Below are 111,180 nucleotides of genomic sequence, written 5' to 3' on the forward strand. Positions count from 1 at the left end.
TGCCCGGCGAATAAAGAATTTGTTGACTTAAGAAGAAGCTCAAGAATGTCCTGAACCGGCGTGCGGTCGCGCGCGCCGCGTCGATAAATATTCAAACGAAATTTTTGTACGGCGGAACTTCGTGGTAGGAGAATTTTTTCATACATTTTTCAGTGCACATGTTCGACGGCGGCGACCGCAGAATCCCTTAAAAACCCGGAATATTCATTCGCGGGTGACTGTACGCTCGAAAAAATCGAGTTTGAATATTCCCCATTTTTGCGAGTGCACTTTCAGGTGTTACTGCGCAAGGAAAACGCAGGGGTTTTCCGATTCCGTTTGCCAGCGGGAACCATCTTCCGCCTGGTAATAATGGCTTTCTAATAACCGGGCTCATACGGGAAATCCAGTTCACATAAAACACTGGCACCGGTTCTTGTCACTTTACGGAGTATTGTTCCATTGACAATCATTTCATCGAACCATTCAGCTCTTCGATTTCCACTTTACCTCCAAGTGGCATTATTCGAATTGTTTCGAATGAATATTTAATGAAGGCAATTATCCGAGTGAATTTGTTTTGGTTGAATATTTTGTTCAGATAGTTCATTATTCGTCATTAATTATTCTGTATATTTATACGAATAATTCTTTATTAATATAATTCTTTATCAAAGAATTCTTTATTCAACTAATTATTCCTTCAAATAATTTTTTTTCATTTCATTTCATTTTTCATTTATTCAAATGATTTTTTACTCGAATAATTCGACAAAATAATATGGAAGAAATTAAACTACAAACTACGAAAAAACACTTTATATTCTATCATTTCTATTTCAATAAATTCGCGAGTGAATTCCTGTACGGATATCCTTTGTCACGTTAGATTCTTATTCGACGAAACATTTACCCAACAGCGTGGAATAAAATTTTATTCCTCAAATCTTTTATCCGTCGCGCGAATCAGATTTCGTCCAACTCAGCTTCAACGACAATAATTTCACCAAATTAGTACCTCACTTGATATAAGTCTAACGACAACGTTAGATTCGGCATGGAATTCCGCGAAAATGGACCGTCGACGGAAACTTCGTGTCGGCGAGTAAACATTGTCGGCGGAACGCGGTGTCGATGGAATCGCGCCGCTGGAATGATTGTCGACCGAAATAATTGTCGGTAAAGTGACGGGAATCCAGCCGGAACACGGTTCCCACCGCCGCGGAAATCCCTCTCAAAGATATTCCGACACGCCTTTCAAAGGCACTCTTTACGCGAACGATCGTCAAAGTCGATTATCGCCGTGGCGAGTATCTCGGCATTTGTTTCCGCGTTAATTCCTCCCGCGCGTAGAAGACCGAGCGCGTGGAAATTTCTCCCGATGAATATTCACGGTGCGCTACAAATGATCTCCGCCCTTCATAAAGCCGAAGTAAACACTCGTGTACCGACAAAGACTCCATTTGCACGTGAAACTCGCGCGCGCGCTCGCGCGCGGCGAGAAGCACGGCGGCGCGGAACGATGCCGCGCGGGCAGGCGAGCTGGAACCGGGGTTTATGGCTTTTTAACGACGATCGTTCAGCAGACGATCCCCACTCTCCTTGGGCCGCGTTGATACCGGCAGTTGCACTCGAGCGTGCTCGAACGCGCGCTTTACACGCGGCTACACGCGGATGTTTTCGGCGCGCGGTCCCGCTTGTTAGCCGTGATAACCGCGGCGTTCCACCGACCCTGACGTCAACCTGACGGCGATAGTTCGCGCTCGCGGAAATTCCAACCGGCGAATCGCGGCGAAATCTTCGACGACTGGAATTTCGCCGCTGAAACGCGCCTAGGCGCTAGAGGAATGAATCAGACGGCGGCGGGGGGAAGGGAAGACGTCCGCGGGAATGTTTAAGAATGAACGCCGCGCGGAAGTTTGCCCGGCTACGGTATCGCTCGTTTCTTTCCCCGGGAATAGAGAGACACTCGCCGGATTGAATTTTAAAAAGCCATTTTGCATGTGCGTCACCGAGCGGGAACAGATATATATTCAGGAATGCGAATTTGAATATTTTTCGTGCTCTTCCGCGTTTCCCTTTGTACGACACGCGAGCCTTCAGGACAAAATGCGCGACGGGTTATTACAAAGGAACAGACACACTGTTTCTGTGTCTCTCGCGAGATGCCGGCTGTTTGGCGCTCTGGTTTCGCATGGCGTTTCCATGGCAGGATGTTGATGTTTGTTTCTGTTTTCTCTGCCGCGACGATGCGGTCAGTTGACTCTTGCGCGAAACGTATTCGGAGCTCGTATTTTTTAACACCGGACTTACGGAGTCGCTCGAAATCACCGCGTTTACATTTTTATTTAGAAAATATTGAAACGACGGTGAATTCCAAGTAGGAGACTATTGAATAAACTTTTCGGTTTAACTGTAATCTACAATAGAAATATTGAGAGGTTGCAATAGACTTTACATTCTTATAAAACAATGTATTCGCTTTTATAGTTCAGTCGACTTAGCGTTAAATTGCAGAAATGGAGAATGTTAAGAGATCGTCGAGAAAATTGATTGCTAAAGGATTTATTAAATAATTAACGCTTAATCAATGAAATACGAAATTGCGTACGGAACTTCCACGTGTCAATATTCGTCAAGGAACTGAGAAATTCGAGGAGGCCGTAATTTCCAAAGGGTCCGGCGAATACTTAGTATTCCTAAAGGGTCTTCTGAAATGCAAAAGGGATAGCATTCTCAATCTTGTGAAGTCACAAGGTGCTAGTATTCCAGAGGAATTTTATGAATGCGAGGTACTCAGTATTCTAAAGGATTCTTTGAGATGCAGAGTATTAGTACTCCGGACGAAAGCACGAATAAAAAGGATCAGTATTTCCATAGAATCCTAAACGCGATCGAATTGTAATACTATGCGGAAAAGTACTTCAAAATTATAAGAATAGAAGACGATACTATTTCCAAGGAATTTTATAAACGGAAAGTACTTAATTTATTTTAAAAGATTCTTAAAAGAATTTAAATATTCTTAAAAGATTCTGGAGGAATGCAAGCAAGAAAAGCACAAATGAAAATATTTCATATATTAGTCAATATTTTCAAGGAATTTTAAACATGATGATCAATAATATCAATTTTAATAGTGTCAAGAAAAGTATTCCAAAATCATAAGAACAGACAACGTCAGTATTGTTACAGAGTTTTATAAATATAAGATGACCAGCAACCTTAATTCCTCGCACTATAACTTATTTCACAGCTACCTGGATTAGCATTTGTTTGTTACTAATAAATTCTGACGCCAAACGGAAAATTTAAATCTTCAATTCAATCTTTATATATTTATGATAGATGGGTAAGATTTGATCTCATTTTGAAAGATGTGGATATTATTTACTTGATATTATATATTATTATTTACTTAATATTATGTATTATTATTTACTTAATATTATATATTAATATTTACTTAATATTATATATTAAGTAAATTATGTTCCAAATCTGTACAATGGGTATGATATGATAATGTAGGGCAAAGGGTTAAAGAGTTTTTTGAATTTCAAACTATTGATATTCCAAAGAAAGATGAAAAGTTCGAGGGGTCAGCATTCCCAAAGTACCTTGTCATGATTTTTATCTTGGTCACTGTCGTACATAGTTGCATATAATTATGAAATATTGAATCAATATAATTATCTGAAAGTGTAATTCGCAGCATAATGTTTAGAGAATGTATAGCTTGTCTTCGACGACGTTTTTAACATATTTTATAATATATCTATTATGCTATATATTAATATTATTATCTATTATGCTATATATATTATTATGATACATTATATAATATATCTATTTTATATGTCTATTATAAAATACATTAAAAACATCGTCAAAGTTAAGCTATAAATTCTCCAAACATCCTGCTCCGTATTATACTTTCAAATAATTATATCCACAAAATTCATTTGACGTTTTCTACGTAAAATACAAAATTTTGTTCATCGCGTTTGATCAAATTTAAACATGATCAAATTTCAGTGTTCCCAAAATGTCTTCATAAAGTATTTCCAAAGTTACTGCAACGAATAGTTCCCAGAATCCCAAAGAATTTGATAAATGCACGCCAGTGTTCTGGAAGGGTATTATTGGCAAGCAAAGGGCTGGAAAGAAGGTCAGATGGAATAAAATTTGTTGCACGTAGAACGAAGCAGTGCCGCCTGTATAGCCCGCGTCCGAAATAAGGTTGGCCGTACCTTGAGTTTGTGGTACTGTTCAAAAGATGGCACAGAGAAAAGTGTGTGAGAGTGGTTTCCATCATTCCATCCATGCTAACATACTCGCAGAAATAGCATAAACTCGTTTCTCTATTGGCAGAAATGATTCTTTTTTATCAGTCCCTAATTTCTATGGAGCAAGGGAGTCGACGCTGGCCGATTGGAAATAAACAACGCCTCCTAACTGCTATCACTGTACTTTTTTAGTTTCTTCGATTTTGATTTCATTGCAGACTTGTGATTCTGATTGACTAAGTTAACCCTTTCCCTATGGAGCGCATTACTCAGACAGTTGACAGTGAGGTACGGAATGATACGAAGTAGAAATCGTTTCTTGTTCTCTTTTTACAATGATATTTATTATATTTAGTAATATCATTTTGCTTTCTAAAATATAAAAGTTTGTAATCATAATTTATTTTTTTAAATATTACAGTCAACTGTTTATTGATTAACAAAAGTATCTCATGTAAAGTATGGAATAAAAGTATATAAATCTCTTCATATATAAATGGTCATTCTTCGAGGGCGTATATATACGTTTGTAGGAGCGAAAGGGTTAAACGCTGAATAAAAGACGTAATTAGATCCTACTCGCATCGATTAAATTATTAGTCTTCTAGTTTGCCAATAGAAGTGGGTTTCGGGAGGTCATATAATAGTGGTGACTACGAGCTTGCAGGTCAAGCGGAGCGAGCGGGACAGCGCTCTCGTCCCTCGACAGAAATTGTGCCATCTTTTCAACGGCGGACAGTAGATTGGCGTAAGCATGCTCGTCGAGTCGACGTTACCGTCAGAACGAGGCGGCCGCGCGGCGCGGTCGTAACGAGCCCGTAGAAGGCACAAATGATTTAATTGACCCGTTACGGAGGCAGAATTTTCGCTGGAACGTCGCGGAACAACGGGGGGCGCGGGGCGGGCCCTCTTTCACGGCGGATTCTTTGAGGATAACTCGGCCACCGCGTCATAGAACGCACTCTCAAGACCAACGGGGAATTGTTTTGGCTGCGAGTTCCCCGGTTAAATGCTCACTCAACCCACATTCAGTAACTCCGCGAAGTAATTGCTACTCCGAGCTGTCAAGGTCCTAAAGCGTTTCGCGAAGTACCTGAGGAACTGTTGTTCGAGTACTCCGCGGGCACAAAGGGTAGGATTGTTTATTGTGGAGCCCGGACATTATTGTCGTTTTGCCGTGCCGGGCTACCGGCAGAGGCGTCGCGGCCCACCGTGAAAGACAAAGGCAATTAAAAGAAAGAGAAAATTAACGTGTTGTATGTTTTTGTTCGGTTCCGTTGAAATAAATTAGAAAGCCCGGGCGTTTCGCGGCAAGATGAATTATGCGAGCCGTTTAACGGTATTCTCCTTGCCCCCCCCCCCCCCCCCCCCTCCGGGCGCACACGGAATCGCGACACGGTTCTCTCCCCGCGATATTACTTCCCCTCCACCCGCCCGCGGCTCTAACGACGTCGTTGTAAAACGCGACTGCGTCTTTACTTGAAATTGAGCCATACATCCTTCCTCCCGGCAAATTAGTTCTTCACATCGGTCTGGGTATGGCAGCGTCGCCCCGGTTGAATGCTCGACGAATGAATATTCCACGAACTGCTTGAAACTTTTTAATAAAGTATCAGACTTTTTTCATTACCCCGTAATGGACGTCGTACGGGATCCGCGTTTCGAAATTCTTTGTTCGGAGCTGCTCCGTTATTCTATCCGCGCAATTTCGCGGCGGCACGGCGTTCCCTCCGAAATGAAACCGGAATCACCGCGAACACGCGGCATTCAAGTTATCGTTGCGTATTAATGCATTGTTCTACAAACGCGAAGGTAAAAGTGCAATCGCGCGCCATGAATAATTTTCGGGAAACGAGAATGAGGTCGCGCGCCCGGTCCACGGGTATCCCGAAATAATCGCAAAATTGCAGCGGCGCAATTATTTACAGCGAATTAAAATCGCTCCGGGTATTTAATTGTTACGTATGCCGGTGTGCACCGGCCGGGGACCCGCTAAACGCGCGTCGAAACGACGGTACAAGGCTCGCATGATCGGCAACAATTTTGCAGACCGTTCCGCGAGCACTACTCTGCTCCGAAAAAAAAAAACGAACTAATCACCAAGAATCGTACAAGGCGAACGTACTTATTCTACGCTGCTGCTATTACCGGGCCGGTTCCCCGTTTCGTGTTAGCAAAAACTACAAACGGACACGTAAGGTTCAAGTGGGTAGCACTGTTCGCCTTAATTGGCTCGCAACTGCTCGAACGTTCTGCTCCGGCGATTAATATAAAAATTCTAGATTACGTTCCCCCGGACAAATTGCGCGCCACCCCGCGGATAAATATCTCCTCTCTGTCTGGGGAAACTACGCGTGTGCGCAATTAATGCGCGAATTAATTTAATTGCGAGAATTATGCAGCTTTCAAGCGACGGATACGGAACAGAGTGCGAAAACCGGTCGGCGCTGGGCGATCACCGTTTCTGCACTTTCACGTCGACCACCGAAATGAACATTTTCGATTAATTAACTTTACACACCGTGAATTATAAAGACGCGGCACCGTCGACACGATAATTAATATTTTGAATCTCGTTATTGCGCCCGGTGCCTTGCGGCGTTAACGATGCCCGTTGCGCGGAAGCGGCCCCGATTAAATTACGATCATTCGGCGCCGCGATTCCCGGTCGAAAAATGTCGTCGAAAAATGTGTCGGCAGAATTGATTCCGTTCTTCCGGCGCGCACGTGTGCGCGCGTGTGTGTGTAGGGGGAGGACGGCTGATGGAAATCTTGAATTACACACCGGGTGTAGCGGGAGAATTCTGTTCAATAATGCAGCCGTCTATCGTGTCAACGGATCCGCCGCGGAGGAAAACCCATCTCGCCGCGAGAATTGAAAAACTCCGCGATGTAACATACCCCTTTATTTCACGAGGAATAACGCGGCATCGCGCCGCGCCGTGTGTGCCCGTGATCGCGCGTGCAACGAATGCCAGCCGGAACGAGCGTGTTTCTCCACCCCCCCCCCCCCCCCTCCAGCACGCGTACACCTCCCTGCGTTTTATGGTTTATTAGCCGTCGCGAGTTTGTCCGTGTCGTAACCTTTCCACCGGCAATCCGTACTGCTCTTTTTATGGCTCGCCGCGATACCGTGGAATATTTCCTTCTTCCTACTCCTTTCGTCCGCGAGCCCGCCGCGTTCAACCGCCTGTCCCGGATATTCCGAACGGCGATCTGTGCATGCCTAAATAAGACAGAGATTGGCAGCCGTGAAGTTTATGGTGGTTCCGCGCCGTCTGCAAATTGCCGGGGCTCGTTCCGACGGCATAAATAAAGCGCCAATCGGCGCCGATGAGATTGTCCTCCGAGACGTCGAATTATTAAAGGGGATCGAATTGAGACGATAATTCAAGAGACATTGTAGAATATTTTTTGAGAGCACTGATTTCTTTGAATTTCTTAGAATCCCTGATTAATGTAGTTATGTCAATTAATGCTTGATTTATTTCTATTTTAACTTGCAACTAGGATCACAGTAGCTTCGAAGCAGAATGATATTCTTAATTTTTTGTATTCACCCATTTGTATTCAACGGGTCGTTCACACTGTGCAAAAATAGTTTTTAAACAAATGCAGTGAATGCATCCATTTCACTCTCATAGTTCATAAAGTGCATATCAATGCACTTTAGATAACGTAAGCATCGTAGCTGCATTAAGAAATTTATAAATACAATTAAACTGTAAACTATTAAATTTCAAAATATTTTATTTCGGCAAGTATAAGTTGTGCTATCATATTAATATAATATTAGTATAAAATTAATTCGATATATGCCATAAATGTAACACGTCTCTTTGAAAATGATTAAACTGTTCCGACATAAATAATTCTGAGAATAAATAGATTGAATAGACAGATAAACAATAAATCCTTAAACAAATAGGTTAAAATGGGGAAAAACAGTACACGAATTTATGAAAAAGGGATTGTTTTTACAGAAAACGTATCTCACGTTATTGCTAAGTTCTGCATTGTTTCCACATACATGTAGCAATGAAACTAAACCGCAGTTCGTGAAAAACACTCGCTCCTCGTATTTTCTTATTCGACAACAACGAAGCATTCAACACAATAAAAATGCTTCCGTACACGATTATTAAATAAATTGTTTTAGCCGTGTACACAGCGCGATAAAATCAAATCAAAATTCCGATACTTGTACAATTTTTATTCCATAACAAAGAGCAACCGACCGTGGATGTTCGCGCATGTAGCGGCAGAATTTAAAAAACAATGGTGTTGACGTTGCCAATAAAACAGGATAACTCAAACGATTGTACGTGCAAACACCCTTGGTAAAAATACGAAACAGAAAACAGATCGAAATACCAGCGAACAGTAAACCCGTCAATCGTTAAAGATGTCTAACACGTGTTTCTTTTTATAAAAAATGGAACTTTAACGACTCATTCGACCGAATTTGCTTTCACCGAATCTGCAACAATTCTTATAACAACGCGTACTTCGATCGAGAAATCTATAAAAGCATTCCCTAGACTGTTTTCACAATTCCAACAATTTCGAAACACAAACCGCCGATTTGCTTAATTTCGTTAACAAATTTAAAGAAAAAAGCGGGAACGCTCGTATCGCGCCGCAAATATTGAAACGCCGCTGACAAACGCTCGAATCGAACAGTTACGGATTACGGAAGAAACTCTATGAAATCGTATTTAATTAATATTTTCCTGTGTAAATTCTGTTCGATTCACGTGATCGTCTGTCAGATTGCCGATCGATCGGCGTTAGCATCGGGCACAAATGGATCAAGGGGGTCTCGAGGCAGTGGTTTTGCCGCCGCCGCCGCCGCGCGGTCGTCGCGCCGCGGAATATTTTTCTGTTTCTTTTACGAATGTAGATGCGATTTATCGAGGGGGGGAGGAGGGGCGAGGGAAACGACTGCTTCGATGGGCGTTTACTTTATCGAGAATAGCGTGAAAAATATTTCCGCACATCAAAGGACTGCTCGTTCGAACGGGTTTCCAGAGCGTGGCCAAGCGACGCGCACTCGATAGGAAAGTTTCCTGACGGGAAATATCGAATATCGTAACGTTCCCTGCGATTCTGCGCCACGGCGCGACGATAAAGCAAAACCAAATACGATTTAAATATGGCAAAGAGATAGACGACAGGCTTTCTTACGGGCCGCGCGAACTTTTCCGACCGGAATCCGTTCTTCCGCGGTTTGACGCCCGGCCGCCGAAAAAAAAAACAAACATAAACGACCGGACCGATGCCGACGCGTTTTAATGGTCCGGTAATTAAAATTCTGTTTGCTCGACTCCGACGCTCAGAATAAAATAACTAAATTTCAGAATAAAATAACATCCCCCTAGATTGTTGACTTTCTTAAAGGCCGGCCGAGATGATGGAAACGTAGTTACCGCCGCGGAAAATTCTGAAGTTGTAGAAATTGTATGAAAGGCGAGGAAATTGAATGAACGTCAATTACACGATACACGGACTTCCGCCGGCGGTTTCGGCGGAGCCGTAACAGCGCGTTGTCGAGACGTGGATTGTTAAAAGAATAACGCGGATGTAAAAATAGCAGCGCCAAGTTATTATAAGGTTGAGACGGCATTTTTTGGAACCTTATTATCGTGATCGCAGGATTTAGCGTTTCTGGTTTTCTGTGACAAACACGTTTCAATGCAATGAAAATACTACGAGTATCTTTACTAGAATGGATCGATACTTACGAATGGTGTATCGAAGTCAGGGTTCGGTAATATTTTATTCGAATGGCGGATAAAACTGTGTCCGACACTATCGAATAAATATTCATTCGTATGAAAATTTAGATAGATATAAATTTCTTCGAATAAAATTGTATGCGGCGCTATCTAATAACGTATGGGAGAGTAAAACGTTGGGTAGAATGGAAATGTATCCGAATAAAAAATTATTCGAATAAGGAATTAGTTTGGTAAAGAATTCTTCGCATAAATAGAACGAATAATTTCTGACGAACGATATCCAACTTTGTCAGAAGTGTTTAACTATGAAAGGGATTTCCTTTAATTTCGTTGCCTGGTTTATTTAACGCCAAGTACCATAAAAAACTGCAGTATTTATACGACGACCTAATACGCTCTATTTGTTAATTAATACTTAAATAGAAGTGACTACTTTTCATATCCAAAGCTATTTTATTCTCGGCGTTAGATGAACAAATGTTTTTATAAATCCGTGCACAAAACTAGTGATGTTGAATTTTAGGAGAAGCAAATTAGAGCGAACGCTGATTGATTTTCGTTTGCTCTAAACCGGAAACATTTTCCGGTAGTGTTGCTAGTAATATTTTCGTTTCGTCCGAGCGGCTAACGGCTCGCCATAGAAATTAAAAACTGCGTTGATAGTTTCCTAAATATTTGCAGTTCGATTGCACAGCGCCGGAACTATCCTAGCGCGCTCGGGCAAAACTATTTATCCCGATAACGTATTCGGTCACGCAAATTTCCCAGCTAAAAGGTTCGACGTGAAATATCGGATCTAGTATCGAGCCGATAACGTACTTTCCTTCGTTTCGATCGGAAGACTGTGTGTTGGTTTGATCGGCTAACGTGGTTTCAGGTTATACGGTTATACCAAAGCCGTGGACCATTTGAATGGTCACCGGGGAGAGTGGACAAACGTCGATCGAGCGTGGAAAACGCACTGGCGCAGGATAAAAGCCGCGAAACATTCGAAAGTGCGATGCATTAAAAGGTAAAACCGATACGCGTGGATTCCCTGAAAGCCGCCGGAGCTTTTACCGGAACGTCCGTTCGGCCTGTGCACTCATCGTGTATCGAGTGCTGTTCAGTGTTGGAAATTAGGCACGCGGGTGCCTTTAAACCGCGCGCACCGCGGCAGTGCCTCCAAATTCGTGGAAACATTTGCCGGGCCCTGCTTTCATTGATATTCTTCGCTAATTTGTTACTCGGTCGGCCCCGCCCGTGATTTCCAAGCAAAATAACATTTTGCCTGTTAATCCTAGTATACGTTTCGCACAAATTTCAACGGAATGCTTTGCTTTTCGCAACGAGGAATTCAGCGGCGGACAAAAGTCTTCGGGCACCCTTTAAAACGGTATAACCGGGTTTTAACTCTTTTAGACTGTAACGAAAATTTAAACAATGCGTTTTGTATAGCCGAGTAACTTGTGTATGGTGTTTCTAATTTTTTCGGCTGAATGGTACTAACATATCTTCAAAAATGGTTTACTAAAACGTTGTAAGAAGAATACGAAATAATAATGGAATGATTGCAAATATTTGTCTATTATTATTGCAAAAATAATTTTGCCCTTTTGCAAACTATCTATTGAAGTAACTATAAACTATCAAACTAAGAAAGCTTCGAAACAAGAAAATATTTTAGTGTTCTTCAAATAAATGAATTTCTCTAATATCTCAAAGAAATCCAACTCATTTGCTCCGATATGAAAAAAATAATTGCGTTCGATCAAAAAGTTATTTCGTTGTTTTTTAAAACTCTCCTCCATCCTCCACTGTGTTCGCTTATTTTCGACAGCAATTGTCGCACACAATAGCATCGCGAAATTGAGCAGGAAAATGAAAAAGTTTCATTAACTAAAAGTCTTCTCGTTATCTTTTAAAACGTTATATTCGCTCCGTTCATTTATTTTTAATAGACATTTTTCGACGCAATGCCGTTATCGTATCGGGGAGACGAAAAATGGGGACGCTTTGTCAATCTATCGAAAGTTAATTTACAGTCAATATTTGACGCTGCGAATTATAACGAGGTTACAGAAAAATGCGCACTCCTTTCGACCCAATTTAATTAACAAGTGATCGATTTTTTTACACGAAATATTCTATTGGAATAACAATGTTGTCGCACAATATAAACGATGATGATGCAGCGGGGATGTTAGCACTTGATACCGTTGATTTTAATGGAGTATTAAATGCGACGTTCTATCACTCTGTCGTCGATTTAAACGATGCGCTACGGTCTCGTCTTCCGCAGTGAATAATTATGATCGCAAGAGTAAAGCGAGAGCAACACGAGCGTGATAATTACACGTTCCTCCGAGATAGCTCCGCAAAGGCAAGCGGTGTTCGCGAAGCCATAGATCGCGCGACGAAGCCGTTCAAGAGAAAGGAATCGGCGTTATCATTGTCAGCCGACAGAGACGAATGTCTCTTTTTGCAATAGGTGTTCAGTGGGAGTGCAAGATGCGTCAATTTTTATACGATTACGTTCGAGTAAGATACGTTGAGTCAATTTATGTTTAACGAGAACGGATTCTGAGAACGTGACACAGTCATCCGCTAAGAACCGTCTGCTATCAACTCACCAATCAGCTATAAACAAGAATAAATGCACCTACCTGTTCCAGGTAAGATGATCCAACGATTCAGCATCTCAGTACCAACTGAACGACGAAACACGCCGGGAGTGTCTCGAAAACACCACCATCGAACATAAATCTCCAATCGTAGAAAAGCCAATCAACTCGCCTATTCAAAGAACCCCGATCATTCTCGCGTTGCACCAAGCCTGCAAAACAGCTCGTTCCATCGCCCGACTACTCGACCGAGCAAGTTTATGACGCAATCCGGGGCTTATTGCTGTTTCTAAGGACGATCATTCCTGGACAAGGTCTACTTCGCGTACGGCGTACTTCGTTGCCGAACGACGACATTGTTTTTCCAGGCAAGATGGGATGCGCGGGCATTAAATTGAATATCTTCCGGTCAGATTTCCCTCGGGGCCGGAGATCCCGTATCTTTGGTTACGGGTCGATCAATTTCGGATCTCGCGTACCTATTTAAAACGCAGCCGGGTGCCGCGAGGCGGAACGCTCTTATCGGCTCGCCGGATAAAAAGGATCCCGATTTGCATGGAAACAAAGCGGGTCGCCGATAAGCGGAACGCCCCGGTAAGAATCTCCGTTTCCCGGCGAGAACGTCCCCGGCGTCACGGTCCGGCGGCCGTCGCCGACGACCGGCGTCAAGGAGCCCGAACTTTCGACTTTATGCTCGTTCGCGCCGGCCGCTACCGGGTAGCCGAAGAGTCTGCTAGCGAGGATGTAACAGGTGGCACATTCCCGCCCCGCTCCGCTCGACGACGTGCGATTTCGCGCCGCACCGTCATTATTGACGCTGCCTTTCCTCGCCTCCTACGCCGCGAAGAAGGGAACGCGGCGCCCACCCTCCGGCCCCCTTCCTCCGCGCTCTTAAAATCCTCTCCAGAGGAATCCCCCGTTCGCGCTCGAACGTGGCCGTGGCACCGCGTAACTGCTCGCCCCCGCGAGTCCGCTCGCAATAAAGCTTACCTCGCGAACAACCGCTCCGACGAATAGAAATCGAAACCAAATGCGGTCGCCTCGACGAGCGCGGTGCCCCGTTATCATCGCGGAGTGATACCGCGGCCCATTTGACTTCGAAATGTAATATCGGCTCGCAACTATCGGAAAGATTCTCCGTGGAACTTTATTAGCTAATACTTGCCGAACTGATTTTTCTCAGTGCTGTTTAAAACGTTTTCCACGACTGGTCGAGGCGATTTTACTGTCTGGTTAGTGGAGGACTCATTCTACTTAATACTTTGGATTTTTGCCGTGGATTGGGACGATTAAGAGAATTAGACGTCCAGTGATAGAGTAGCTAATTTTGTAGGCGGTTGATAATCGATTGACTTGTTCTACTTGATGGAGTTTAAGGCATGAGCAATGAAATTGTTACGGGTTTAGAAATGGAGAAAGACATTTTGCAATGTAATTTTTAATGGTGTTTCTTTTGTGTCTGGGAAGTTAATTTATTTTAATGTAATTCAAATTTAAAGCGTGTCTGAGACATGGCGAATTTGTTCTACTTGACCCGCGTTTTATATACAAATTAAAATTGCTTTTAGTTGTAAAAAGTTGTCAGTGAATTAAATTTATTCTGACGTCTGATCAAAGGTTCAGTCGTTCCGCTTTACTCTGGATTTTGCTTGTGCGTGTCACCACTGTGCTAAAATTCAAAGTACATTGTAGTGAGACTTCGAGCAAAGCAATTTCCCTGTCGTTAGAGAATTAATTTTGTGTTTCTCTGATCAAAGGTTGACTACCCACATTCTACTTACTCCGAGACTTTCCATTCCCTTGTCATTCCCGTATTAAAACTTAAATCCCGCATTTAGGACAAGCCAACATCCACCTGGCTAGATAATTAATTATATGTTTGCCGTTGCATTTATCCGTTGGATTTTCCTCTCACGTGTCATTCCTGTATTAAAATTTAAACCCTGCATTTAGGGCGGAGCAGCTCGTCTGGAGCCAGCGAATTAATTTGCCGACTGCCCGATCAATGACTGATATATTCTACTTAGAATGATTTAAATCTTTTCGCGTCAAATTGTGACGAAATTCGTTGTGGAATTGCGGGTCATGGGGTCGATACCGTTCCCACGCGAGGGTAGTGTGTTACGGGGTGAAAAGGGTATGGAAAGAATGACGTTCGCAGGCAGATGGCCGAAGGTAGTGGTGTTTCGGGCGACCTCGGCGCCAGTCAATTAGTATTCCGCGGTCGACGGTGGACTGCGGAGGATGGGAATCGGCGACGGTCGCGTTCTTCGGCGCGGCGGCGCGGAGCTGGGCGTTCCAAACACCCTGGAAACATAATTCCACGGCGTCCGCTGTTTACCGGCAACGTCAGACGCTGAAATATTCATGAAACAAACGCTCGTCGGATCGCGTCGCCCTTTTGCTCGTCGCCCGGCTCGATGGTCCCCATTGTCTACCCCCGTGTTACACGCGCTCATTTCCACCGTCTTTGTTCCACCTTTCGTCCAACACTTGACTCACTCCCGCACCCTCCCACGTACACACACAAGCGCATGAAACCGGCACGGATCCATATACACGTGCGCATTCCCTTGGCTGGTTCTCGCCGGACCAGCACAGCCCCTGTCCTTCATTTTACGGGAGATTTCATGGTCCGAGTTCCACCCTCCGACGAGATTCCCTTTCATCCCTTCCGTCGCGTATCAATGGGCACGACGCGATTACCACTCGCGCGAATATTGCATCGCTTTCGAGCTGGTTTTCGGGTAATGGAACCTGCTCGGCGCGGTCTCAATGCGGGAATTATGTCGATCCATTTTTTTTAATCCGCCGGGAAATCCCATTAATCATTCGGCGCGAATCAACCGAAATGGAACCCGGACCGGCCATGCCGAAACTACTCCGAAGGTATTTCCAATTTTCGGCCACAGGCATTAACTAACTTTCGCCGTGGAGCGTGGTTTTTACTGATTTTTTCGACAATCTGAAACTAGCACTTTGGGAATTACGTGTCTGACCGATTATTCGGGTGTTCTACTTGAAATTCGTCTCGTCAGATTTGTCGGGATATGCTTCGTAAGAATTTTTTCTCGAGCTCAAATAATTCTCTACCACCGTGGAGAAGACACGTCTGAACAGTGACTGAGGTATTCTACTTAAAACTGGTTCCCTTCGGCGCAATTCTTTTCGTGATTATTTCTATCGTCGACATTAAATCGCAAAATGGAATATTTCTGCTCGTGCACGGATTTAATAAGTATAACAGCGTGTCTGGTTACTGGATGTCCTGTTCTACTAAGTTTATCGTCGAGACGAGAGATTTCTCTCCGCAAAACCCTAAATAATAACGTAAGAGAATCTTACGATTGATCAATGATTGGGCTACTCTACTTAACGATAGTTTTATTATTCTTAGCTCAGATTCGTTTCAGGATAAATTTTGTTGTGAGATTATAAAGTAAAGAGGAACATTGTACGTACTTTTCTTATCCAAATGACATGTATTTTCCTCCTCCAAATTTTCCTTGAACTTCCACGGTTCATAGCTCATTAACGCAGGCTTCAACACTCTTGAATCCTTCGACATTCGCACAGCGCCACACGCAAGCAAAACACACTGACACCCTCCGTATTCTTTTGTTTTGTTTTTTTTTTAAGAAAAAGCTCGCAATTCACTCTATTCGTTGCTATCTAGCTGTCTGACTTACTGGGACATTGGAGCATGGATAGAAGGAAACAAATTTGTGATCTTATTCGTCTAAACCGTTTTCGAATCACAACGCGTTGTCTTTCGGCATTTATACCAGTGTATTTACAAAATTACATATATATTTATATATAGAATACCGCTGCAAATGAGTATCACGTGTGTGTATCTATGCGTACGTATGTATGTATGTATGTATATATGTCGGTTTCGTGGATGTGTGTGTGCGCGCGTGAAGTGTATAAATTCGTGTGAATGTACCGTGTAAATCCTTAAGCAATTAGACTTCGTTACGCTATGTAGGAAACTTTCTAAACGTTACAATTTAAATGTTTTTGTTTTCCATTTCCGTCCTCCGACCGTTCCATTCGTTCTTGCTGTTCTCTATCTTCTTCTTCTTCTTTATTTTGTTTGACGTAGATTTTCCTTTTTTAATAAACCCTAAATCTACGCGGTAGGATCGCGCCCTTCGAGCGGGCTACGCGTGTTCGCCGAGCAGCTCCTCTGTTTTTTTTTGGCAACGTTACATCGTCTGGCACACACCGCTTCTCTTTTTCTCGCCGCATATCGGTTTCCAACCGACCGGAATATCCGCGGGAATCTTTCGTACAAAATTGGCAGGAATCGTTTATTTTCGATTTTCTGGACGCGATTCGCCGCGCATCCCCGATTCACGAGCTCGCGGGGGGTACGTGCTCCCGTCGCGATCGCGTATTCGCGAACGGTCGCGGACAACTTATTCGTCGTCGCCCGGTGAGAATCGCTCGTCCAAGTTTCGGGGCTGGTCGCCCGGATATGATTCGCCGCGGCCCTAACTCAGACCAATCGGTAACTCGATCGACAAATTGGGAATTTGTTAATCCAAACTTTCCGCGTGTCGGCTAAATCGGATCTCGGGAGTTCGTCGATATTATAATTGAATCTATGTGACACGTCCGTTCGTACGGCCACGTGAACTTCAATGCGGTCACATCGTTCTATTCTGTTTGACGTTTTTCGTATTCGATGCGCGTTCTTATTAATTAACGGGCAATCTGTCAATTATAAAAGAGACAGAATAAATTAAATGTAACACTCCGCCAGTCCCGCAAATGTATTCTTCATTCATTAATATCAATGTTAGTATAATAATATCAATATCAATATTAATTAAAAATTATTAGAAAAATTGTTAATAATTACACATGATAATTATAATAAATACCGTCTCTTTTAAGCTATATGTTTATGCGTTTCTCCGACTGCCAGAGGGTTAATATCAATTCATGCAAGATCGCATCGAATAATACAGTGAATTTTCATTACAGAATTTAATTGAAAGTTTTACAGAACAATAAATGATTACTTTATAAAAAATAAAAGCTCGCGTTCCGCTTGCTTTCAACAGCATCCAGCATTTCTAAATTACATTTCCGTCGGAGCTGTTTGCCCGGTTATGATTTTAATTCGCGGAGGTTATTGCGAAATTGTTCCGAGCGAGGTGTTCGCAGCGGCCAGCATCCGGTGAAATATAGTTTATAAAGAACTATCACCCTTCGGCGCGAACTTTCAGCACGGAGCTGCTGGTCTGAGTTAGACGATCCCATTCTACTTCAGTAAACCGCGCCGCTAGTCGCTCTCCATTCGAGTACATCCACCCATTCATGCGGCTGAAAGAGTGAATACAGTACCCACGGTTAAACTGAATTTTCCATTCCTCTTCCATTCCCATTCGCGCGCGCGCGCGCGAGAGAGACACGTTTATTTTTCGACTTTTCGTCGCCTCTGGTGAAACCCGGAGGGGAATATTCGGGATCGCTCGGACGTTCGATCCGCGATCCATCTTCCCGGGGGGAACGCGGCGGGCGCGCAAGAAATCGAGGAATTCCGGAATGGCTCCGGGATTCCCAGCTAACCGTGCGATTCGCTCGATCAGCACCAAGAGAGACCAGAGACAGAGAGAGAAAGACGGAGAAAGACAGAGAGAGAGAGAGAGAGAGAGCAAAGGAGAAGGAGCAAGAGAGAAGGAGAGAGACGCGTAATTAGCGCGTGCACTCGCTCGACGATTAGGCGGTTTATCCGGGCCGGTAATTAACGTCGGCATCGTTAGCGCGTTAGTCTCGTTTGCCCTCCTCCCTTTCGCGCTGCCAAATAGAGGGGTTGAAAGGGCCGTGTGTGCGACTCCGGTCCGCCTCTAGATAGACCGGCGAGGGTCCGCTCGCTCGTCGTACAGATTAAAAATAATAACCGGTGACCCCTCTCGTGACGCTAAGTGCTCCATTCTCCTTGAGCAACGCCCGCGAAGTGACAAGAGCTAATTTACACCTACGCCGACCGACCCCGCAGCGCTCGCCTGGTTATTGCTCGAATCGCGATAAACTTAAACACTTTATCCCGAATGATTCCAGACCCCTGATTTACGGCTGCCGGCTGGACAAACTCAATTTTCGACGATATTTGTACACGCGCGCGTTCCTTTCGGACAATTAAAATCGCGAAGCGAGGCAGGCATTTGGAAATAATGTTAACGTATGTACTGCTGTTTTAAATGCAGTATTTTTACAATTTATCAGAGAAATTGATTTTTTCTTAGGTATGCCAAAGTGAAATTTTCATACATATATGACTAAATTTTTAGAGAGGAACCGAATTGAATTTTATTGTTTCTGGAATTTGGAAAGGGTATGGCTGATTAATGACTGAGTTGTACTACTAGTAATACGTTGTCTCGTCTCTCCATTTAATTATATGTCAAAATTTGCTTTGGTGTCATTTTTAAGAGACGAAATAATTCATTTATATAGATAATACATTTTTAAAGGAAGAATTGAATCGCGTCTGACACGTGCCAAGGTTATACCACTAGAAACGTGTTTTATGTACGTCTAATTTACTAATTGGTCATCTCCACTGCCAGAATTGAAGAGTCGATTGACATTCAGCACTGATGAACTAGTTGTAAATGACATGTCCGACTAATGGTTGGTCAATTCTACTTGACTCGTTCTTCCTGTAATTCTACATTTCGATCTCTATAATTCGTACTCTACTCTTTGTTATCGATATTTAAACATTAGAGTAGATGTAAATGAAGTTCTAATCAATATCGTATTGAAAATTTTTTCTACTGATTATTTAACAAATACTGCCTCTTCTGCGTGAAATTTCTTTTACAAGTAATTACCGAAGTTGCCGAATTACGCCAATTATGCTTCCACGGAAAAGATAGTCCAACAGGGAAATCACGGCGCCGTGAAACGAGACACAGTTCCGACGAAAATCGCTGAATACTAACATTACGCGAACATAAGCGAAAGCAGGCGAACGCAAGAACAAACCGGACAAAAGAACGAGCGAAAGACAAACGAGTTCCGTATCCGCGAGAGGTCGCAAAAATCTTCGGAAAGGACCTTTTGATGGACGATAAACCAGCTTTGATAAGCGCGCGGCGCGCGCTCAAGAAATCATAAGTTCGGAACTCGAAACAAAATAGAAGTCGCAAATCATTCCTTCTGGTGGGGGGGGGGGGGGGGGGGGAGAACCGGCGGACACGCGAGTTAGAACTGGGTCCAAGTAGGGAGCTAACCGGACAGTGAACATGTTAAAACTCCGAAGAAGAACATCAGATAACGGGGTGGGAGGTAACTTCTGGTTTCTCGGTGGCCACGTCCAAGAAAGCTTTCCAGTCGGAGCAATAAATCGCTCGGCGGGTTCAAACGGGGACCGGGTTCGCAAGAATGCGTGCCGTCTGCGCGGAAAAAAAGGGGACGGCGCGGCGTTCGGTAATTTCACGGTGTCACGCGAGCACGCGTGTTTCTCCTGCGGGAGAAGAATTCATGGTTGCAGGCTTCGTGTCTCCGGCTTGTTTCCCGCGGTATGTTCTCTTCGCCGGCTTCCGTGTCCTCGAAGAGTTTATTGCCCCGCGCGACTTTCTCCGGCCATGCAAAAACTCTTCGATCAAAGAAACAGAGAGAGTGAGAGAGAGAGGGAGAGAGAGAGGGAAATAGAGAGAAAAGAAAAGAAATGGAGAGAGAAAGAAAGAGAGGGAGCATGTTTCGTTTCTCCGCGGAAGGCGGTACTGTTGAAAACAAAGACGCGACCAGGTCGATACGAAATCCCTCGGTCGGCTGGGTTTCAGTTCGCAGGCGGTGTCCCGTCCATTAATCGTGCTCCGGCTTGAAGAAACGCAGAGACAGAAACTCTTCCGGGCCACTTGACGTCGAAATTGCGCTAATTCCGATGATTTACCGCGGCCGGGGAAACCGGCCTGTCAGAAAAGACAGATACAAATACACAAGGCCGTTCTAATTCGCGGGGAGCACGCGAGGACGCGTGCGTGGCCGACGCGCGGCATTCATGAAGCCCTCCTACAGCCCTCCCGGGCTCTGTTTGTTTCCTCGGCCGTTGTATTCTTCCTTAATTTATCTTCCAGTAACAACCATGACTTCGCCCGCCCCGTCGTCGTCGTTCCCGTGGAACTTCCCGAAGAAAAATCTCGGGCTCTCTCTCTCTCTCTCTCTCTCTCTCTCGTTCCGTTCCCGGCTGGCCAAATAGAGAGAACCCTCGACGAAGCCAGCCGCAAACGGAAACGGTCTTTCTTGCGTGCTCGAGGGAAACGAAAGCGGATCAAGTGGGCACGTTCTCGACTCTCCTTAACCCGGACTATCGTCTGATCAAACTCATTCCGTGGCTCGTTCGAGGTCTATGTACTCCGACGCTGCGGGAAGGGTCCTCGTGATCCCCCGGTCCTTTGTATGCCCATCGGATAGATGTGTACCGACGGTAAAGGATCGCTGATCGTCGAAGTATGATCCTCGTATGACTCGCCGCCTATCGACCATCGGACGCGTGCTCGGACACCGTGTATCGAGGATGCCCGGATCGTGTTTCCTCCCGAAACCAGATGTGTATCTTCGACAATGCCGAACCCTGACGTCCAAGTGCTGATCGCCGCGAGTCCCCGGGTCCTTCCGCGTCGCTGTCCATCGAGCGCCTGTCCCTTGGTCGGCAGCGTGCAAACAACCGGCCAAGGATCCTCTTGATACCTAGCTCCCCGGACGGACGTGTATCCTTGGCAAAGGTAAGCCGATCACGGAAGTATGATGGATAAATTGGACAGTCCGACCCAATTCATTCCTTCGCCTGTCGAGCTATAAGCTGATGACGTGCCGGGGATAATCCTGATTTCTCGCTGCACGTGCACCGTACCAATAAATCTATATTTACTGCCACCATCATCGTCCAGGCTGTCTCTGGACCCGGTCCATCATCCGTTCAACTCGAGTCGGAGCTTCATCGCGCCGCTGTTTGCAGATACGATACGGATTCGTCTGATCTGGCCGCTTCCTTTCAGCTCGCCGACCAATCTGCAACTGTTTTCTCCCGTTCCCCGGTTGGACCCGTGTCTAATCGAAGTCTATTGGCTGGTCTACCTCAATGGATACCTCTGATCCCCTCTCGAAATGGACTGCTAAACGCGTGACAATTTTCTCCCGGGTCAAGCTGCCGCCGATGTCCCCATAAGGCTCATCCTCTGATCCGCAATCAACGATCAATTCCTCCAATCTGTGATATAGGATTGCGATACGATGTTGCACGCTTGGAGCAACGTCTTGTTGCAATTCATCCGTTGCACTGGCAAGAGGCTGTCCGATGTTCCGCTTTGGCCCAATGACTTGTATAAATTTATCTGGCGAGTCTGCAAGAAGATCTTGACGATTGTTCCTTTGTTCATGGACAGCGTTATTCTTTATTCTACAGCATCTATCACGTCTGCCACCGAATTGGGATGAAGCTTGAATGACTGCTCCGTTTTGTAGTATCATAACTGGGTTCTTCATTCGGGGCATTACCTCATCTAATGCTAGTTTAACGCCACCATCGATCATTTCATCAAAGGTCGAATAATCTTGCGATGCTCTCGTCTCGATCTCTCGCGAATCGGGTCACCTAATCCAGGGGTAGTACGACAAGGATGCTTCTCGAGCTACCCAAAAAGCTCGGATGGGAATCTTTCGGATCAGGAAGACGGCGGCGAATCGATCGTCCCGAACGTTTCCGGGAGCTGTCCCCTGTCATCTGACGATCGTGGCAGCTCCCTGGTGAATCCCGGTACGGGTTGACGGTGAGCCAGCGGTCCGCAGGCCCCGTCTAGGCTGACAGGGACGGGACGCTCGGCGCGCGGCATAGAATCCTCGATTTTCTGATCGACACATTCCGCGGCCGCGAAGACGCTTCCACGGCATCCGGATAATCCTCGGTAGGATCGTCTCGCGGCCAGATGCCTCCGGTCGGCGGTAGACACGCGCCGGATACGGTGCTCGGCCGAATAGCTTTTGCTCGCGGCGCTGCCAGTGGCATTCGTGCTGTCGGTGGCGCCGTTGCCGGTGCCGTTGCTGTTGCGTCGCTCGTTGTCGGCCAGCGGGGAACAATGGGTCGCGACGGCTAGGTCGCCAGGTTCTGCAACACATAATGACACGCAATGATGAACGATGCCTGGCTGGTGCGCGCGCCGGGGTCTCGTTAAAACGGTTAAAACGCCTAGTGCGTGAACACGCGAATTCACCGGCTCCCATTTCTGTCTCTCTGTGTACACCCCGCCCCACTGCGCGCGCGCCTGTCCCTGTGTGCGTGTCGGTCCGTCGAGTTCTTGTTTTCTGTTTTTTATTTGCCGCTTTGTTGTCCGCTCGCCTGCCCCCCTCCCCTCTCTCTCCCCCACTCCGCCTCTCTCACGCGGGCGACACACACGCGCGCGCGCTCTCTCTCTCTCGTTCGCGCCTTCTGTCTTTTTCTCGCTCCAGTTTTTTTTCTTTTTTTTTTGTATTATTTGCCCCGAGTCAGCTTCCGCGCATTGTTCGGGAATTAAAGGGACGTCCAACGGGACGGACAAAGAGAAATCGGCCTCTAATTCCGCGCGACAATGTCCGTTAACGAGAAACGAAGAATTTCTATCGACGAAACATCATCCCCCTCTAGCCGACGCCGGCGTTGACCCGGCCACACTCGAACTCACTAATTTTCCCATCCGCCGTTGAGTGGAAATTCATTGACGAACCGTGGGGACACGGCCGGCGCGAGAGAAGGTGGCCAACGGGGGATTGACGGAATGAGGACGATTCGTTGAGTAACGAGGGAAAAAATAGGGGACTTCCGGGGATTAAACGTGCGAGCCCGTGAACCCGATTGCGAGAATTTTCGTTCCGCCCCGGAAGAACCTCGCGCGAGGGCAAATAATAGTCCGGACTATTACCGACCACTCAAGGTCTCCCTCTCCCACCGCCAATCAAGTCCTACGGCGGGAGGAACCCGAGTCCCTGGACAGATGCTAGATAACCTTGAACAGTCGGAGATACCATAATCTCTTCCGAACCGCTCGTCCACGGAATACGTAATCGCGTATAGAAATTCTAGTGTCGCGCATTGTTCCCTGTATCAAGCGAAATAGTCAATCAGAGTGCTAAACGCGATGTAATATTTGCCGATAACATGCGCCCGTTGAATCAAACGGTTGATATTGTTGGCCGGAATGCACACAACGGTTGCAATAGTTGTCGCGTGCAAACCGCATCAAAATGGGCGCGGATACGCCTACTTAATTAATACTTTGCCTCCTATTGATGCCGACACAATTGAACAAAGGAAATATGTATGTAACGCAACAGAAATACGAACAACAATGGGCGAATCGTTTCTCGCGATGTTAATTAGAGGATTGAATTGTAAATTAGCGTCTGAACGCCGGCCATTCACGATTCATTTATGCATATTTCGCGCGATAAAGTGATTATTAGGCCGCGAATGTTCGTGCTTCGATTCGGCCAGGTTTCAACTTAACACTTGAGTCGATGCTTCCGATCACTTTTTGGTAAATATTTTTCGGTCAGTGGTATGTTAATTATTCACTTCTAATCATTTTGGAGATTAAATAAAATGTTATTCCATGCATTCCTATTTCTGTGATTTAGTGAGTTATGATCATAGTGGTGTAAGTATATCATTTACTGGCCAAATTTACTATTAACCCCTTGCACTATAATAACGAGTCAAACTCGTCGGGAAGATTTTATGCAGGCTCTACTAAATATGAATATTATTCATTTATTCTACACCGAGTACGAATAAGTGCTAATCGAGAGATAATGTAAGGGGTTAAGATACTTTATACTTGAATATCATTTCTGATAGCTATATAATTAATTTCACTCATCTTTTTAACATTTCGCAATTTATGCATAGATTACCCAGTAGATTTATTTACTCGGTATAAAACTCCAACATAAAACGGTCTACCGTTTATTTAAAAATATCTTAAGAAAACTCGTACGTCGAAACCGGAATAGCCCCCAAATTCCGCAAGGTTCGACGAGACGCCGTTTCAATAAACACGAAATAAAAATTCGCAGATGACCAGGTCGATGGTTCCCGGGCGCTACTACAGATAAACTGACATCAAACAGTTCGAGCCCGGGACGGTCGCGTAACGACGGTTTACGATCGAAAAGCCATCGAGCAGACGTTCTCGCTAAAAATAAAATTCGGCTGACATCCTGGGCTCCGCGAGCCGTGGAATTCATTTACCTAGCTGCCGGTTACCGATGATCGAGCGAGTCGAACGAGCCCTGGGCGCATAAAAATTCTCGTCGTCGGTAAGGGGCCGGGGTGGAGGGGGCGGGGAGGGAAATGGAAAAAGTCGATCGAAAGAAGGGATACGTCTGCTCGCCGACTAATTTTACAGCGGCGCCGTGGTGCAAATGAAAAACGGACATCCTATAAATCGTGCATGGTCGCGTGCGTCCGGGATACGGAGATCTCCGTAGCCGATCGCAATTTGCGCGGATCTCCGATATTGCTGCCGGCTCGTTTCGCGTCGTGAGATATTAACGCCGCTGGAACCGACCTCCTCGTCGGTCCGCGCCCGCCCTCCCGACACCCCCCACCCGCGGCCCCGCTCCTCGCCAATCTAGATACCCCCTTGGCCATGGTTCGACGTCTGCCCCCTTCGGTTATATCGAGTCCGTCTCCGGTGTTCCCGAATTAACCGTAGCAAACCGATCTGCGGTGGGTCAAAGTTCTACCGTGGACTGTACGCAATCAGCTGCTAATTGGGAAATGATTGGAGCCACCTACGCCGATACTATCGGGCCTCTAACTATCCTACGGACGGCCGAATAACCCGTGTGGACCCCTCCCCTTCCCTATAAATGCCCCCATAAATGCCAAAACGTGCGCGCACCGACGCCGATATCCTCTCTCGCCGCAATCGACCGGGGGGGGGGGGGGGGGGCGACCGACACGCCGGGAACCACCGCCGCGTTCCACGCCATTGTACGTCACGTCAAACGCCGTGACCGACTGTTTAATAACTCGATAGACTGATTTTATTTTGATTCGCCGCGCTGTTTGTGTAGTTTTACACGCGCAGCGTAATATTTGCACGAGCCGCGGCGCGGGGAAGAGAGGGGAGGGCACGGAGAGAGGACAGCGCGCACGGCATCCCCCCCCCCCCCCCCCCCCCCCGGGCTCCTCCGTATTTCGGTGGGGGATTATGAGTCACGCGCGAATCCAGATGATAAAATGCAGCGGTATCGCGTCTGTCAACACGGCCGCGCGAGTCTTGTGTGTGAACCATCGCTTGTTTGTTTTAAACGGGATAAACTTTCGGGCCCTCGGCGGCGAAGTACGATGCGCGCGAGCTGCGGATTTTCGGCCGGTTGTTTTAATGCAACTTGTCGCTCCGTAGCGGAAATGAACGCGACGGGCGCTCGATCTCGCGTTCATCCTTATTCATAATTTGATCGGCCGTTTCGAGGGATGTTTAATTAGCTCGCGTGTTAATCAGCTTGAGCTTTTAAAATCACACGGATACGCAGGGAAATCGTAACTTTCCAATAGGAACGTCGGCTTAAATCGATTACCGTGCGTTTCGTTTGGGTATTTCGGGGGTGATTATTATTTGTAAATACAACCAATATCTTCTTTTTTTTGAAAAATTGCTATTCCGATTTTCTGTTTGTCGTACACGCGTAGCAATTTTTATACGAATGTTTATTTTTTGAGTTTGCTTTGGCAAAGCCGAAAAATATTTTATCTGGTTTTTGTATGTATTTTATATTCTCGGAGAAAATATATTTTATAAGATGAACTGTAGAGATATTCAGGGTGTTACTTATACCAGAATTTTATATAAAAATAGACCTAACCGTAGATGTAGAACCAAATTCTTGAACTTCAAATCTGAGGAAGTGGAAATGTTGAGCCATGATCAAATATCTTATATATCGAAGATTTAATCACGTATAAAAATGTTATTCTGTGTATTCCACTAATTATTTGCATATAAAATTACGTATTAGTTTCCTACATAGATTATAGAATATCTCATATAATAATTTATGACAAGCAAACAAAAGACAATTCACTCTTTATCTAAAAACATTATTATAATAAAACCCGGAGATAAAAACTTGACAATTCCTTTAAAACTTCTCCAAAAATGATAGGCATCTAATCAATTTCTTGAATCAATATTATATAACAATCCTTGTCGAATTATTGTTGAAAACAAATATTATTGAATTTCTAGGTCTATTAATAGAAATCCACAAAATATAACGTTAATAAAATGTTAGATCGAGGCAACGAGTTCCTTAAAGACAGCGAATTTCGTTTTATTTTCCCGGAAAAGTTAAGTTTCAGCGTTGCATTATTTTACAAAATAGTACCACGAAAATGCTTGTTTGCATAACGAAAGCGTCTCGCGTGGAACACGTTCGCCTGTAACCATTTAAATTTCAAAGAGCCGCGTTAAGTGGCCGCGAGTGATGCCCGGCGTACGTCTTTCAGTTTTATTGGTCGCGTTGCGTCGCGCCAACTATTCGTTGCGTAAATAATGGCCGGGTAGATATTCATCTTGCACAAAGAGAGGCAAGATATATACGTGTACGTATATATATATATGTATATGTACAGCGCTCGGTTGACTGGAATCAAGCGTTTAATTTCCGAATGGCGCGGGCGACGGTATTTTCAGCTTTGAAGGCGGAGCAACGTTTGTAGTATCCTGCGCGGACAAATTGGTTTGATAATATTGGATGGTGACAAACTCCTTTACCGATACCACGAAAATGGTGTCCATCAAAATTGGCCACTTCACAAGAACGCTGGCTCGCGCGTACGCGAGCGAGCGAGCGAGCAAGCACGAGCCCTGTATCTTGTTCCCCTTTATATTCGCGCGAGCCGGCAGTTTCCTTTTGCGCGGCCGGTGTAATTTCATGAAAGATCAGAGGCGGCGAATTAAAGAATCTCCTTTGACCGTGGACTGGCAAAGGGCCCGTCGCCCGGAATACCTAATCGGCATAAATATTTACCGTCGCGAGATATCCCGTCCTCTCGCAATTTTTCCTCCGGCCGGATAAATGTTTTATGAGGCTGCTAATCAAACGAAAGGACTCACCCTCCCGCGGCGAGGAGCGGAGAGAGAGGGGGCTGGGGAGACGCGCGGAGCCCCGGTATCGGGCCATCACGAGCTTCGAAATCGTTTAAAGATACCCCGCGGCGTTCGTGAAAATTTCAGGCCGGCCTCCCGCACCGCCCCGGCTGAGCACATATTCGACTCATGAATTCGTGACGAGCCTGTCCGCGCACCCCGTTAAAACCGACCCGGCGAACCGGCGGCAGCGGCGGCAAGAAAACGAAGGGGAATATGCCTTTCCCGGCCAGACACGATGCTCACTTTTCCTACGCTTGTTTCAATCCCGCCGCGAAGAATAATACGACCCAACTTTTTGAATTTTAATGCCTGCTCCGTTATTTAGTTAGCCGGGTCTCGTGATTCTAAGACGGCCTGTTATTTTATATTATCTGCTACGTTTACTGTACAGTTTCCATAAACTTTTGCATTGGCTTCAAACTCGCGATTATATTAATTACGATCGTATACATTGCAGAATATTATTAGAAAATTCATGAGGTTTCATTTTATCACTGTGCAGTTCTGATAAGGAATTTGCAATTATTTTAGCTATATTGTTGCATGATTTTTAAGAACATTCGATGGTAGATTTCATTTTATTAACGTGTAATTCTGATAAAGAACTTTCATTTAGCATGGCTACTGTATTTGTTGTATGATTTTTATGAACATTTGATGGTACGTATCATTTCATCAATGTACAGTTCTAACAAAAATACAGCAGCTTTCCTGGCTACTTTTATTGTGCAATTATAAAAAAAATTCTTAGAGAAATTTTATTTTGGCATAAAAAAATTCTAATGGAAATATGGTAATTTTCGAGCTGTTACATTCGTTGTACGAATTTTATAAACAGTATGCGCAACGTTTTTTATTTATTAATACGAGTTTTATTCGAACGCGGTTCTAATAGAACAATGGTAATTTCTGACCGCTGTTGCGCGCATTTTATTCGTTTTAAAAAAATTGGGTGACGCGGTTCGTTTCATTGAAACGTAGATGGCCCATAGGCAATTGCAATTTTCCTATGCAATGTTCTATGCATTGTCCATTTTATTCAACAACCGGCGCGTTAGCTTCCGGGTAGCTTCATTGTTTCGTCCACGAGTGATGTAGTATACCGCAAATACTGCGGTGGAAAAGAGATTAAAAGACTTGTTGACCCACTCAATATTTAAAATCCCTCGAATTTCTGGTACAGGGGTTTGCAGCTTGAAATAACAGCATAAATAAATATTTTTACCGCGTCGAAAACTGTGTTGTTCCGCCGTGCATTAATTTATTTCCGCGGCTACGTGTCACTGGAATTTTGTTCACCGATCAAAGAGTTAATACACGAGTCATTTATGATGATTTAAAAGTAAAAAAAAATGTTGATCAGATTGATTTAGAAAGACACACACACTCGCACACACAAGACATTCACACGTGTTCCAATTTTCGAGAAAATCTCGGACGAATATTCCTGAAACAAGCTGAAGACTGGTGGCTATTGCGCCCGGCCCATGGCTGGCTCTATCCACTTACACAATTCCGTACAACAATGTTTGTTTTCCATCAAGCGTTCTGAATCTTTAACTCATTAACGCATGCCAATTTACCGCGAGCAAATAGTACTGCCAATGAATATTTCGAAATGATTATCATTTCAACTAAAAGCAAATAAATCAATTATATTTTAATACTAATTTTATTGATAGTAGAAACAATAAAACGAACTTACGAATCGACCAAAAACTGATGCTGCAATATTCACGATATATTTTAATAATAATAATAATAAGGAAGAGCAGGAACATACCTTACGGTAATAAAAAGTAATGCAAAAGTATCGGACAAACAAAAAACCCGAGAGAAACTCCCAGAGCTGTGCAACGTCGAACACTCGAGTAGAGAAATAAATATTCAGGCTTGTAAATATTTATGGACATCTTTTAAGTATTCCGCATATTACGAAACCGTGCGACTACCTTAACTGCGCAGCATCGATACAAAAAAAAAAAAAAAATAAAGAGAAGAAACGAACATTCTGAAAAATGTTATCCGAGAGGAGAGCGGAACGGGTTTATTCTCTTTAAAAATTACGAATTTCCATTCCGACACAGGGGCGAGCGCGCGCGTCCCCGTAAAAAAGAAAACACTCAAAGATCACCCCTTTTTTCACCCTGACGGATCAGAGTGCACCCTCGAGGGGGAGAGAGCGATAGCGGCTGATCATCGTCTGCCGGTTGCCCGGATGGAAAGGAGAGCACCGTAAAACTAATTGCGGCCGACTTGCAGCGGAGCTTCCGACCCCACGGTTCCCGGTCTCCTTCATTCCATCCCCGTTTCCCCCTGTGTCGTCGTTCCGCGAACCGACCACCCTTAATAGCGTGCGGTTATTACAGAGGAACGACAGGCGGGCACGATTATACGCACCCCTTTCCCGTTCTTCGCCATCAACCCCCTTCTCGTTCCTAATTTTCACCTATTTTCCTCGCGGCGGAACTTCGTTTGAAGAAAGCCCAGCCCCGAAGGGCCGACGCCGCCGTCGTCGTCGCCGCCTTGTGTTTTTAACCCCGATCAAACTAATCCCCCCCCACAGTTTATCGAGGACCGGTTTAATGAGAATTCTGAAATCTCCCTTATCCAACATTTGGATAAATACGGGGGAGGGGGGGGGGGGGGGGGGGGGGGGGGGGGTCAAGCGGCCGCTGCTATTTACCCGCCGGTTTTAATCTTGCGACGTTTCTTCGCCGCCTGTGTACAGTGGGTGTCTCAAACGGACCCGTATAATGACAAGATGGCGGCTGTATGAGTGACCAATAAAATTCGCGAACTCTTCGCAAACACTTCGCAGTTATATTAAGGTTCATGGCGACATCTTCTCGCGATTTCGTGGGAGCCTCGAGGTTCTTGTAATAACTTTGACTATTGTAACTCTTGTCGGATACTATGGATTTGGATATGATATACTGGGTGTCCCGAATTTTTCAGTATATAATTAGGTAGTGCGTTTTATAAATAAAAATAAGAGTAAAATGTTTTCTGATAAAAAGTTCGATTATCGTAACTCCTGTTGGATCCTGTGGATTTAGATATAATATACTGGGTGCCCGAATTTTTCTTTACATAATTCTATAGTGCGTTCTAGAAGTAAAAATAGAACAAAAATATCATCTAATAAAATGTCTGTAAATTCTTTGTTGAGAAGTCATGGCAATAACAAAAATAGTGAAAGATATAATAAAGCTAATCTACTAGAGTCGAATTAATTATAAAAATCCAAGTCGCTAGGATCAATTATCAATTTCGATCAGCAACAAAAGACCGTAGGCTGACGTTTTTGAGAGCCAATGAAAAAATGATGGAATCGTTGGTAGCCGTGCGGCAGGCTGCGCAGGTTTCGTGGATTCCATTAAAATACATCGGCCACTCTAAGATATTGCGGCGTTAAATTTGACACAAGTTTCTGCCCCGCGCGGCCCATGAATCACCGTGCCGCAATCATTTTAGCCGCGCGGTGCGGCGAGCTTCTTTTGTCTCCGGCGCGCCTCGCCTCGTCTCGCGTGTTTTCTTCGCTTCCTACCCCCGGAGGAATAAAAATGGTATTCGGTAAATCTTGCAGGATGATTCGTGTATTTCCCCGGGATGGGATGGATTATACTTGGAATCGCAGTTCAAAAAGTCTGGAGCACAACGGGATGTCTCGCGCCGTACTTTTCTATGCCTGATGCCCGTCGATTCGTCATCTTTTTTGCGGGGCCACCCATAATGTCCTGCTTCCTACCCACCGTTCCCCCACTCCGCTGTTTTGGATGATTAAAAAAGGACTGTCTCATATCCTTCATACCTTAGGCGACTCGTTAATTACCATGATTTTCTGTGTTGTAGGCAGTGTGCACGTGATTTGGAATATTCTATGAAATAGCGTTTAATTCTGCCTATCATGATTAGTTTGTATCATTAACAATATTCTATAAAATTTAGATATATTGATCCATGGATCTTATGCATCTGTAATAAAAGTGATTGGATAATGAATGAATGAAAGTAATTTCTGACCAATTTTGAAGATTCATTTTCATTACCATACATTTGAACAAAATGAGTTTGAATAAAATTTTTGCTTTAATTAATTAAATTACTTTAATTATGTGAGGATTTTAGTGTCCCTCAGTAATACTAACATAACCTCATCTGAATGAAATGAGATGGATGATGAATAAAAAAGAAACAATTAAATAGATTGTTCTCTACTATAAAAATTTAGCCCTGAAGAGGTTAACTTTCTGAAATTATATAAAGATATATACATATAGTATATATAATTTTTATAATATTTGATAATATATATATGTTTCACGTTTGTTGCAATTAATGAAGGATAAATGTAATTTCATATTTCCTAGGCTGCTTCAAGATAAAAATAAAATACAAAAGGGCTTAAAAATTACAAAGGTTACATTTAAACAGTGGCACATTGTTTCACCCATTTCGCGTGTTTCGCAGTTAATACCGAGAATTTTTATTTCGTGTAAAGTTCCGCGCGGAACAACGGCCACGGGGATACGCGGCGCAGTCGACCGGGAGAATTTATAAATCGCAGAAATTCGCGAGTCCGTTTAAAATCCGGTAGAATGCGGCGGCCGGTTTCGGCGAGCGGATTTCGCGTATCGGAGTTCGTTTCGGTATCGATGGAAATGAAACGTGGAAGAATGCGAGCCGCACCCCCGGGGGTAGCGGCGTAATCGCGCGGAATGCGGAAGTTTGTTTATCGGTGGAGCCGGGCGTGGCTTAACTTGCCGAAAAAAATAATTAGCCATGGTCCCGGTGGACGGGCAAACCGACGCGTGTCAAAACGTTCCGGTTAATTCCGCGGGATAATCGTTCGGGCAATTTGGCGAATGTTCGCGGGTCGGCACGGGCTCGGTAACCCCTTCCTCTCGACGGCCACGGCCCCCGGCCCGAATTCCGTGTAAATCGCGGGGGCAAGGAGGTCGGGTAACTTGCCCGCGCGGAGAAGAGAGAGAAGTTGTTCCACAATTACCCCGGCCGGCCCAGACGTCCGGAACTTTAAGCCTGCTCTAACGAATACCGAACAAAATTTTAACTAGGTGTCCGCGGGAGAGAGTTAGCGCCGCGAGATTGTGATCAGAATGGAAACACTTTTTCCTGGCCGGGCCGAGCCCGCCCGTCCGGGCCCTTTGAAGATAAACTTTTCAATAAAATGTCACGGCTCGGGGAGAAGTGTTTCCAAAGAGATACGATTAAACGGCACCGGGGCCGCCGCGGCGAACTCGTTGAAAACGCGGTGCGCCAAAGGGGAAACTTTTGCAAGATTGAACGGAACGGGCTACTTTGTTATACTTTTTGATGGATCGCGCCGCCCCCGGAGACAAATTTATTAGCCGGAAAAAAGAGCTCGCGCTGCCGGGCGAACGGCCCCGGCATCGAGAGATTTTTAATTCGGCGACATTGCGCGAGCTATTTTTCTTTAAAGTCGAGCAGATATTTGCCTCGAAATTATGATTAAACGCGGACGAAGTTTCTGAACGGTTCTCGAAAATTGGCTTTATCTTTTTATTGGATTTTTATGGACCGTGCGTGGTAATAAATTAGCAATATTTTATTGCGTTAATTGAGCGAAAAACATGGTTAATTAATTCTATCGATATCGCGATTTTAATAACGAAACGAAGCCCGGAATGTCACAAAACACAATTTCGCCAATGTCGCTGGAATGAAAAATTCACGAAATGATCGTAATATTTAAACTTGCAATACTATTGTGAAATAAAGTGTAATTAAAAATATCTAGCCGGTGAAAATTTATCCATTTTCAACGCTAAATATTTGCTTGAAATTTGAAAATATAGAAGCACGACTAACAGTGTTAATTTAAAAAGAAAATTAATGAAAAATACGGGCGAAAATTTCGTTGAAACAGTGTGTTAATATTACAGTTCTTAAACGAAAAATATTTTTGTTAGATGCAAATATTTTAAGGCATCCCCAGGGATCATAAATTTTTCCGAATTTCGTGGCCTTCCGTATCGCTCGTGACGTATCGAAATCGTTGAATGGAAAATGAGATTTTAATTGAATCAGTTGTTTGTTGCATAATATCTGTTTTTGGTGACGTTTATAAACAGCGGCAAATTTAAATAACATACGCATTAATTGTAGCGGAAAATTAATAAGTGCAATTAAAGGTAGCATGCAATCAAGCCCGACGGCGCTGTCCGAAAACATATTTAGCGATATGATTTAATGAATTTGTCGAATAAATTATCATACCTAAATTTGTACACAAAAGTTTGCATAAATGTCGGCCGTGTGTTTTAATTAATTTGTTCCACCTTTCGGTCGCTTTCAATACGAATTCTATCGTGCCTCGTGTTTATTTTATTCCCGTCTTCGCGTTCTTTTCACCTGTCTGCTTCTTAATTAGCTTCGTCCCAGCACGTATAATAAGCACAGTATCGCGAATATTATTATTAACGTAATTACATAAGCGAGCCTGCATTGGGAACCTGTCAGATGTGTTTTTTAAGAAGACGTCCGATGGTGTATAATTTTTCAGCATTTATAAGACAACAATAGAACCAGTGGCATTGCTAAATATTGTAACAGCAAACCCTTATAACAAACTTATCGAAGACTAATACGATTAAAAAATAATTTCAACAATTTTATTAAAGATCAATTCTTTTGTTGGCATGATCAATGATTCTTCAACGTTATGACTGTTCATTAAGAATGTGTTTACTGATACCGCCATTATATATCATCGGCGTACAGTTGCATAAATGTCACGACGCGATCGGGTCACAGAGTTTCCATTGCATTTATTATTCATATGTTATCCGTAAATACGATCGCGTCTCCCCGTCTCCTATACTGATCGATTTTATTGACAATGAAATAGAGATGGATGCCTCATTTGCGTTGCTTCCCACACAAAATCCGCAAATCCATCAATTCTTCATATCTCCGTGAAGAATTTATTTTCAATACCGTGACAGATCGTGGCAGCGCAATCCACGCATCCTATGCACTTATTCTTCTCGTCGTCCACCAAAATAATCTGAAAAATTATTTATTTATCTCTTAACTTCTTACGCTATAATAACAAGTCACACTCCTGATAAAGATTTCATAGAAGATCTACTAAATATTGATATTATTAATTTCTTCGAAATTGAAATCAAATTGAATTCTTCTGTTATCAAGGTATAGAAACGAAGGTGAATGAAGACAATACAGGAAACAAGATTTGTCTGGTCCTATTAAGGGAAATATTAAGGACAAATAAGTTCTAACCAACGCAGCGTGAAAGGAGAAGCATTAAGACCAGTGTACTCAAGTTATTTTATTTTAAAATATAGTACTTATTCCAAATTAAAAAGTGTGCAGCATCCTTCACCTCTTTACCAGCTCTATCACTTTAAGTGTTCATAAGTTATTATGGATACACTGTTATATAAGAATTAGGGATTTACAACCCCTCTTAGACTACTCATAGGTCTCAGTCTCAGTTCGAAAAAAACACAGATATCAAATCAGAAAGTCTGAAATAAAACCAAAGTAATTCAATACGCAACCTAAAATCGTTTCCGGTGCAATTGCATTTCCAAGCCGACGGTTATTACGTTACACTTAAAAACATATCCGCGGACGTATCGTGTTGCGCGCGGTATGATTGACGGAGTGTAACCCAATCAAATACAAATTCAAATTAAACGTACACCGCGATATTTCGCCGCGCTTCTATTTACTCGCATCGAGCGTCTCGCTTCCGCCTCTCCGTGCCGCCGCCGAAGTATATTCAATAATACATATCGGTCCGTATTACCCATAAATTCGCGGCGCATTATATCGCCGATCGATGGGGACTCTGTCTCACATCGGGTTATCCATTAATAAGCATCGTTCCGAGCGGAGATCAAACATCTAATGCACCTTGGTAAACCATCGACCGGTACGGTAATTTCGCCGCTATACTCTCTCATTAAACGCGAATTAATAAACAATGTTTTGTAGCTGGAAGGAATCGTGGAAGTTCAATGGTGGCCGCCAGTAAGAACGATCAAAGGATGGCCCTCTCTCGCTGGGCGCGGAAGCGGAGCAAACGCCACGGCCAAGTGCGGTTCGTTTCCGGTGCAACGGCGATATCAATTTGGCCAATTAAATGCAGCCCGTTTGTAGCGGGTAAACGCGTTATCTGAGCGATTATATCCGTTACCAGCCCCTTCTCTATCCCTGTCTCTTTCTCTCGATTGCTCTCTCTCTCTCTCTCTCTCTCTGTCTCTCTCGCTCGCTCGCTCTCTCTCGCAAGTTGCAAGCCTCTGGCTCTGCTCGTCGAGATGCCACGCTGGGAACACGCAGCCGCGACACCAGCCGCGGTATCTATGAGCCTCGAGGAACCGTGTTAGAGGTGAGCACAGTTGGCACTACAATCTCATATCCTGCCTCTAGACTATCCTCCACCAAATGAAACCACGGCCCGCGTGGTCCGCAAATATCAAGCCGAAAGATCGGCCCAAGTCGGCCCCCGACTTCTGGAGAACCGTCTCTCCCAGACAATGGGACACCATGGATACCGCGGTTCATTTCGGACCGCGGAACTTTAGGAGCTCGCAGACCGCGCTTCGCACATTTTCACATTTTTTCCGACGAGTGCCACTGCAAGTTTTTATTTGGCGAGGTATGTGGAGGTATTTTCTTTTTGTTTACCTTGTTTGGTAAAATTATTGTCGGACGCATGCTTGAATTTATTTAGTAGAAAATTTTTTAGTACATTTTTAAGAAGGACTATTGTCTTTTAACAGTATTGTTCTTGACATTTTGATAGTAGGACCATTTTCGCCTTTGTTTTATATTGTCTGAGATAGTTAGCTCGGGTCAGATTTGACTCGGCACCGCTTTCCGAGTAGTCTGATTCTCGACTGTTATTGCTAGGATGCCGGATCGTGATCGCAACTGTGCCATTGACGATTATTTGTAATAATTTCGGGTTTTGTTCAGTAATTTTTAAAGATATGTTTTTGACGATACTTCCTACAGATATATTAGCTTTTCTGGCGTTGCTAATTGCAATCGAAATTTATTTTATTCAATTGCCGATGATTGAGTATTTAATTGAATGTATTTAATACTCTAAAGGTCCCTTTTGATAGTTCAAATTCGCCTGCATCGTTGAACATTTTATAATCTTAATACAGTCAGTAATTTGGTCAAATAAAAACTATTTTCGTATTCTCTAATGTTACAGCTAATAAAAGATTTTTTCTTTTCAATACATGCGACCATTTACCATCCTAAAAATGTTGATATAATTGAACAATGCCGTAGAGCTAACGAAGTGACATACTTCAAGTGACAATTTGTTTAACTAAAAAATAACTCCGTATTGTACGACCGTCCCATAATAGCGAGCAAATGAGAGATATTCGGCGCGGTCTTTAATTGTCTTATTAAAAAGTCGTTTGCCTCGTATTTTAAAGCCGCCGAAGGAAGGAAAAGGGAATGGAAGAGAGATCGAATGGAATGGATTTAATTAGGGCTTGTTAAAAGAAATCCGATGAATACATATAAAAGCTGTTCCGTAAAACTGCTTCGCTAACACAAGAATTGTACAAAAATCCGTTTCATTATTTAACCGTTCTATCGGGGATTTGAATGGGCGAGCGAATGAATTTCACGATGAATACCGTTTAACTTTTGGACCGCGTAACGTACGGAGCTCCTGCGGTTTCCACAATGGGATTCGCAAAAACGGAAGTCAGATTGAAGCGTATCTCCATCGGCGGGATTTTTCGAGAGATCGAAAATAAGGGAGAGCGAGTGCCCTTTCGCCGGCGCGGATGTTTTCTATGTTAATCTGTCCGGTGGATTTACATACGCTGTAAATGCATAAAGTCGACGGACGGCGCGGTCGAATTCTTCTTCCGTTTTCCTTGACCATTTGCGAGCGGTTACCCCGTTGCGCCAACCGTGATTTTCCATACAGTGATTTCTCATACAGTAATTGTTCGCGTTATTAACCGGTGTTGCGTCGGGAACGGAAAGAACACGCGGGCAAAAATCGCCTGGGAGTGAACAACCGGTACTTCGAGGCAAGACGGCGAATTCGTAACGCGATAAGGACCGTTCCGTATTAAAACCGCGATAATCGGCCGCGACAATCGGCACTCTCGCCTTGTTCGCATTCTCCGCAGGTGCGCGCACGCTTCCCTCCCCCGGCCTGCACAGGCGCCGCGCTCCATAAGCGAGCGCGACGGTAAAAAATTAATTCTCTAATGTACCCCGCCGAGTCGAAAGTTCAGAATGAAATGTTATCAATCTTAGTTAAAGTTTCCCGTCCCGCCCGTGTATTATGCATTCGCATGCGCGATAAATGCAGAAAATCTGTACTCTATTTATAACTTTCATAAATCACTTTTGATCCCGTGCTCCCGCGAAACTTTCCCCCCTTCCTCCCTCCACCACCGCCCCGGTTTCTTTCCCGGGCGACGCGCGCGGCGATCATTCAATCTGATATAGCCAGAGGATCGCGTTCCCTGCATAATGCACTGTCTCTCCGCGAACGGAGCCCGGCGATTCGAGGAATTCGTTTTCTTACGGCGCGCGTTCCCGACGGTCTCGGCCGTGCAAGGCGATTAGAGAGAGGAGTTCGTTAAGGAGGCAATATCACGTTCCGCTGATTGCAACATTATTCCCGTGAGCCGACGTCGGACGGAACGAGCAATTTTCTACGGATTCTTGAAGGTCCGATTCCCCGCATCCATCAACGTCCGGGACCGACCGTCGACGTCGACGGCGCGCGGATTCGACGATTGCGTGTCGCCCGGCAATTCCTCGGCCGCCGACGCCGCCGCCGCCGGCTGGACGACTGCACAATTACGGTCGCCGGGAACGCCGCCGGCCACGCTGGACGCGATAATTAAAAACAAACTGTCGCCCCCGGGGTTGATTCTCTTAACGCGAGCGACGCCGCCGCCGCCGATTCGATGGGCGTCGTCCAGCGAGATAACACGGGGGAGAAACGAAACGGACGGTGAAACGCGCGCGGGAGACGGACAGTGCCGGGACGCACGCGAGCCGTATCTCGTTTAAACGGAATCGAATATCGCCGGAATCGGCGCGCGGTTTACCAAGAAATTAGATAAAACTGTTGCGGTGATCGAGGGTGCTCTCCGCGGATAAGTTTGATTATGTGCAATTTTCGTACTCTCGTTTTTCTGACTTAATGTGTCCCTCGTTTGTCGAATCGACGCTATCATGAAAAACAGCAGAATAAGTAGGCACAGATACAGAAAAGCATATTTCACTTGGAATGAAACGATGTGTCGAGCAAATTGTTTTTTAAACACTTGCCATAGTGTACACTATATACGTTCGCGTTTCACTATTTCAGCATTTGACTACAGCACTCATTCTTTATCGTTGTTCATTCTTCATTTTCTCACTTTTTATCGCTCAGATTCGTTTTGCATTTTAAAAGTATTTTGCGTAAAAGTATCTCAAAGTACTTTTAACACGACGAGGAAGAAGCGTTGTTAATCAGATATAGTTTAAAGCGATGATAGGCGTGCGAGTGGTACGAGTCAATGGTGATTCAGACACATAGGACAGGTCAAGGTGTGATCAGTCGAGCAGGCGGTGCGAGTGAATGACAGGATAAGTAGAACAGATAAATACATGACAAGGCAGGTAGAACAAATCGATACGTGATTGGACAAGTAGAGCAGATCAATAGGTGATCGGACATGTACGGGCCAATCTAGGATCAAACAGTGGAGCGGGTCAATGAAAGATCGAAACAATAGAACGGGCGAATGCGTGATCAAACAAGTGGAATAGGTCAAGGTGTGATCAGACGGGGATAACAGGTTAATACATGATCGGACAAATAGAACATGTCAATATAAGCTCAGGCAAGTAGAACAGGTCGATATATTATCGAACCGGTGGGATAAGGCACTCAGCGTGATTGGACGAGTATAATGAAGATGAGTATATAATGTTTCTATATGACTAAGTAATACTTCTGTATGACTAAATAATATTTCTATCATAACGTGGAAATTATCTATCAATATGAAATTTTATTATTTTAAAAAACACAACTTATTTACAGAGAATTGAATAATATTTCTTCCCACAATCTTTTTTCACTATCAGAGAAACAGAAATCGCTTCAGAATCGAATAAAACTTTAGAAGCTTGGTTAAGCCTAAAAAATTCTATAAACAATATATTATATTGTATTTATTACTATATTAAATTCCGGAGATTGTTCTTTTTAAATATAAAATATTGTCGAACCTGTAAAGCAACAAAGATATCCTGTGCAGGATTAATTCTTTCACCTTCCGCGCAACGGCTGACGTCCCTCGAACAGTGGCGGAATAAAATCGCATGAAAGGGCCCGTGCGCGCGAAAAAAGCCCTGAAATTGATACATTTGGACGGGAGTCATTGTAGTCGAACGCGAAATATCCGTGACGCCGATAGAATCCAATAATATGCAATTTCAAGTTCGAGAGCAACTCCATCGCCGCGGATCGATACGACCCAGGCCCGTCCAGGATCGGTCGGTGTTCCCGTTCCGTTCTCGTTCCGCCGGCTGCGACGTTAAAACCCGCGCGGCGACAACTCCGTAGAGAAAGAGCGCGGCTCCGGAAGATGAGCGAGGGACCCGGCCGGCTCGATAATCAATTTCCATCGCGGTCGATTTTGTAACTTCGTTACGCACAACTTCGGATCGAATACGTCGCCGCTTAACGTTCCGCCGGAACGATGACCTTTGACTTCCGGCCGACGTCGCTCGGTCGGGTTATTTTAGTCCGACGGCGATGGCCGAAGACACGCGGCGACGACGCTTTTCTCCGAGAAATTCGCCGGGAAGTCGGTGGTGCTCGCCAGATTGATAGCGGAACACGGGGGGCGGATACGTCGTTCGATGCAGGTGAAAAAAGATCGCGCGCGACCCGAATATCGATATTCCCCCCGGTACGAGGGCGCTCGTTCAGCCCCGGCATATGCCTGAACGACCACGATAACGACGATGTCCGCGTCTTGGCCGCGTGCCTGGATCTTCCGTCGAAATTCTCGAGTAAACGGAATGCGCGCCGAGAGAAATGAATACGAATCGACGGGATTTTTCGGGGAAATACGGGTCCGCCCGGGCCGAATTAAACTGTAGCGGCATTAGCGAGTCCCCGGCCAGTTTCGCCTCCTTCCGTTTTCCTTTCTTTGAACAGGGGAGATGGAAAGATTCCAGAGAAATGTATTTATTTAGGATGTTGAGCTAATAGTTTGTCTAAATGATGACTGAAGCGGCTGCTGCAATTTTGGAAGAGTCTGATCAATGCACGACTTTACTACTTTGAAAGGATCTTTGAAAGAATTATTAATAGAAAGGAATTAGAAAGAATTATTAACAGAATGAAATTAGTAGAAAGAATTATTAATTTATTAACCAAATATCAGAACACTTTAGTGTTTCACAGGAATATAAAATTGTAGAATATAAAGTTTCCATCTTGTTTAATTAATGACAAAAGTTACGACTACATTTCTGCTTAAAATAACGCAAATATAATGCGAAATCTTGTAACGAATCTCAATATTGAAATATTTCTTATAAATTATGTAAATTAAAAATCATGAATTATTAATCTCAGTGTGATTAGATTAAGAGAAAAGACAACCATGATCACACAGAGGCATTTCAGTGAACACCTAATGTCGATTCACCCAAAAGTGCGGTACAAAGCAATTGTGTTCGACCTTTGTCCAGATATTTTTTCCTGCGAAATCATCCCCTTTTTATTTCCGCCGTCAGTTCGATGATACCCGGCACAAGAGTTCAATCGTCCGTTCATATTTTTTCCATATATCCTGTCAAAACGGCGATTTCGAAGTGCTTGTCCAGTCGGCGGATACAAAATGTTACAATATCCAGAGTATAAAATAGATTTCTAAATCCTAGGAAATCGTGCATGGTATTTTTTAAAGTCGACCTCGTTGTATCCTCTCATCGAGTCGTTTTAACCCTTTTCTAAATTTTACGAACCAGTACTCTACGTGAAAATGGTCAAATTATATGCACGTTTGTACGTAAAATTATAATAAATAGCCTAATAATCAGCGAATTTATAATTTCAATTTTTCAACACTTTAACTTTCATGGCAACTGAATCTTCTCATAAAATTAAAATTAAAAATTCCATTCAATTACAATCTTAACATTCTCATGTTTTGCAAAACCCGATAACATCAGGAAGATGTGACAAACACAATAAACATTAAATTGCAAATATAAAGAAACAATTTCGTCTCCCACATATGGATAATATAAATACATGGATTAATACTTTGTTAATCTGCACGCTGGCATAAACCATTAACGACGAACCTGAGCAGTTAATAAACGATAATGACGAAAATGTCAAGTTTAATATTTTCCGACAATTAAGGACGTTCGTCGGGTAATTGGCCGATTTGTAATTCTCCATCTCTGAGGTGGATCGGTCGGTGGTACAGCCGCGTCGACGTCGCACAATCGCCGACGTAGGATCGACGGAGCAATTTATATGCTGCGCCCCTAAAGGGACCGCACCGCAAAGGGTTGCAACGTGTCTTTTGATCGAGCAAAGCTGATCGAGCTATCGAACCGGTCAGCCGAACGGTATTGAGCCGCGTGCTGGAACGTAACACGGGAATATTGCTTCCGGACGGAAGCTGGAAAACCGCTTCGAGATAAGAACGCGTTAATGAATTCTGTGCCGGCAATACGCGCGAGCATCGCGCATATTTTAATATTAATTCGAAACCTGGCTCTGCCTCCCGGGCGTTCGCTTCCCGGCGAGAGCAAGCGAGCGAGCGAACGAAAAAGAGAGAGAGGGAGAGAGAGAGATGGAGAGCGAGAAAGAGAGGGAGTGGAGAGCTCGTGTGTCGTCGATGGAGAGCGTATGCTAGCGTAATCATCCGAGCAAAGGGCGGAACATGCTAGGACCGCACAAAGGGTCGAACACCATGTCCTTTTCACGAGGAACATTGATCAAAGCCTGGGAAAACACCATTTTCCAGGAATATATTAATTTCAGGAATATTCGCTGCTCTCCCCCCTCCCTCGAACCGTTCATCTATTGTCTCAGGCCTTGGACAGTTTTTCAGGGCAACTACACACAGGTGCGTTCGAACAGCACCCGATCAGATGCAAAATGAAAGCCGGAATCTGTTGAATATGAAATTTCATCGTTTCGAGTGACAAAGGATACGTCACTGATAGGTCAGAATAAAATTTAATCCAGGCATATTTTAAGCACAAAGCTTGCAGAAATTTGCTTCACTTTATTTCATTTATTGGAGAAGTCGTATCTGATAATGTTTATTAAAAACGGTCGGACAAGTATCGCACTGCGATTTTATAGACTTACTGTAACAATAAGTAGATACAATTAGGAACGGTGCTAAAATCAGAAGAAAGCGAAAACGTGGATATATAAATTAGAAATTATTAAAGCTATTAAAAAAGAGAGGACGTTATGCTTTCCTCCAAGTGATGCAAATAACTTTGATTTTGCACTGAGAATAGCAGTCGAACGTTCGTAGAACGAGGACGATCTACAAGCCTGTAAGTAGAACAAGGCTCTCTGTGGCCAGACTAAGTGGAAATCAACCTGTTGTCCCTCAGACAAGTAGAATGAACCAGTGTTTGTTCGGACAAGTAGAACACGCAGTGTTTTATCGCGCAACACGGTGGCCGGTAGAACTCGGTGTTCCATGGTCAGACGGCTAACAGACCGTGACCGGAAGCAAACGGATTAACCGGAGCCACCGAAATTAATACAAGCCGCGCGGTTCTAAAACATCGCGAACACTGTAAACGTTCGAGATTCCGCAATCTTCTTACGGCGGCCGCCATTGTCGCCGAGGCCGACGCGCGCGCGTGTTTTAGTATTAATTTAACCCGGGGAGGCCTTGCGGGCGCGGGCTAGCTTGTAAACCCGTGTCGTCGATAGAGAGTACCAGTAGCATAATCTTTCGAGCAACGGTCGGGGGAACGCCGGGACCGCACAAAGGGCCGCAACACGATGTCCTTTTCCCGAGGAACGCTGATCAAAGCAGGGGGAGAACGCGTTGACGTGGGGGATCGTGGGTGACGAGAGAGAGAGAGTGAGAGAGGGGCGGCGGCGGGGGGATCGAGGGCGACGAGGCAGCAGCGCGCGGGGAAAGATATCGGGGCACGAGGCACGAAGCGTAATACGGAAATTTCGCTTCCGGCCAGAGGCGTGCGTGGAACGCGCGCCGGCCGCGACATGCCCGCACAAAAAGAACCGTGCGCGCCCGCAACGGCAAAAGGGCCATCGGGATTGGTTGTGCTGGAATTGTCATCAAGGGATTCACCCCGCGGCGCTAAAATATTTCCACCGGCTGATTTCTACCCCGGCTCGTGTACCATTCCGGCCGCGTTCTATCCCTTTTCTCCTGGGCTTCCCTTTATATCCCCGCCTAGTTTATTGCTGTAGCAGTCGTCCTCTCGCCCCACGCCACACGCCGCGCACGCCGGCCGCGTTATCAACCACTCGTGAACCACTGACGCTGCGATTTCTGAGCTTCCGATACCGGAGCCGGAACGCGTGCGTGCCCGCGTGGCCGCCGCCGACTCGTTTCTTGCGGTTATTTGCCGGCCGACTTCCGCCAAATTGTTTTAGTTCGCCCGCGCTCGACTCTACCTCCGCTCTGTTGCCATTGTCTGGATGAAGCTGCGTTCGTTCCGTATCCCTGTAACGTAGGCTTCATTGATCTGCTGGACATGGATTGTTTACTAAAATTGCCGTAGTCCATTTAAGGCGGATGGGAACTGGTTGGGGCCATTGTTTCTGGTCATCTATGCTGTTATTTGTGTTTTCGTAGTTAATGATGGAAGCCGGTCGAGAGGACATTAAACTAGCAAATCTGGTGTTGCAAAACACGATCTCGCAATTCACTTTCGAGATATTGTTAATTTAGTGTTTGGATCATTAATGTTTTGTAATAGTAGCGTTTAAAATTGCATCATTATTGTTTAGTCGAATAAATTTGTTTTTATGACTTGTTTTATGACAAATAGATAAATCATATATTCCTTTATTCCTATAATCCTATATTTGTTCATGTAATGATAAAATTAACAAAGAATTTTTGTATACCGCCAAGTGTTCTCAGTAACATTTGCAAAACATTTAAAATTAAAATGCATCTAAACTTAATATAACCTAAACAAGGGAGAAATTAATCTATTAAGAAAATGTGATGCAAATAAAATTAATAAAAAATAAAATGAAACAAGATAGAGCTGAAAAAATAAAGAAAAATAGATCAGAAGCAAAAAGGATAATATTGGAAGAAAAAGGAAATGCAAAGAATATTAAAGGTAAGAAAAACGTTGAGGAACGAGGAAAAAGAAATTTTTAAAGAAACAAGTAAACTAGAACTACTTTTTAAGCGATCGTTATATTGTATTTTTTAGATGTTACAGCATCGGGATTTTCTTACTAAAGGTAGCAAATAATTTATTAAAATATATAAATTACACTTCGGGAATATTTGCGTTGAAATTTATGTAAAGTCATATACTATAGTCATATATAAAAATGCATATCTGGCCTGTCCAACCAGTCCGTAAATATGGAGAAGTGCATGCTGCAATTTTGTCTACTTCTACCGACTCCTCTTTTCGAACAGTACACGGTCTCTTATTTTCGTGAATTTGTTTTTAGAATATCGAGTGGATGGAACATCAATTTCCGCAGATCTACCAGTAACGCAAAAGTGTCGACAACAGTCTGCTTTTAAAACTATTTTGAGGATCAAGATTCATAGTTGCATAGCATGGAATGGTCACCAAAATAAATTTATATAAGGCAGTAACAATGATTTAAAAATCTTCCCTCTGGTATGCGAAAATAAAATACGAGTCGACCTGATATATTTATATATTTTATATTTTATTTTCCCAAATAATTTTAAATAAAAATATTGCTACGATCATAATAGATACGCTATTGATTATATTTCCTGGCAATGTTAATTAGTATTCAACATCGATGTCGACAATAAGTTCAGAAACTGGATAAAGGGTTGAATTTATATGGCATTTTACAATTCTGTAATCATTATAACTGTTGTTGCTTATAAAAGTCCAAAAATGTTCAAATCTGGAATTTTTAATATTAAATCCTGAAAAACTTGAAATTAATTCAAAAAATTTTGGTGCAAAGTTTTTCATAGGAATATTATGTGTATCTTTGACAAAATCGATTCTTCATATTTTCTTCAAATATATAGCTTTTTAAATAATTCTACAATATCTCGAATCTGAATTCTTAAAATTAGAAATGTTATAGCTGTTTGATTATTCATAGTATTAAGAATCTAAAAATATTATAATCAAAATGTCGTCAATTTTCACGAATCCAAAAAATTCCTAATCGTTGAACTATGCATAAATAAACACAACAAATGCGACTGCAATTTTATATATATTCCACAAAAGAATCTCAAAGAAAGTTCGACGCAACGCACTTTACACCAGAATGCCCTCTTAAGGCAAATTCTATTTTGATAAAATCGATCTCGTCCAAGCATCACGTTCCATCAAGGAACCTCGGCCCCCACCCCAACATTCCTTCTCAGTTTCAGCGGGGCTCCTCCTCGCGATACCCGGCGACGGAACAACGAAGACGTATTACGAATATAAATCAGCGGGTCCGGGGCGCCGGCGGGGATGCCCGGTAATTATACGATTGCTCCGTCCCCATGGAGCCCGCTGATAATTTCCAGCGCCTCGAATCAAACTTCTCAATGAAAGTTCTCGCTCGTCTGCGGTCCATTGTGCGAGACGCGCCGGTCCCGCGGCTCAACTTTCCCCCGAGTTAATTAATTATCTCGCTTATAACACAGGAATCGCTCGATCGGGATCGGCGACGCGTGTCGCGGATCCTGTCGCGGAACCGTGGCCGAAATTGTGATCCTTAGAATCGAATCTAGACAATGGCCGACTATCGGACACCGAGGTAGTTAAACAATTTCTAGTATAACTTTGCGTAATTATTAAATTTTGCTATGGTTGCTGGAGTTAGATAATAGTTAGTAAAAGCTTTGTCGAAAGTTTGATTATTGTGGCATGAACAAATTATTCTAGAAAATACGATGTTGCTAATATAGAAAGTTCAATAGTATTTACATTATCTGGCGTAAATAATAAAATCACTGATAACACTGATTATAAACTGATTCATATTTCTTCGACAGTCGTCTTTGCAAACTAAGATTATTTACTTCCCGGTGGTCAGACAAGTAGAATAGGATATGCTCCGATCCGGTAATTAGGACAGAATAGTTATTTCCAGGAAAGTTTGCCAGATAGTGTGCAGAGAAGCACGGTGTAATCTAACCAAGTAGAACAAGACAGCCTTGAGTCAGACCAGTAGATTAGAACCACTGTAGTTAACCCGGATTCAACATAACAGCCAAATCTGGGAAACAAGTTTTGTACCCGTCATTGATCGTCCTCGCGGAGCGTGTGTGGGTTCGCTAAGTAGTATAGGAGTGGTATGTGGTCAGGCAAATACTGTACGTAAAACCTGTGGCCAGAAATTGCTAGTAGTGGCAATTAAAGTTATCCTACTTTTATTGCGATGGTGATACGAAACCATCTGTAGTTGGAGAAATATAAATGGAGTATGTCTATAATATATTCAGTAGAATAGGTTATGCTTAGGTCAGACGAGTACTATAGTGGAAATTTATTGCCAGAAGTTGCAACGACTGAATTGCAATGACTTTGTCATTGCAGTGCTAAAATGCAATTTGGTGAAATCCAGAGGTAATAATATTCTCACGAATTAAGTAGAATATGTTGGGCTTTGGTCAGACAAGTTAAGCACATAAGTCTGGCTGAAGGGAAGTAGAACAAAGTGATCCGCGAGCAAGAGAGTTTCGTAGATGCAATCTTTGATGGAGGGGGATTTAAACAAGTCAAGTAGAATAATCCAGTAACTGGTCAGACCATTACACCACATCGTCGATTTTATACAGTTACTTTAAAGACGAGTAAATCAAATACAACTGTAATTCTGTAATCACAGTCAAGCATATCTTAATGCAATGCACCAAGTACTCGGAAGCCCGGAGCCAATTCCAACTTTAATCTACTTTGCAAAATAATCTGAACAATAGCAAGGGGATCCCTCAAGTTATTACATTCTTAAAGTACACCTTATTGTATAATAATGTTTATAGAACGGGGAAATAACAGCCGTCGCTAATGGCTATAGCATTTAATGCGACGTTATATCTCTTATACAATAAAAACTAAAGTAAAAATACTTTGCTTTAAATTCACGGAGTTTTTTTAAAACTAAACGCAGCTGTTCTATATTTTTTTATATAGTTTTTCCATGTCTTTAAGTTTGTATAGTGTTAAAAAAAGTAAGAAGATTGCTTTAGTTTTAATTGAATAAAATCATCGAAACGATAAATAAATGTCTATCTAGTTTCTGCATTTTGCGATCGACAGGGACAAGTGTCATTCTGCACAAAAATCCGCTGTCCAATAATCGGAGAAACAATACGTGACAACTTATGCTTCGAACGCAGAAACCGATGTAGACGAGGGACGGTTGGGGCGTCTGGTCTCGCGGCGTAAATCGGCGTGATCCCGATGACTCGACTCGGATCGAAACGCGGGGGACAATGACGCGTTGCGACGCGCTTGTAATTACAGTTCGTTCAACTAGTTTCGCCGGCAATCGGCTGTGACGTCGCCGGCCAGGAGGGCGGATCCGGCGGCCGTTGGCTCGCAACACGCGTGAAATTCGTTTCAAATTGCGAAACGGTAGTTGCTCGAACGCGCGCGCGGTCCAACTTTTTTTCCCAGCGGCCCGCACCCACGATCTCCCTCCGCCCCCTCTTTCGCATTTAAGTGTTTCCCGGCGAATAAAGCGTCAGAAATCAGGGTATTTCGGTATTCAAAAACCGCGGTCGAACTTTCGAATGGCACTTTCGCAGGTTTTGGTGGCGGCCGGGCCGGTCGACGACGGAATACCGAAGAATATCCGTATCGTTAATTAACGACAGCCCCCGCGGAGTGATCCTTGAATCGACTGGCTGCCGTGCGGGGGCCGATGAGGTTCGTTTTAAATTCATTCCGACGAGTGGCACTCGACGGCAAAGCCCGCGAAATACGATGTATTTAATGTTACGGCTGAAAGTTGAGCGTTGTCGCGGCGACAGCTGCGTTGCTTCGGGACGAGTAACGAGGGAACAGATTGCTGGCTTAATTAACACTCTAGCCGCCGCCGCCGTCGCCCCCGCGCCCTACACCCCGCTTCCCCAGCCATCCCTCCTGTTCCTTCGCATCGCAACGGCCCCCTCCCCCCTACCCTCCTTTTCCCCGCGGAAACTCCGAAATTGCGAATTATGCAAGAAGTACGGAAAAGTGGCAGGGTCCTTTTTCTCCTGCGGAGTTTCTTATTACGTCGTTCCGTTGCTTTATCAAGAATTTAAACCTCCATTCCGCCAACACCCGCGTTGGAGGCGCCGTGATACACCGACCACTTTGCGCGCGCCCGAGAAAGAATAAATAAAATCGCTGATGAAACGTTCTTGTAAGTGGAGAATGCTCCTCGAGATTATTCTCGGTGTGCAGGCCGCGAACGGCCGGTCTCCTCTCTCTTTCTCACTCTTCTTTTACCTCTCTCTCTCACTCTCTCAACGAACTGCGAACTCGGGATTATTCTAATCAGAGCAGCACAAACAACCGCTGATTTTTCCCCGCGATACGCTGATTCTCTGTTCGCTTTGGGAACAGCGAAATTTACGCGAATTTCCGTGTGATTCATCGCCGCCGCGTCCGGCTAATTGTGCGGCACGGATCCCGCTAGAGCTGTAACGACCGTGAGTACTCTTATCAAGTGTTCCGCGCAGATTTCGAACCTCGCCCAATAAATGTAAATTGACGATCTCCGCGGGTAAATATACGAAGAGAAAGGCTATGGATTTTTCGATAAACTTCGAGCGCCTATAATATTCGTATTTTTAATAACACGAGGCGACGGCGCACTTAGGCTGCCGGCGGATTTTATTTACGGCGCGTACGTGTGTGTCGGCCGTGATAAAACTCAAAGTTTAACAAAGACCAATAAATGTTTTACCACCTACTTCGTAACCGGATTAAGTTTTCAACGGGGGGGAATATAAAATTCCGGGTAAATTCCTGTCATTAAAGCACGGTCTCGAAAAATTGTGAAAAAGTGACCGGAGACAGTGTGCCGGTTTCCGTCAAAACGTCGGTGAGAAATTCGCTTTGATCGGTGGAAAGAACCGTCATCTAATTTATACAGAGGAGGGTGGAAGTACGACTTCATCGGATGAATAAGTTTGCGAAGTTCGGAACGAAAACGTGGAAAACACACCGGCGAAGGTAAGGAAGACCAAAGCCAAAGCAAAGCGCGGATAAATTCAGTTCGCCGATCACAAGCAACGAAATTCCGAGATCTGATTCGAACGTAGGATTGAAAACGGATCCTTATCGGATCGGCAAGAAAGGAAAGGAAAAATCGCGGAATAACAAATTTCCAGGATGGTTCGAAGTAGCCGGCCGTTTCGCAAGCCGAAAAAAAGAACGAGCGAATCAGAAACGAGCCACTCCGGAACGGGCGGTCCACGTGGCAGGACTGCCGTATCGTTCCTGCTCCCTCTTTCCCATCGCCCTGCACCCTTTCCAGCCTGCATCAGCCGGTTCCCTCTGCCTCTATTTTGCAATACGTGCACGGCGCTCTGCACGTCAGCAGTAGCAGCCGCCGCCGGATGCAAGAACCCTTCCCCTTCTCTCCGGTTTCTCCTTCCCCCTTATTTCCCCTTCTGCCACCACCCCCGTATGCACTCCATACGGTCTCGACCTCGATGCAGCTGCAGTCACGGGCGCCGCCGCCGCTGCAGCTGCTGCCAGGACCCTACGTAGATCGGCTCGATGCTGGGCTGCTGGCTGCTGCTGGCACCGATGCTGTTACCCGGCTCGTTTCGAACTCTCGTCAGGCGAAAACGAAATTGTCCGGTCGCGCTCGTACCCGTCGTTTTATCGGCCGCCTATGGACGCTCGAACGGCGACCGGCTACATCGTTCCGGCGCAGACTGTATTTTTACGGGGGAGGCGCGACGATCCGCTGGAAAAAACAGCTATCCCTTAACGCTGCTTTGATAGACGTGTTTATAAACAACGCCTGTCGAGCCGGGACTCTTCCGGAATACTCGATGCCTCATGCATACTCAACAATTCAAATCTGGACGCGCCACGAAGAGATTTTTTATGGAAGAACAAATTTAGCAGCTGAGGTATTATTTTATTGAGGGTAGTTTGTGGGAAGTTGGGCAGAATGAAAATTTTCTATGACGATATTGGGGTTTGGGTCGTGGCTGCACAAGTAGTCTTGGGATAATCGCTGAAGTAGATGTCTGCGGTAAAATCAGTTTCATTAGCTAATTAGGTACGTCATTGCACTGAGTGTGAGGCATAAAGAATCGACAACGTTTATGATCTGATAGTTAATAGTACCTTGCTAAACTGTCACAGGTAGTATCAGTTGATAATGATCGAAAAAATAGTGTCAATTAGTTTTTAGTCAGACAAGTGGTATAATTCGCCTTGTATCAAACAAGTAGTATAATTCATAGAAGATCGGACAAGTAGTATAATTCATATAAGATCGAACGAGTGGCCTAATTTGTCTAGGCTCAGAAAAGTAGTATAATTGATCTAGGATCAGACAAGTAGTATAACTTGTCTAAGATCAGACCAGTAACATAATTCGTCTAAGATCAAACAGGTAATATAATTCGTTTAGGATCAGACAAATAGTATAATTCGTATATGATCAGACAAGTAACACAATTCTTTTAAGGTGAAGCAAGTAGTATAATTCATCTAATATCATCCAAGTAGTATAATTCGTCCAACATCCGAAAAGTAACCTAAACCTATCTTAATCAGACACGTAGTATAAATCGACATTGCTCGACCAAGTGTTACAAGTCACTCTTGCTGAGGCAAGTAACATTAACCTGCCATAATCGGACAGGTAGTATGAATCGACATTGGCCAAACAAGCAGTACTACAAGCCACCAATAGTCGTACAAATAGCGTGACTCGACTACAAGCAGGCGAGTTACTCCTTCAATACAACAAAGCTAGCACAGCATACAGTTTCGTTATCTTTACGGCAACTTAGCACACGGTTGAAACGCGTCGCAAGGGACGACCACGGAGAAGCATCGCAAGAATATTACGCTTGCCACATTTCTTGCACTCTATCACACTGTATTTGCAATCTCGGTGAATCTTTGAACCAACGATATATGTACTGAATAATTAGCCAGCAAAGTGGTAGTCGTCAAATAAACCTCAAAGAAATCCCCGTCGTGTCATTAACGGAAATGCAGATTGTATTTACTAATATAAACGAAGCGGTGTCTCTTTAGCATAACGAGGGAAATATCGTTAGCGAGAAAGGATATGATTGAATAAACTTGGTCGATCCCTGGGCCGCGGATTAATACGATCCCTATGAATTGTCCGCTTTCCCGAATTCCCTCGACTGCTCCCTCGGCGCTCGCGGCCATTACCGGGACCCAGGCAGCGTAATAAGCAAAAATTATCCCCAAGATTACACGGAACGAATACCGCCGCGATCTAATTACCGAGCCGCGAAACCTTAATGTCGACTACATTAGGGTGGATGGCGAGATGGGGTGAGGAAGCGGCGGCGCGGGATGCGTCCCCGGTCTGTGGAATGCTGAACGCGGGACGTGTAAAAAGAGATCCTAATACCGGGATTCCGGGATCTAATCGAGTTCAAGGCCATTTACTCGGAGCATTCCCCGCCGGTTTCCTCGGAGATCTCGGTCAACGGTGTTAGTCGGGGTTTTCGGGAGAGCCGGGAGGAGCAGGGGGGCGAGCGAGGCGCGAGAGGATAATGGAGTTCTCAAGTTCCCGTAAACGGGGGGACAAAACCGTAACGGCGGAACTTCGGGCGCAACGGTATCGTTTCAAAGGGAAGGTATCGATAAGAACAGTTTATAACGAGTATCGAACGAGACCAGACTAATTAACCCCTGGTGCGGAATAGAGACGGGGGTTAAGGTTACCAGGCGATCGACAGGAAACGCGAGCCGTATTAACCAGCATCGGGGCTTTGCGGTTTTAATCACTGTGCGCGATCCATGCTCGCGCGATCCCTGCTCTGAGGCGAAACAGATTTCGCGGCGATTTTAAAACAACATCGACACCGCTGCGAATGCTGCGGTCTCGCTTAGCGGTTGCTTCGGGGTAGAGCGGATTTTTATGGCATCGATGCGGAGGATAGGAAGCGTTGTCTATTGATGACTTTCGATCGTGCCACGCGAGGTGAAACAAATTTTTGGTGCATATTTTCGTGTAAATTGAATGGTGTAATAGAAAATGTGTTTAATTTATTTAGATAATTTGAAATGAAATAACGTTACAATGAAATACTTGGGTGCAAAAGAATAGATCTCTTGTAAGTAGAAGCTTGTATGTATCGTTGCAATGCAAAGAGTGGCAGCTAGATTATGGTTTAAGTAGAAGCAGACAGGAAGGATCAGACACTTCGCATTACATATTTATTCGAGCGACTAAGAATCGTACAGAAAATTCAATAGAATATTTTATATTCTACACACAGAACCGTAGAAATAACCGGTCTTATATTTGTTATTTAGAAATTATGAATTTTTCTTAAGAACAGGTTAAATAAATTCCTTTATTCAAGCTCACATTATAATAAAATCGACAAAGAGTCTAAATAAATTCATTCCAGAGTTTCTCTTTTTTCGAATAAAATTTTATTCGAGCAACATATCGAATACTTAGACTAACTAAATTTTTACCAAAAGAATCTTTCACTAACAACTACGAATAAAGAAAATTACTCCAAAATAATGAACAATTTCTTATTCAAATAAATCACTATTAAATATTCTTTAATGACAATTTTACACTGACTTTGTCTTGCCACTCTAACAACGCACTGCACGTGAATAAATTGCAGAGCTCTGTAGATTCAACGTTAAGCAACATCGTGTAATAAAATGAATTTATTTCGTGTAAACTCGGAGACCATGGAACTCAAGCATGCGCGAATGCACTGAAAACCGGCACTGAACATTTGGAGTTCGCTTGGCTCGCGCTGAAATCGGAGACTCGCGGGAACAAAGTAATCCGGAAAGTATGATCGTGCATGATCGGCTCCCGCGCCGGCAGCCGCGTCTTCCAGGAACGCGAGGCGCGAGCGTGAATACAGCGTTAATAATTCTCCTCGGCGGTATAGTAATTCTATTTGCCGCATTTGTCTTGGCCGAGTCGACGATGAATTCCGGGGGAATTTCGCGAAACAACCGGCGAACAAAAGGAGCGTGCACCGGGTGCTTTCATCAGCCCAACGTCGGCACGCTTTCGTTTCGCGCGCGCGCGCGCGCTCCCCGCGACTGCCTGCCGTGTGCCCCGACTGAAGAATATTTCATAACTAGCGTCGGTGAATTGCGGTAATGGGTCCGTACAATCCCGGTATTTTACTATTTATCCGAGCCCCCGTAATATTATCAAATTACAGGAGTTCGCGCGGCAGGAAACCGTGTAATCAATTTTAATCTCGGCGCGGGCTCCTTCAATGGGTTCGCGATTTCGTTTTTTTTCTCCCTCCGTCTCGCACCTACCGCCGTACCACACCACTCTTCCTACCACCGTTCTTTTGTCCGGAACGGATCCCGGATGCTCGCATTAAGAGCCCGCGCGGCGTAACTTCTCGATGGAAGTTGGGAAATTGTTTCATTCCTTCTCGCGGAATGCTTGCGCGAGCAATAAAATTCGTATTGAGTACGAATGTCGAGGATAAGGCGTTCCCAAAAATTTCGCCCGGTAATTTAACAGGCGACATTGACGTCGCGAGATTCACCGCGCGGTGCTCTGGATACGTCAGACGGCAGACAATGGATTCGGAAAACTGCAGCTTAGCGGGCGCAGCCGCCTCGCAGCGGTTGTTCTCCCGACCTTATTCCGCCTTTCATTATTTTGCGTTACGCGCAATTTTCTTTCATCGTTTTGTACGCGGGTGTCGCGCGGGTACCGACGCGGCGAGCGTTAAAAGCGAAGCCTGCGAGCTCTGTTTTCCCCCGGAGAATCAATTTTTAAGTAGAAAAGTCGGCAACGGTCAGACGCGACGACGGTAGAACACGCCGCGAAAGTCCAATTTAATTTCGTTCCACGCGGAATCAATTTTCTAATGCCGAAAACTGTCATGAAATTCGCGGGGTTTCTCAACTCTTTCGGCTCGAAAAGGGAAGACCAAAAATTCCCGACCGCTGAATCGATCGCGATTCAGTCGCGACACGGATGAATTTGGCGCGAGAGTTTCACCGTTCGCGAGCGTTCGAATGAAAACCTAATTAATATTTTCCGGGAAATCAACTTCGATAACAAGTAGAAATTTCCAAGCTCTCGTGTCGGTCCTGAAAATCTCACCGAATATTATCCTACATAATATATCGAATCAATGCGCGTTTGACGCGACACGGTCGCGTATGATTTTATTATTAACGCGACCTCTCTGGAATCGGCGGAAAATTTTTGAACAGACGTCGGAAATTATAATCGAATTCTCAACGTCGCCGACTCGGTAGGGTTCGGTCTAAAAATTCCAGCCGCCTAATAAACCTTGTTTCAGAACGACCCGGGGATTGATTTAACGCGACAGTTTTACCCGACAGTTGGCCTCAGTTTTTCCAGCTCCGCGGGCCATAACTTCGGAATAAAATCGCGAAATTAACGATTTTACCTCGAAGAAACTCTCGGGCGTCGAACGGCGTGGAATCAAGGTCCGCGAACGTGTCCCATTCGCAGAATAAAATCAAAACTTTACTGCGGCACAGAAGAGAGAAACAGGGAGAGAATACAGAGAAGAGAGAGAGAGAGAGAGAGGGAGAGAGACGGAGCGCGGACCTGGACCGGTATGAAACGCGATTTCACCGTGGATTGGCCGTGTTACAAAACGATATTCAATTCCGTCCGCGCGTTTATCCCGCGCCTACGGTTCGAGAGCTTAGGGCCGAAGGATCCGCGATTGTCTCGAGGAATATCGAACAGTTGCCCCATCAGGCCGGGGCTCCGGCGTGTAACAGCTGCTGTATTCTGGATCAGCGAATAAAAAGGCGCCGGCTTCGGAGGGCCAACGAGCGGGCGGAGGACAGACGAAAACGGAGGGGAGAGAGGAGGAAGGTCGAGGAAAAAAGAAGGCCGGGTATGCGGGGTGGCGGGAGGGCCGCGGAGGCGAGCGCAGGGAGTCGGAGGAATGAAAGAATGGAAGAACGAAGAAAAGCCGGAGGAAGAGAACTGTCGAGAGGCCTCGACGCTGAGAAAACATCGACGCTGCATTTACGTAGAGAATATTCCTGGGTAACCGTGCATCTCTGGGAAGCGTATGCAGTGAGACGCGCAGGGCCCGCGGGGGTCCAAGGGACGAGGAAGGGCGAGAGAACAGGGATGGGATACGATACCGGTCTACGGCAGCTTGCTGGCAGCTATATCAGGTTACGCTCTAGCGCCCATCCACCCGCCCAGCCACCCATCCGACGAACCTACCCCGTCCTCGTATCCAACACCGACTCACTCTTTCGCCACCCGCACCCTCGTACTTCCCACGTCTCTCTCGTTTTCTATTTACGCGTCTCTCCTCTCTATATATCTCTCTCTTCTTCTCTTCCTTTCTCACCATCCGTCTCTTTCTCTCTTTCTCTCGGTCTCTCTTTCTCTATTTCTCACCCTCTTGCCACGCGACTCCCTCTCAACCTTTTATGTCACCGAGGCTCGACATTATCGCGGAACACTACATGCTAGTAACATTCCTCGTACCCCTCGAACACCCACAACCATCGTTCACCGTCCCATTGCAGATGCACGAGCCGTGAATCGACGATATCACCCCGCAAAGTCTCTCGGGAACTCCCGGGATTTTTCGCGATTAGGGGAATCAGCAGTTCGGGGATTTTTGAGAGGGAGAGGAAGCGTGGGAAAAATTCGGATAACGTGTTGTTTCTAATTGGAGTATGTTCTTTTTTGATCCTTCGTTGAACCTATTATCCCTTGTTAAACGTATGACCACCTTTGAATTAGCTGTGGTATGGAACATTATTAAGCGTGTTATATCTTGCCCTGAGATTTTCACTCTATTTAAGCTAAATACTCCTGCCTGGTCTCTGCGAACTGCCTCTGGGTTTTCTCTGCAGTTATATCGGACTTTAAAGGGGCAACGAAACTGTGCATACCGTAGATTATTAATTGCTAATTACCATCGGGGAAACCTTGATTTCTTTTATTCGTGACGCGCCTTTCACATATGATCTCCTTTACCGATATCATCCTAGATTCAGTATAATATTATTAATATAATAATATTAGTTATAATACTCATAAAATTATATTGTCCATATAATAATAATAATAGTAATATTAACAATAATCTTATTTACTTAACAGATGGTACTACAGAATAAAAATTAAGAAATATAAATTTTTATATCGATCTTTAGAAATCCGTTTACGTCTAAAGGATGAAGTAGTCAATATTTGCAGGTTGTAACTTCAATAAAGAGAAAACTAAATTTATTTTAATTTATTTTTAATTCAAAGAATTTCTTTCGCGTTTTACATTTCTTGTCGTGCCTTACTCTAGCCTGATAGGAACTGTGCTGCTTCCTTGCAACGCAATCGTGAGAGAACCACGGGAAAGCAAACGAAACGTTACCGACTTTGCCGTAAGTAGAAACCACCAACAATGATCAGACACGCAAAACGAGGACACGTGGAATTGGTTTCCTTTCGCGTCGTAGAATCGACGGCGGGGCAATTCTACATATTGAGTTGACATTGCACGATACCGGTCCTATCGAAAATATTTAATTCAATGAAATTGGTACACATTTTTTGTTAACTTTGCAACGAAATTCCTCAACGCTTTGACTACAATGTTAACAGTCGTAAAAATGTTCTGAAAGTGAAATATTTGATTTAGTCAAATTATAATCCTTAATGACCTAATATCGTTGGATATGCACTAAAAATCAATATAAAAATAAAATCTGGCAATTTTTATTAAAAAATGAATGTTCTTTTCTCTGTATTCGATATAAAAATATTTAGCACATAATTTCTCTTTATATGTAACATAATTTCATGGTATATAAAATTTAAATGCTTCTGTTCCGCTAAGGGTTAAAATTGAAAAGTTAAATTGTACGTCACCAATTACTCTTTTTTACGTTTTGCAGATCGCTAATAAAATTAAAAAGATCTAAAAGGTCAGTTTAAAAATTAACTTTATAATCTTATTGTATGATCTTATCCTCCTTATCCATACATTGCTTAATCATACTAATCCTTTGAAATAAAATATAATGCTCTTATTTAATCCAACAATAAAATAAAAATAAAATAATCTAAAATTTCTAGAGTGTCTCTCAAAATTAAGGTAGATGCACTAGCAACAAAGATAAACGAACGCATCAGACAATTCGAAGGCGGCCTAAAGATTCGCAGTTGCCCGATTCCCAAGATTTCAGTAATCCCTAAGTGCTCGAAGATGAGCAGTCTATTCATTAGCGTCCACTTGCAGCAGAGCCGGCCGGGTAAATTAGAATACATTGGAACGAAGTGGCTGCCGGTCCAAAGACAGGCGGAGCGCCGCTTTGATCATCGACTGTAGTAGGCCAAAGGTGAATCGATAGTGTCCACAATCGTCTTTTGAAGTCCGAAGGCGGGCTGCCAAGTGAAGTCTCGTGTAACGGACAGCTGTCTCACAGAAGTTTACCGTCGACGAGCATCCACAAAAGAGAGACGGCCGCTCTTATTCCAGTTTCATAAGGGTCGAACCGTGGGTAGGGGGGGGGGGGGTTCGAACCGAGGGATGGAGGGCCGAACTTTTCCGTCCGTAACTTCCGAGACCCCATAACTCCCGAAAACCCGGGACCGATTTTTAACAGTTCCCTGTTTTTACTTGTAGATCGGTGCCCTGAATATAGAAGGGAACATCTTTCGGGACGGATGCCGACCTCATTATGCCAAGAACCACCATGATACCGTCGCGGACTGCGCGAAGCTTTCTAAAATGAAAATTCACAGGGCGGAGTGCTCCGCTAGACCGGGCGTCGGTGAACTTCGGAATTGCCCTCCCATGATTTCTTCCTTCGTCCGGAGTTATTACCCGAGCAATTCCGATAAAACGGCGAACTTTCTGATTGATAATCCCAAACCGCAGAGGAGCACGTGGCGCGCGGCGAGCGTCGCGAGAGTCCCTCACGAGCGATTCACCTTTGGAAATGCGACTTTTTGGCGGGCATCTGTCGACCCACCGATCGCCAGATGCCGTGGATTGATCTCTCTATTTCAAACTGTATTTCTCTTTCGATTTTCCATATCTCTGCTTCCAATGATATATAAAAGAATTCTGAAGAAAGTCTCACACGGAGTTCGAAGGAATTGGAGCTTTTACAAAATCGATTTATGGAATGTCTGGAGAGCATTTCTTGGCTAGCTATCGTCTTGCTTTTTAAATAACTGCAAAGACAGATGGTATACATATCTCATGGCTGGTTCTCGTTGTTCGTCAGAAAATTCGTGTAATATTAACTTGGTTCTATCATTTTTTAAATCTATTAAATTTATCGTTACAATTTATTATTATATTTTGCTTTTACATAACTGCATCTAATTTTTTAGATATACAAATGTTGCATGGCTGATATTTCTTATTTATCAAATAATTAATGTACAAACCACGTCGCTTTATTCCAGCATCTTTCTTGCAAGTAGAAAAAATTTAATCTTCCTCGAAAACGCTATATTCGTGAAATTCACCGAACGCATCTTGGCAATTTATCGCGCCGCTTTTAAATAACCGTGCTTGCTTTTGTTAAATCAACGCGCAAATTTTCCACGAACGACTCCGACCAACTATGCGCCGTATAATCGATGTACCAGACACATTGATTTATTTCTGCAACATGCACGTATTTGATACATCGGTGAATCGTTTCTATAACTTCGTTTAATTGCTGCCCCTCACAAATTGCATACCTCAATATCATTTATCACTCTCGCCATTGTTGGTTCTGTTTCAGGAAATTGTTTATTGGATTTATCGGTGTAGAGAAACATTTATTCTACGTTGTACTACTTTATTTTTACAATATTTTTAACCCTTTTAAACATTTTCACTGCGCCGCAATTTAAACGCGGACACTTGCTTGAAATATAATACGCGCGAAGCAAACGTGCTCGGAATCGCCTGCGAATTTTTCGCGGAACTTCTCTAAAATTGTTCTACAGTTAATTAAACTATACCGCGCGAAACATTTCTATCGCGGATACGAACATGCCTCTCGAGAATGGGAAGGTAGTTTCTGTTTGTTGCGCGTCTTTATTCAAAATAATTGACCTGGAATACGAATACTGTTTGTATGACTGGATATTAATTTCGTTAAAACTTATAAGCGAACCGAAGGAATATGTTGGCAAGAAATTTGGTAAAATTACAAACGATACCAAAATTCTCGGTTACATTTTTGCAAAAAATATTCGCCAGAACAGTAGTCAAAACACGCAAATGAACACAGTGCATGTGGCAATAAAAACAAGAAAACAATTCATCCGGTACATCGTTCATTCTTCGTGAAAAACGTGATGAGAACATTGCGTAAATATGCTTCCCTTCGTTCCCAATAAAATATTTTTAGTAAAAGAAATTATTTGTCTTTTATTACGTAGCAGTCAATTTGACATTCGAGGAATAAATTAAGTTAAAAAAATATACTTAGTTTCTATTATTGGATATGCTTTAGTTTCTATTTTTATATTATTTATTTTTTTACTCGTGCAAGGTATGTAAAATTTAGAAAATTATGTATATAATATTGGAGCTTACAGTAGTACAATCTAAAACTTTTATTTCATTAATAGATAAATTATTGTTTGCCATGAAAATCGATGGAGAGGCTACCGATAGGGGGGAAAGCTGATTTATAAGGTACACTTTGCTACAGTGTTCACCCTTTACACTAAAATGGTGCCTCAGTGTCACAACTAAAAATTGTTACATCTCGTTTCAAAATCATTTCCATATTACCTTTATTTCTATTTAAAGTACTGCTGATATTGCAAGTATCATAAGGGTTGCAAGAATTAATTTTATATAGATTAATATCTCGAATGCAAAGGGTTAATACTATGTGTTCATACTGTGCAAAACTGATGTCTTAACTTTAAATATCTATAAAATTGAAGAAGTCGATCTGGACGACAAAGTATCCAACGATGAACGTTCGCCAACTGGCGACGCGGTGGATCAGGCTTAGGTGTTCCACCCGTCAACCCTTTTCCCTTTCGCCGTCTCTGTTCCTTCTCTTTCACCGGCTCGTTTCCGTCGCGGTAATCACGGAAACGGGATTTGAAATTCGAGTTCCCGCTAATGGCCGGTGACACCCGTCCACGGGTCGCGCGGTAATCGGATCGACGTGGCTCGTTCGAAAGCGTTTCTCCATTTGCATTCGTTTTTCTAGCGGCACGTCGCGTCGTCGTCGTCGTCGACGTCGTCCCCGCTATCGTTCGACCCGATCCCCCGTACCCGGAAACGAAACAGGGTCGCGCGGATCCGGCTTCGCCTTCCCTTTACCACAGATGAACGCGATTCTTTTTTTCGCCACTCGAACTGGACGACCTACTTCCAATTTCATTATTCCCCGTACCCACCAGTATTATTTAAGCCCGGGCTTAATTGCGCGTTCCCTCGCATAAGAGTCACCCGGGTTTCGTTACCTTTCCATACCTTAGAATTCCGGGCTTTATCGCGCGAATCAATTCCTGCGGAAAAAGCATTTGCGCGAGCGGCACGCCGCGCCCGGATGGCAACCGGCTGGAAACGTGCTCTCTGCGATTTATAAAGAGCTGCTCAATTTTATTGCAATCCTGTTATTCGATGGAACGGGAATCGAGCGAAGTGTCTACGCCGAAATTTGACTTCAATATCGCTGTTATTTTATTAATTCACTGCTGTATTTCCAAATTAACGCGCTCGTGCGAAAAGTTCAATTGAACGCAGCCCTATGCAAAGGATTGTGACAGGATGGAAATGCCACTGTTTTTATCTAATTAATTCATATAAATGAAGACACTATTTCTATTATTTATAAAGCAATATTAATATTAAATAGAAATTGAAACATATCCTTTTTGAGTTACAGCGCAGTTAAGGTCAAAATTGTTACTTATTTAATAAATTCATATAAACGAGGACACTGTTTCTATTCCTATTATTTATAAAGCAATAAGTATTCATGTAAGTCCGGGGGAACATTTACTGATCAAGAAATCGCTTAGTAGTAAATAAAAATTGAAAAATATCCTTTTGAGTTACGGTGAAGTTAAGGACAAAATTGTTACAATTGACATCAGTGTGGAAGGAAATAGAAAAACGAAACTGATCTCTAAAATAATTAACAACGACGAAGATACGATTTAAGTAGTTAAGTCGGTCATAAAGCGTCCCACGAAATTCTTGTACGACAATCCAGCGGTGTCTAATAGCAGCCGATGATACGTTTAAAGGAAGAGTGGATAAAATAGCAGGCAGAGAAATCATTCCATTTAAAGCTTCATACGCAGTCGTTTTCGGCTAACCGAAGCACCGGTACGAATAAATGTGTTAGAACGGATTAAGACGAAATTTGAGCCTGTCAATTTTCATTAGCAAGAAACCTGCTCGCAAAATCTGCATGTCCTCTAGGTTTGATAGCGCGCTAAATCGATACCAGTGCCGAATAATACCAAACAGCGGAGGGAATACCGAAAATAAATCTGCTCTCTTAGCAAGAGCAGGTTGCTCGTTCATTCCATGCCTTCTGCTCGCCGCGTTCCCGAAACATCAAACAATAAGCAGCCTTTTTCGTTTCGAGAATGTCGCCGAATCTCGCGACACGTATTTCGCCATCTGGAAGGCGGCAGTCGGAGTTCTGCCTCGCGTTTCTTTCAGTCCACCATTAACAGAAAAAGACGAAAATGGAAAGAGGCGGAGGCGGAGGTGGAGGTAAAGGAGAAAACGTAAAGAAACAGGAAACCCGGAGGCGTTCGTATAATAAACCCAAAGCTCAGCGAAATCCTAACAAAATGAGTACATTAGTGAAATTGGACTCGTTCGTTCGCCGTTCTTTGTATTTCCGTTGATTAACCCCAAAGCGATGCGGTTGAACGGTGCCGGGGACGCCGTGGTGGTGGGAGGGAGGAGGGAGGAGGAGGAGGAGGAGGCCGGAGCCGAGGCGGCGGTGGGTAAATTAATGCATTAATTAATTAGAAGGCGGAGGGGACAAATCCGACTCGACTGGCATCCCGGGATCATATTCGTGACACGACTGACGGACATCCCGCACAGCTGTCCCGGGGTTACCTCGAAATTGTGCTGGCCTGTGTGAATCTGTCCGCGGATCGGGTGATTTCTAGTTGATTCGCGTGCTACGCCCGACAGCGTGGATGCCACCTGTCTTCTCTAACGAGTCGCGAGGGCACGTCCACGCGCGAGCACGCCGCGCTGCCCTGTATAATTGATCATTAACCTCTTAACCGTGATGTGACTTTTCGCTGGTCAATTATCACGACCGTTTACACGAGAAACTTTTACCTTCGTTCCAACAAATTTCTTTGCCACCTACTTTGCTACGAATTCGAAGTGTTACTGATACTTGTTAATAATTCTTGCTGTCGCATTTGCCGTGCGGAGTCATTTTTAACGTCTTCAGGGACGAAGTTTTGTAGTAGAGAAACTGTTTCTTTTTTATTTATTACGCATCTCATTTCATTCGATGAAGTTTCGTTAGTATTGTTGAGGGATTCTGTAGCGAATAGTTTTTCAACTGATTTTCATCTTCTTTACACAAGTTATTCCTTTACGTTTTCTGTTAATGAAAAATTTAAGTCTAGGTTTATTCTTGTAGTTTATTTTATATATAGTGGTCGTATAGCGAAAAGAACAGTTTTTGATAGTAAAATGATTTTTATGAGCGAGAAATTTATTCTCTAAAATTAATCCATGCAACATGGTAATTTTCTTTGATAACAGATTTGCTGTACAGTAAAAAGACAGGTGCGAGATACAGGTAAAATCATTTTTTCGTGGAGGGAAAACTTTTAAATGTAAATTAACCTTTGCTACTTCATAATACTTTTTGTTAACCTTGTATAATATCTATATTAATATTTATTAGGTATAATAGAATAATTATAATATTTATGTTGACTTTACAAATTAATTTCTGCTATTCATGTTTTAATAACTATGAACTAAGAAGTCTAAGACATAAAATAAAATCATTATTTTTCAACGATCTACTGAATTTTATTCTAAATCTTTATATTTTCATTCCATAAATCGCAATGGATTTACAATTGCATTTTACACACATTATAGAACGTCTAGGAACACCATATCGATTCATCTAGCTTATTAACTTAAAGGATGTTAGAAAGTTAAGTCGATAAACTTGCCGTCTAATAGGAAACGCAGAAATTAAACGCAGTTTCGAGCAAGGAAGCAAATCAAGTATGTTGGAGTATCAAGCACTCGGATCGCGCGGAGATTAAACGCAGTTGAAGAGGGTCCATGGAATAATTAAAGAAAGGTTTTGTCCGATGTTCGCGATAAGCGTAGTTAAACAACGGGCACTAATAAATAAACAGGTACTAAACTCCCCTTATCTCATTAACTCGTTCCCTTTCTCGTTAATTTCCGTTTCGCGTCTTTCCTGACCTATTTTATGCATCGAGCGTAGAAAAGGCACCGGAAAGATGCTACCGACGCGTTTCGAGATACGATTCCGAGACCGATTTTATATTACACCCAGGATCTTCTTTCTTTTCGCGCAACGAAGCGACTTCTCTGTTACAAAATATTATTTCCCGGTTGTGTAAATATTTCTGCCAGGAATCGAGAGGTCTTTTAACTTCACCTACCACTTTCATCCGCTCTGTTTTCAATTCTTTTATATTTCCTCCCGCGCGGGAGACGAATGCGAAGGTATTCAACCCGTTTCTTTCCTTTAACACACACAGGGCCACTGAGAGAGATGTAGAGAGAAAGAGGGAGAGGGGCAAAGCTGCGCCGGACATTTATGGATTTATTCGAATCGAAACACGGCCGAGCGGACCGTTAAATGAAGAACGGCGATTTTAATTACAATGAAAATTTCTCGGCCAGAGAAAAACAAATTTCTAAGTACGTCCCCCGACCTTATAAATCTCCGGCGAATTTGCATGAACATATCCCCGGGAGCGTGCTGGGTAGTACGTCGTCGTCCCCTTCCGACCGATTCACGAGCCATCCGTTTAATCCGGCCCGACACGGCCGCCATCTCTCATTGTGTAAATATAAACTGTTTAAACGAAACCGGAGCCTTCGGGTCTTCAGAACGCAAACAAACTCGAATGATGAATCCTCTCGCGTGAAAAGCTTCCCGCGGATAAAACCCGTTCTCTACGCTTTTAAGGGGTTAATTCGAGCACCCTCCGGGGTGAATATCCTTCGTGACCAAGTGTCGTTCAACGACTCAGCACAAATGTACACTGCATTCGAAACCCGCCCGTCCGCCCTATCCCTTTCCCGGCCGATCATTACCGGCATCGATCCGACCGACAATTTGTAAGCCTAACAAATTCGAAAAACGACGCTCGAAATGTTCACCGTGATTTTCCAGCGATCCAGCGCCTCCTTCCGAATTACACGCCCCGGATGATCCAATTAAAAAGAATGCGCGCGTGCAGAGAGGAAATCCGGAACATGTCTGGAACTGCCAGAGATAGCGAAAAAATATTTGAACAGGATTTGTTGTCGGGAAAGGCGGCGCAATGCGATGTAAACAGTTTTTTTGTTGGCGGGAACATTGCATAGATTTTAAGGTCAAGTTGGATTTTTGATAGCACAATTGTGTATAGGATAATTAAAGGACTAATAGTACAATAGTATATAATAGTATAATCGAAGGAATAATAGTATAATAGTATATAGTAGTGTAATGGAAGGAATAATAATATTATACTATATCATACTATAATTAGAGGAATAATTAAATAGAAATTCAACAAAACGCAAGCGCAATAATTTCCATCAATGAAAACCTAGCAATTATATATAACCGAACATCGTAAACAATTTCTCGCTATCTGGCACAGTTTCTGAGATTTTCTTGACGTCCAGATAAAACGAACACCTCGTGCAAACGCCATATACAGACGTAGCTACTGTGCACGCGGCGTCGACGCACGCGCAATGAAATTTTATTTCAAGCGCCACGTTTTTCCGCGAAATTACTACCATCGGGCCGACGTGACCGACATTTTCGAAAATGCCCGGAAGTGCGGCTCTTCTGCCCGTGAACGCGATCTATTGCCATTTGTGTTTTATTATAGCGGCGCGTTTAAATTCTTTTGCGGACGCGTTACCGTCATCGACGGTCTCCGATAAAGTGGATTGAATGAAATAACAGCTCCCGGGAATTCCTGTGTCCCGCATGAATAATAATAGAACACATGAATAATATAAAGTGTGTTCGTACAATTTTTCGGGGACGAATAAAAATGCAACAAAGCCGAATATTCGTCAATCTATGTTTTTAATACAACGCCTCTCGAAATAAAGGGGGAGATTTTCACTGGAAAATTGTAGATTTTTGAAGTACTGTAACTTCGTGTAGAAAAGTCTGAAAATAGTCTGCCTGGGCTCGTTTTAAAGGACAAAACTTCTACTGTCATATACCTCTCTCTAGATTTCCCGAGAAACATTTTTTTATTAAAAAACAGAACAAGAAACAGAAGCTGTATTTCGTCATCTAAAAGTTCTCGTATCTACGTCTATAGAATTCTTTTATTTATTTCAATATTATTATTGTTTATTTGGAATGGAGTAAAATTGTAACAAAAAATGGTGGATTAACTTTTCAGGACTATCAATTGAGTTTGTTCAAATTTCTTAGAATATTTATAAGAGCGCGTGCCTGAATGAAGAAATACATTCGAAAATTTCTAATGGGAGCAGCTTTATGATCTCAACAATTATCGAAGGAAAAGAATGCATTCTGTCATTTAACCGGCTGCTGCACGTTTAGGCAAGAAACTTGCCTCCGTACGATCGCGTCGAAATGAATGTTACAAAAAATTGTTCGAAGTATACACGGTCGCTTGAACCGTCGCGTCGCCATGAAAATTCTCGTTCATTGCGGGGCTATATTAGATTGTCTGAGACGCTTCGCTTTGAAAGTTGCGAAACGTACAAATTCGATTCTACCCGTCCGACTGTAAAAGTGCTATCAATTATTCGAAGGAAAAGTCAATTCAGAGAGGGACGCGCAGCACTGTTTTTCCGGCGTGTCCGCGAGCGCGGTGTATCTGTTTTCTCTCGTCGAAAGATCAGGGAAATTCGCTTGGTTTCCCAAGCAAAAATGGAGGACATTATTTTTCCACGGAAGACAGAGGGCACGGGCGAATTACGTAACGCGGGTCGAAAGCAACCGAAACAATGGCGGCGATGGAGGTGCTCCGGCCGGGTGCATTTCCGGTGGCGATACAACGTTGAAAATCCACGTCTACGCCGTCAAATCCCATCACGGGGAGGGCATAAATTTCTCCGGGTCTGTTCGAGCCCTGGCACCGACCCTACCGCCGCACCGACCCCCCCCCCCCCCTCCTCCTCCCTTTTCAACCCGGTGCCGCGTGCAGCCCTGTAGATACCTTCTCGCAATGTCATGACTCGCTTGTGTCCCCGCAACCGTGTCACCCGGACCAGAGATCGGACATTTATGATTCCGTTCGTTCCTCATCACGGACAGCAAACGCACGGTCACCGTTCCGACCGACGCACTTGCATACACGTGACAGGCCAAGCCACTGGCTTGGTTGTACGGATACAATGCCTTCCATAGGCATTACGCTAGTGGCCAATAAAATTCCACCGGCACTCGACAATGCACTCGAAACTTTGCGTCGGATGGAATACCAACGCTAAATGAGTTGGTCAGAATCACGGAGGCGTAAGTCCCATTTTACGCGTTGCGGGAAACGGGGATTGTTACTGTTTATTAACGTGTGTATTGTCTACTGGTCGAATTTATTACTCAGATAATATTTGGAATATTTTGATATGTATAATCACTAAGATGTAAAAATAATGGTACTTATGCCATGATTTTAAAGCACGCAAATCATACGATGGATCGCCGAGTCTCATTTATCCTGCATTCAAATGCAGATGACATTTTTCACATATCTATTTATAGTCATCTACTTTAATGCGTTGATGAATTAAATACAAAATAGAATGATTTTCATTGAACTTTTATAAAATATATAATTCGATAAAAAATGTCAAAGTATCTTCTCCTTAACATTTTGACTGGCATGTCGATCGCGTATACTTGATTTTTAGTATAATCTATTAAATAAATTGATCTGCATCGATAAGAATCAGCAGAACTGCATCTATTGTATAATAAATTTTACTCTGTTCTGCGACAAATAAGTTCTTCTGATTTTGTCCGACTTTTATAGACACTGCTATGACAATAAACACGTTAACTATTTTTGATGAGTATAGTCGTCATCAATCAATTATAATCAAACACAAAATGTTGTTAAAAACAGCTAACTAGTTAAAAAGAATATATATAATAAATTAAAAAAAGGATTGCATTCAAAAAAAGTTATGATAAACTCAAACGCAAAGTATAATTACAGTAACTACACAGACACTTCAAAAAGACCGCATCAACTAAACATAAAAATACGATTCGGCGCAGAAAACATTCCGAAAACACGTCAGCTGTAGAATTCCGCGCAACCGGCAAGCACAATGCCTAATTTTCCCCCCGGACCGAGGTACTTGCCCGATGATCGTCTAGACGGAACACTTTCCTCTGCCGCAGCACACACGAGGCTCGGAAGTTCCTCCCGTGAACTCTGGCTAATTATCCCAAACACGGAAAGTAGCGTCGGTCAGAATCCCGGCTAAAATCCTCCGCTCCTCAATCAACAGTGATTAAACCTTTCCCAATGAAGTTTGCTCTCGTGATTCTAAGGCCGGCGCGGTGTTTCCCTTGGCAGTCTCCGTTAGGGCGGCGAGGGCCAGACAGAGGGATCCCGAGAGGGAAAGAGAGGGCGGGAAGGGCTGAGCGAGCCAGAGATATCGAGAGAGGGTAAGCCGTAGGACCGGACCGCTCGATGCCATTATCGTCCAACGTTAGATTTTCTGGTCGAGCACCGGCGGTGCCCTGTATATCCGGGGCTCGCCTAACCGAATATGCATCCGCGTCCATCAAGCGTACAGAGAGATAGCGTTAACAAGCTGTATATAAGCGACGGCGCAGAGACCGATCTGCTCGTCGACATCAAAGAGAGACTCCTCTCCCCTCGTGTTTCCTGCCACGGATCTCCCCGAGGCCCGCCGGGACCCAGGCGGCCACGGAATCAGGCTCCGCAGCGAGAGCACGTACCCCACGGGCACCGTAGACGACGACGTAGTTCCACTTCGCGTGACTGAATGGCCGTAGAGCGGCGAAGGTGGGTCACCGGTAACGCGGTCGAAAGGTTTCATCGGAGCCCGGGGCCAATGTTTCTGACCGTCAATCAGTCGGTTGGCCGATGATCACGGCTCGGCTTCGTGCCACGTCAGTGAAAATCGCTACCAATCCTGCCAACGAATCAAAGGGCGGGAGGGTAGGAAGTTTCCAAGTTGTGGTTATTGCGACCGATCGATCGACCCGACCGGTAACCGTGTATAGCTTATGGAGAGCAGTAAGCTGCAACACACGTCCCTCTTCCTCGCTCGCTCCGTCTCACGTCTCGCCATCTCCGCTCTCTTCTCCGTCGCCGCTGTTCGCGCTGCTCTTAACCTCGCGCGGCTCGAATCCGACCCTCTTCACCTTCCCTCTCTTTCCTTCGCCGGTCTTTTCACCCGTAGGGACAATGGGAACACCCGGGAGAATATCAGAGGATAGGAGGCAACGGCTCCCTAGCAGCCTGCGATGCAGCCCACCCGTCGATTGGCCGGCGGTGAGAGAGCACTTCCTGTTAGCCTCGACCCTCGTCCGCAACCAGCCGCAGGCCGCAAGCCTTGGCTCCTGCGAGCCGTAACCTCTAACCTCACGCTGTTCGGCCTGACCTCCTGCCGACAGCGTAATTGTTTAGAAACCCCTTGATCTGTAATTTCAGCGCCCGGCCACCTCTCTACACGAAACATCGTTAACACGGTTTCGTCCTCCTCTATCTATCTTTCTGCCTGTCCTTCTCCCTATCTCCCGCCTTCTACCCGTCTCCTTTCTCATCCCCATCGCCACCCTCGTTTACGTTTCCGTTGCTCCCCGCCCCCCACGGTATTCAGCCTCTTTCCAGCTCAAGGCTAGACCGCTATTCCCAGCTTCATCTCACTTTCTCTTGGCCCACCGTGCTTTCTCCGTTCCACGTGACCGGCAGTCGATGGCCGCGCATGCACCCCTCTCGTGCCATCTGCGGTCGCCGCGCGATCAACGACCTGCCACGTGAAAAACCAATGAATCGTCGCACGTAAGGCACCGGCTTAATTGTGCAACCCCTGGCCGGCGCACCAGTTGCCGCCGATCAGAACGGGGGATGGGGGCGCTCCGATTCCAACCTGTTTTGCTCGGCTACACGAATACCAGACCTTGTACGGCTTGCACTCTCCAACTTCCGCTCCGCGCGTTCTTGCAACTCCGTCCGCCGGCGAGACACAGCTTGCTCTTGCGTAAGCTCCTGACCAGCTTCGGGCAGCGGAGCCTTTTTAATTGCCGCGCGGAACGAATAAGTTTGTGCGCGCTCGCGAAATCGAACGCTTCGCCGCAGCCACATTTCACCACGGTTCGGTGCCCGTATTTCATTTGGGGTCTTCCCTTTTGCGGGGTTTTTGTTTGCCGCGCCAGTTTTTTTCATATTTCTTTGAAAGCTTTATGTTTCTGTTCACCGACCGGCGGAAATGCTCCCGATATCTCCTCCACGATTTTGTGCCTTTTAGTCGATTCAGGCGTCGGCTGTTTATTTTTTGGTGTCTTTTTTGGTGAGGTGGTTTTGATAGCTTTCTTTGGAGGCGGTTGAGGGAATTTATTGTGAGATTTTTGTGCGACGAGGTATTCTTTACTGTTTTAGATAGGGTATGATGTGTTAGGTAGTGTGCGATGTGTTAGATAGTGTGTGATGTCTTAGGTAAGTTGGTGGTTTTTTATCTAATGTATTGCAAGTTTTTTATATTAAAGTCAGTGCTCGGAAATATTTTAGTCTCAGCAGATTTTTACTACAGATAATGTCGCTAAACTTCGAAGATATACTGCAAGCCTTATCGCAGCTGAAATTTCAGTACACTGTTTTTTGCTAACGTATGTCACAGGATAATTGGACGAGTTTACCCCCACGGTGTTTTAGTACATTTTTATGTAATTACAGAGAAGCGAAAATATTATTAAACTTCCAAGATAGCTCGGAGTTTTTAGTGATAAAACTATAGCATTTCTAGTCCGCTATTTTCTACTAATAAACACTGTAAAATTTTATATACTCGAACTATGTTCTCCAAAGTATCTTAGCAGATTCTTACGCAATTTCAGGGAAACTGAAAATATCATTAAACCTCCAAGGTACCCTGCAGTCTCTTCAAATTACAGCAGAGTTTTCTGTGTATTAATTTTCGTTAATGTACCCTGCTCGAATGCAAAGCCTCTATTTTAGCACGATACCATCTTGGATAAAACCCAGTAATACTCAACGCCATCCAATGCAATCCCCGAAAACTATACCGTGGAGGCGGCAGCTCGGTTGCCGCCAGGTGTGCGCGAGGAATTGAAAAATTCAGAAGTCATTTCTACTTACGATCTCCTCGAGCTTCGAGCATCCTTTCCTCGCGGTGCAGGCGAGCGCGACGATCACACCCCCGCCAAACATCAGCAGCAGGAACACCGCCAGTTTCCATCCGTGATCCCTCTGCGGGATCAGCTTCTTGGCCGTGGGCAGCCTGGCTACCTCCGTCGTGGTGACACCGTACCGTGACGCTTTCACCAGGATGCTCCTGAGCCTCCTGGTCGCCTTCTCGCACGCCATCTTGGTGGGGTTGCTCTTCGAGGCTGACCTCGACTTCACGTGCACGTGATCCATGGTAATCCTTACTCGAGCACGGAACAGATCGGCGAACACTTGTCCGAAGACATAACAACAACCGGCGAACAAAGTGAAGTCCAGTGTCTCCGCGGTGATGTCTCCGCTACACACTATCACCGACGGCGATGCCCGAGCGTGAGTCACGCGACAGACTCTCTTCCTCCATTTGAACGAGTCATCGAGCACCGTTTGTCGGATCGGAGCTGTTTCCTTCCGCGATCTGTGCGCCTCGCGTCGAGTGTTTTCACCGGTGGAACGTGAACAACGGTATCCGTAGGTGATACCACGGCCACTTCAGCCACCGTTGAGGGGATAGCCCAGTCGGCGAGCCGTCGAAACTGTCCCCGAGGAATGCGCAGCGTACCAATTCCCAGCGCCGGGACGTCGTCGACGGCTTTACCGTCCCCGGTGCATGGACTCTTCGCCCGGGTTTTATGAGATTATACCGTCCGATCCCGCGGTATCGCGTGGCCCCGCTCCGTCATCCTCGTCCAGCCACACACGTCGTCCGTGTGCCACCGTCCCTCATGAGCCGTGGGCCGCGTCGTTATATTTTTATGCGCACGACGTGGGAGGATGTGAAACGGGACGTTCGTCGGCCGAATGTGAATCGGCCCAGATAAAAGGAAATGAGCGGCGATACCCGAACGAAGCCGGCCAACTGCACGCGTTCCTAGCCGCGTCGCTCGTCCGAGGTTTCTTCGGGGCCGACACCCTCCCGGTTTTTCTGGCTATCGAACTTCAGGAAGCCCCGGGCTGCCCGATACTATCTCGATATCGTCCCTATCGAAATAACTTCTCGCCGCGCGCTATTCTTGGTCGCGCTTCGTTCCCAGATTGGCATGGATTAGGCAAGATCGAACCGATCCGACCGGATCGATGAATAATCGCGCGCGCGCGCGACCACTCGGATCGATGACAATGGGCGCCGGTGTGATCTCTCTCGGTCTCTCTTATTCGCTGCTCGTTCTTTTCTCGGTCGATTATCGGAGGTTATCGATAGTCGTTCGTTCGAGGATATCGTTGTTTCCTTATTCCCGGGACTCGATAATCGGGCTCTATTATCGTTTTTACGGCGTCGGCCGGCTATTTTCTCTTATTCCCCACGGCGGTACTCGCTGGATGGTGCACTAATGGGCCGGCGATTTCGCTCATCAGCGTGGCTCGTGTTGCTTCTTTCCGTCCCACCTGCAAATAAAAACACCCGTCAGAGGATCGTGGGCCGCGTGGATCGTGAAACGGGAACTTAATTGCCGGACTATCCGGGGATCAAACGGGGATGCCGAGGCGTAACTTGAGTAATGAGACCCCGGATATAAATCTGTTCCCATGGACATCTTAGAACCATCGTTAGGGAACATTTATTCTTGGACCGAGCCGGGCTTAATGATAGCTCTCGCCGATAGACCGATACCTGTGCACGGCAACCCGAGAACAGCTGTACCGCGCGGATCTCGGAAACCTCTGATCAGACAAATTGTTTATCGGAATCGGATAGACCCCCCGTCCGTCAGAGAACCCACGTTTTTCATGCGATGAGGATTGAAAAGCTTATGAACAGGATGCCCAGACTTGTTTTTTACGGAGAGGAAGCTTCCTTTATGGATGACATTTCAGGCGCATTGAAAATCAATGTTGGCTGGTACGTATGTATTTATAGCCGAGGATCGCGTACTCTTTCATTCTTAAGGAGGAAAATGGGAACGACTTGTATAGTCTGCATTTAAAAACCGTGGATTGGAGATCGATGTTTCCTGCTACAATTGCACAAGTCTAGGACTTTCTTTATTTAAAAATAATAAAGGCAAGCACTTTCTTGTGCGTTACTATTTTAATATATTTAAAATTTCTTAAGTAGCAATGTGTATAGGAAGAATTGCTTTCAAGGAGGTTCTTATATTATTTATTAAAACAGGAAACCTAGGAGCCTCTTGAACAATTGCTATATTTATGGCAGCAATGACTGGACTGCGATAGAAAATTGTAAAGACTTAAGAACGATTTAATCATTTTATTATGCCACTTTCAACTTATCGAAATTATAAAATGCAACAATGTCTTTCTATATAATTTCTGATTCTTATAATTATCTTAAAAAATTTCTACTTCTCTATTTTTTTTTATTTCCTCTATTTTTTCTTTTAAAATTGTCGATATTATAAAAATATTCTTGCGGTAAGTTTTCATGTTTTAAATCATTAATAAATTAAGATTGGACATATTCATTGAATCTCGTCACCGCCCTAAAAGAGTGTGCATTAGCCGCGTTCACGGCTCCGTCTATCATCAAGCGCCGCAGAATCGTGTATAGCGTAATTATCGCGAGGCAGCGAAAGGTGTTCAGGGACAACTGCATTGGTCAGCGGCCGGCCAATGGGCAGTTCAGCGCGAGAAAACGGCGGGGGATGACGAGGCGATTATAACGAGCCCGGCGGACCGTGATTACAAAGGGAGAACACGGTGTTTCAGGTAATTGCCGCAACGTTACACCCCATCCCTCTTAATTGCACGGTACAATGGCACAAAATCGTTTCGTAGCGATGGATGAAAGTAATCAGGGATCGATGGAACCGACAGACGATCGGTCTTCGGCCGAGGCGAAGTTTCTCCGCGAGAGGCGAGGCAGCTCTCGGTCCGATATAGAATCTTATTTCTGTCGGTTCGGAAACGGACGTGCGCCGAACCCGGGACAGGATGGATTTTTAGTGCATTAAAGATGGGGAGGGCTGGGGGGGGGGGGGGCAATATCGGGGATAGGATTATCGTCGGACCGGACGATATCGCGATGAAAATACTGTAGTCGCAGTCGAACGGAAGCGAACGGCTTGTCGCGGGAACCATGGTCCGAGGATTAAGCGAGAATTACCTTGGATTCCCCGTTCTCGAATTCCGCGCACTTAATCCTGTTTCTGTCGGTCTACCTGCAGCCGCTGCTTGAATGCCATTTTCTTTTCTCTAATTCTTGCCTGGTTAATCTTAAATCCCTCTGTTAATTACGTCACCCGCGGACGAGCGCCGTAGCGGGTGGGGGGAGGGTGAGGCGGCGGCGGTGAAGGGAGAAGAAGCCCGGCGCCGCGCGCATGCTAATCCGCGTGTCTCTTATTGTTTCCTTTCGTATTTCCCGAGGAGTAAATAACGACGAGGCGACGGGGAGTTGGTCCCACCGATTCACGGCGCCGCTCGCGTGCAGCCGCGGACAATGAACGCCGTTTAAAATTGCTTGGGGGTTCGGCTCCTCGTGCTTTCCTGTTTCTCATAACCGGGACACGGCCGACGTCATTTGTTTCGCTTGTTTCGGAGTCGGGGAGGAATGAAATCGTCGGGACACAATTTAGAGAAATAAATAGGACGGTTCCGCGCGAGCGAGCGAGCGAACGAGCCGGCTAGCTGGCGAAACTAGCTCGAGGGTCGGCTGGATCTGCTACCGTTCGAAAGTTTTCGTTTCTTATTCGATGGGGGGAACTTGGATTGGATTTACCGGGGGATCGGGAAGTTCCAAAGCGAAGCGCAGCAAACAGTTCTCGGAATTTTTAAACAAGTGAAGCACGCGATGCGTGAGAACAAGGAAGTCGCGGCCCGGATTGCGGATCTTCTGTTATAAATTCTCACGCTTGTTATTCCAAGAAAGTCGAGACGTTCCGGCAGACTTTTATTTTATTTCGCTGGAAGCTCCCCGCTACACTGCTACGCGGGAAATGAGAAGATCAATTACCCTCTGGCACGGCCGAGAAACAATTTCAATTTTTTAACGCGGTACGGATGACTAAATGTAGTCGTTTTCTTGACGTTAAGTGCCGAGTTATTAAAAATGGTTGTCTGGAAAACTACAAATGGTTTGTCTTGATTGCACCCTAGATACAATTAAAAATATAAAACGTAATCATAAATCTAAATAAAAGTTATTTTTAACGAAACAATGTATCTTATAACTTAATTTAACTGTCTCATATTTTATAAGTTACATTTTTGTAATGTGATGTAAAGCTCTTAAAATATTCCAGCTATTATTACGTTAATATCGTACTTTCATATTTTTTTTTTAAAAACCTTACAGTCATCCATTTCGTTCAGAACCATTTTATAGAATAGCTATTGACCAGTGAGCATTTTGCAACTGATTTTTATTCCGTGCATACGTTCAGACGCTTATACATTTTTCTTGTACGACCCATCGCGGAATACGCTTCGATAATATGGTCTCCAATATCCTCGATTCATGAAACCATGATACAAAAAGTTCAACATAGATAGCTCCGATTTTATGTGTACAAATCTGGCCGCCCCATGGCATTTAACGATCATGTATATTTCACAATACCCAATGCGACTAACTTATACATGTTCCCAAAGCGTAGAAAAATTGCAGATCGTTTTATCATACATTTAACAATCATATCGATTGTTCATCTTTGGTTAGACAAATCGATTTCTACGAGTTGAGCAATCATAGCAGGAACTATTATGTGTATTAAGGGGTTTCAGCTCGTTTACCTATAAATAATAATAATAATTTTCAAGCACCGATTCATAGTCTCAATATTAAAGAATATCGTTAGCAGTATCCTTTTGTTAACAATGTTGAATTTTTTTTATTAACAATTGCTATAATAACATAAACTATTATTTACAGAAAAGGCTTCCAGCTCGTTTACTGATAAATAATAATAATAATTTCTAAGTATCAAATTCACGGTCTCAATATCTTTTTTCCTCCAGCTATACCCTTTTATTAACAATGTTCCTAACATGACTACATATACAAAATGATTCAGGATTATTTTATACACTTAACAGCAATAAATGCAATAAAATTCTTTTATGGATTCCGACTTGCACTATACGGAGTCTGTGTGCGAAATAAAGCTAAAAAATCCTTGCACGAAAAAGAGAGGTGAACAGAATTTTAGAGAATCGTGGACGCGCTGCGAATGCTCGAAGATTAAAACAAACGCGCGAACCGGATAGAACAAAATGGCGTGGCGTGTGCCGTAACACCGTTATTAAATTCCGCCCGACAAAATCGCAAGATAGCCGGATATCCGGGTCCGTGTTAAATATTAATACCGGCCTGGTATCAGCAGGCATAAAAGTCTCCTCTACCAATTCCCGTGGAAGAGCGTAGACTTTTGTTACGGGTTCAACAGGGCCCGGGGGGGGGGGGGGGGGGGGGGGGCAGCGCGCGAGAGAGAACGCCGGTCTAATCAAAGACTTTAAGCGTTCTAATCCCGCGTAAAAGAAAATTATGTAACAGCTATTGTTCCGCGGCCGATCGGCCGGATTAAGAACGTTATCGCGTACTCGCGCGGAGCGCGCCACGAACTTTTCCACGGCGCCTCCCCCGGCTCGTATCTAAATCACTTGCCGCTAACGATAATCTCGATCCAAGGAACGTAAGCTTAATCGTGCCGAGCTAATTCTCGCTCGAAACTCCCCAGACTGCAATAGTCGTAACATTCGCATGGAAGCCCGTGTATGAGAACGTGCCAAGAAAGCTCGCCCCCGTTTTGAGACCCCTGCGCCGCCAGCCGACTACTCCGAACTCGAAAGTACTTTCCTTTTAATCGCGAGTGTGTGTAACTTCGGGTTAAAAGCATGTTAAAGGCTCAGCCAATCCGCGGCGGCTTACGTCTTCGTCGTTTCTCAAAAGATCCGAGAGGATCCCTCTTCCACCAATTTCCCCACCCCCCTCGCCCGACACCCCGCCCCACCCTTCTTCTTCTCGAGCCGTGGCTCGGACGGTAGGCTAATTAGCGCGATCTAATGCAGACACTGTGATTCGGATGGTATTCTCCCGGCAGTAATTCCGGCGGCCCGGTTTTGCTAATCTTCCAGAATTAATCACCGCTGATGTAAGCCCGCAGTCGCAACCCTCTTCGACGCCGCACACGCACGCGACCACCACACCGTCACGGTTCGCGTACGTGCGCGACCAACACGAGCCCGACGGAGGAGCTTTAAATTTCGCATCGCGCGACAGCTATCCCCTGGCATTGTGTCAAAGGGAGGAGCGACGAACCAAGTTTTGCTTGTAAACGCGAAGAACCGTCGTAATGGAGTTCCACCCCGAGTTCGATGACGTTGGCACCAAGATAATTGGCTGTGTTTTCTAGACCCCCCCTCCCCACACCAGAAAATTACTGGCTGCTAGCAATTTTAAGAGGAACGAGCACTGTTGGAAATTGTTGATTTCTTGCCGTTTTCGGAAGCTGAAGGAATCCTTTCGAAAATATACAAACCGAGGGACGGGGTACAAACTTTGCTCCTCGGAATCAAAGTAGGAAGAAGTGTTGTTGAAATATTTCTTCAAACCGCATTCAATGAAACTATAACTACGTATATTGTATACAATGATGCACAAAATGTGTTCTTTAAATTTTTGTTACTGTAGTACCAAATAAAGTTAACAAAACGTGAGTTTTTAATTTATTATTAAAATTAGTAGCTGTAATATACAATTGCAAAGGCATCAGAAGAATTTAATAATCTTGTTACACTTTCTTTTAATTATAAAAATTATTCTTACAACCGTCTTGAAAAATCTTGTACAAATCTTGCACAAAGACGACAAAGGCGATTGTGAAACGAATTGACTAAAAATCAATTCTCCGTGGAGCAGGTCTTTCATGGCAGCACCGATGCATTTTTCTCGCGTGATAATTCTAATCCCGAATTTGTCGATTTGTCCGAGGCTGATTGGCCGCTACGGCAATCGCGGAATCGGATCGAGAAATTCGCCGGCGTTGTTAACAAGATCGTCGTCTCCATCCGTTGGTAATTCAATTCCAAGATGTCCGCTCGTTTCGAGGAAGTTCGAGCCCCGGGTCCCGGACCATTGGGGCCGCGGGGGAGAGGGGAGGGGAGGAGAGTAAGCTAACTAAACCTGAAAAGGTGCTTTTTGCCGGCGGTATTAGCCGTCGATGTTGACCGTCGCGGGTTCTTCGGTCGTGACTCCTGGGATCTGCTCGTATTTTCCAGCAGGAGGATCGGTGCACCTTTATTGGATAAAACTGGATGAAGAACTACGGTGCAGAAGCCATCGACCGGGGTGGTCCCCGTAGCCTCTGAAGAAAATGAGATACCTTAATAAGGCGCCATCCCCGAGTGTAATTACGCGTTCCAACTTCCTGCGCTATTTTCGTGCTGCGAGTAATTAGAATACCGATAGCTCCGGCGAGCGTAGCCCTTCCACCATCGGCCGGCGCGGCCCACCTCGCAACGGCGCCGCTCCTCCTTTTACTTCCGGCTGGAATGCGTTCGGGATTCAATGGGCGAGCTTCGGTGGAACTTGGGCGACATCCGGCGGTGAACAAGCGCCGCTCGAAGAATCGAAAGCTACCGGCTCCTGTACGTCGAAATATCTCCAATTTGTCCTGGTCGTCTCTACCAGCCCTCGGCCCGATGAGAATTAATTACGCGGATGATCACCGGGCCCTTGACAGAGGCGAAGCCTTCAAAGCGTTTCGTCGACGAAATATTGCGAAATCCGGGGGATTCGGGTAAGCTTTGTCGCCGATTCCCCGAAGACTTCGCCCATTAATCGGCACAACATCTGAGCAACACCATTGCCCCGTAAATGAACCTCATTCATTCGAACAGATTACCTAATTGTAAGCCATGATTGCTTGTACAATTGCTATTGGAACTTGGCGAAAATTGTCAGATGCGATTGTCAGAGTACAAATTTTCAATATGTATTCATTGGAAATGATCGTTGCATCGTGGGAAATGCAGAATGTCAAATTTTATAACCCTTTGCACTCGAATGGTGACTACGGGGCACCACTAAAATTGTTATTATCAATTTTTACATTTAAGAAATTGTTAAAAGTGTAACTGTTGCTTGAGTTATAAGCCTCAATTTCACATTCATAAAATGCACTTTGTTATATAAAATGGAAATATTATAAAAAATATTAAAAGCTAGGAAAATTATTTTAGATTTATGGTTGAAATAGCTTGAATAGAAAAGATCAACACTTTACCGACCGGTCATTCCGGCTTAAATATTTTTATATTTTAATAATAATAGCCTTACATAATATTTATTTTATCTATTTCATTTATTTTACACCTATCTAACATTTGAAACATTATATAATAATATCTCAATAATAAATAGCAAATTATTGATCACCGTGACAACCAATTTACAAGCTATCAATATTATTTACGGGATATTAATCTTAAAGTTTACAATAAAATTAATTAAATTGTATTAAAAATATCAGAATTGATAGGAAGTATTCTCACAAGAACGATAATTAATTATTTAGCACGACAGTAATTGTTTTCCATTATCATTAAATCTTAGGATATTGAAAATATTAGTTTATAATTTATTACAACAATATGCACTGTATTTAGGAATCATGTTTGATTGTTACAGGAAAATTGTAATAGTTAATTTGCAAAATAAAAATATAATTTTTGTTAATGTTAATAGATCATACGGCATTTACAACGAAGGAGAAGTTATGGTGATTATGTCATTAAAATCCCAAGTCGATATTTCAATCCGTTCTTGAGATATAAGCGTCCAAAGTTTGAGCGAATTATGAATGAAGAGCGGGCGACCATTCATAGCTGAATACCTGGAAACGCGTACGCACTAATAGTATAGTAAAAACTGACCTGCCTCAACTACGTCGCCGTTGGGGTGGGTCAGTGACTAGTGTGCGAGCGAGAGGTCCGACCATGCGAGGGCGACAGAAACGGTAAAATGTCAAAAAATTACCTTTGTCCTTACACGACGATATCTCCGTAATTAAACAATGTATCGCAATGAAACTGACGCCATTCGAAAGCGGAAGCTTGCTGCTTCCTAACAAGTTCAGTTTTACCAAAATATTGTTAATATCTTCGAAGTTACAGCAGCTTAAAAGTTAACAAATTTCAATACGATATTATCGTGTGATTCATGAGGTTTGAAGTTTCTAAAATTGTTTTCGGCAAGTGTAGACGAGAAAAAAAATTGCAAAAGACATTATAAGAGCTTGAGAATATTTTTGTATCATATATATACCTTATTAAAATGATTAAAACAACAAAGACATTTATACTCCTTACGTTTCTTACGATTAACTTACGTGATTTTTATAATACGATTAATTTTGAATGAATCACTAATTGATCTATTTGACTGTAAAAATATTGTTTATAAATAATTTATGACTCACCCAAAATCGATAATCGATTGCCGACTAATTAATACCATTATTTTAAAGCGTGTGAAGCAAAATTCATGTGTAATGGGGTAATAGAAATTCGATTTTGCGTCTCATGGGTCAAAAACGTAACCTAGCCGCTCCCAGCTAAATATTATAAATAAATTACGCAATTTAAAATCGATTTACATTACAGTCCACAAACTCCCTAGCGTAACCCATTCCATATACACCGTTTGATCTCCTCAACCCCCGAAAATACTGTCTCAGCTGCAACGAAACTCCCACAAAGAAACAAACAAAAATATAGTCAGCGCCAAATCAAACATTCATCAAAAGACGAATAAATTACGTCGATCTCGAGATCCAAGGAGTACAAGCAATGGAACACGTCAGATCTTCGAGCGACGAATTCGCGGAGGAAACTTCGACAATTCCCCGATCCCCAGACGGTGAATCGCGAGATCCGTCATCGCCGTCGCAATCAGGATCGCGCATAATGTCGTGGCAATCACATTTCACAGTAAAACCTTGGAAAACTACTGCCGGCATAAACTTGGGCACAGCGCGGCGATACGGAACCCTTGGATCCCCGCCGAGCAGCGTTTGCTCGCCGCTTCGTTACGCAGTCATAAAGGGAAAAGAGTTACGAAACCGTCATTACGTAAAATTTTACGGCGCCGCTTACTCCTCGAGGAAACGATCTCCCCGTCGCGACGTCGAAGGTGCGCAACAACCACGACTCGTTCTCGCAGTCGCACAAATTTCCACGGTATTCTTCGGTCCGCGCGCCGCCGCGACCGCCTTCGTTCTTCATTTATTCAGCCGACTCCTGAAGCAGATATCGTGAAAGTTTCAGGCAGCCTGAACATCACGGCTCGAAACAATAGCCCACGTGTGCCACACGTACGGCGGCACACACGTGAAGGAGGCCCGCACACCCACGCGCGAGTTCATTCCCTATTTTTCCTCGCCGACAGCATCGAAGTCGCTCGCGTCTTTATCCGATCGGACGGGCAAGAGTTTACTCCGCCTCGTAATTCCCATCCCCCATCCCCCCCTTGTACCCGCTGCACCCACCCTGCAGCCGTGCACGTACCATGCTCGCCCGTCCGCCCGTAAGGCGAGCGTCCCGACGTTCCCCGTCGTTTTTCCCCGCCGCTGTCACGATGAATAAATAAAAATCGGCTCGGGAATCTGCCGGCGTAATTTATCGACGCGCTATCGGCTTCCCGATCTGAGGGCCGCACTCGAGAAAATCGAGGGACATTTCGCCAGTGCATCAAGAATGCACACCCGGAATCGGAACGGCGACGCCGGGAGGGTCCGCTAAGATGGAGTGCCCGATGGGAAGCGTCGGTATATCGAGAGCATGGTCATTGATTTAGTGCACCGTGGCCGGGGAAATGTCCCTCACTGCCGTCGAAAGAATTTTGTAATCCGATCGACGCACAGCTGTCTGGGAATTCGCTTGCCGCCGCTTGAATTTGTTTAGCGTTTTTTAGGCTCGCTCGATTCGTCGCGACGTTAGAGATTGTGTTTCCACAAAAGAAATCTTTCTGGCACAAATTCAAATATTGTGATACGTAGAAAAATGATGGAAATATTTTTCTGCAAGAACTTAAGAAATGTCTTTAAAAACTCGTGGTTTTAATTCATGGGTTTTATTAATAACTCTTTTAATTTGAGATCTAAAACAAGTTTTTTTATCTACAGTATTTTTATTTTTTGATTTATTGTTATTCAAGTATAATAATTGCAATTTTAACAGTCTTTTAAGTATAAATTAGTTTCATACCGTTACAATTATTTTGGAAAATATAACAATTTTTAGTGATGCCTGAGAGGTGGTATTCGAGTGCAAATGGTTAATATTCTCGATTTCGAAGCACCGAGGAGTGTCAATACGTGGGAAGCCAAAAATTACGTCGAAACGTGAATGTTGAAAAATTGAATTTTTACCACGAGTCCACCGCCTTTCAGACCACCGTGCAACGCAGGGCAGTCGGCCCTGTGTTTCACGGCCGCGAGTGGCAGTCCCGTGCGAGACGCTTTTAAATTTCTCCTGGAAAATTACGGGGAACGAATTTCCCACTCCGCGAACACGTCTTCGCAATTTTTAGTAATTGGAAAATTATTAAACGTGAAAAGATTTTAATCCGCGTGGCAGTGCCAACGTTGATGGGGGGATAAAGAGCGCTTTCTGGAATTATGTTAGCGAGCGGATGGAAAACTGAAGGGGCCGGGGGTAAAGCTGACAGGAAAATTGTGGATTTAGAGGATAGCGGAATATTGTGAAAGTTCCCGACGTCGGGAAAAATAGTTTACGGTGTCGCGCGGCGGGCGCAACACGTTGCGAAAGGAGCCCCCCCTCCGTAGGAATAGGAAAGGCAATTTCTTCGGCTTTGACTAATTTTCATTAAACTCGTATATAAACATCAGGCACGCTCATTAGAAACTTGACTACAGTTTAATGAAGTTTAATCGCGAGTCTGACTTAAAACTTCCAGGCTCGAACGCACGTGAAGAAGTTAATAACTCTTCAATCTCCTACGATGGCGTGGCCTAATTGATCCTGAACAATTCTCACCTCGAGCCAATTCGGCGAACGGAGATTGCTTCCACAAAGGATTAATTGCTGGCTTCCTCCTATTCTAATTGTAGACACAGGGACAATCAAATATATCAATTGTATAATCGCCTTGGTGAACCGAATCGAGGAATATTTCATTAATGAAGAACCTTCATCTTACTTTCTTTCGTCATTAAACAATTAATATATATTTACTAAATAAAAAGCATATGTTGCTCTTTATAAATATGCTTTCTTAAAATTATGATTATTTTAAATATAAAGAAAATGAGAATCGGTGAAAAGTTATTCACTTACAGAATCCTTCAGAAATGCCGAAAAAGCCTCATCGAATGAAATGCATGATAAATAAAAAAGAAGAAATTAAGTAGATTGTTCCCGATTATCAAAATTCGTCTCTGAAGGGGTTATGATAGCTCAGGCAATATAGTTATTCATTTCGTGTTCTTTGTGAGAGGTCTTTATAGTAACTTTATATTTACTATATAATAATCTTAATACTAAAATCTTTATAGTAACTGGCGCGCTGATATTTTCGCTCGATCTATTCACGCGATCACATTCGCCGAATGAAATCTAACGAATGATGCGTTCGAGAGGGACGTCGTCGCCGACTACTCTGCTCTCAGCTTTCCTGGCACCCTTTCCCAGCGCCACTTTCTCCCCGAGGATTATTAATGCCTCGTCCCATGCTGCCGGGAAGCCAGGAAAATTATATCGTTTCCTCGTTACAGGGCTTGTATCTGTCTCAAGAGCGGTTCGCGGACGTAACCGTGTCGAGCCATTCGTAAGGATTTGACGGAGGTGGAATTAGGTGCACTTAAACGCGTTCGAAAATACGATAGCTGAATGGCAGCGGGGACGTGCGCGCGAGCGCGCGGGGGTTTCAGGAGAAAGAGAAATTTGTCCGGCACCACGTGGCCCCCCATTGATATATCGTCCCGTTACGCGCGGTCACGGGACTTCGAGGGCTTAATGTGATTTACAGGAGGGGGACAGAAGTTCCTCGCGATGGACCGTATGTTTCGAAAGCCCCGGAGAATTATTGGATACGTGACGCCGCGAGTTACCTTAAGCATGCCCGACGATGAAAGTGTTGGGAATCGATAAGACTTCGCCCACGCTGAATGATAACGTATGTCTGTCGCGTGTCCTAATCGAATAAACGGTGTTTCCCGTTTGTCTCGTCGTCGTCGTCGTCGTCGTCCTCCTCCTCCTCCTCCTCCTACTCCACCGTATCTTTGTCACTTTCGATAATGGCAGATAACGTGTCACCGGAGCTATTGGCCCGATGCGATCGATCCCTCTGATCGACGACTTCGATCGCGAATCCCTTTTACCTCGAGAAACGAGAAACGAGGGATTTTATTATTTCACAGTATTTTACATGCTCGGGATACCTGGATATACTTATTTTCTTTATTTATTTTAAAAATGAGCAAATCAGTTTCTCACATTTTTGATGGAAATTGTGAATTTAATTCTTTTAGGTATACTTAGTCGAGATAATACGTTGATATCATATAGATATATTTCTTTGTTTTAAATGCAAGCTCTTAAATATCTGAATTTCAATATAAATGGACTTAGGTTACTTTGAAAATAGTATAAAAGCTAGTATATGTTTTTGAAATACATTTATGTAACATAACTTACTAAATAAATAATTTTAAATAAAATAGTTACTTCCAAAAAGAATGGTAAATTTTATTCGATATTATTGTAATTTTAAACAATCACTCTTTTATTTTTAATCGACACATAATCGTTAGATCTATCGCTTGAAATAATTGAAATATTCGACTTCACTTTTATTGCCAACATAAATTTTTTCATTTGACTTTTTCGTAATATTTTCCATTATCTAGTTTTCACAAATTCGAAGATATTCGCTGAAATATCTCATTAAGTTCGTTCCACGTTTAAAGGTTCGTTTTGAACGAAAAATGGAGACACGCGTAAAACAGTGGCGCGTAAATCGAGGTATTTTATTATATCCTTGGGTGCAGTACAAGAAGAGACGTTCGCGGGAACACGAAAATCACAACACACCGAAATTAATCCGCAATGGTTGATAATTTACCAATTCATATAATACGTCACTTTGTTCTGCTATGCTGGGCACGCGGCGTTATTGCAGCACGGTTAATTGAATATTGTAACGCTTTCAGATGCACAATATCATTTCCCTCTATGGTCCGGGTTCACCGGGTTCCATGATAACTTATGTTTTTTGCAATTCGGACGAGTAACTATGCAAAATTCAGTCGGGGACCGGTCAAAGGGTTTTCGAAATCGGCGGACAAGGACAAACGTTTCCACAATAAATGCGGGAAACGTCGTTCTTAATGGATGTTTAAATAATTATTACCCCACGGTATGCAGAAAACGACAGAAAATTACTGAACGAAAATTATTACGGTTTTACGAAAGGCTACTCTAACATGTTAATACCCGTCGACGGAGCTGGCGGGTTTTAATTAAATGTGTTCCGAATCGGGGTCCGCGTCGAGATCAACAGAATTTCAGCAGGCTTGTAAAGTAAATAAATCTCGGATAAAAGCAGCAGTAGATTTGGTCGTCCGATGGTCAGACGGAAAAATGAATGAGAGAAGATCACGTGAATCTAGGTCGCCTCGGAGATTATTCGAAGGGTGACGTTATTTTGTCAGCTTCAAGAAATCAATATAATTCAATTAAATTCACCAGTAGATTCGGTTCGCCAGTGGATCAGACAAGGAATAATACAAAAGTGGCTGAAAGTTTCCGCGACTTTTCTTAATTTCGAAGACACTTTTGTGAGATCTTTCTACGCCCGAAGAAAGCTAATCAATAGTTTTCAATCAACCGCGTCTGTAGATTCGAATCGAATCAATCCGTAGATTTGGTCCTCGAATAGCCAGATTATAGACGATCTCTTTCTCCTTAAGCCTGATACAATAGACTGCCTGTTGTCCCGATACTGCTTATGGAGGGTCCCGATTATGCTATCTCTATATAGACATCGATTCCATGAGTCTCCATTATCCGGACAGGTAAACAGAGATTCAGGTACTTATCATATCGGAACAGTTCCCTGTTTCCATACAGGACCGCCGTCTCATTCAATCCAATACTCTGATTTATCGAGCCGCCCTACGATCAAGATTCCGATTAATCGTCCCGCACCACCTTTTCTCGTCGCTAAAATCCTAACGGAATAGAAACGCTAGTTTCTGGTTTCGGAAAGATTAATCAACGTTATCTCTTCTTGTCGTATACGCACGGTTGTTGCCGGTATTTGTAACACCGGGGAATCGACGTTTTTGTTATTAATATCGATGCATTTATTCATTTATTCTCGGTCACTTTGTTACTATCAAAATTTTCCCTTGTTACATGTTTAATAAATTTTATTTATCACGTGCTGGTTGTTACTGTAATTATTTGAATTTGTTCCGTTTCATCTCGTAATGGCAGCCGCCTGAAAATAAATAAATTTAAATGATAAAATCGAGTGATAAAATCAAATGATAAAACCAAGTGATAAAATTAAATGATAAAATCAGATAATATAATCGAATAACAAGAATCAAATAATAAAATAAAATAATAAAATCGTAAAATAAAGCAATTAAATGAAGTGATAAAATAAAATCACGAACACGACGTTTCTATAACCAGAAAATACGCAATTACATCATATTCCGTCTCGTTTTTAAATATTTAACGTGTACAGCTGGAAGGTGCTCTCGATTCGATCCGATTGAATTTCAGAAGAGCCGAGCATCTTTACAGCGTCGTTTTAACGAAAATGGTACGTCTAGCCGGCTCCCGAGCATCGCGAATAAATATTTCATAAGCTCGGTAAAAATGCCTCAATCACGGAACCAATTTAGCACCTCGATCCATCTCCCCTTCCCCGGAATAAATTAGCTCGCCGAAACAGGCGTCGGCCCTTTTCCGAAATTACAAAATTTCGCGGAGCGAATTACAGCTCATAAATAAAACTGTTAGTCGTTCTGGACTCGACTCGCGAGCGAGCGGAACGAGGTTGCGGTAAACAGTTCCGCAGATTTTTCATCAAGAGGCGCGCTCGGATGCGACAGGGACCGGAAGCCGATGGCCAGACAACCGGAAAGGCGTTATTAAAAAGGTGGCGGGAGGCTTGGGTAAAAAAAAAAAACACGCTGGCGAACTCGTAACAGATGCCTACGAAACGATATCGAACACCCGACACCAGCATCTGGCATCTCGGTGTTCAAAGGTCGAGCGGATCTTTCTCTTAAAACGATCGCCAACCCCTCGTTGACGGGGCTCACGCGCGACCGAGCCCTTTTTGTCGCTCCTCGATTCCCACGGGACCCTTTTGTCGCGCTGAATTTTCGCATCGGCGGCGCAGAATTTCCTCCTCCAACCTCCACCATCTCCTCCTCCCCAGCCACACCCTCCACCTCATCCTCCGCCCGACCTTTTCTACCAGTTAGACGTTTTCTCTCAGCGGGCTTCCGCTTCTCGCGCGCGTCGCCTCGTGTGCGGGTCCGCAATTTTCCGCGGGCGGAATGAAAACCTGTTTCCGTTTCAGAACGGCGCAGACACCGCCGGCTAGCCTACGGCTTCGCGATAAAATGTTTTCGCCGCGATTGTTAACCCGTTTAGCAGCCCGTGTCCCGATATGATCCCGGCGCGGTCTCCCCGTTGCGTATATTTCCCGTGAAATTTTAATCGTCCGGTCCGCGAGAGCGCCGATATTAGCGAGTTGAAATCTGCACTTCGCTGATAAGAAAATGGACGATTTATTTCGGAGCTACTGACAGACGGTGTGTCGATAATCCGCTGCACGACAGCTGGACGAACATAGACGCTGCTGCTGAGCATGGTCTTCGATGGAGCTGATGGGAACAGATTGTTAGAATCGTGTGGGAACAAAGGTTGCCGCATTTGGATTAATTCAATAATCTATTAATATCTGTGTCTTTAGATATATTTCGTAGTGTCAGAAAAATGAGATAGTTGACACTGGAATTGCTAAACCAATAAATTGTTCCTTTTACAATGCTCGATGTTATCAAAATATTTTTATGAGGAATTTTTAGATCAACTTCTTTAGTCAAGCATATATTGCAACAGAGAATAGATCTAATTTCATTATAGTTATAAAATAATACACGTTAATCACTTTTAGGGCTTTGTAGTTCTAGTATTAATAATGTTTTTGATCAAATGAAAGAGGTGTATTTTACGCTATTTCTGTGTCACTTCATGGGCTATTGTACAGTGTCTTCTCAATTTTGTCGAACAAGATTCAAGAGCGACAAGTGCTTAATCAAAATTGGAACAGTTTGCGACGATGCAATCACCGCGGCACAAAAGCGCGCGAGATTCTCGATCACGGCGATTTGGAACTAGACAGTAAAAAGTGGCGGGAAAAATAAAATTAAAGAAATAAGATTCAGCTGGTTTGCGCCCGAGCAGCGGACACAATTTCTGCCCGCGTTCAAAAACCTATTCCGTATCGACGAGCACCGTCGTCCGTTCCTCGAGCTATCGTTATTCACGCAGCCTGTTTTTTATCCGGCCGGCTGTCGAAAGGAGCGTCGTTACCCCCGACGATCGCGGATATTTTCGAAATATACGAATCGCGCTTCGGCCGTCCGTCCAGATTTTTCGGTCCATTTTACGGGTCCAACGAGAGCGCCGATCCCCTCTCCCCTCTCAATGTACGTATCTCCGAATCGAGCGCGCCGGCGAATAAACGACGGTCGCCGAAACTTTCGGGCGTTTCTCCTTTTTATTTTCGGCGCGACGGAAACGTTAATTTCGCCGGGATACGTGACGGGAGACGCGGCCCCCGCCGGACGTTTCCGCGCCTCTATAAATTTCGTCGTGTCGAACGAAACAGATTGAATCTCTTGGATCCGCGGACGCATCGAGAACGGAGGAGTTTTAATTGTTCGTTTCGATCGCGGGCGACGCTCCCACCGTGCCAGATACCCCGGGGATAATGAACTCTATTTACATAAAATACTCGTTAGTCTTGCGACGTCGCCGCTCGCTCAGCGTTTTGATAACAATGTGGTCGATTATCGGGGGCATGGCCGGAGCTCTCCGAACTTCGAGATGCTTTCGAGAGCCTTCGCGCGGGGTCTGCGACATGCCAGGGACCGAGGCGAGAAAAATTCCACGCGTGTAGAATCGTAGATATTCGACGACAGTAACGAATATAAAATCACGGGTCCCTTCCGAGTGCGCTGGGAATATTTGCGGATTTTTGTCGGCGGTGGATTTTTATTGATTTTCAAGCAACCGCTAGAATATATTTTCTTAATTTCTTAGGAATTCAGTCTCTCCTCAATTATTGTTGATTTTGTACGAAAATAATTATATCTAAATATGAAAGACAAGAGAAAAAATATTTTTGACGAGTATAAAAATAAATACCGTTTCAAAATAGTATATTAATTTCTCGGAGTTGAATTTTTATCGATTTTATAACAGAAAGTAAAGCATAAATATAACTGACAAGAAGAGCTGTTTAGAAGAAATATCGATTACTCTTTAGCTCAGAAGCTTTTAATATTCTCATTTCCTGCCGTCCATAGTTTATTCAAGAAGTCAAGATTGACTACTATGATATTCTTTATAGGACAGATTATTACTGCACCTGGCACTCTCCTGTCTAATTATGAAACTCTGGTTACCTTAATTCTTTTTACTGCTGTTCGAAAATGCCCCTCTCTCTCTCTCTCTCTCTCTCTTTCTCTCCCTCTGAACTAAGAGATACCAGTGATATTTTAAAAAGTACTCCGACACATCCCGCCACGATTGGATAATGCGCTTCGCAAGGGATTAGTTGGGAAGTTACATTAAGCTTGTTTATGGCAGCATCATAGAATTAAGTTCTTATAAAGTTAGCGCGGCACGGTGTGAGTTATTTCGAGCCACTTTTCTGCGGACTCTCTCTCCGTGGTACCTATCAATTCAAACCGCTTTTACTCTCGCACAACTTTCTTAATAATTCACGCGGAATTACAATGAGGCGGACGTTTGCCACATAATTATGAAGTTAACTGTGCCCTTCGCGCCCTTGTTACGAGGGCGATGCGTCTAGTCCGGTGATTATTAGACGCCCGTCGCGCGCGCGCTCGCGCGGCCTTTACATTGAAAATTATTGTCCGGAGGAAAAATATCGCGCGACCGACGAACGTGGGGGCAAAGTTTAATCAATTTTTCTGATAACCTCGACCCGGGTTTACGCGGACCGCGGGAACGTAGAAAATGATGAAAAATTAAATAAAGAAATCGTTGGAAATATTAAAGTTTCCGTCTCGAATACGAGCCAGGTAGCTGGAAATAAATTCGATAACATTGTTCCGCGGGTTCCTTCAATCTTAGATTGGAATCATGAAATTCTCCGAGCCAACTTTTGAACTGGATAAGTTTGTGACAAATTTTCGCTACCGGGACAGTAGTCGGCGCCCTCTTTTAAACTCTCTCTCTCTCTCTCTCTCCCTCTCTTAAGTTATCCATTTCTCCGTTTCAACTCCCGAACCGGACAATATTTTTACGGCCGTAAGGGGAGCACAAAGAATTTCGAATTCCGTCGCCGTACCGAAGAATACAATTCAAATATATTCGACGGGAGCGAATTTTTATTCACTCGATCGGGAATGAAGTGTAACAATCCTTAGGGCTTATTTACATTCTTTCTCGCAGAAGATATTTCATTCTCTATATAATTTATCGTTTTATATCAAATTGACGTAATGGTGAACGATGAATTTGACGGGGCAATAAATAATTGATTTTCTAGAGATTGAAACTAATTAAAATTATTTTAGGACTAATATCAAAATTTGTCTGTCTATTTTTAAAATGACTTAAGCCTATCTGCATTAAAATTTAAATATCTAAGATTTTGCGTTTGAAAAAAATATAAAAAAATATTTACAAGAGAAAAAGGAGTGTCTAATTCTGATTAAAATAATAGCAATTGTTAAATGAATAATGCACGTATTACTGTAGTTAACAATAAAAAGTGACAAATGGACTGAAGGCTCAAAATAAATGGCTCAGATTATTTATTTGGTAATTACGTTAAATCGATATGAAGGACAGATGAGTAACTTGTTAAGTAAAATTAAGTGGGCCGTTAAAACGAGCGTGAAATGTACCAGACCGCTTGTTTGTTAAAATTCCTGGCGAAAATCGACTGCGAGAATCGTCTCGCACGTGCTGCACAGTGGCGCCTGTCTGATCATAACTCAACGTTTCTACTTAAAGCAGACGTTGATGGCTCTGTCGTCTGTGTCCCATCGATTTCAGTGTTTCCTAGCAACCAGTCAAATTATTAGGAACATAAAAGTTCCGTCTATTGCCTGGACTGAAACGTTCGTTCTTAATTAAACCAGTTTCCACCAGCAATTTCCTATAAACTACCCATTTGTCTCTTTTTCAGTCAGCAATTCTCATTTCGAACAATGGAAGAGTATCATTCCTGATATTTCTACAAAAATAATTCGAAAAATGTTAACAGTCTCACATTTTAGACAAATAAAACGAATAAATTGTTTTAAAAATTTATAATACGTTTTTTACTATTATTGAAACACCTTTAAATATTTCTTCGAGAGGAAAATCAATTTTTCTTCCATTCTAAGTGCACAAGTGTACTAAGTGTATAAAATATTGTTCGTAAGGGAATGTTGTGCACTTGATTTTCTAATCGATGATTTTTCTCATGTAAATTATTATCACTAGCATGCTTAAAGGAGAGTCAAAAAAAGTCTTCACAAAATTTTATATATCTATTTTCGTTCTAACAATATTCTTTTATAAATTCTCTATATTTCTTATTATGTATATTATATATCTAAACATATTACGCATTAATCCTGCATATCATATAAATTAATATACCTCGAACAAACAAAAAGGTAATGTCTATACCTGTTTTTAAACAGACCTTGAACCACTTAATTAACGATTATTAATAATAGTAATTCCATGAATCACACTTCTGACAAAAATAACTACATCAAAAATAAAATAAAACATACCCAAGAAAAATTCAAAATCGTTTTTATAAAGCTTTCCAACTGATCAGAATATCGAAAGACATTCTCATTCGATTTACAGTCATCTGATACAATTTATATCTTGCATAAAAATCCGCAACGACTGGCAATGAGACACTCGAATGAGTTGCATAAGAAGTCTGTTATCGCGTAGATCGGTACCAGCAGATTTGCGTGCCGTCATCGGCAAGCGTTGTCGATCGAGGATCTTGGCAGTAGTGCTCCATCCTTATCTCTTGGATCAATGAAACATCAGCGACGTCTCGTTCCGCATTGTCAGGCGCAGACGAACAGGTACGTTGGTCTGAGAACGGCGGCAACGGTGGTTGGAAAAACAGAGAGGGTTGAAGAGGCAGACAGACAGAGAGAGAGAGAGAGATGGAGAGAGATGCAGAGGCAGAAGAAGGAAGGAGAGAAGATAGAGAGATGACGAGACAGGAGAAGAAAGATAGAAGATAGAGAGATGGAGCGGCAGAAGAAGAAAGAGAGGAGATAGAGAGGCAGAAGAAGAAAGAGAGAAGAGAGAGAGAGAGAGAGAGAGGGAAGAGAGGCGGATGGCGCAAGCGGTCGGAGGAGGACGGAGAAGAGAGAAGAGGGTCGGAGGGTTTATATATCGGCGCGAGACACAGGGGTTGAGGGCGAAGGTAGGCGGCGGAGGGTGAGAAAGCGTGCTCAACACGTGTTTCTCTTATCGCGTTCATTTCGAAGCGTGGAGTGCAGCCCCTCCGACACCATCAGCCGGCGTGCTCGTCGCGCCATCGGGAACACCACACACGACGGCCTGATTTATTTCGCTCCTCAATAATTCTCTTTTTATTTTCTTCGTCGCGCGCCGCTCGCCGGCCCGCAGCTACCTTTTGATCTATGGCAGCCCCCCCTCGCGACGCCGATTCATTTTTATTTACGATCCGATCCGATGCCCTACCTGTCCTGTTCCCGTCCTGCCGCCGGGAAGCCGCTCGAAGCCGCCGCACCATCGCGCGGGTCATTATCGATGTATCGGGTTCGCCGCGTATGAAGTATGCGCGTCCGTTCCTTTGCCACGTAACGGGCGCGCGGCGTCGCGAATTTATCTGATACGCCGGCCCCTTTTCCACGGACACGCCGAAAACGCGGTGGCAAATTTTTTCGTACACCGCCGTTACGATCTGTCATCGATAGTGCATCGACCGCCAGATGCCACGTGTTTATACAGTTCGCCAGAGATCTTGTATAGTACTCAAAACTTAACGCGTTTCTTAACTCCAAGACTGTGGGTTGGAATTATAATAGCGTGAATTATATTTTCTTCATTAAAGAAAGACAAGGAATGTTATTCTATGTTGGCTAATTTTATTTTTAAGATAGTTGGGAGTTTTCATAATTTGTAGCAATTTTCCATTTGTTAATTCCAAGTGTCTGAGTTAGAATTATAATAGTGTGAGTTATATTTTTTTATTAACAGAGACAAGCAGTGTTATTCTTTATTGACTAAATTTATTGTTTAGATAATTGAGAGTTTTGGTAATTTGTAGTAGACTTACCATATGGTTCACTTGTATCTTTAATATTTTAGCGTGTACGTCATTATAGTTTAGAGTAGAATTTATGTAAATGTCATCTGCAGCATTATTATTAATAACCTACTCAAATATTCCCACAATATCAAAGTTGGGTAATTAATAATAACCAAACTAGAAATTTGAAATTTACCATAGGAGATAATATTGATTCACCTATTTCGTATAATCCTTTGGATATATTACAGTAATGAAGAATTTCAAAATCTAGTTTAAAATTAATGTCACTGATTCTATTAATTCGACGCTAAGATACTTAAGGATCGAATCATTTAATCAGATTAGTGTTTTATTATTATTCCAACGACAATTTTATTTAGTTAAATTGACAATGCCTTATTCTTTGAATATTTTTCTACACTATTTCATTGGAGTACAATAAACGAAAAATGTATGTCAGTGCTCAAAACACGCGAAACGATATTTCTTAAAGCAAATAAATATTTACAATCCCCAGCACGAAGTATCGCGAATAAAGTATCAATCTTCCATTCACGGTCCCGTATAATATTCTTTTGCGAGCCGCAGTGGGAGTTGTTTAATAAAATATAGAATGATCAAATGAACCCTCTGTTGTGCAATTACGCGGAGAAACCAGCTAACACAATGCGCATTTACCCCATGCAAGCGAGTGTAACTGATTCGACGTTTGCCAAAACTGTTTCGGTTAAAACACAAAGATTGCATATTCATTATTTCTCTGATGGTATTGTGCGATTCTAGCCTGTGCACGCGCACATAAACGTGTTGTGTACTGAAGTCGATCCCCGCGGTAGCAATATTCACTGCAAGTGGAAACATCAAGCATTGGCCAGACAATTATCCCAGCGGAAATAATACCGAAAGATTTACTCTGTAATTATTTCACCCTTACCTTTCCAATGTGTTCCTTTGCGTTTCCAATATATTTACTATACATTTTCAATATCTCTTCGTATTTTCAATACGTTCGATGTAGTATGTTTATATGTAATGTGCGTATCGTTATAATATAATATGTGCATTTTCAATTTAATCACTCACATTTCTAATTTACTCGTTCGCGTTCTCAATTTACTAGTTTATTTTTATAATTCAGTTATTCGCGTTCTCAATTTACTAATTCACATTTTTAATATACTAATTCACATTTCTGATATGCTGATTCATATTTTCAATTGACTAATTTAATTTTCATTTGCATCACCACATCTCGATTTACCGATTCATATTTTCGACATGCCCTGGCGCATTTGCAACGCGCCTCACTCCCACGCGGTCACTTCGCGGTGGTAAAAAGCGGGGCACGCTCAAGAACAGAAGACACATCGCAATTTACAGGGAGATAACAGTTCGGCAAACTTTCGCGAACACTGTCACGACGTAATACGTAAGTTACAATGTTTTGCGCCGGGGGCCGACAGATGTGTCGACGAAGAAACGGACCCCCGTTGAAACTGTCCAGAGAGAGAGAGAGAAGTAGCGGGGCGGCGTGGAAGTTCCGAACGAAGGAGACACTCGTCGAACAGGATTCGTCCGCGTCGAATTAGCCGGCGACGGTGATTCAATTTAATCGGCGCGCCATCGCAGGCACCGCCGCGCGACGACGCGCTGCCACGGTTTTATCGTTAGTTTTCTGGCCGGGTAATTAAGTTATACGCGCCGGAGACTGGAAACAACGGAGACGGATAGTGGGTTTTTGTTACGTGATTACGATCTGGACTTCGCGTGAGCCGCGGCAGTTAAGATCGTCGGATCGACGGCTTCCAGCGAATTCCTTCGCAGTTATTTATCGACCGAAAATTGTTAATTCTGTTTTAAGTGCTTCTGAGACTGGCGCTGTGAGATCTCCATCGTCGGACTTGCAGACGTATTTGTTTATGGAGTGCAGCATCGCCATTCTTCAGTCGTTTAAAATGGATAGCTGCACTATTGAGGGTGCACTTCTTAAAGGTGTTATAAAAATTCTTTTGTTGAAGATGATTAAATAAATTTCTTTGTGCAAGCATATATTGTAGTAAAGATGGTGCAGAAGTGGAATAAATTGAGATATATTTTAATAATATATATAGGTCAATTGCAATATTTAAAAATTAGATTGTTTAATTATTAGGCAGTGGTGATATTCAAGTTTCAATTGCATTTGATGCAAGGACATTGTTAAAAAGTTCAAATTGCCAAAGTTTTATAGCCAAAACGTTAAAAATTTATGAAAACAGTAGTAAATATTTGGGAACAAATTTGACATGTATAAGCATGATCAAGTTATTAGTACACTACGGATTTTTATACAAAATTTGTAATCTGAATTATTAAAAACCTTATATAGCTACTCTGTCATTTATTCAACCATTTGTGCTACAACTGCATAAAAAGTCCGCCATTTTTACACTTTACCGACCGGATATTCGACCATAAACATTTATATATTCTCGCAACATTAGCATTGAACAAGATTTCTTTTATCTTATTTTATTTATTAAAAAATTATATAATAATACTTTAATAATAGATAGACAATTATTGGCTACCATGACAATCGATTCACAAGCTCCCAGTCAGGATGAAAAGCCGATTTATACACTACCAATCTAGATGAAGCGTTAATTACCAATTCGCAAAGCGAACTACTTTATTCCGTATAAAACGTCGACGGAATCTAATTCCAAACAAATATCGAATCAAGATTATCCGGAAGATTACCCGAGGCATCGACGCAGGGGGGCTTGGGCTTCGCAGGCTACTCTCGAAACTGTCGGCTAATCCCAGCTGCGCTCCCGAAGAATTGAAACGAATATCCCCGGCATCGGGATCGGCTCGCGGAGCAGAAACGCTCGCGGGCGGGGAGGGAGTACGGCGCTCTTTAAACGGTAAACCCGAATTCGTAACAGGCGTGCCGATAAAATTCGTCGCGTTATTTACGAGGTTTTTATTACACCTATGAAACGTGTATCGTATATCCGCCGTGCCCGCTCGAAAAGCATTCCGTAATTGATTAAATTTCAAACGAAAAATACAAGAACGCCAGAGGCAGCGGGGCCAAAAAAAAAAAATATTTAAAAAATGTCGATCAAGAGGATCGACGCGTGGCGTTTTTTGGATAGCCGGTACGTGTGCGAACGCGACGCGCCGAAACGAGCGGGACGCGGAGAGAGTCGGGAAGCACATCCGGCAACCGTTTATTTTTATTCAATATATCCCGCCGCCGGCGGCGATGGCCGAATCAGGAATGAACGATCTCTCTTCCCTCTCCTACCCTCTCTCTCTCTCTCTCTCTCTCTCTCTCCATTTATCTCTCTTTCTATCTATTCCTCTCTCTCTCTCTCTCTCTCTCTCTTTTCCTTTCTATCTATTTATCTCTCTCTGTTTCGGGTTGCAAAAATACCTGGCACCGTTCAGTCGCGAGCAAATAGAAATAAGAGAGGGCAATCGATGGTGTCGAGACAACGCTCGTTAAAGAGCTCGCGATTCGGGACGACGACGACGACGACGACGACGACGACTGCCGGCGCGTTGTTCCGATTGACGACGCGCCCCGCCCGCTGAAAACGATCCATCCGCGGCGGTAATACTTTTCTCCGCTGCACGCGACCCGTCCCCGTTTACTTCAACGTTGAAAAATGTCGCGATCTATTTTATGCGAGATATGATAAGGGAGATATTGCAGTTTTCGAGGCGCGCGCGCGCGCGTGCCTGCTTCTACTTAGTAGGAGGATTTTCGACGCCCGATCTGTTAATCCTCTTATTTTCGTACGCGCTATTTTCCGCTAAATTTATTAACAGCCGCTTGAATTCGTACCACTGGTTTAATGCGAAACCGGCGGACGATTTTCAATGTGCAGCGGCGGACTGAAGTGTTTGCGCGGTGTTTAAAGTGGTAGATTTTTGAAATTGGACGAACGAAGCTTTTTGCAGTATTGTGGCGATTATAAGGCGGTGTCAAACATTGTTGCACCACGTATCAAAATGGTTAGTGTAATTTAACCCTTTGCACTCGAGTGGCGCCTCGGATGCGCCAATGAAAATTGTTGCATCGTTTGCAAAATAATTTCGACATTGTTAAACCTTTGCACTCGAGTGGTAACTCTGAGGCACCGCTAAAAAAATTTTCATAGAAATTTTCAGAAAATAATTTTCATAGAAATTTAGATTTAAAAAATTGTTAATAGTAAAACTGTTGGTATGAGTCATAATAAATATACACTTTGTCACGTAAAATGGAAATACTGTAAGCTCGAGAAATTATTTTAATTTTATAGTTACAATAGCTTGCAATAGCTACAGTTAAAAATCCTTCTATTTGAAACTGTTAAAAAGGGTAACAGTTATACGCGTAAATTGCAGTGTCATATAAAATGAGTATACAGCTGGTCAAAATAACTATTTTGAATCTTAAATGGCTTCGAGTGCGAAGGGTTAAGTGCTAATTAAGCACTTAAGAGCTAATTGCTTGAGTTATCAAATTCAATTACTGAAATGTAATTTATTTCAAATAGAAATATTATAGACAGACTATTTTACACTTCGATGTAAAATAGTTTCGAGTACGAAGGGTTAATTTTACTATTATAATAAATACAATAGCAAAAAGAATATTATGTATTATACGGATTTATTTCGAATTAAAAACGTATGCAGTTCCAGAGTCAAACAAACAGGCCAACGCAACAGCGGAACTGCGATAGATCCGAAATCGCGAAATATTTATAACAAATTCTAATTCGTTTGAAAAGGTAAAACCGGGCAACCGGGCAGATAACCAAAAATGCAGTGGCGCTGCAGCAAAAAGCTGGGCTTACGTGTTGCAGCTGGAAACCATTTTTTCGATGGTGAAATAAATGTTCCACGTGCGAGAGCTATGTTCCGAAAAACTTTTCGAAACCTCCCGCTGAAAATATCGCGAAAAATGTCAACGAAATTTTCACCGGGAACGAAGGAGATTGGATAGTGCACTTTTTTGTCTCGCGAACGTTTCTTTCAACAAATCCGAAAATAAATAACGCGGGTCCGGTGTACGCTTTCGAAGTCGTAGAAATCCAGAGAGCGGGGTACACGCGCGATGCGTTCGGGACACAGGATCTTCTTAGAGCGGCGGGCTCGGGAAAAAGTAATTAATTTAGAGTTTCATAGAGAGAGGGGCTTCAATGAAATTAGAGACACCGGCCGACCACCGCGTCCTCTTTCTAAACAGTGTTTAACGGGTAAGCACGGTTCCGGCCAATTCCGGCCGGCAATTCTCAGCGGCACATTTTTCCAGTTTACCTCGGCCCTCTCTACCCCTTCGCCCCGTCATTAACACAGCCAGCACAATACCGAATTCTGCAATTAGCACTGTTTACCCGTCTTGAAAAAATCAGCCAGCGGCCGCGCGCCGACGGTTGCCGCTTTTTATCCGCGCTCCCTAATTTCCGGCGGATAATTACGATGAAAGGGGCGGGCGAGCGAATGGGAACGTTTTAACCATAGAAACGCATTTTTACTATTTAACGGTGAAGGGCCCACCCCGAAACACCGGCAGCAATTCAAGGCCTTAGAAAGAAGAGGAGGAAATGAGAAAGGAAAGAGCGTACCTCGAGATTCATATTAACGAGTTACCTTCAGACGAAACTCGCGAGTAGTAGTAGCACACGGGTATCCCCGCGCTTTTTCGTCTTTATTACGCGCCGGTGTCGAAAGCGGCCCGAGACCCGTCGCCAGCCCCAGCCCCACGCGTTTCGAAATGAACGCGATAAGAGGAACACGTGTTGAACATGATTTCTCACACTCTTCGAATAATCCTACGCCGTCTCCCTTTGTCCCTGATTCACCCTGTCTCGACCCCTTTTTCTCCCGCCTGATCTCAATGTATAAATCCCGACCCGCCTCTCTCGCCGCTCGCCGCTCGCCGCGACACCACTTTGAGATTCGCTGCACCCTTTTTGCTCCGGTTATCGCCGTCTTCGGCCCTTTCTTTCCTCGATCACGATGACCCTATATTTTCGCGTGATACTCTGCCGGCTGAAAAAATGCCGGCCTCCATGAAAAAACGCTGTTTGATTTCTGGCGTGGATTATTCGACTTAGAATCTCGGAAAATCATACGAGATTTTTATTTTATTTTTCGATGCCGTGTTGAGCTTGTAAAAGTTCTTAACAACATTTATAAAGTGTGAATATTGTTGATAATAAGTGAGAACATTTTATTTGGAAGGAGCGTGTCTGTGGCGAGTTGCATGTCTTCATTTTCGAGATATCGCAACTTGAAGAGAAACGTGATTAGAAATCAGTTGAGGGTAGCAAGAAATTGTCAATAATTAGTTCGTACTAGCGTCTATTATTTAAGGGTGTACAAAGTCGTGCAGCACAAAAATTATCAATAAATATAATACAGTAAAATATTGTCCAATTCTCACCCTGCTTGTAAACGAAAAAAAAAGGACAATCTGGGAAAAGGAGATACGATTATTCTCGAGTCTCCTCTTCTCACATTGTCCACTTCTGTTTACAAGTAAAAAGACAACTGGACAGTATTTATTACATTTCTTCAAATAATTTAAACGTTGCATGATTTATAAATAAAATTGGACAATTTGGGAAGAGTAGATACGATTATTCAATCCTCCTCTTCCTAAAATGTCCATTTTCGCTTCCAAGCTAATGGACAATTACATAAAATTTACTCCATTCTTCCTTATGAGGAAAATGAAGAAAGATATTTCTTCCACATAAGCAGCCTCTAATTATTGTAAAAAATCCGGGAAATTCGCAGTCCAACGACCCTTTTTTAATAAAAATTCATTCGCAAGCCTATCGCCGCAGCATCCCGGTCTCTTAGCACTTCGAGCTTCGCCTCCAGAAACAAGCAATTAAAACACGCAGCGAACACAGTCGGCCGCTCCGCAGCGCAGAAAATAACAACGATCGGAATGCCGGAGCCTTAATTACCACGAAACATCAAATACGCATTAACCGCGCGGACACCAAAAAAGAAGAAGAAGAAGAAGAAGGAAGCGCGTACGCGCTAAAAGACCACCGCAAAAGAGAACAGCGGAACCGTGTGGCTCCGCACGCGTACGGCTCTTCCGGTATCTAAAAATTAATGTCGAGAGCACACCGTTCCGAACTCAGCGCGGCCCGGGCTACAGAAAGAATTGATTTCCGATCGGAAGTTTCTCGTTACGGGGCCGCGGGCGCCGCCGGCTCGGACCCGGGCTCGTGCTACGTCAAACATAAAGGAACCGCGGACGCTCCGCGCGCGCATTAGATTTCAATTAGAAAATTACACGTGCCCCGATGGAAGGCGCGCGTCGAATAGCTAACATCCCACGGCCAGAAATGCGGGGTATTCGGCGAGCGTGTAAAAGTTATACGCCGGAACGGCGAGCCCCGGCCGGGATCGGCGTGGAACGAGGAACGGCGAGGGGGCGGTCGGAACGGGTGCGGCGAGCAGATCGGAAAACAGCGAGGCGTTCGAGGAAGGGGTCACGGACCTTCGGATCGTTCTCAAACTTTGCCACGGTGCTCGTCAAATACGTTCCGAGTCTGCGGGCGTCTAACTTGACTAATTGGCTTCCTGCTGGAACTGAATAATAATTGAATAATGGAATATTGAGAGCGCGCGCGCGCGCGGCGACGGTTACGGCAACGCGCGGGCCGCGCGCACGCCACCGGGAAATCGCGGAACGATCACGCGCTTACACCTGAAAGTCGCTTCGGTAACCACGGATTAAATCCCAATCGCGTCCGTAATTATTTTCGGTCAAGTTTCGCCGGTCGCACGCTGTCGCCTCTATTCGAGTAAAATGGCGGCGCGTATCACGGCTGTCTGTTAATTTATTGTACAACGTTCGCACTTGCGGCGAACTTCCTGTGCTCACTGATACGCGAGCCGTTCGCGGAACTACGAGGGTTTTACTTAGGTGGGTCGCTCATTGATTCGATTTAACTGCACAGGCAATTTCTGCGAATAATTTGAAGACCGTAGCGCGCTGCTCGCGCGTTCCCGAATTCAATGTGTTTATGGATCCGTGAGCTGTTTGCGAACTATCATTATTTTAGCCGAGAAGATTACGCATTGTTCCGGTTTAGCTATGTTAGTTATTTGTGGCGGTAATTTGGAGACCTAGTCGTTAGTCTATTGTACGTTGTTCGTTATACTATGACGATTCTAGTCCGATAGATCATAGTATTGATTGATTTTAATTATTTAGCATGTAGGATTAATTTGATGTTATTAACTGTTTACTGTAGGATCATTGTAATCTTGAGCTCTTTGTGAATTATGGCGCTTTTACGTAAGATCATACATTAACCCTTCTGCGGTCGCATTAAGCTTATATATTGGTGTCATGCTGGTCGGAATTAATTCTCGTAAAACGAATAATGAATACGTGTTATGCAAAGATCGAGAACTAAATATAAAATTTATTAATTCTTCTACGAAGTTTAAATATATATAACGCAAAATAATATGTTTCAATTTTATGTAAAATAAGAATAAATAGCTTTGGTAGCTTAGAGTAAGCAAACGATCTCAGAGGGTTAATTCAATTTAATCTCACCAGTCTCGCGATAACTAGATTTTATTTTAGATAATATTTGCTACAAGAAGGTGGTGCAGGGTGGAACAGAAAAAAAGAGTTTACCGGCTCTCTGAAAGGAGTTCCGTCTTTTCTATGAATTTAAAATTAGATAACTGGACACTGTTAGCATAAACTGCCGTGCTACGGGCACTTCGATCCAGAACAGGGGACGTGATTATAGAGAAACGTAGACGCTATTAGAAGCGAGGGGGGCAGTATTCTGCGGTTGTGATTATAGAGGGTGCCTTGTTCCGCAATTGTGATTATGGAGAAAAGGGGATAGCAGGCTATGGTTTTGATTATAGAGAGAATGGGATTCCGCGAGCGTTTCGTTGACAGCTTTCCACCATCGATGAGAGCCGATGTAAGCCGTGTACTTGCGTTAACCATCGCCGCCGACATGATGGAAGCGACGATGTGATTATTAAGGGGTAGATCGTGGTCGCGAAGAGGGGACGCTGTAGATTGTTATTCGAAACGATCTATGGTGGTCAGTAGACTGTTGTAGAAGACGTGTACGTATGAAGAGCTTATAATTTATATTACTTGTGAATTAAAAGGATTGTTATTCTTATTTAGACTTCTTTAAAATTGCATGAAGTCCCTGATAAGATACATCACAAAATTATATAATAATGTTTTGTAGTATTTATGCAATATATTTCAGATAAAATAACTAGCTTTAATGCATCATGGTAAAAATCTTAGAAAATAATACGACGAAGAATAATTAAAATGAAGTATACACTTCTGAAATTATCGTTCTAGTAGAGAAAAAGGAATCAAATAATTTTTATGCTTTAATTATTATTCTGTATATTTAAAAACTGCATATAAAGATCGTATAAAGATTATAAAGATAAACTGAATACCATCTGTCCAATCCATCAAATAGATGGATAAAACTTGCATGACTAAAATTGCACAAATCTCTGTCGGTAAAAATCCTAGAAAATAATCCAACAAAGAACATACAAAATGCTGTACGCACTTTGAAATAATTGTAACCGGGGCAGAGTTCCGTGGCGAAAGAATTGCAACGACCGTGAAACGTGTCGAAAATTTCGGCGACGCTATTTCGCGGACGCAATAGCGCGCGTTTCGGTTTTGCCATTAGCGGTGAAATCGCATGGATTTTCGGGAAAGGTGCGCCGCGATTCCGTGCACGTGCAGGCAAAAAAATAAATTCACGTAGCCGTCGGGTTGTCCCGCGACCGATCACGTCGTCCACTAGAAAACGATCGAGGACGCGCGCACACATCGTCGACGGTAGCCTGATTTCTGATTCGCCGGCGAAAAGTTGCCGCGAGTTTTCGCGGTTACGTTCTACGAATGGATCGCGTAATGGCCGGGTTCTACGAGCCGCCATTAACACAGAGAGTAATCCTGAATCGGCAATCAGCGATTGAAAACCGTAATCGACGCGGCCCGTCGACGTTTGACCGACAAGGAACGTTTTCGCCGTGCCCACGGAAAAAACGCGAGACTTCCGGTCCATCGAATAACGGTGGAGAAAAAAAGGGGTGGCGATGGGGGGGGACGTCAAGGAGAAAACGTGCTAAAGGGAAAGTTACCGAACCCTCCGTTAACCGTATTTTTTACCCAACTATGGGACCTTGTTAGCGTGCCGTGTACTTTCTTCGCAATCTGATTATGATTTGTCTCCGGCCCTTCGCGCGAATCTTTAGAACAATGTCTTCCATTAACGTTTAAGAGGATTCCGTTCGTACGGATTGCGTTCTGCTCGAAATAATTCGAGGATCAAGTTAACTAATTTCTTCGCGGAGTCGTCTAACGTCGCCCCGTACTGATTGGCGCGAACTTTTATGCGAACTCGTCGACGAAATAATACTACAAATAATTCGTATTCGTATAATTTATATGGCAATTTTCAACGAAATTTCAGTCATGGTTTTAATCCAGAATTTGGTAAAATTTTATTCGCATTACGGATAAAAGGTAAAGACTAGCAATACAAATTTATCTGAATATATTTATAATAAATAACCTGAATAAATAAACTTAAACACCATATCTTTAATCGAATAAACATATAGAATATACTTTCATTCGAATAAACACACGGAACAACTCTCTTCGTTCTACTAAACGGACAATATATAATAATTAACGATGAATAATTGTTACCAGAATGAAATAGTCAACTAAAAAGTATTCTTAGCTAAATATCCGTTCGAAAGCAATTCGAGTAATGGCCAGAAGTGATTTAATTATTTTCGACGAGAGCACCTCGGTGATTCTTGGTAATTATGTGAGAGAGAATTGCAGCGTCGAGCGCATAAAATCCGCAGTGCAGTTACTACGGACGCACAAGACGCCTTATTGTTGGCAGGCGCGTCGTTTCTTTGCAAACAAACGGGTGGGAAGTTCACGGGACAATATATATTCATATCATTCTTTGTTTCTCAGGTAATCGCCTTTGAATATTCATGCGTTTCGACTTACATGAGTGGAAACGGCGCGCAATGAACAAGGCATAGCCCGCGCCAGCCCATTTAGCGGAGCCGACCAATAAATTTTCAAAGTTAATTCCCCAAGGAGGCAAAGCGTGAAAAATTTTCCTCTACCAGACTTTCGCGGGCTAACTCCGTTTCCGTTTCGGCAATTTAATAAAACGACGATGGTACGCGCTCACAGAATTACCGAGCCTAATTGTACACTCTGCAACATTAGTTGCATTTCATTGTCGCGCGACGTTTTATTGAATTTCTATACAAGCCGGATCGGAACAGCGATTGTTGCGGAATTCTCGTTTTTTTTGCGAATTCATTGTGGCTGGTAACAATTAGCTTCGCACAGAGAGTCGCAAAGTTCGATTATATATTTAATGGGACGGTGATCCGGGAGTTTTCGATTCCGCTCGAATGCGTCGGAAACGCGTTAATAATTACACGTACTTCATTGAAATGCATTTATTGTTACACATTCCCCATTGAACCGCGCGAGCGCGGCCCCGTGATCAACCGGCGGTGCTCACGCGAAGAACGTTGCCGCGTTCTTTTCCAGAAACGGGCACGTACATACGAACCGCGACTTCAACGATGGAACGTTAATTTGACAAACGCGAGAGTTGTGTGCCGTAGAGGTCGCGCAAAGAAACGTAATTTACAGCGCGGCTGGTTAATAATGATTTACACCTTAACATTTGTACCGTGAAACCGGGTTGTCACAAAGCGACCAAATCAAAGCGGATATTTTTAAGCAAACAATTCGTTGGAAAAATACTCGCCGCGGCGAACTGTTCCCGATCAAAATTAAACGAATAGTCTCGGGGGCCGAATGTTTTTTCGCTGAACTCCGGCCCCGGACTTTGTTGAACGCGAATTATTGAACAAATTCAAGCGGAGAAGTCTTTTGTCGATGTTGCTACACACGCGAAACGTACCCTTTTCTGCGACGGGGTCTGGCAATTACATTCATTAAAATATATTCAGCGAGAGGAAAAACGCGTAAATAGACGTTCGAAATAATTACTCACAACAGGAGAGAAAATCTGCAAAGGAGCCCGGACTAATTGCCGTACACGCTCTCCTTAGTCTTTCAAAGCCGGTAGCTTCAAGAGGCATTCGAATACATTAGCGACTTCTTAAAAGTTGCACAGCAACCGAGTGTACGTGTAACAAATTACCTCGTGCGTACTTCCGTGCACAGCACTTTCAACTTTATCAATGTGATACAGCATATCAAAGAACACACATTTTATCGTCGTTAATATTTCTTTAAATTGTCCTAGATTTCTCAGCTTATTTCTAAAGACTTATTACTAGCTTGCAGAATTTTATTAAACATAAAAATTGTCTTTACTTGTTGGAGAAAATAAGAGTTAAATGACAAGTTATTTCGATAACATTAATAGATTTGAAAGAAATAAATTGATATTTTTCAATCGGTCGACGCGTCTGCTGTTTTAAATTGCAACTATCCGATTTTGCCGTAGCCCCGTGAAATCCGCAGTTTAGTTATCGCCGTTGCCAAAATAATTCTCGCGGCCGAGTTTAGGCGTTTTACCACGGCCGGGACGGAATGTTCGTCCGGTTTAAAAATGTTGCAACGATCCGAATAAGTGGATGCGGTACGAGTTCCCGAATCGTAACTTTTAATTTTTTCTAAAGTTGCTTCACCGTGCGCGCGCGGTCCAGCGTTATCGTTCCGGAACAGAATTCGTTTACGATTCACTAACCATGGTCGTTTTTTCTCCGTCCGGTGCCGCGTCCAGCATGTTTCCCTGACCTTCCGCGCGCCGAACGCCGCCGCCGCCGCCGGTTCGCATTCTGATGAACGCTGTATTTTCCGCCGATATCGAATTTGTATTTCACCGACCATTAAAAATGATCCCCCAGCCGCCGTCGCCGTCCGCGGAACACGCTTCCGATTCTAGTTTACAGTATCGTTTATACTTTCTCTAATAGGTACACGCGCTTCGAACTATTTTAACGGCGCACGAATACGGATTCCGCCGCGAAGCTTTTCCAACGCGGTACGCGCGCGCTCCCGTAGAATACATTACGAACTCGCCAAGAGCTCGAGATATCCGCGGTATCAGACGCACGGCTCTATTTCCACGCTTTTATTGCGATACAAGCGCGAATAACAATGTATTTCAGAAATTCCTACGATACCGCTGTTATGGTTTCGATAATTATACGGCGAAATATATGGTATCTGACAGCGAAACGGCGGATCAATAAATCAATGTTAATTAACGCTCCCACTGCGAAAGCGCAATTGATAACACGACTATCTGCGCGATGAAAGATTGAAGAAGTTATTTCGATTCAGTTGAGATTTCGACACTCTAAACTCGGCGCGCAAAGTTACCGTGTAAACACGGCTGACCTTTCTATAACGCGGTAAATTCGCCGTAAGCTAGGGGTACCAATTATGGAACACCGCTCAACCGAGACCCCTTCGTGAAACAGCGAATAATACAATAAAAAATAGACTGAGCATATATGAAAATGGATGTAAAAATTCGGTCCATTTTTTAACACTGTTCTTTATAAATTCATTCGCACAAAAATTGTTTCTTCGTTGCATTAAGTATTAACCAAGAGGTTAATTGCACTGTCGCTCCTTTCATGCTGTGACGATTATCACTTATGCGTATTTAATGATTTTCTTAATACGATCAGACAATTTTTGTTTCCTGTATTGTCTTTATTTACCTTCGTTTCTATACTTGGACAACAGAAGAATTTATTTTTACTTCGATGTAGAAGAAATGAATAAGATTCATATCTAGTAGAGCTTGCATAAAAGTCTGACTCGTTATTATAGTGCAAGGGGTTAAAGCGTTCTTCACGATTTCGAACAACGAGGCCGAACATCGATCATTTTTCAAACCGAAAAGTACACTTAATACACGCGCGTATGTCACTCTAAGTGAACCGGTAATTGTCTACTGAATTAGTTTTCAGTGAGCATAAACTACACATTGTTAAATGTATGCCTTGCTCGTGTCAACGAAAATCGTGACGCAAACATTTCCGCCACCGATGCGAGCTCCGCCGGAAAATAATCATGTTACAAAAACACCGTGTCATAAAACGACTGTTGCAACGTCCACAGGGCGTTACGTCGAAACAGTGTACCCAGAACTACCGACTGTAAAACGGTGCTTGTGACTTCATTAATGATAAAACCAAAAGTTCCGGATGCTGCCGTTGCGAGCCCATCCGACACGTTACCCGTCAATCACGTCCGCATACGTCATGCGATACATCCCCGTCGATTCTACCCCCCGAAGCATACGCAGAGAGATCGTTTCGCATTCAGGCTAATATCGGCACGTGACTGCGAATAATTTTCGGCGGCGTCACAGGCGAAAAGATCGCAACACCGCGTCACGTTCCGCGGCCCGTATGAGATATTGCTGATCATTCGACGATCGAGCTATCGGGGATCGTTTCAATTTCCCGTGCGTCGGCCTCTTGTTCTCCGTCTCTACGGCGAATCATGACGGACGGGCCTGGGCCGGGTCTGCACCATTTTTCTTCGACGCGAAATTACTTCTCGGTCCTTAGCAAACGTCGAGTCATTGTTATCGCGCCGGTCGGAATGACGTGACGGCCTCCGCTGCCTCTCCCCGGAGAGAGAATCGAGGCAAGCCGGCCACACGGGCCGATCTTTCGATTCCGTTTTATCGTTTCACCGTTAGTCGCGAAATAGAGCAAATAAAACCCAGTCCGATCCGATTTATCCGGGTCGGAGACGGCGCGGTCTGACCATGAACGTCGCATTCTACTCGCGGCGACCACTTTATCCGGTTTCTCGGCGGAGCGATCCCCACGGTTCCATTCATTTTTTAGGAACGACTCGAGTCGAGCGAACGAGCAACCTACATTCTGAATCATTCATCGCTGTCCGGCACCCAGAGAGAGAGCCGGATACGCGACACAACGGAGGAGGAGGACGCAAGACCGCAGAAAATTATCGGAGACATTACCGGAGATATTCGATACGTCGGACTATAATCGCGTTAGGAGCGTACGTAGCCGATAGAACAACAGGGATAATCGAATCCCGGGGTCTCCTAAAACAGGACCGAAATTCCCCGGATCCGATTCGCCGGATATTTTGGACCCGCTGCTGTGTGCCTCTACGTGAATAAATCCGTTGGCTTGGCGGCAAGCCTTCGAATATTAAAGCTGGTACGTACCGGTAAGTACGATGACACTCGAGGAACATCCTCCTTCGGCCCGAGAGACCTCGGTCGCCCTTTGAGAACGCTGTTCCGCCGGGTAGAACGGAATTCGATAACAGCTCCTCCTTTCCCTCTTGCTCACGACGGTCTCGCCCGCGAGAGAGTGTCTTGGTCCCCGCGGCGGACGCTTTTCCCAGGTAACCAGAACCAAATCAAGCACAAAGCACAGAAGCACAAGCGGCGACGGCGTCGGCGAGGGACCCGTGCGAATCGAACCGAATCGCCTCGTGTTACCGGCGATCGACGACCGGCCGTTCCACCCGATACGTCTCCGAAGGCGTCGCGACGCTCACTGCGGAGACTCCGCTGCGTACCCGCCCTTATAGCATCGTGTTGCGCTCGCACCGCGCCTCCCCTTCCTCTCGCTGCTCCGCGCCACCCCACGCTCCTCGCACTCCCACTTTCACCCCTTGTTCTCCCGGTTCCCCTACCCCCGTGCGCCGGCTCTCTCTCTCGCGCGCGCCCTCTCTCTCTCTCACTCCACACCCTTCGTTTTGACCCTCTGCGCCGTACCGCGAACCTCGCAACCCCTTCCTAACGGCGGACGCGCGACCCGCCGCCACGCCGCGCTGCCCGCCTTACAGGATAACGCAAGCGTTCCGGAATAAGCGTTCAAAAGACCAGCCGATGCGTTCTTTGAGTGTGCTTCGACACCTCGTGCGCGAAAATTGAACTGCTCCGAACCAACGAGTACGGCGTGTACGGCGCAACCCGCTTCTTCCGCCTCCGATCGTTGCTCGATTGTTAGCGTTGCGAAAGCTGCTCCGGCAAGGCGTGTGCACCGGTGATTGGATGGTTCGAATACCGTTGTCACACTTCGCCGAAACGTCACGCGTTTTTGAAAAAGTAATATCGTCGCGTATACAATAAAATTAATAATTTATTCAATAGACTTGGAAGCAAGATGTCGTGTTGTAATAAAGGAAAGGATGGTTTAGAATGTTCACGTTGTATTCTCAAATTTTTGGATCTCGATAGCGTTGCTAGTTTTTGTTGTTAGTTGTTTAAAATATGGAATGGTTCTGCGTGGTAGCAAAAGATTAAAGGAAGAAGTTTTCATTATATTATTTTTTATTATACATTATTAGGTTAATACTACCTAATAGTTAATATATTTCAGTATGGATAAGTTTATGTGAGAGGGTAGATCCTCTATTTTTCAAAATTTTTTAATTAGAAAAATGTGAAACCCTTTCGTTGACCTAGTAATTGGACGAATATAAATATGTATGCACCAGTTATTAGAAATTTAATTCTAGTGATTCGTGACAGTACTGTACGCATTTTCTGTACAATTAATAAACTAAGATTTAAAGGAACAATTTACAAAGTAAAATGACCAAAAGTATATAATTGATTTATATATTTAGTATACGATTTATGTAAACGATTTTTGGGAAATTTTTCTTCTAATATAAAAAGCCTTTTTTTGAGATATATGCACACTGACAACAGGAAGTATAGTCATTTCGTAAAGACAAATTATATGATAAACTCCTTAGA

At 43.8% G+C, this 111,180-nt stretch overlaps 1 protein-coding gene across 1 annotated transcript; it reads right to left on the minus strand.

Moving 5' to 3' along the window:
* Window positions 1-22,626: 22,626 nt before the first annotated feature.
* LOC144468124 (uncharacterized) lies at window positions 22,627-109,929 on the minus strand. The gene is made up of 3 exons (XM_078177332.1): window positions 109,633-109,929; window positions 71,758-73,230; window positions 22,627-22,738 (listed from the first exon to the last, which is right to left on the minus strand). Exons 2-3 carry the CDS (start codon window positions 72,037-72,039, stop codon window positions 22,724-22,726), a joined length of 297 nt encoding a protein of 98 aa, XP_078033458.1. The 5' UTR covers window positions 72,040-73,230; window positions 109,633-109,929; the 3' UTR covers window positions 22,627-22,723.
* Between the last annotated feature and the right edge of the window lie 1,251 nt (window positions 109,930-111,180).

This window comes from Augochlora pura, chromosome 3, assembly GCF_028453695.1.
Source record: "Augochlora pura isolate Apur16 chromosome 3, APUR_v2.2.1, whole genome shotgun sequence".
NCBI classification, from domain to species: Eukaryota; Metazoa; Arthropoda; class Insecta; order Hymenoptera; family Halictidae; genus Augochlora; species Augochlora pura.

Coding starts and splice junctions, on each gene's coding strand:
- LOC144468124 (XM_078177332.1), bottom strand. CDS start 72,039: ATGGATCACGTGCACGTGAAGTCGAGGTCAGCCTCGAAGAGCAACCCC.